This window comes from Phyllostomus hastatus, unplaced genomic scaffold, assembly GCF_019186645.2.
Source record: "Phyllostomus hastatus isolate PE091 unplaced genomic scaffold, TTU_PhHast_1.1 phas_contig_86, whole genome shotgun sequence".
Taxonomy (NCBI): domain Eukaryota; kingdom Metazoa; phylum Chordata; class Mammalia; order Chiroptera; family Phyllostomidae; genus Phyllostomus; species Phyllostomus hastatus.
Genome location: NW_025333977.1, coordinates 77553200 through 77697378, shown reverse-complemented (window position 1 = coordinate 77697378; position 144179 = coordinate 77553200). Strand labels below are relative to the sequence as shown.

The window sequence follows — 144179 nt, the reverse complement described above, 5'->3', positions numbered from 1 at the left end:
AAGCATAAATGGTCATTAGGCCCTAATTATAATGGAGACAACTGATATTTGGAAATTGAACTCACCAGATATGACATGAAAGTGTAGCAGACAAATATTTCTCTACCCTCAAGGTTCTCCTGGCTGGTCTAATAATCAAATACACATAAGACAGATTATCAAGAGAGAACAACTAAATTTAATACATATATATGAATAGGAACCCTGCATGCATGAGAGTCAGAGACACCACATGCAGGAGAGTTCAGAGATAGAAAGGGGATCTAAGTATACAAGACAATGTGAGACTTAACAGGAAACTAATCAACAAAACAAACAAGCAAAATATAACTAACGACACTGAAATTGAGAACAGGCTGACAGTGACCAGAGGGGAGGGAATTTCAGGGACAAAGGGGAAGGGTTTGCAGGAACAAGTATAAAGGACACATGGGCCATAACAAGGGGGTGTGGAAACAGGAAGGACGTAGGGAGGTCTGGAGGGGTGGGCTGGGATGGGGGTAAAAGGCAGAAAACTGCTTGAACAATTAAAATTTTTTTTAAAAGTATAAACAAAAGATGAAAAAAAGACATTGTGTGCTAGAGATGAGGTAAGCTGCCTTGGGGGCTTCAAAGGATCATTGCAGGACAAGACCAGATGTTTAGGAAATACACGCTTGCCCTGACTTGTGGGTGGGTCAAAAAGGTTATCACTGATAACCTCTTAAGGGCAAGGCTGTTATAGTTCAAAACGGGGGGGAGGGGGGGCAAAGGCAGCCGAGGCAATATACTATTACCCGAAAGGAACCCCCCAGGTTTGTTATGTCCGCCGCCAGAGGAAAGGTATCTCTCAATGCCCGAGATTTGTGAAAAGGAATTTATTATTCATTTGAAATAACACAAACCAAAGTTCCCCACAAACACACACAGTCCTCCCAGCACCCTCCACGTGGCAAAAGGGAGCACTTCCAAAGCCTCATGGTCCCAACCGAGACACCAAAGCCGCGTGGTCCTAAGCAGACATGTGGTCCCAAAAAGAGAGATGTCTAATGGCTGCTGTGCCTCTGTTTAAATCCCAGCATTAATCTTCGTCTGCAACCCCATTTCCGGCTCCTTTCACAATTGGCCACAGCTGCCCAAATTCTGGGCATCTGTGGCCCTGTGGTGTGGAGCCAATTATCTCTAAGCTCTTCTGGACCCTATTACAAATTCCTATTTGGGATCCCCCCTCTTGGCTGCACCCTGTTACAAGGCCTCTAGTTCAAATTCTTCTAAGCATTTAAGGGAAGGGGAAGCTCTCTACAGAGCCTGTGGCTAACGTTGCTTTTAGCTCAAAATAATACTCATACCATAGAGCACATCTTGAAGTGACTCATTCTGGACTCCCACAAGTCAGCCTAGCATTTGTAAAACCAAAAGATTGGGTGGAGAGATGTAAGGAAACTAGATTTCTCTTCTACTGTTTGCTTTGATCAATTCTAAGTGTTTTATAGTTAGTTCTCACCAAACCCTTTGGGAGATAAACATTTTTATATCATTTTAAAAGATGATAGAAATGGGGTTTAGAGAGGCTCTAAATTTGGTCAAACACAAATGCAAGGCTACCAAACCCCAAAACCTATTATTACTAATCATGATATACAAGTGGAGTGGATGGTCAAACCCAAGTCTGTCTGGCTTCAAAGCCCTTGCTCTTTATACTCTGCATGTCAGTCTTGCTTTTTGTAAGCAACTATTCTGAGAGGGGGAAAAAACAGGTTTTAAAAGGATAAAATCAGCACCATTTGCTAAGCAGGCCTATGACCTTGTTAAACACAAGTGCCATTTTACTCCTGAGTTTAGGTCCCCAGGACTGAATTACTGGAAAGCAAAAACAGAACTGTTCTCTATAGCCCCAGGCAGAAGGTACCACGGGAACAAGCTGCAGTCTCTTGTTACAACACCCCAACAGCCCAGGGGCCACACAACAGCCACCCCTACCCTTTCGTAATCCAACTGTAATCCCATAAAAACTTAATTCCCCTACTCTTCAATGCTGGTGTATCTCTCCACACCATGCCCCTCTCCTTTCTTATAGAGTGAATAAAATCTTTATTCTCTACACTTTCTCCTCTTGGTGAATTCTTTCACATCCACATCACTGGCCACCCTAGAACTTTTGAAAATGTTTACTTACACTTAGATGTTTTAGTTTGAAACATTATAGAACTACTAATAGCAAAGAAGTTATGGCTAGGCATCCAGGAATGAAAGCAAGTGAGAATCCTTCAAATTAGAATAAAATCAAAAGATCATTTGTGGCCTTCTACAAAAATTATCAGTTTATCAAATTATCAACTTCTTCTACAGCATTCCCAGAGAGAAATGTTACCAGTTACTTCTAAATTATGCCTCAGGTCCCAATCACTGAACTAAGAACATTATAAAATCAAATACAATATCTGTCACAGGTGGGCACAGGTAACCAGGTTCTTGGTGATCGAGACACAGAATTGAACTGAACACCCAGGGTTTATAGCAGAAAACATGGGAGCAGGCCAACTCTAAGCAGAGATTGACCTCATGGGCTGGAGGGACTCTATTCTTATAGGGTGCATCCCTCCTGGCTAGTTCTGGTGGGCTTTTACTGCACATGTACAAATAGTTGTATTACTTTAAAGCTACTGCACATGTGGTCTCCCATGATTTTCCCTGATCAGTTACCAGGGAAGAGGGTCCCACAATGTTATCAAATTGATACCCCCCTTCTCCTGGGGTCCCCTTGTACTAGGTTCACCTTTCCCTTTGCCAAAGAATTATAGCTCTCCATGTTAGAGACTGGTGAAAAGGAAAGGAGTTATTTATTCAAGTTATACAGACTTAAGAGTAATGACTTAATGTCTTCATCAAAACCCCAAAGTCCCTTAAAACACCCACAAACACACACAGTCCTTCCTTCCCCACTTTGCCCAGTCTGGGGTACCATATCTCAGGAAAAGAAATAGAAGTCTGTGGCTCAGGTAGCCCCAGGTTCTTCCCAGTAATCCATGCTCAGCTGGTAGGCCTCCCATGGTTCCCAGGACCATCAGCTCTGTTGCTGGGATCTCCAGCTAAAGCTGCATGGTGATTCTTCTCATGGCTGCGGGGGGTCCCCACTCTGGCCAAAGCCACGTGACTCTTCCTCACCCAGGCTGCAGAGGTCTCCACTCTGCCAAAACTGTGAGATTCTCCTTACTGCCACAGCCGCGTGGTCCACTCTTCAATGGCTGCCAAGTCTGGGTTTAAATCCCTGTGCCAATCTTCCTCTGCAGCCCCATTTCCGACTCCTCCCACAATTGGCTACACTTGCCAGCACTCTCATATCCTTCCAGCTTTACTGGGCTGCCATAGTGAGTCTGGGCAGGCATGGCCCCATGGCATGGAGCCAATCATCTCCAAGCTGTCACGCAAGCTCTGTAACCAGGGGGACTTGCCTCCCAGTTACATTTTGGGTGGAAGTCACTCCCTTCTCCCTGGCTCAAACTTGGCCACAGCTATTTAACATATCTATGAAACCAGTTAAAGGTTTTAAATATGTTAAATGACCACTCTAGAGGTTAACTGCAAAGCTGTTGCTATGTAAAACAGCTCTCAATGGCCATGTTCCATGTGTCCCTTCCCCCGACTCACACCTGTGGGGGCTGGGGGAGGACATCCTATATGTCTTCCTAATATTTCCTGGACACCTTGAGTTCTTGACCCCATTACAAATCCTTCTTTTGGGGGCCCCCTGGCTGCACCTTCCTACATCTCTGCCCTGTCCTGGCCACATTCCCCACTCCTACTCCACAGTCCAAATTCACTGGCACCAGCCCACTTTTGAGTAGTAGAGGACTAGGCTCAGTTCCCAAATCTCACTGTAAAGTATTAGCATAAACATTAATCTATCTAGAATCTAATGGCATTTTAATTGCTCCAGCTAGCCTAGGGCACTTCCTCTCTATTCCTTTTTAGTGATGGGGGTGGGGGGGGTGTATATAGGAAGGACTAATGACAAAGGTTGCTTCAAATTTAGGAAATTTCTGGAGACCTATTTGAACAAAAAAAATATGTTCTGGCCCAGAACATATTTATACTTCTGACTTTTTATACTTCAATTTTCTTATCTCCTTTACAACTAAAATCAGTGTGTAAGTACTTTTATTACAAGGTCAACTTAGGCTGTTTGAGGTTTTTCAAAGTTTATTTGCAGCTCTCTCACATTGATTTGTCATCTTCAGAACTGATTAGCTTCAAATAAGAATTTTGTCCTACCTACATCAGAGAGAATTTAAAAACCTCAGTAGAGAATTTAAAGTAATAGGAAATATACAAGAAGTATCATAGCAAACGATATTTATCTTTATTTTTCGCTCTGGCTGATGTGGCTCAGTGGATTGAGTGCTGGGCTGCAAACCAGTCACAGGTTCGACACCCAGTCAGGGCATATGCCTGGGTTTTAGCCCAGGTCCCCAGTAGGGGGCACACAAGAGGCAACAACACATTGATGTTTCTCTCCTTCCCTTCCCCTCTCTAAAAATAAATAAAATCTTTCAAAAAGGAAAAAAAATTTATTTTACTTTGAAAGTTATCCTAAAGGGACTTCTAAATAGTATGAATGAAACACATGTTTGTGGAAATAAACCAAGATCAACCAAATAAGAAAAGCAAAAGCTATTCCTTCAGAGCTTGCTATAGCAAGGGAATGTTGGTTTGCAATCTTCCTGGGTGAAATCTAAAACTCGCCCCCATATACAGAGGGCAAGAAAGGCTTATCTAGAGCACAGAAAGATGAATGGATCACCACACCACCCGCCAGAATCTTAGAAGTCTATAGAGAGGCTATACCTGGGTTCAGCTCCATATTCTGTTGATGTGTGGGTCCCCGGCCATGCATGACCACAGAACACTGTGGATGGCTCGACGATAAATGCAAGAAAAAACAACATGCACAGAGACAAACTAGTTTCTGTGGGGAAGTAGGGACGAAATGGCCACCCCCCCCAGTGGGGAGCGCGCTGATTTACCGTCCGTACCTGCTTTTATTAGGCTCATTTTGCATAATAATTCAGGTAAAGTACAGTACTCATTAGGGGGAAGTAAGGAACTATAGAAAACAAGGAACTCTGCCGGTCTATTTTGATTCGGGGTCAAAGAGCTGTAAGACTTTGAGGAACAGACTAACTTCCTCCTTGGACCCCTTTCATTCAACTGAGAGCATTCTAAACAAAGAAGGTTTCACAGTAATTTACATATTCTTTCTTAGGCCTGATAACCCAGGGAATCCACCCTTTTCAGCACAGAGCTGTACCACCCTGTCATTGTTTCAGGCTTAGGTGGAGCAAGGGAACTAAGGCAACCAAGAGATAAGGAGATTTTTCTCCCAGACGATGAGAACTCAGGCTATGTCAGAGCCGAGGAGCGAGGGTCCATCACCCCCTTTTGCTGCAGCCCCCCAAGTCCTTCTTTTGGGGGGGCCCCCAAGGTGATCGTGCCTGTCTTAGGTCGTTCCCCCCTTGGGGAATCTTACCCGTCTTTGGCTAACTGACCAAGCTTTTGGGGGTTCAGTTATGAATAAAGCAGCAGAAGCAGCATTCCTGCCAGGGAGATAAGCTTTTGTCTCCTTGCTGGCTTACGGTTCCAAGGGCATTCCCTTAGCCTTAGCCTAGGCGGGGGTTTCAGCTTCTGATACCAGGCAGGGTGGTTCCCAACATTCTGCCCAGACAATCTCAATACTTTGCTCTCTCAAGGCTGCATCCTTGAAGAAGGCTCCAGCATTCCAAAAACAAGGGAGAGGATGAGGAGCCTCCAATTGCTGAGATAGAGCTCATAGGTCAACCAGAGGTCAATTCCCCTCCAAGGCTTTCTCCAAAGCTCCACCCTTCATGACAAGCTCTTACAATCTTACAGAACCACCTCTTCTGCAAGGTGCCAGCAGAGTCAGCAAGGAGTTTCACTAGCTTGGAGGTGGCCCATTTGGCAGCTGTCTACATTGGCAGCAGATACCATAGCAACAGGATGGGTACATGCAAAAGAAAACACAAATAGCCCTGGCTGGTGTGGTTCAGTGAATTGAGCACAGGCCTGCAAATTGAAAGGTGACCAGTTCGATTCCCAGTAAGGGCACATGCCTGGGTTGTAGGCTTGGTCTCCTGCTGGTGGCATGCGAGAGGCAACTGATGGATGTTTCTCTCACACATTGATGTTTCTCTGCCTCTTTGTCCAACCCTTCCCCTCTCTCTAAAAATAAATTCTTAAAAAAGAAAACACTGATCAAGATAATGATTGCCAAAATAAAAACCATTTCTTCCATCAAGGGCTCCATGATCCAAACCTGCTCTATAGGTTTCAAGGGTCGCACCTGCCTAGGGAGATCCTGATATTGGAATACTCTAATCTGTAAGGAAGTCAGTTCCTTGAGTGCCCTTCCCAGTCAGAGAAATGGCTTTGCCCCCATGTCTCACAACCACACTAACCATGCCCAGATACTTTCCCTGGTCTTTTTCTGGAAATTGGCATCAATATTGATAAACTTAGAGTGAGTAATTTTCTCATCATGAATGTTTCCTGAGCTGAGAACTGCCCCACTGGTGGTGGGTGTGGTTGATGTGCTTTTGCTTTCCTTTGTATTAGGGGTTGGATGGCACAGGGCATTTTGTCTGGTTTACTGACAATTCTAACATCCTCCTCTTCACTCTCCTCACTTTCCCAGGATTCCACCTCTGTGTCCTAGTCAGCTTCTTTTCCCAGAGGCTGCTACTTTTAGTCATATTAAGGCTTCTTTTTTTCTGTTGAATCTCAAATATCCCTAAGTTAAAATAATCTTCATATCAACTTGAGAGTTCCAAGTGGGTCCCTGTGACTTATAGCTGATAGCTTCCTGGGAACTTTATTGTAGATAACAGGTTCATTTCCTGAGCAGGTTGCTGCAGGTTGTCAGTCAGAGTTTTTTTGTACATATGGTCCAGCCATTGTCCATTTGTAATGGTCATGTGTGATGCTATTTTGAAGGGAAAGAAGGACAAAAGATTTTTCTCATCCTTTTCTTATAAATCCATATTGTCATAAATGTAAACATATGTGCTCAGGTATAAAAGAATTCAGAATGAATATGGATTTATATTCTCCTTTTCAGCTTCTCCTTTTTTTTCCCCAGTTAATTGTGCTGCAATCAGACAGTATTTGAGGAAGAACTGCATCCCTTAGCCATAAAGGGAATGCAGTGGAAATGGATATAGGGGAAAAATCAAAGGCAAATGAAGATGACTCACAAGAAGAGGTTGGGGCTTTTGCCTTGGGAAGGAATCTTAAAGTGACTGGTTGCCTGATTTTTAACCCAAGAAAAGAGTCATGGAGGATGTTTGGCAAGGTGGTGAAGCTTTCTCCCACCCAGTCATTAAAATGGTCTTCATCTGCAAAAACTAGTGTTCTTCTCTTTCTTTTTCTTTGCCAACTGGTTTTCTCTACAAATCTAAGATGAACTACAACATTTCATTGTCACTGAGAGAGAATACAGAGGCTTATAGGACAAAATCTGTTGACCCAAACAAAATAAAAAATTACAAGGAAAATAAAAGGTAGAAAAATAATGGACACATAGACAAAACCAAAGAGGGTAGGATCAAGGATGCGAAGTGGGGATGGCTGGGGTGGGGGGCCTTGTGGGGGGGAATGGAGACAACTTAACCTGACCAACAAATAAAAAAGAGTTACAATAAATAAAATAAATAAATTCCTTTAAAAAATACTATTAATGAAGCCCTGGCTGGCGTAGCTCAGTGGATTGAGCACAGGCTGCGAACCAAAGTGTCGCAGGTTTGATTCCCAATCAGGGCACATGCCTGGGTTGCAGGCCATGGCCCCCAGCAACTGCACATTGATGTTTCTCTGTCTCTCTCTCTCTCCTTCTCCCTCCCTTCCCTCTCTAAAAATAAATAAAATAAAATCTTTAAAAAATATTATTAATGATATCAAAAAAAAGAAGTACAGGAAAAATGTTGCCCTGTTTTTACATGGCATACTCCATAATGGATATCTCTAAGTAGGCTTTTCAGCCTTCAGTAGAAATTTTCAGACCTTAAAATCTTCATTTTTAAAAAAGTAACTGCAATTTAATATACATAATATGTACCATGTGGTAGGCAAGTCAAGACGGACTTGTCATGGGAAGAAATTGTTGAAATGTGGTATAGATAGGGAGGGCTAATTGGCATCCAATTTAAAATACTAAAGAAATTAGCCTCCAGGACCAAGCTATCCGCTCTTACTACGAAATATTGGAAGATAAGACACAGGCACTACACTTGAAAAGGGCAAAAGTTATCTTCATTTTTTAATGAAAAAATTGGGATAGCACTGTAAATTATAGGCTATTCAGCTTCACTTGGATTCCCAAAGAAATATCAGATTGAATCTTCACATAATCAATGCAAAAATATCATCAATGCCAAATATGGAAGAATACTCAGCCTGACTCTGTGAAGAGGAAATCTCATCAAACGCATTTTCTATCCTATGACAGCTTGCCGAGATAAGTTGAATACAACTGACGCAATGCTGTGGACTTAAATGAGATTTTAATTATATAATACCTGAATTTTTTTATCAACAAAAAAAAGGCTTAGTGCTGTAGTATAAGGTTTGTAAAATTTAAGTAAAGGCTTATATACAAAGGGTTCAAGGGCTCGAGAACTCAATATTGTCAGAGGCCATTTCAAGGAATGCCCCATTTAAAGGCAGATATTTTGGTCACCACCTGCAGCCTCCTGAAACTCCACTAGGCTTAGTCTGGAAAGGGCACATTTCTCCCAGCAGATGGCTGGATTTCAGCCCCTACTTATGCCTCCCTAAACATCTTTGTACAGGACAGAGCTATAAAAGCAGACAGTCTGTATGCAGTTCCCTCCACTTTCCCCCTCATCCTTTTTCCCTGCTTTATTTTTCTCCACAACACATAACAGCTTGCGATACACTATATAAATTATTTTGTTTATTTTTGTTCTCCTCCTACTGGAACATATGCTCTATGATGACAAAAATGTTTTTTTCTGTTTTGTTTACTCTTGTTTTCACCAGCACTTAAACTGAAATAAATGAAGGCAAAATAATTTTTGAAGTCAGAAAGGAAGGGACGTCCTTGTTATCACTTAACTCGTCAATAACATCCTACCATGATAGCCAGAGTCAAGAGGTGTTAAATACCCTTGATGGTGACCTGAACACTAGAGCACAGCATTCAAGTCTTCCCTTTTCCTTCTCTTTTTGATCCGTGTCTTTGCTCTGCCTAAATTCACCAATAGCAATCCCGTTTGTAAGGTAGTATGACAAGAACGCCCTCTAGTGATTTGTCATTCTGCAAAAGCCTGTGGAGCCCGGATGAACTGGGAACACTGGGCTCATCATCTCCCCATGTTTAAAAGCAGTATCCTTTTGAAGGATTTCCAGGAAACTGTCACATACTATAAGTTAAAATTAAATAGCACAATTTTAATTGGGGTTGGGGAAGAGATGAAGGCTTAATTCAAAGACTATCAAAAGAGCTATCATTTAATTTTGTGCCAGTCATCTCAGAATCTAAGCATGCCTCTTCTAAAAATGGTGTACATTTTTTTTCTTTAACAAAATAAACATTTAATTGTCTTACATCCTTAAAAAAAATTATCTTCCTTGAGCTTGGACCTCTTCCACATACCCTAATCTCTTGCATTCCTTTCATAGCCACATTTCAGGATGAAGTGGCTTTGAATCATTGTTTCCCCTTTTTTATCTTCAAATACCATATATTTTCACTCAATTCAGTCAGGCTTCCATCCCATACATTCTTTCCTGGTTCTCCTTCTTCCTCCCAGGTTGCTCTTTCTCCATTCTTTTGCTGGATCTTTGTGTTCAGCTCTTAGATGGTGATAGTCTCCTCACAGCCCTCTCTTCATATGGTACTATTCTTGGATAATGACATTCACTCCTTGGAATCAGCTCATAAACCCAACCCAAACTTCTCTGCAGAACTCCAGATTAATATCCCACAAGTGGTCATCTCCTCCTGGATGGCCACATCAAAATGAAGTGGACAAAATTGAAATCTTAAACTCATACAAAAACTTCTCATTATCTTTCCCTTCCCCAAACTCCTCTTCCTCTTTTGTGCCCCCTTATCTGTAAACACCATCATTGTCCAGTAAGTCGACTCCTCTCTCACTCTAAGCTGTCCCTTCCAAATATCTTGGCTGCAGGTTGAATTCTCTAGAAAGCCATCTTGGAGATGGAGGTTAATGGGTAGGACGCTTAAGAAGCATCCTTGGGACCTACACCTGTAGAAGAAAGGAGAATCAAGCAGGATTAAGCAGAACTGAACTCAAGTTTTAATGCAGGCCAAGTGACTGACTCAATTGACTCCCCAGGGAGCTCTGAAGCTAGAGTATCTTTTCAGAGTTACTTTGCAATGGGCCTAGATGGCCAGGCATTTATACTCCCACATTGGTATCAGCTACATGACTTGCAGGGTCCAGTGCAAAAAAAAAAAATGTACCACTTTTGTTTAAACCAAGATTTCCAAGAGGGTAACAGTAAAGCATTAAATCAGGCACTAGGCTCCTTCCATGCATGGGACTCTGTGTGACCACACAGGTCCCCAGACAAGAAGCTGGGCCTGTTCCTCTCCTGTCACTGGACGTAGGCAAGTTTGCCTGTCATTGAGATAATCCCTGAAGGGGCTGGAATTGATGGCTGTTTGCCAAGGGCATTCGCAGCAACTGGAAAAACTGAACATCATTCGAGAGGGATTGGGGCATGGATCACAGTATCCATCATGGTCACCAAGCCTGCCAATTTTACCACCTTGACATTTTTAGCATCAATTCTCTCTTTTCACTTGACCCTGACAAGCAATACATTTCAGGTTTTCATCATCTCTTGCCTGAACTACTGAAGCAGTTCCTGCTATTTCTCTACTTCTGTTCTAGCCTTCACAGACTCCATGATGGCATGACATCATTATTCCCATTCTTAAAAAATATATGGCTTCCCATTGCCCATGAGATTAAAGTCTAAACTATTTCCCTAATTGTGTTTCATAAAACACTGGTTTTCAGAGTAAAAAAAATGTAATGCTTGCAAATTTCCTTCTGAGTTATTTAAATATTTATATAATAAAAATACTAACCGATTTATACAAAAACAGTTGTTTTTATTATTTCATAATAACCATTCCTGAGACTTGGTAAGTTACATCCCAGACCTCCAGAAGTAGCAGGGAAAATCCCCTAGTCAGAGAATGTTTTATTCCATCTGGATATTGATACCTAAATAGCATTTACTAACCTAGATATATATCATCTTGTTGATGACCACCAAACTTTCTTACATTTTATATCTAGTTTTAATAATATATGTGACATTATTCAATGCTTTTTATTTTATATACATGGGTTTATTAAATATTTTCCCAATTGGGAAGATGGAGGCATAGGTGGACGCACCGTACCTCCACACACAACCAAGATAGGGACAATAACAATTTAGAAACAGAATAACATCCAGAAATGACAGAAAATAGATCTGATTGGAAGTCGGACAGCCAAGAAGTTGAATTAGACCCGTGCATACAGACCGGTAGGAATGGAGACGAGCAGCCGGGTGTGGGTTGGGCCGCTGCACAGAGAGCAGAAAACGGTGGGGCTGGGGCATAAGACATCCAGGGCATGCAGGACAACAGCCGGTGGACCCTGAGTGCACAGGCAACAGCTGTCAGACCCTGGCCCAGGGGTGGCAACTGGCAACCAGCAGACCCAGTGAGCCGGCGATAGTAAAGCGAGGCAGGGAGCGCAACCCAGGATCACAGTGCTGGGAAATAGAGCCTTGGGACACTGACTGAGGACATCTGTGGGAACTGAGGCACCCAGAGAGATACCCATCCTCACGGGGAAGGTCATTGGAGGGTCCCACGGCATGCACAAGCCCACCCACATGGGAAGTGGCACCAGAGGGGCCCAGTTTGCTTGGGGGAAGCAGCAGAGGAGACTGAGGTCCCACAGAGAATGGAGCAACCACCATTGTTCCCTCTGGACCTCGCCCCCACATACAATTTCACAACCCAGCGACTGGGGTGCCCTGCCCTGGTAAACACCTAAGGCCCCACCCCTTACTGTAACAGGTGCGACCAGGACCACCCCCCCCAAAAAAATGGCTCAAACAGAAGAACAAATCAAAGCCCCAGAACCCATCCTTTTAAGCGACTAAGAGATAGCTAACCTATCAGATGCACAGTTCAAAACACTGGTGATCAGGATGCTCACAGAATTGGTTGATTTTGGGTGCAAATTACATGAAAAAATGCAGGCTACAAGAAGAGAAATGAAGGAAAATGCACAGGGAACAAATAGTGATGGGAAGGAAACTGGGACTCAAAACAATAGAGTGGGCCAGAAGGAAGAAAAAAGCAACCAAACAGGAAAGAATGGAGAAATAAGAATTCAAAAAAATGAGGAGAAGTTTAGGAACCTCCAGGACATCTTTAAATGTTCCCACATCCGAATTATAGGGGTACCAGAAGGAGAAGAGGAAGAGCAACAAATGGAAATGTTATTTGAACAAATAATAAAGGAGAACTTCCCCACTCTGGCAAAGGAAATAGACTTCCAGGAAGTCCAGGAAGCTCAGAGTCCCAAAGACGTTGGACCCAAGGAGGAACACACCAAGGCACATCATAATTACATTAGCCAAGATAAAAATGAAGGAGCAAATCCTAGAAGCAGCAAGAGATAAGGAGACAGTAATCTGCAAAGGAGTTCCCATTAGACTGTCAGCTGATTTCTCCAGAGACCTTGCAGGCAAGAAGGGGCTGGAAAGAAATGTTCCAAGTCATGAAAGGCAGGGACCTACATCCAAGATTGCTCTATCCAGCAAAGATTTCATTTAGAATGGAGGGGCAGATAAAGTGCTTCTCAGGTAAGGTCAAGTTAAAGGAGTTCATCATCACCAAGCCCTTATTTTATGAAATGTTAAAGGGACTTATCTAAGAAAAGAAGATTAAAAAAAAAAACATGTATAGTAAAAGGACAGCAAACTCACAATTATTAACAAACACACCTAAAGCAAAACCAAAGGAAACTAAGCAAACAACTAGAATAGGAACAGAACCACCAAAAGGGAGATCACATGGAAGGTTAGCAACAGGAGAGTGGGAGGAGGAGAGAGAGGGGGAAAAGGTACGAAAAATAGGTAACATAGATGGCAGGTAGAAAATACACAGAGGGAGGGCAAGAATAGTATGGGAAATGTAGAAGCTAAAGAACATGACACATGGACATGAACTGAAGGGGGGGAAAGTGGGTGGGAGAGGGCATGCAGGGTGGAGGGGAATGAAGGGGGGAATGGGACAACTGTAATAGCATAATCAATAAACTATATTAAAAAATATTTTCCCCATTGGGTCCACAGATTATAAAAGGAGTTAGTCTGTGACTGCTTTTCAGGATTTACTTTTATTTTTTTACAAATAAACATTTCATTTCAATATTACTTACAGCCTTGTCTCAGTAGCTCAGTTGATTGGAGTATCATCCAGAAAGTCCAAGGTTGTGGTTCTGATCCCTGGTCAGGGCACATAGGAGAAGCAACCAATGAATGCATAAATGAATGAAACAACAAAGCAATCTCTCTCTCACCCCCTCTCTCTCACCCTCTCACTCTCTGACTTTCTTTCTTTCTCTAAAAATTAAATAAATAAATCAAGTCCTAGCCAGACTGGCTCCATTGATTAGAATGTCATTGTCATCCCATAACCAAAAATGTGCAAGTTAGATTCCTGGTCAAGGCACATACAAAGGTTGTGGGTTCAATCCCCCCTCTGGGTGTGTATGGGAGGTAACTGATCAATTCTTCTCCCTCACATCAATGTTTCTTTCCCTTCCTCTCTCTCTAAAAGCAATAAAAAAATGTCCTAAGGTAAAGATAAAAAATAATATTTTAAAATCAATACATTAAAATTTTTTAAGATGTTGAAGTCTAATAAAAAATATTACTTACAGAAATAGTACATGCAAAAAGATGTAGGCATCACAACTGTACAACCTGATGAGTTATCATAAAGCCAACATATTCATACAAAATCAAGAAATGAAATATTAGTCTCTAACAGACTCCTTTATGCTCTTACAGTCACTGTTACTTTCCTCCTCTTCAGAGTTAACCTCTAACCAGCTTCTAACAATATGCAGTAAGCCTGAATCCAAGGATGACTTCTGTGAGCCCCTGTCGGCATCTCATTACCGTGCCAACTAACAGCAGAGCTGGGATTCAAATTTCACTCTGTCTGTTTATGCCTATGCTTTTGGAATGTTCTTAATAGTTGTTTCAAATCCTTACTTACATAGCAGAATTGCTAAGAAAAAAGAAACAATTATTTCTTCAAATTACAGTAGTTTCTACACGGCATCTTGACAGGGAAGAAAAATACTCTTCACACAGCCAAACAAAATATCTGAATGAAGATGGACATTAAATCTAATTGTTATTAAACAATGAAGTACTAACTCTAACATCTTTGGATGGATATAATAACTGTATATGTGCGTATATGTATGTAAATACATATATTACATATAATATGTGCATATAATCCTGTATCTACAATGCAATACAATATATTTTTGAAGTTTGGCACAAACTCATTTGACAGTCACACTTACCCTGAACATGTATGAAGCTAATATAATCTTTATATAAATATAGTCTTTATATTTATACAAATATAACTCATTACGTGAATGTAATAATAAGTAAATATATTTTGCTGGTGAAATGTTAATATGCTTGAATAAATTGTAACATTCCAGACCTCCTGGGTATGTCATGTAATGTGGCACATATATTATATAATCTCATTATAGAATCATATATTTCTCATTTCTGTGACAAAAAGGCACCAAAGAATGAAGAATATGCACAGTGAAGATACTGTATCATTGGTATAGCAAATGAGTTGTCTTCCCCCACTGTCTACTTTAACAAAAAACAAACAAATGAACAAACAAGAATGAAAAGAAATCTGGTAGTATACACATTGGTTTTTATGTACCTAAAAAAAATTGTTCTGAAGAAAATTGAGACCTGTTGAACTATTTGTGATAAGCAAAGGAAAAATAATACAACCAATCAATGTCCCATTCCATTAAGAGATGATCAAAAGAACAAGAATATGGAATTGGAAAAAGTACCACACTTAATGGAAGCTTATGAGATTCCATAGTTTAATAAGCCATCTTCTTTCATCAGCCCTGACTAACAAAGTAAACAGAAATGTATCTTACAACCAATGTGTATGTTTAGTGTATAAGTAAAATAAGTATAAATAAATGAGGCAAATTTTATAGTCACAGGTATCCAAGGAAATAAGTTATGTCTCATCATACTTAAATAATTCACCTGTTTGTACTAGTAGGCCATTATTCAGTAAAATTACAGAGTATCCACAGGCGCTCTGTTACAGTCACAGAATTCCAAATGCTCTCTTACTGTCTCATGTATGGGAGCTTTGACTCATATAGACCTATTCAGCAATCTTTTCAGTGTGTAAATTACTTTTAGAAGTCACTCCCTGAAGTTACCAGACCAGAAAATAAATTCATTCATTAAACACAATGCTATATCATTACAATACAGAGCACCTAATTCTCTCTCTCTCTCTCTCTCTCTCTCTCTCTCTCTCTCATGGCCCATGCCTTCTTCCTTTAGGCATATCTCTTTGCTTTCTCCTAAACTCCAGGGCCCTTCTTTTGCCTCTGTGACTTGTTTCCTGGGCCCACGCAGCCCAGCAGGCTAAATTTCTAAATAAACATTTGCTTATTAAAAAAAGAACACCTAATTTTTAATCACTAGCATATTGATTATAAAAATGAAATCGTATATATACATTTTTGTATTTATATGTAAAGGAAGTTATCATTTTGCAACCTGCTTTTTAAATTGCTGCCTTGTATACAAAGGATACCTATTCCACAGACATTTCCCATACTGATGAACATTTTGGTTCTTCCTAATTTTTTGCTATTTCTCATTTTTTCAAATGTGCTTCAGAATGTCTCTAAAGGGCACATTAAAAATTGGTACATCCTGGTTAATTCTAGGAGGAACAAATCATGAATAGACACATGGGTTTGAGAAGGACACTTACTTTTCCCTGAATATCCATTTATACTATTTGAATTTTTCCACATAAAAGTAGCTTTAAATACATATCAGTACTGTGGAGTCATTAACATTGATAAACAAGAAGCAAAGCTGCAATGAACGTGCCTTCTTGGGCACATTTTTGGTTGCAATCTACCAGGTACTGTGTTAAGAGCTGTACATATATTGCTTCATTTTGCCTCATTTAATCTTTATAGTTATCTTACAAGACAGATACATTTTCCCCACATTACAGACAAGGACATTGAGTGTGAACAATTTAATTAGTTAACATGAGTCACAGTGAGAGGAAGAAAAAGAATGGCAAACCCAGGACTTAAACCAGATCTCTTTGGCTGGGAAACCCTTGCTTTCAGCCATTAAACTGTAATATAAGAACAACGTCATTGCCAGAAACTTCTCCTAAATCCTACTGCTTCTGACTGTAATACAACTTTGGGAACTATTTATAGGATTCTAGTGAATGAGGGTTTCTCATGACCCTGGACTTGTGTACATTCGTCCTTTCTATTAACATACCTTTACTGCCTGGTTAAAATTCCTGCCCAATCTTCAGTGATCAAATTTGTCATCTCTTGCCATCTTTCCCTAAACCTCAGACTGAGAAGACTGCCTTTTGTCTGCCTTTGCAACATCCTGTGCTACCGATGTGCTCAAAAAGCTTTTAGGTAACCTATGTATCTTTCAGTGGACAAGTCCTCGGCGTCAAAAATCTAAATATTCCTCATACTACCAGTCCCAGTGCTAATAATACTTAGCATATATCAAACCCTCAATGACTATATGTTGAATTCAAGACAAGGACTAACATATACAAAGCTCCACAGGATGATAAAGTGAATTCAGGGTTTCCAACCCTAACTGCACACTATAACCTCAGGAGCTTTTAAAATAGATTACTCAGCCTTGTCCTAGAACTAGTTAAATCAGTGTATACAGGCAGAACTCCACAATCTGTATTTTTAAAAAGATTTTCAAGTGATGCCATATCTGGGAATCTATGATCTATTCTCCTTGTCTCATTTTATAAAATATAGAGATTGAGACTTAAAGAAGTTTAAAAAATGGTCAAGATTACACATGCAGAAATAGTACTTGAACCCTAGTCTCTTGACTTACAGCTGTTTTACCTAATCAGTCAAAAAATACTTGTTAAATGCAGGGCACTGGAGATAAAATGGTGGATAAAATAGACATATTCCCTGTGCCAGAGCTTGCTTTCTAACAGGAAGACAGCATTAAACACATGACCGTATAATTAACTGCTTAACTCTAATTGAATTAAGGGGGTACCTGGTGGTATATACACACATAACTAGAGGACCTGACCCAGTTTGGGGTTTTAAGGGTTGTCAAATAAATTTTATTTTAGCTGAGCCCTGAGAAATATATATACAGAAATAATTAGCCTTATGTTTCTCAAGCTAAAATATTCTTGGGCCCCTAAGACTCCTTTTAATTTTATATTTTCATTTTGATGACAACCTTAAAAAGTAACAGAAACATGTTCTGGATTTTTTATAACTGAGTTCTGCCCAAAGCTTTTAAAAGCCCAGGTTGAACATGTGTGCTTTGTATCGAGCTGGCTTCAAGTAGTATGACACTAATTTTCTCCATCTCATGTGAAAAAAAGAGACCTAGTTAGTAAGCATGTATTACGTTTCTACCAAGTGAAGATCTAATGCCCATCATGAACTCTGCAAGAATGAAGATTTCACGGTGTTCCACACAGAGGGAGTGGTGGGCGAGGGGTGTGTCTGACAGCATGTGAGGGTGGGTCATGCTGGACTTCAAAGAACTTGAATTTTAAGAGTTAGAGGTAGGCCGCAATTTTGGCTTCAACTATACATAATCTATCCCACTAAATTAATAATGTTAATTGTTATTTGGAAAAGAATGCAGCAAATCTGTATAGAAATATTGAATAAATAACCTATATCCCTATGGACATACAGTTTTTCTTTGGGAAGAGGAAGTTGCAAGGCTGGGACACTGGGTGGAAGGGAGATTTTTTTAAGTATATTTTATTGACTATGCTATTATAGTTATCCCAGTTTTCCCCCGTTTGCCCCCCTCCACAAAGTACTCCCTTCCCTCCAGCAATCCCCTCCCTTAGTTCCTCTCTGTGGGTCATGCATATAAGTTCTTTGGCTTCTACATTTCCTGTACTATTCTTAACATCCCCCTGTCTACTTTATACTTACCAGTTATGTTTTTTAATCCCTACATTTTTTCCCCATTATCTCCATGCCTCTTTCCAGCTGATAACCCTCCAAATGATCTCCATACCTTTGATTCTGTTCCTGTTCTGGTTGTTTGCTTGGTTTTTTTCTTTTTGCTTGTTTGTTTGTTTGTTTGTTTGTTATTTTGTTTTTTAGATTCAGTTGTTGATAGCTAGAAATTTGTTGCTTTTTAAGGTTTGTGATTTTGATCTTCTTCTTTTTCTTAGATCAGTCCCTTTAACATTTCATGTAATAAAGTCTTGGTGATGATGAGCTCCTTTAAATTCACCTTGTCTGGGAAGCACTTTGTCCTTCCATTCTAAATGATAGCTTTGCTGGATAGAGTAATCTTGGATGTGGGTCCTTGCTTTTCATCACTCTAAATACTTCTTGCCAGTCCCTTCTTGACTGTAATGTTTCTTTTCAGAAATCAGCTGATAGTCTCATGGGCACTCCTTTGTAGGTAACTATCTGTTGGGGGGCTCTGCCCACAACACCCGCCCCCCCTTGTCAGCCAACACAGATGAGAATAAGTCTACCAAGACATGATCTGCTTGGGGAAGAAAAGTGGCCAATCTCTCAAAGAAGAAGGGCCAAGAGCATTTTCCTCAATTTTGCTTTTATTGGGTTCAGTTTCCATAGGAATACAGGTAAAGCTCATCAGTCATTGTCAAGGAATAAGGATCAAACAATAGATAGCATACAAGAACTACAAGGACTTATTCTGAGTCAGGGTCTGTTAGCTAAAGGGCTACAAAACTTTGGGAAACAAACTCATTTCCTGCTTGGACCCTTATCATTTAATTCAGAGCATTCTAATCAAAGCAGGTTTCACAGGATTTTACACATTCTTTCTTAGGCCTGATCACCCTAGGGAACCCGCCCTTTCCAGCACAGGGTTGCACCTCCCTCTATCATTGTTTCAGGCTTAAGTCAGGCAAGGGAAGTAAGGCAGCCAAGAGACTAGGAGACTTCCTGCAGACAAAATGAGGACTCAGGCTATGTCAAAGCCGAGGGGCGAGGGTCCATCACCTCCTTTTGCTATAGCCCCCCAAGTCCTTCCCTAGGGGCCTCTGTGGTCATGCTTGTCCTCCCTTGAGGAATCCTACCCATCATTGGCTAACAGGGGGCCAGGCAGGGTGAAGTAAAAGGGTCAGAGGCAATGCCCCTGCCAGGGAGATAAGCTTTGTCTTCTTAGTGGCTTAAGGTCCCAAGGTTGCTCACTCAGCCTTAGCCCCTCAGGGGCAGTTACAGCTTCTGAAACCAGGCGGGGCAGTTCCCAACAACTATCTGCTTTTCTCTTGCTGCTTTTAAGATTCTCTCTTTATCTTCAACCTTTGGCGTTTTAATTATTATGTGTCTTGGTATGGTCCTCTTTGGTTCCAATTTGTTTGGGACACTCTGTGCTTTCTGGATTTAGATGTCTATGTCCTTTACCAAATTAGAGAAGTTTTCTTTCATCATTGTTTCAAATAAATTTTCAATTTCTTGAGCATGGCTGGTGCAGAACAAGGAGGGGTCAGGCAAAGCAGACCAGTCCATGCAGCCTTGCCACCAGGAAGATTTTAGTCATCTTTCCCTTAAGAATAATAATAAGACCTCATTCTTTATATTATATTAAGCATTTTAGAAATTTATGCTGTCAAATATTAACAACATTTTATGATATACAGGCAAGCAAGGAATAGTATTATTGAACAAAGTAAAAGATGCCCTCCCCAGTGTGGCTCAGTTGGTTGGGCATCCTGCTGCACAGTGAAAGGTGACCAGTTCAATTTCCAGTCAGGGCACACGCCTGGGCTGTGGGTTCTGTCCCCAATCAGGGTGTGTACGAGAGACAATCTATCAGTGTTTCTTTCTCAGACTGATGTTTCTTTCCCTCTCTTTCTCCCTCCCTTCCCCTCTCTTTAAAAATAAATAAATTTTTTTGTTTTCTTTTTTTATATATATTTTATTGATTATGCTATTACAGTTGTCCCATTTCCCCCTTCACTCCCCTCCACCCTGTACATCCTCTCCCACCCACATCCCCTCCTTTAATCATGTCCATGTGTCATACTTATCAGTTCTTTAGCTTCTACATTTCCCATACTATTCTTACCCTCCCCCTATCTATTTTCAACCTACCACCTGTGTTACTTATTCTCTGTACCTTTTCCCCCTCTCTCCTCCTCCCACTCCCCTGTTGCTAACCCTCCATGTGATCTCCATTTCTGTGGTTCTGTTCCTGTTCTAGTTGTTTGCTTAGTTTCTTTTGGTTTTGCTTTAGGTGTGTTTGTTAATAATTGTGAGTTTGCTGTCCTTTTACTATACATGATTTTTCTTTATCTTCTTTTCTTAGATAAGTCCCTTTAACATTTCATATAGTAAGGGCTTGGTGATGATGAACTCCTTTAACTTGACCTTATCTAAGAAGCACTTTGTCTGACTTTCCATTCTAAATGAAAGCTTTGCTGGATAGAGTAATCTGGGATATAGGTCCTTGCCTTTCATGACTTGGAATATTTCTTTCCAGCCCCTTCTTACCTGCAAGGTCTCTTTGGAGAAGTCAGCTGACAGTCTGATAGGAACTCCTTTGTAGGTTACTGTCCCCTTATCTCTTGCTGCTTCTAGGATTCTCTCCTTCATTTTCACCTTGGCTAATGTAATTATGATGTGCCTTGGTGTGTTTCTTCTTGGGTCCAACTTCTTTGGGGCTCTCTGAGCTTCCTGGATTTCCTGGAAGTCTATTTCCTTTGCCAGAATGGGGAAGTTCTCCTTTATTATTTGTTCCAATACGTGTTCAATCTGTTGCTTTTCCTCTTCCCCTCTGGTACCCCTATAATCCAGATGGTGGAACGTTTAAAGATGTCCTGGAGGTTCCTAAGCTTCTCCTCATTTTTTTTGAATTCTTATTTCTCCATTCTTTCCTGTTTGGTTGCTTTTTTCTTCCTTCTGGTCCACTCTATTGTTTTGAGTCCCAGTTTCCTTTCCATCACTATTGGTTCCCTGTATATTTTTCTTAATTTCACTTATTGTAGCCTGCATTTGTTCATCTAATTTGCGACCAAAATCAGCCAATTCTGTGAGCTTCCTGATCACCAGTGTTTTGAACTGTGCATCTGATAGATTAGCTATCTCTTAGTCACTCAAAAGGATGAGTCCTGGGGCATTGATCTGTTCTTCTATTTGAGACACGTCTCTGTCTCTCTCTGTCTCTCTCTCTCTCTCTCTCTCTCTCTTTTTGGTCTGGTCGCTCCTGTTACAGTGAGGGAGGGAGCCTTAGGTGTTCACCAGGGCTGGGCACCCCAGTCGCTAGATTGTGACGTTGTATGTGGGGGCGGGGGCGGGAGGGAACAATGGCAGTAGCTCCGTTCTCCGTGGGACTTCAGTCCCTTCTCTGGGATCCTGGGTTGTGCGCTCTGCCCTGCTCCACAATCGCTGCCTCACTAAGTCTGCCAGCTGCCGCTTGTGTACTCAGGGTCCACCTGCTGCCATTTTGCGCGCCCCTGATGCCCTAAGCGCCCCCAGTTGCCTTATGCACCCAACTCTCTTTGCTCTCCTCCCCGCGACCTGCTCTGCGACCCTCGCCCGGCTGATCCTCTCAGCCCCTCCTACCGGTTTGGATAAATGGGTCTACTTCAACTTCTTGGTTGTCCGACTTTCATTCACATACATTCTCTATCAGTTCTGGGTGTTATTCTGCCTCTAAATTGTTGTTGTTCTAATCTTGATTGTGCGTGGAGGTACAGTGCCACCACCTATGACTCCATCTTGGCCGGAAGTCTCAAAAATAAATAAATATTTTTAATTAAATAAATAAAATAGAAGAACTGACAAATTTATAGATTGATATGTAGACCTGTCTATTTAATAGAGTAGCTAGTGGACACTTGGGCTAGTCCCAGTTAAGGTGTTCTGTAGCAGGAAATGCACATGTTTCAGAGAATTAACACCAAAAAGGTTATAAAATCACACATTAAATAATGTGTTATTTCATGTTAAATAATATTTGTGATACATTGAGGTAAATAGAATACATTACTTTTTCATCTCTTTATTTTTACCTTTTTAATGTCGCTACTAGAAAATGTATATTTCATATGTGGCTCACATTATATTTCTGTTTGGAGAGCACTGATATACAACTTTCATGCTAGTACATACATAATTTTTTTAAATCATAAAATTTATGGTATGTACCTGGCCCTATTGTAAGTGCTTTGACATGTGTTAATGCATTTAATCCTCACATAAGCCTAATGAGATAGGTGCTACCATTACCCCATTTTGCAGATTAATAAACTTAAGCACAGATGCTGCATGGAACGTTTTGGACTGGCACACAAGAAACTGACAGCAGTGGTGGTGTCTTGAGGAGGAACCGGGGATTAAGGTGTTGAAACATATTTCTAGGCCCAAGTTGGACCCACTCTTGCCTGGGGTACCACATCAACTAACTGAAACTTACATAATAATGTCCCTGTAAACACTTCATGTGACCAGAAATGCAGTATCTTCAGTCAGCAAGTTCCAAAGGCCAAGTCAACTTTAAGCTTTACGCTTATTTCCTTATTCCTTCTTCTTCACCCTGTAAAAGCTTCCTGCCTGCTTTCTGCCCCATTTTGCAGTTCTTGGGACCCATGGGAACAGAGACTGGCTGCCTCATAAAGTATGAAAGTTTCTATCACCTAAATTGTCTTCTTTAATCAGTTTAACAAAAGTTAGGGATAAAAGGGAGACTGATTTTCATTGTTTATCTTTTTGTATAGAATGAATGTTGTTACAGTATGAACATGTGACCTGCTACCACTTTAGTTTAAATATAAAAAATATGTTGGGACAATCCCCAAAATCACAGTGTTGAGGGCATAAACTCAAGTATAATTAAGTGCAATTGAGCACCTAATTGAGAGTAATCAAGAGAAGATCAGCTAGAAGACAAAACATAAAAACCATTGAAGAATTTACATCTTTCAACCTGATCACAGACATGTCCTCCTTGCTTATTACCTGGAATCTGCCAAAATGATGGTGTTTCGTGAGTATTCAATTGTTTCTAAATGCCAAGCTTTCACATGGAGGAACCAGGCTCAGCAACTGCTTCCACGGATTACAGTTTACACCAAGACAAAAGGCCTGAAAAGAGAAAAAGGATCTTGCGTCAGTTATGCCTGCAGTATTTACCATAAATTGGGTACTATTCTTCCTCTGTATAAATGTGAATTCAGCTTCTGCAATGCATATGAATTCATAAAGATCTCCCCACAAACATGGCTTACAAGTCCTGTGTGAGCCAAAGTCAGGCTCACTATGGCTGAGCAGATGCTCTTGTTGCTTCAACTACACTTCTACACTAATCAGCACCATTAGAGAAGCCCAGATCATTAAGAAACTCTTAAATAACAACATGTATTTACTGAAAATTTACTGTGCTTCTCTCTCTCTCACTCCATATATACACCTAACAGACACTCCTACCATTCACCCTCATTTTGTGCATATGTATCCTTCTATATGTCAGACTCTTTCTAAGAGCTAGTGGGGCAGGGGTTAGCAGTAACCTAGACAGAAAAAAAGGTTTTCTCTCATGGCTAATATTCTTCTGGAAGTAGACAGAAAAGCCATGGCAAACATATAGACAATGGCGATCAGTCCTATGTAGGGAAATGGTTATGAGATACAGAGGTAGAGGGAAGGTGGCTTATTTAGAAAGACTGATGAGGGAAGGGCTAAGGAAGTGATGTTTGAGTGAGCCAGCCATGAGGCTATGGATGGAGAAACATTCTAAGCATAAGGCAGAGCAGGTAGGAAGGCATCGGAGGAAGGGCAGGTCTAGCCTATCTGATAAGTAGTAAGAGTAACCAGACCCTGGAGCAGGGTAAACCAGAGGAGAGTGGTGGGGGTATCTACCCTCAGAGAAGTAGGCTAAGGTCCTTGTCGCATTAAAAGATTTGTAAGCCATAGTCACACATGTTTAGATTTTACTCTAAATTTAATGAGGTTTTCAAGATTTATATTTTAAAATGTCTGGCATTCAAATTTTGAGAACTAGCTTAATGGTAGTGGGAAATTATTGTGCAGAATCAACCGGTATCCGGAGCTTAATATCCAAGGGCTTGTGGTTGCTCAGCATGGGTTCCCTCCTCCCCTGCCCCTCAACAATGGTAACTCCTGGGTGCTGGATTGAAAATGCAGAACCCCAGGCCCTGCCCCGGCATACAGGATCACAATTTGCATTTTATCTGGGGCCATCATTTGCATTTTAATAAGCTGTCCAGGAGGTTCATGAACACATTAAAGTTTGAGAAGTGCTTCCTAAGGTAAGGAGTCTGGACATTGACTGCATTTTGGAATCACCACAACAGCTATTAAAAATAATGATGCCTGTTTCATCCCAGGAGTCTGGTGCAATTGGTCTGGGGTGCAACTGAGACAGGATAGTAAGAAGCTAGGGAAATTCCTTGGCAAGTGGGCAAGTGGAATGAGGAAACTGAGAAGATAGCTGGATACAATAGCCAAGCAATTTGCAGCCAGGTGCAGATGGTCACCAGAGCAGGAAGACCCCCAGTGCCTGGCAGGGGGCAAAACTGGGAAAAGAAGACCTTAGCCCCAGGCAACTTCTCCTCCCCTGGCCTTTCCTTCCAGGAGACAACATCTAGGAAATAATAACATCTAGGCCTCGGTTGTAGTAAAGCTTCAAGCCTAGAAAAACAGCAAACCCACGTGGGCATGGCCAGAACCAACTATAATGACAACCTGTCACTGACCAATCAATGGAGATTACTACACCGAAAAGGCATTCCTGGAGAGTGGATGAATATTCTACTGAAACCCTCCCCTGAGACCTCTCCTAAAATGCCCCACCTGCAAGAGAGAGAAAAAACAAAAGCCTCAAGACAAAGGACTCTGTGCATACCTGCTCTCCCTCTGGGGAGCAGCCCTATCCATTGCCTTTTCCTTCTTCTTCCCCTACTTCTTTCTTCACAGGCATGTGTCCCCTAAACACTAAGGCAATGGGCAGCTGACAGCTTGTCCCAGGCTAATCCCCTGAACCAGTCCCCTTTTCTCTAACTTCCCAGTGAGTTATGGAAGCCCAGCCTAGACTATCCTCTTGCCTCTTCTGTGCTAAGCCCTTCCTTGTTTCACTGTCCCCAGCTTTAATAAATGGATCCTTACAGTCATCTGGACTCATGTTGTAAAATCTTTCCTACACCAAGTCAAGAACCCACACACTGCAGCTGGCCCTAAGGAAGACCTGCTCAGGGCCAGGACCCTGGCCAGCAACACAGCCATGACATTGGCACTTTGGAAGCCCCTTATCTTGCAATAGTTGGAAACCACTGACCTAAAGTGTCAGTGGGTGACCAACAGCTGTTTTTCACGCTCAGCTAATTACCTATGAACCATTTTTCTTTATTTCTTCTCATAACAGTTCTCAGGACCTTACCTCGATATCCTTTCTCAAGGTCACTAGCAAAAAGTGCTTCTCTCCCTGGGGATTTTCAAAATGATCACACTGAGAAAAGAGTCAGGCTAACCCTGAGGATAGAAACACTAGCTTTTAATATTAAGGGTTAACTGCTCTCTCTACTAGGCTTCAGGCTGTTAAACAGAACAGCCCTGAACAAGTTACAAAACCCAGTGTTCCTTCAAAAGTGATTCTAAAGTTCCTAATGTCTTTTGAATGGAAAATCTAGGCTGAACTCAACTTTCTTATCAGCCCCCAGCTTTTCAAGTTATCAAGCATTCATAAAAGGCCTTTTCTTCTAGTGTAATTGTGGTAGAATAATAGGTAGTACTCCCCTGAAACCTATATAATTTTACTAACCAGTGTCACCCCAATAAATTCACTAAAAATATAAATAAATAAATAAATAAATAAATAAATAAATAAATAGTACTCTGCAGTTAATTTTCATCTCTGAGTAGTTGGTTCCACCCAAATCCCACCTTGCACAGAAATGAGCTCCCTGGGCATTTCCTGCCTGACCTTGAAGTCACCTCCTAGGCTGACTACTAGAGCAGACAATAAGGGTCCTATAGTTGCTAAACTGGAGCCAAAAGTCCACAGTTCTTAATGAAGTGATTTCTTTTCACATTAAACTTCTGTTGAAACAAGATGAGTGTACGGAAAAAAGGAAAGAGACACTCTGAATTTTCACACAATGATTTAGCCCTATGTCTTCTACTCAGTACTTGAAAGTATTAGCTTAAATTGCTTTTCTAAAGAATCATTACCTATTTAAGAGGAAAGCTACAGAAAAGAGCATCTCCTTTCATTTATTTCATTTTTATTTATGTATTTTTAATTATAACCAATACACAGTATTATGTCAGTTTTAGGTGATTCAACATTAATATACCTTGCAAGTGATCACCACAATAAATCTGGTAACTCTGTCATGGAACATAGTTATTGCTATGTTCTTGACTCCATTCCCTACCCTGTACATGACCCTGTGGCTTATTTTATCACTGGAAGTTTTGAACTTAACCACCTTTCTCTTTTTGGCCCTGTGGAACCCCCTCATTTCTCCTTAGTTTTCAAAACTATGAGCATCAAAAGTCCTTATCATTTTAAATCTACCTCTTGACAATTTGTTAGCAAAAGCATTTAAACTACCTATAAAAAGCATTTAACCTCCCTAGTAAACTACCTAGTGAAATGCTAACTTCATAAAAATACAAATTTTACTCCAAACTAATCTAAAAATAATTAAATTGGGAGAGGAATGGAAATTTAAGACTTATTTTTCTTACTGACAAATATGAATATGTACTGACCAATACTGTGAGAGAATTAGAAGATATTTTATGAAATATTTTTGCAGTCCTGGCTGGTGTGGCTCAGTGGATTGAGCACCGGCCTGTGAACTAAAGGGTTGCTGGTTCGATTCCTGATCAGGGCACATGCCTGGGTTGTGGGCCAGGTTCCTGGTTTGGGGTGTATCAGAGGCAACCAGTCGATGTATCTCTCACACATCATTGTTTCTCTCCCTCTTTCTCCCTCCCTTCCCATCTCTCTAAAAATAAATAAATAAAATCTTTTTAAAAAAGAAAGAAATATTTCTGCCATGCATGGCTTTAAAAAGGAGAGGAAGAAGTCATTAAAAGCCATTGGTTTTTATAATGGTAAAATTATAGACTGCCATCTTCCTAATGTTCAAACCATGAAAAATATTCTATGCTTTGAGTTAATTTGTATGGTGTTCTTATGTTGGCTTGGAGTCTAGGCCAAGAACAATTGGAATTAATTCAGGAATTATGCTCACTCATTCTGTAACATCTGGGCCTTTGTCAATCAGCTTTGCTTATTCTTGCAGTCACATTGCAATCACCAGCACCACTCTGGGATGCTTTGAATTTAATTCCCCTCCTAAGGACTAGGTTTTCTACTATTAGTACTGTCATCTTAAGCATATGTAATGTAATCAGTAACTTCATTACATACACAAGCTATTTTCCGTGATTTGTTTCTGGACAAATTTATTGCTGCCCTAGGGCCTTAGCACTAGTAGCTCCGCCCTCTGCCTAGAATGTTCTTGCCTCAGCTCTTGTTATTTAATTCTCAATTCCCTCCTCAGAGAGCCTTTGCCTGAACACCCAATCTAAAATAGTCCCCCAGACACTTCAATCACACCACCCAATATTATTTTCCCCCACCAGTGGTTACTGCAATGATTTTATTTCTTTGCCTCTCCTTCTACTAAAATGAGACTTCTTATGCTTGGGATCTGTCTACTTACAACTTGATCCCTAGCACCTAAAGGTGTGATTGGGTCATAGAGGGTGTTTAAATATTGTTGACTACCTTTCAGAAAAAGTTGTAGATATTTTGTTATAATTTCATCCAGTTGTGGTCACTGAACTAAACCATTATGAATCTTTATCTTTAATGCACCAGAAAGACAACAGAAATGATTAACATATTACTGCTTTTTAAAAGACTTGTAAATTACCACTCTTTTAAAAACATTTATTTATGTATTTTTAGAGACAGGAAGGGAGGGAGAAAGAGAGGGAGAGAAATAGTAGTGTGTGGTTGCTCTTTTGTGCCCCTAACTGGGGACTGGGTCTGCAACCCAGGCATGTGCCCTGCCTGGGAATTGAACTGTCAACCCTTTGGTTCACATAGCAAGCATTCAATCTACTGAGCCACACCAGGCAGGGTGAAAAAACCATTCTTTAATAATGAAACATCAAATTATGGAGATAAAATTGAAATCCCACCCACCCACCCAAAGTCAGAGAATAACAAAAAAGTGATTGGGTCTTTAAGGTCATTTTAATTTCTGTCACTGTGACTAAAACTCAGATTGGATTCACTCTCTCAGAAAGATATAGAACATAGATGTTCCAGCAAAGATGGAGGTGTGGGTAGAAACCCTTCGCTTCCTCGCACAATCAAATGGAGGATAACAACCAATCTAAAATCAATAAACAACCAAAAGCACCAAAAATCAAACTGCATGGAACTCCAACAACCATGGAATTAAAGAAAATAATCAACCAGAACGACCAGACTGGTAAGGTGGCAGACCTTGAGGGCCAACTCAGAAAAACCAAGGGTATGTGGCAGACTGTGGGGGTGGGGCTGGCTGCTGAGCTTGACTTAAGGGGAACTGAGACTCAGAGCTGACTGTGGGCTATGGCTGGGGTTGCTGTGGGGGGAGACACTCCCAGCCTCACACAAGAGTTCGTTGGAAAGTGGGCTAGAGACGAGCAGATGAGCTACACCGTTCCCTGTCTGCCCCCACCTCCATAAGCAGTGCAGCAACCACAGCAAGAAGGGTTGCCCTGCCTGGGTGAATACCTGAGACCCTGCCCTCTTATAACCTATCAGCTGCACCAACACAAAGAAATATGGCCCAAACGAAAGAACAGAGCAAAGCCACACAAAGAGAACCAAACTGGGAGGAGATCACCAACCTATCTGATGGAGAATTTAAAGTCCTGGTAATCAAAATGCTCACAGATCTGATTGAGCTTGGTCGAAAAATGAAAAAACAAATGAAGGATACCCAAAGTGAAATAAAGCAGAATGTTCAGGTAACCAACAATGACAGGAAGGAAACCAGGACTCAAAGCAACAATTTGGAACAAAAGGAAAAAATAAACATCCATACAGAAGAAAAGAAAGAAACAAGAATTCAAAAAAGTGAAGAGAGTTTTACAAACTTCTGGGGCAACCTGAAACGTTCCAATACCCAACAAAAACTAAGCAAACAACCAGAACAGGAAGAGAATCAGAGAAATGGACATCACACAAAGGGATTTCAGTAGGAAGGGGGAAGGGAGGAATAGGGGGAGAAAGATACAGGGAAGAAGGAGCATAATTAGTAGGCATAAAATAGATGGGGAGAGATAAAAAATGGAATAGGAAACAGAGGACTCAAAGAGCTTACATGCACAACCCATGGACATGAACTAAGGTACAGGGGGAATGCTGGAGGGTTGCAGGGGCAGGGTGGAGGGGAAATAAAGGGGGAAAATTGGGAAAACTGTAATAGCATAATCAATAAAAAATACTTAAAGTCTAAAAAAAGAAATATATAGAACATAGAGAGAGGATCAAGAAGAGAAACCTTGTCATAAAGGCATCTTAATAGTATATAGATAACTCACAAAACATTATAGAAGTAAATTTATCCGAGAGAAAAATTTTTTACAGTCATGAATCTGTAATTGGTTAACCAATATATTTTATTTTGTTTCTGAAAATATCTTTGTATACCGTGAAGGGAAAAAGCCACATACTAAAGCTGACAAGCTCAGGAGAGGCCTGAATGCTGGCCCTTACAAACTCAGAGACCAATAACCACACAGGATGGTCTGAAATCAAAGCTTTTTTAACTAAAAAGGTGTCATGGTGGGTAGGCTGGCATCTTCCTTGACAAAGGTTGATATTTGTCTTAACTGTCTATTGTCTTTTTGCATCTATAACATACTTTTGGGGTCTCACAGTAACCCCCTTTTTTTCCATACCCCTCAGGGCGCAATCTCTCAGCAGGGCACAGGACCACAGAACCTGCCCTGGCTGGTGTGACTCAGTGGATTGATTGCTGGTATGAGAACCAAAAGGTCACTGGTTCAATTCCCAGTCTAGGGCACATGCCTGGGTTGCAGGCTAGGTCCCCCAGTAGGGGGTGCATAAGAAGCAACCACACACTGATGTTTCTCTCCCTCTCTCCCTCCTTTCCCCTATCTAAAAAGTAAATAAATAAAATACATTTTTAAAAATCTCCATTAAAAATAAAAGGCCACAGAACCTTCTTATTGTTACCTTGTTCCCTTGTTCCCCTGTACAGCTTGTTTAGGTGCTGTAAATGTTAATAGTTAAATATCCTGTACCCACTGATCTAAAAGAAGTATTTGTCTCTCCTTTTTATTCTTTATCCAGTCTCAGAGATTTTCCCACTTTGCTTTATTTCACCTCCCTGATCTACCACCAATGAATTTCATGTAACCCTCCTTACATCTCCTCCGTTGATTCTGTATAAAACAAAATGCAAAACTGCCTTTCTCCCAGGCATTTGCTCAATCTGTTTAGATTTTGCTTCCTGCCAATTGTCATCAGTTTGACTCAAGTAAAACTCAAAACTTCTCTATAGGTTTGAACATTTCTTACATTGACAGTATGCTTTGCTTTGTATGCACTGCTGATAGTTGGATGAACCACAGCAATTTTAGGATGAAGACAAATTTGCTATATTTTATACTATAATCCACTACCAGAGTTAATACACATTTAGATTTTCTATAAACTACCTTCTTCTTATATTTCTAATTGCTTTAATTCCAGCTGCATATTCCACATCTGTTTAAGGAAAGATTTTTTTTAAACTGTATCTCTGGTTTTCATACATAACATAACTTGTTATTGACTGTGATATTCCTGCAGAAAGATGAAGAGATCATTTGCTACTTGGACGATCGTTTAGCTTGTTGGGTTTTTCACTGACGTTATGTGCCAGATGTTACCCAGTCGGCAAATCAGTGCTTTCTCAACCACCTGTGTGCTCCCCTCTCCATTTCATTCTCCAGCTGTATTGCTCTCTGCCTCCTTGTACTAATAACAGTATTGAAATATTTCCTAAGAAAGCATGCCACTTCTTAGCTTTTACTTCCTTGTCCAGAAGGAACTTGAAGTCATTTGCACTTGCCTCCCAGAATCCTCTGGATCTTCCATGATACTAAAAGAATCACAGTTACAATTCTGACATCCCAGCTGTAAGGGCAAAAGAGCTGTGAAGCTGATTAAGTCAACCAGGGTAACAGTTTACTTCTAAATTCAGCTAGGCTTTGTGAAGAGTTTTAGTGAAGATGTTTACCCTTTCTGAAGAATGCACATAGATCATTTATGCAAACTAAGAGCAAGTCGTGCTATACTAGTGTCAATGAATGATAAAAGTAAGTTTGCTTTAAAAATCATTTTCCAAGCCCCCAAACCCTTTGACAATATTTTAATGTCATTAGCAAATGTTATGCATTTAAATAATCTTTAATGCCCTGAATGGTGTAACTCAGTGAGTGGATTGAGCGCAGGCTGAGAACCAAAGGGTCACCAGTTGGATTCCTAGTCAGGGCATATGCCTCAGTTGTGGGCCAGGTCCCCAGTAGGGGGCACGTGAGCGGCAACAACACATTGATGTTTCTCTCCCTCTTTCTGCTTCCCTTGCCCTCTCTCTAAAAATAAATTAATTAAATCTTTTAAAACAAACAAATAAATAAATAATCTTTAATGCTTATAAATCAACTATACCAGTAGAGCTCATCTCTTTAAAATTAATTTTAAAAACATACTTATTATTAGTTAATATCTCCTTTACAAATGTTCAAACTGAGAGGAACAGAAATTCCTTCTAATTCACTAGAAGGGTAGAAAAGAAAAACAATTATTTATATAATAACAACTAATATTTATTGAGGTGTTATCATATATCAAACCCTATGTAAAGAGATTTATATTATTATCTCTTTTAATCCTCATAAGGACCCTAAGGTAAATACTATTATTACTAACATTGAACAGAAAAGTAATGTGATAATTATTTTGCCCAAGGTCACAGGGTACATAAGTAATGCAGGCAAAATTCTACATAAAATATCAGGAAAATACATCATGGTCACCATATCATAATGAATCACTATGTTGTGTACCTGAAACTAATATAATATTGTATGTCAATAATACCTTAATTAAAAAAGGATATCAGCAACCTGGCAGGTTGCTCATTTGGTTGGAGCTTCATCCCAATGAGCTAAGGTTGTAGGTTTGATCCTCAGTCAGGGCACATACAAGAATCAACCAATGAATGCATAAATAAGTGGAACAATAAAATGATTTCTCTCTCTCCCCCCTCTCTCTTTCCTTTTTCTAACATCAATAAATAAAAAAAATTTTAAATATAATCAGCAAAATAAAAATTTGTTTTCAATTTTTAAAACTATCATAAATTAGGCCCTGGCTGGCGTAGCTCAGTGGATTGAGCGCGGGCTGCGAACCAAAACATCACAGGTTCGATTCCCAGTCAGGGCACATGCCTAGGTTGCAGGCCATGGCCCCCAGCAACTGCACATTGATGTTTCTCTCTCTCTCTTTCTCCCTCCCTTCCCTCTCTAAAAATAAATAAATAAAATCTTAAAAAAAAACAACTATCATAAATTAGGATTAAGAGATGAAAAGCTATGGAAGCTAGATTACTCATTCTAATAGTTTTAATTATGATAACGTTTAAATACACACAAAGTAGACAGAACACTATGATGAATTTTCATATACCCATGATCCAGACACTATACTTAACAAGCTTTTATCATTTTCCTTTATCTATCCATTTTTTCCCCTTACAAAATAACTTTAAAGTATAACCTAGATACCCTATTATTTTATAGCTACATATTTCAGCTTGCAGTTCCTAAAAGTGTGGCCATTTTCTTAGTGAAGAAATGTCAATATCCACCAAACAAAAATTAAGAATAAATAAATTTTTGATGTTGGCTAATAACATTTCATTTCCATGCATTTCCCTGTTTTAAAAATGTTTCTGGCTGTATGGCTCAGTGGATTGAGTGCTGGTCTGCAAACTAAAAGGTTGCTGGTTCAATTCCTGGTCAGGGTGTGCCTGGGTTACAGACCAAGTTCCTGGTTGGGGATGTGCAAGAGACAACTGATCGATGTTTCTTACCTTTGCTTTTACTTTCCCTTCCCCTCCCTCTAAAAATAAATAAATAAAATCTTTAAGAAAATGTTCTGGCATTTACCTTGTTTAAATGTGTGTCTAAAACCCTGACTGGTGTAGCTCAGTGGATTGAGTGTGGACCAAAGGGTTGCTGGTTTGATTCCCAGTCAGGGCACATGACTGGGTTGTGGGCCAGGTCCCCAGATGGGGACACATGAGGGTGAACCACACATTGATGTTTTTCTCCCTCTCTTTCTCCTTTCCTTCCCCTCTCTCTAAATAAATAAATAAAATCTTTTTTAAAAATGAGGCTCTAAATAAGGCCCACATATTGCATTTCTTTGTGATGTCTCTTAAGTCTCTCTGAATCTAGTAGGCTACTCTAACTTTTTTCTCATGTCTTTGATTTGTCTTGCAGAATATCTATATTCTGGATGTGCTTGCTTCCTTCCCTGAGCCACCAGTTAATTTGTTTCTTTCTTCCACAATTTTTGTCCATGGGAGAGAGCCCTGGAGTCTTGATTAGATTTAGGATCACCTTTGTATAAACACTGTATGTGGCATTTTTCATGTTGCTTCACATCAAGCACCAAACTGTCTGATTGTTTCTCTATGTTTAGGATTGATCAGTAGATTTATGTAATAACTGCTGAATTCCTCTTCCATCAGCCTTTCCTCTACTGATTTCATCCATTAATAATTTCCCCCTAAATTTATTACATTAGGAGTTGCAAAATGTGACTTTCTCATGCTATTATTCCTCCCATATTCACCATCTGTACCTCTTCTGTAGAAAACTTTCCCACACTTACTGGGGATGCTATTTAACTTGACACACTCTGCAAGGAAAGCCTAATTCTTGCCATTTAATTGTAAAGTTTAAAATAAAAAGTTGATGTCTTAGCAACTACCAATGCTGTCCAGTGAAATGGAGGGAAAGAAGTTGGTGGGGACCAAGTGGAAGGCTATCTCTCTCCCTCTCATTAGTTATAGTATGAATTTATCACTCTACATTAATAAATATCCATCTATTTAATCCATTTCCATCATGTCTAGTGTTCTATTATTTGGCTAGATTAATGGTTCTCAAAATGTGATCCCTGGACAAGCAGCATCAGCATCAGCCGGGAGTTAATTAGAAATGCAATTGCTCCAACGCTATTCCAGACCTGCCGAAACAGAAACTCTGCAGGTGAAACCCAGAAAGATGTTTCAACAGGCCTTCAGGGTAGTTCTGATACCCACTAAAGTTTAAGAATCATTGGGCTAAATCATATTTGAATTAACCATTCATGTATTGTTATTATAACCTTGCCTCACACCTGTCAATGTCACCTGTTTCACCTTAGAATGACAGGCTTGTTTTATATCCTTTCCCAGAGAGCCCATAATTGCATGCTGGCACCTTTTGGCAGGGGGCGGGGGGGGGGGGGCACGCGGGGGGGGTCACTCTGTTGTCTTACTCTCCAGTTTCAATGAGCTCATCTCAGGGTTTGGCAAATTTAGTTTTAGCTCTTTTAGTTGTCTTGTATAATTTCTAAATTAGAAGCAGTAAAATATTCATAAGAATAATAAAAATAAGGATCCAATTTCATGGAAGAAAATATAAAACATTTACTTTTCAAATAGGAAGATAATGATAAGGGACAAGGAAAGTGGAGAGAGTTCACTTGTAACCACTGCTTTGTTTAGCAGTTGATTAAAAAAAAAAGTTTCCAAAAGCAAAGTCAGTGTATTAAAATATATATACATTTAAATCTGTTTTTTAACCAGTGTACTAGTTGAGATCATTGTCAAATCCAAAGCAGGTGATGGATCTATATTAGAATCATTGAGAAAGAGACTTGCTTTAAAATATTAAATATTTGTACTGGAATGTTGCTGAATCTTGTGGACAATTATCAAGATGCTATTAAATTGAAAAAGAAAGTAGATATTGACATGTATCTGACAACCAGTAAAGCCACAATGAAGGTTGAAACATTATTTCTATGAACCACAAGATTCTTGAAAAGAATAAGTAAAGACTTTTTAAGGTAAGACTGATTTTACTATGCATTTCATTCTTTTTCCTGTATTTTGCATCCTATTTTTATTTCATTTTATTTTTTATTGATTGATTTGTTTAGAGGAAGAGAGAGAGAGAGAAATATTGATTTGTTATTCTACTTATTCATGCATTGCTTCTTTCATGTGCCCTGACCAGGGATGGAACCCACAACCTTGTGTTGGGGACTATGCTGTAACCAACTGAGCTACCAGGACAGGGCTTATCTGCTTCTTTTTCTACCCTCCTCTCCCCTCCTCTCCCCTCCACTCCCCTCTACTCCCCTCCCTTCTTTCTTTGTTTCTTTCCTTCTATCTATTCCTTCCTTGCTTCCTTGTTTCCTTCCTTCCTTCCTTCTTTCCTTCTTCCCTGTCTTTTGTTTCTTTCATTCCTCTCTCTTTCTTTCTTTGATTTGTACAGCAATATATTTCCCAAATCAATTTCCCCTGCCTCCCCTGACTATTGAATTTCTTTGATGTCATACTTCAGCCTCTCACAACTTAACAATATTCCCCGAGTTTCTTATATCCAGGCTTGCTTATTCAATGATGTCCTGGGTGTCTACAAGCACTTCACACTCATTGTGACCTCCATAACAGAATGAGCCCTGCCGTGGCCTCCTCTCCCTGGGCTCGTCTGAAAGGAGCACCTGATCACCATGAACTGCCAGTATTGTGCTGGCTGACAGCTGAGAAAGAATAGAGTTTTAGAGCCCTGGCTGGCGTAGCTCAGTGGATTGAGAGCAGGCTGTGAACCAAAGCATCGCAGGTTTGATTCCCAGTCAGGGCACATGCCTGGGTTGCAGGCTACAACCCCCAGCAACCACTCATTGATGTTTCTTTCTCTCTCTCTCTCTCTCTCTCTCATTCTCCCTCCCTTCCCTCTCTAAAAATAAATAAATAAAATCTTTTAAAAAAGAAGAATAGATCTCTGAAGTCTCCCACTTGCCTAATTCCATTCTTCTTTGTCTCAGGAGCCACCATCCTCTCATTTGTGCAAGTCAAGAATCTGGGAGCCAAACTTCATAGCCTCTCCACCTTCACTCCATCAAGGATTTTGTGTGGTATAACTTCCCAGCTTTCTTCATTGCTCTGCTCCCAGCTGCCACTTAAGTCCTGCCAGATGTCTCTGCCTACTCACAGCCTCCAGCCTCCCAGCTTCCTCTCTTGCTCCCTATAAACCTCCCTGATGCTAACAATACTTGTCAGTTCTGTGCATCCTGGTTCCTGCACACATTTATTATGCATTTCTTTGAAGTAAGGGGGAATCTTTCAAAGAGAAATGACACAATATAAAATGAACATGGCAGCCTTGGCTGGGTATCTTAGTTGTTAGACTGTCATCCCAATAAGCCAAGGTTGCAGTTCAATCCCCAGTGAGGGCACGACAAGAAACAACCAATGAATAAGTGGAATAACACATTGATGTTTCTCTTTCTCTCCCTTTCTCTCTCTCTAAAATCAATAAACATAATTAAAATAAAAACAATAATGAAAAAATGTAAAATAAAATGGGATTTATCATATTACACTGAAAAGCAAGAAGGCTATCAAGGACTCACTGGACGTGTCAACATAAGCTATAAGAGAATAGTACAAGCCTCATGGATGGAATACCTTGCATTCCAGAACTTGCTGTTTGTATTCCATACCCCAACACTTAACTTAGTACAGTATCTGTACGCATTGCCTCAGACATAGGTATCTGAGAATTAGGAAAAGAAAAATTAAAATTTGATCAGAGTAATAGAAAGGGAAATAGATGCACAAAAATAAATGTACCTACTTAGATTTCTTCTATTTTTCCCTACCCCTGACCTCACACCTGACAGCATCCTGACCATCATCACCACCCCTTGCCAGCCAAAGCCCTGATTGTCACACATGTTCCACAACAACATAACCCATCTGGAGGAGCAATGCGAGCCAACATCAGGGTGCCTGTGGCCAGATGCTCAAAGACAGCCTCAGCAACAGTAAGGAAGACGAAAATAAGTCCCTAGATCATTTTGTTTGTTCGTCATTTACAATGATCCATTTACTCATTACTCAGACAATACTAGTGTGCTTGTCCCTTAGACTAGGGCTGGCAATACAAAATTACATACAACATAGTCCTTTTAATCAAGAAATCCCCAATCTAGCAAAACTTTATACCAATGATTTTCAACCAGTATGCCACAAGAATTTTTAAAACATGCAATACCTGACTATTTAGTCAGTGGTACTGGCCTCTTTTCCCTTAGATTACCAAATAACAAAATGACAACAACCAACACAATAGCCAGCCCATATGAATAAATCAAAATTATACCTATTTTTGTCTTATTGGTGAAAAATAGGCCCTGGCTGGCATAGCTCAGTGGATTGAGCGGGGGCTGGGAACTAAAGTGTCCCAGATTCGATTCCCAGCCAGGGTACATTCCTGGGTTGCAGGCCATAACCCCCAGCAACCGCACATTGATGTCTCTCTCTCTCTCTCTCTCTCTCTCTCTCTCTCTCTCTCTCTCTCTCTCTCTCTCCCTCTCTTCCCTCCCTAAAAATGGATGAATAAAATCTTTAAAAAAAAAAAAAAATATAATATATCTTCAGTGTGCCACAGAATTTTAGTAATCAATTTATGTGTGCCATGAGATGAAAAAGTCGAAAGTTGCTGCATTCTACTATAGAATAAGAGTGCAAGATCTGCAAAAATCAAGGATGGAAAGAAATAAAGTGAAACAATTGGTCAACTAATTAAGTAGGGCATTTTATCAGGCTGGTTATATTTTGGACCATTAAATGAACTATGAGTTTGCCATTCCAAGCTCTTGACTAAAGTAAAATATAGTATAGTTTTCTCCTTTACACTGTCTCCAGAATCTTGGCCAAGGCCTGATAGACACTTGATTATACTATAATCTTGGATTCATTTTCTGCCAGGTTGGGTCATAGCAGAAAATAATACCTATTAACAGTACCTAAGTGCTACAATCTCTTAAATCCATGACACATCTCTCTTTCACATCTTCTCTTTGTTTTAAATGTGGTGTCAAATACCACCACCACTGGAGACAGTAAAACAACAGAGATAGTTAATACCACATTTAAACGTCATTTTTTGTAACAAAGTTCACCCCCTTCCTGCCATATCTAATAAGATCCCTTGGGAGTCTACCTCTGCAATGCTTTACATAATAAAAATCTTCATTGCCTTTTCAGTCCCACCAATCATCTCATTCTGGTTTTCCTGGTCCCTTGGAGGAAGTCCCACAATAGTTCCTTAACAGTAATTTTCCTAAAGCACCACTCCCAGCTTGCTTCTCTCAGGGACACAGCTGGGCTCATCATTAACTTCTCATCAGTGCTGATCCATAAGGAGTCAATAAATGTTTATCGGAATTGACCCCTGGCTCCTGTTAATGAATTTGCTAAGGTGAACAGAGGAGATTTAATATTCTTAGTATATGCTTCACTGTAGTAGTTTGTTTTTTTTTTAATTTTAAAAAAAGATTAGATTGAGCCCTGGCTGGAGTAGCTCAGTGGATTGAGCGTGGGCTGCAAACCAAACTGTCACAGGTTTGATTCCCAGCCAGGGTACAAGCCTGGGTTGCAGGCCATAACCCCCAGCAACCTCACATTGATGTTTCTCTCTGTCTATCTCCCTCCCTTCCCTCTCTAAAAATAAATGAATAAAATATTTAAAAAACAAAACAAAAAAACAACACCCTTTAAAAATATTTTATTTATTTTTATAGCAAGAGAGGGAGGAAGAAAGAGAGGGAGAGAAACATCACTGTGTGGCTGGCTCTCATGTGCCCCCCACAGGGGACCCTGCTGCAACACAGGCATGTGCCCTGATTAGGAATCGAACTGGCGACCCTTTAGTTCACAGGCTGGCACTAAACCCACTGAGCCACACCAGACAGGGCTTTTTTTTTATTTTTGTTTACTGAATTTTTTGTTAAGAGAGAGGAAGGAAGCAGGAGGGAAGGAGAGAGAGACATCAATTTGTTGTTCCACTTATTTATGTATTCTTTGCTTGCTTCTTGTATGTGCCCTGACTGGAGATTGAACCCAAAACCTTGGCCTATCAGGACAATACTCTCACCAATTGAGCTACTCCTTCACTATAGTATGTCTGTGTTCACTAGCTGAAGTTTCTCTCTCTTTTGGACAGTTGGTAAATAAATTCAAGCACTGCCACATTCTTTTTCTTCACTTTACTGTTTGGTTTATGGCAGGACATGATCACACTCCCTTTCTCCATTTTCACATGCTTTCAAACCAGCTTACAATTTGGAATTGCACAGACCTTTTACATTTACTGCATTTCAGGTGGGCTACTTCTTAATAATATGAGTATAAAGGACAAACATGTCAGAAAATTGCCTTTGAATCACATTAAATGAGTTATCGTGCCTGTATGTTCTTACATGCTTTATTAAAAAGAATGTATTCTATAAGAACTTTTTATGGCCTTTTACCAAAGTCACATCTAAGATAATATTTGTGTGATTCATCTTACTTGTGCATCAGAAGCATTGTTCACTGTCTATATAGGATCATCAGTCTATTTTAACTACCTAATTTAGTATTGTGGGAACTAATATAAGGGTCATGTGTATTAAATAAAAAACTGTTCCTTTTAAAACTCACTCTAGGCATAAATACTGTGGGAAGCTTCCTGGATAATGTGTTTACACAAGGTTGCACTGATTCCCATGCATTTCAATGCCATTTTCTATAATTGTTGCTGATTGACTACATCACCAGTGCTCCTCAGAGTTGGGGGATGATCTAAAAAAGAACCACAGTTAAGGATATAAGAAAACGATAGCTGTGCCATTAACATAGCAGCCACTAATTGTGGAGGGGCTCCACCCACAGTTCCCCCCACCCTACCCCCAGCTGCCATGAATGAGAATAAGTGTACCAAGACATGATCTGCTTGGGGAGGAAAGGTGGCCAATCTCTCAAAGGAGAAGGGCCAAGAGCCTTTTCTTCGATTGGCTTCTATTAGGTTCATTTTCCACAGGAATACAGGTTAAGCTCACCGATCATTGTTAGGCAGTAAGGATCAAACAATAGATAACATACAAAGAACTACTAAGGCTTATTCTGAGTCAGGGTCTATTAGCTAAAGGGCTACAGAACTTTGGGAAACAAACTCATTTCCTGCTTGGACCCTTATCATTTAATTCAGAGCATTCTAATCAAAGCAGGTTTCACAGGATTTTACACATTCTTTCTTAGGCCTGATCACCCTAAGGAACCCACCCTTTCCAGCACTGGACTGCACCTCCCTCTGTCATTGTTTCAGGCTTAAGTCAGGCAAGGGAAGTAAGGCAGCTAAGAGATTAGGAGACTTCCTGCAAACAGAATGAGGACTCAGGCTATGTCAAAGCCGAGGGGCGAGGGTCCATCACCTCCTTTTGCTATAGCCCCCCAAGTCCTTCCCTAGGGGCCTCTGTGATCATGTTTGTCTTAGGTAGTTTCTCCCTTGAGGAATCTTACCCATCATTGGCTAACAGGTCATGCACTGTGGGCCAGGCAGGGTGAAGTAAAAGGGTCAGAGGCAATGCCCCTGCCAGGGAGATAAGCTTTGTCTTCTTAGTGGCTTATGATCCCAAGGTTGCTCATTCACCCTTAGCCAGGAGGGTTACAGCCTCTGAAACCAAGCAAGGCGGTTCCCAACAAATAATCATATGTAGCTATTTTAACTTTAATTTTAAATTTTTTTTAGATTTTATTGATTTATAGAGAAAGGGGAAGGGAGGGGGCAAGAGAGGGAGAGAAACATCGATTTGTGAGAGGAAAATCCATCGGTTTCCTTGCACATGCTCCTGACTGGGGAACTGGCCTGCAACTTAGCATGTCCTCTGACTAGGAATTGAACCAGCGACTTTTCGGTTCACAAGCTAGCACTCAGTCCACTGAGCCACACCAGCCAGGGCTGGCTGTTTAAATTTTAACTAAAATTAAATAAAATTAAAAGTGTAGTTTCTCAGTCACACTAGCAGCATTTCAAAAGCTCGATACCTACATGTAGTTAGTTGCTACCTTATTAGACGGTGGAGTGTATAAAACATTTCCATCATCCCAGAAAGTTCAGTTGGGTAACTCTACTCTCTAACTTTTACTTCTACTCTCTATCTCTTATTATCTCTACTTATTATTTCTACTATCTAACATAGGTACTAAGTCTCTAACTTATGTATGGCATTATTGTGCTTTAAAATCATCTGCAGGGTATTTTAAAAAATAATAGCTTTCTAGGCCCTGAAGTTTCTTATCCAGTACGTGTGAAGTAAAGATGGAGATCTCATCCCCAACGAATGCCCCTGGTGCTGCTGGTCAGGGTCTACACTCCAATAATACTAGCTTAGGGGGTCACATCTCAGGCTCCTGGGACAAAAATATCTGAGTTTGAGGCTTAAGCTCACCTCTCATTAACTGTATGATGCTGAGTAAACTTTTGATTATCAGTTTTCTCATCTATAAAACAGAAATGATAACTGAAATAATGTAAATATAATGCTTAGCACACATGTGCTCATTAAATATTAACTGTTATATTTGCCTAGAGTTTTCTATATTTAACAAATTCCCATGCAAAGAGTACAATTAGAGGAAATCCGTAAAAAAAACAGGGTTTGATGGATCAGTGAGAAGCAAGTATTAGCGATCACTGTTATGGTTCTCAGACTAGCCCCTAAGAAAAGTGCCCTAATGTGTAGGATTCTGGGCTCTTGAGGTGCTGCCTGTATACCTGGGTAAAGAAGGTCATGGGATCTTAAGAACATCAATAAAGGATGGAAACATTAAATTCAAACTGTACAGGTTTCACCACATTCCAAGGATGAGCACATCACTCACCCTCAATAAAATTTAGGATAGCTGTTCCATTCAGAGTCCTTGTCTGATGAATGAGAAAGTTATATTTTCCTTTCTCCTGGTTGGCCTTAAACCATGCTCTGAACAAAAAAAGGTTTTTCACTCAACCACCACTCATTAATATTGTGAATAACATATTAATTCTCTTTTTAGTGCAGTTTGAATGTTAGGTAGCTAAAATTCTCCTAGGTAAAGAAATATTTTTAAATATAATCCCAACACAAGATTCAGTGGTTATTTTTAACATTTTTCACTAATTATAAAATAATGCCTCCTGGCTGGTGTAGATCAGTCAATTGAGCATTGGCTTGGGAACCAAGGGTCACCAGTTCAACTCCCAGTCAGGGCACATGCCTGGGTTGCAGGCCAGGTCCCCAGTGAAGAGTGAGCAGGAGGAAACCACACATTGATGTTTCTCTCCCTCTCTTTCTCCTTTCCTTCCCCTCTCTCTAAAAATAAATAAATAAAATCTTTAAAAAAATAATGCATGCCAATTGCAAGAATTTCAAAAATTACAGAAATATCTGACCAGAAAATCACAATGTCCAATAATCCTTCCCCCATTATCCATATTATTATTGTACAAAAGAATATTACAGCATATACATTGCTCTGAAATCTGCTTTTTTACTTAAAAATTCACCTAAGTTTTCTTTCTTAGGTGAAAATACATCGTTCTACTTCATCATTTTTAGTGGCTGAATAACATTACATTGTATGACTACTTTACAAATTTATTGAACCAGTTATCTATAGCTGTATATTTGGGCAATTTTTAAAAAGATTTTATTTACTTATTTCTAGAGAGAAAGGAATGGAGGGAGAAAGTGAGGGAGAGAAACATCAATGTGTGGCTGTCTCTCCCTCCACTAGGAACCTGGCCTGCAACCCAGGCATGTGCCCTGGCTGGGAATTGAACCAGCACCCTGTGGTTCACAGGCCGGTGGTCAATCCACTGAGCCACACAACAGCCAGGGCTAAGTTATATATTTTCTAAAGAAGTTTTATATTTTGGAATATTTTTATATATAATAAGTTACATTTTCTTCCAATGAAACTTTGATTCACTTTAATAGTTTATTATATTTTACATCTTTGTGATGTATTATGTTGAAAAACACACTAATTTTCTTTAACATATTGTATATTTAAGACTCTTCATTCTGTTAAGCTAACCTTATTCAATAATTCTGAATGAATGCATGTGAAATGGGAAGAACAGAGATGAGGCCAATCCCAAATCCAGGTAATCACCTGTGCTTCTCGCCCACCAGCTTATAGATGGAAGGTTCCAACAACCTCCTCCCTAGGTTTGATTAATGTGCTAGAGTGGCTCACAGAACTCAGAGGGACATGTTACTTACTAGATCACTAATTTACTATAAAAGACTGTAACTCGAGAACAGCCAGATTGAAGTGATGCATAAGACAAGGTATCAGAAAAGAACAGGGAGCTTCCACACCGTCTCCAGGTGCACCAATCGAGAAGCTCTCTGAACTCCATCCTTTTGGGTTTGTATCGTGGCTTTACTAGATAGGCACAGTTGATTAAATCATTTGGCCATTGGTAACTGATTCAGCCTCTAGCTTCTCCCCATCCCCGGAGATGGAAGGGTGAGGTAGGTGAGAGACTGAGAGTCTCTAATCACAGGTCTGGCTCCACAGGCAAACAACCACAAACCTTAGGTACTTTCCAAAAGTCATCTCGTTAACCTAACAAAAGACTCCTTTTCTGCTCTCATTACTTAGACATTCCAGTAGTTCTAGGAGCTCTGCCAGAAATAGAGATGAAGACCAAATATATGATTCTTATTGTAAACTATATCACAATGAGAAAGGCCCATGACACTTCCATTTTTTGAGATGCTATGTATATTAAAAAATAAACAAATGACATATTTACTGAAATGTTGTATAATTGTAGAAATAATTGCTTCTAATGAAGTGTCATGATTGACATATTTTTCCTTTAATTCTTAGAGTGACTGCTGGCTATATGGATAACCTCATAGAGAGATCACATGCAGTGTCCAAATGTGAGGCTATTTGTGACTGTGAAACCTGGTGCTATTTATCATGAAAATTTTAATTACCTTGGGAAAAATTATCACTTACCTTTTGTTTATATTACTTTTTCTGTGAGTGATTATCAAAAAAAATGTAGTTTTTTCCCAATGGCCAAGTGGCTCAGTTGGTTGTATCGTCGCATACATCAAAAAGTTGCAGTTTGTCCCCCATCCAGGCACGTACATACCTAGGTTGGGGGTTCAGTGCCCAAGCAGGGCCCATTCTCTCTCATATCAATATCTGTCTTTCTGTCTGTCTGTCTCTCTTTTTTTTCTAAAAAAATCATAAAGATATCTTCAGGTGAAGATTTTAAAAATATTTTTTCTATCTATTTAGAGAGTTAGAGGCTCACTGTTTAACTTATGTCAGCAGCCAAAAGTGCCACTCTGGCTGTTGTGGCTCAGTTGGTTGGAGGGCATCCTGTACACCAATAGGTTGAAGGTTCACTTCCAAGTCAGGACACACACCGTGGTTGCAGGTTCAATCCCTTGTTGGGCATATATGGGAGACAACCAACTGATGTTTCTCACATCAATGTTTCTCTCTCTTCCCTCTCTCTCCTCCTGCTTTCTATCTAAAAGTAATGAAAAAAAAAGTCCTCAGGTGAGTATTTTTTTAAATGCTTATAGGTATGTAATATATAAACATTTAAAGCCACAAATAAAATACATCATAATCTCAAAAGAGAAAGTGTATAAAGGGTTGGGAGCTGGGGAACAAGTGAAGGAATTAAGCAGTACAAAGTACTTATCAGTATTTGCAGAATAGCCACAGAGACTGGATTGCAGCATGGGGTGAGACAGGATAGTAAGAAGCTAGGAAAATTCCTTGGCAAATAAAATAGAGAAACTGAGACAGATAGCTGAACACAATGGCTGAGTAATCTACAGCCAGATACAAAAGGTCAACTCCCCAGAGATAAAATCTAGGCCTCAGGTGCATTTCAGCTCTAGAAGAAAAGCAGCAAAACCAGGACTAGTAGGACACCCTGTCCTGGTGCTGAGCAATCACAACCCTAAAAGGAATCGGCTTGAAAAGTGATGAGTATTTCACTGAAACCCTCCTCTGAGCACTGTCTTTTTCTGGGGAGCAACCCTCGTCATTTGCTTTCCCTTCTTCTTCCCCTACTTCTTTCTTCACAGACATGTGTCTAAGGCAACTGATAGCTTGCCCCAGGCTAATCCCTTGAACCTGTCCCCAAAGCCCCCTTTTCTCTGACTTCCCAGTGAGCTAAGGCAGCCCAGCCTAGGCTCTCCTATTGTTTCTTCTGTGCTAAGCCCTTCCATGTTTCACTGTCCCCAGCTTTAATAAATGGATCCTCATAGTCACCTAGACTCATGTTGTGAAATGATTTCTATGGGAAGTCAAGAACCCACATACTACAGCTGGCCCTAGGCAGACCCACGCTGGGCCAGACCCCTGTCCAGTAACAGGAGAATATAGTCAATAACTGGGTATAGAGCCAGGTGAGTTCTTGGACTGGGGGGCACAGGAGGGTGTGGGGTCAGTGGACATGGCCCTTCCCCCTCCCATGATTGAGGGCTAGTCATATGGCCACTGGCCAGAAGGAATGTATATTGTTTTGGGAATGGATTGTAACTCCCTCCTTATCTCCTTTTGGGCGCAGCTTTCCGTCCTGTCACTGCTTCCTAACTTGTTCTTTCTGCACGTACACATTGAGATAATATAGTTTAGAGTAGTGAGTAGCATGTGTGCCTCCTTTGTCTAGTATCTCGTATAAAGAGCCTCAGCCTGGAGGACGTGTCGTCTCTCTCGCACTGACCCACCGCCATCAGTGCGCTCCCAGTAATGTGAGTAATAAATAGCATGTCCACATCTGCTGGTCCTCTGGGTGATTTTTTCAGAATATTATGAACACTTAAGCAGCTCCCCAGTTTGGAGCTCTTGTGCCATATGGGGGAACCACTCTGTAAAGTATATTTTCTGGCCACTTTGCTGTACATCTGAAACTAGTACAGAAAGGTATTGAATGTAAACTGGTTGTAAAATAATTTTTAAAAAAGAACATAAAAAAAAATAGAAAGCATGTAAAGAGGAATAGTAGCAAGTATTCCAGGGAATTTTAGACCTACTTTTGATATACAGAATATTTATCGTAGTGTATTTCAGGGCTGCAATTGGAATAATTCCATTTATACCACTGAGCACATCTGTGGATCTTTTGCTTCAGGAAAGTAGAAAGGCCAATTACCTGACACATTCTAGAAGGTCAGCACCATGGTTGAACTGATTCTGGGGCAGCAGAAAATGGTCTACCTTCATCTTCATCTCTACTTTCCGACTACAACTTTAGAACATCTCAGAAAGATGTCCATTCGTCCCTTATCATTGTTGTCAGCCAAAAGGCCGGTGGCCATCAATGCCTTTGCCTGGGGTTGATGGGGTTAGAGGAGTAGAAAAAAAAAAGAGAGAACTGTGTTATAAATCAATACACACTGAAGTCTGAAGATGCTTTAGCTCCATATCATATTTCAGAAAGGAAGCACTCAAGAACAAGGAAATCGTAAAAAAAAAAAAAAAGAATAAGGAGATTGCACAGTTATAATTTTCCACTATAACACAGCATCAGCTACATTTTGCCTTCCTTTGAGATACTCAGATGAAAGACAGGCATGTATGAATGCAAATTGTTATCACCTATCTTCTCTTTGAGGATGAGGTTATTTAGTAATCATTCTCATTTAAGTTATTCTCACTGTTCTATGTATGGCTATGCTTCTCGCTCAGGAAGAAAGTAATTCTTATCATAAAAGGCACCCTATTTCAGAGCCCAGTAAAAGTTAAAGCCACAAGAAAGTGAATTATACTGAACAAGAGTTAGTTAAGGCTTCCGGGCAAAAATGCATACATGCTGCAGAATTAAATTAAGCCTGCTTGTATCAGCTCTCACTGCTAAGTTCCTTGAGATGTATGTTATCTATGTAAAAAAGCCTCATGTACTCATGTTTTCTATTTCTTGTGTCATTTGGACATCTGAGCTGAAAGGATAACAGGGGCCACCATTCACATCCTCCCAGGTTCCCTGGAGGTAGACTTCACAGCCTGACAGAGTAGACCTAGTGTAGACAATACTTGGAAGGAGACTAAATGAAGATTAAAAACCTCAATAAGGAGGCTCTTACAGTGGTGCCAGTGAGAAGACACATCCTGAATGCAGACATTTGCTGTGAGGATGAAGGTGAGGAATCAGTGCTGTGGAACATTAGGAGGTAGACTCAGTAGGTCTCAGTGGGTAACAAGTAGTTAACAGAGGATTCTGACCTTGCACTGGGAACTGCAGAATGTCCTCAGTCACCACGTCTTGTCTAAATCTTTGTATTCTCCCTTCTTTACTTCAAAGTAGGTCATTGTATGTAGGTGAGTTCTTATGATCACAAAGAGTAGTACTGAGCCAGGTATTTCTCCATTTTCAAATAAAATTGGTTAAGGCCCACAGACTCACCAACGGCTCTCTTCCCCAGCAACATGCCAGCAAACAACCTGGGAAATCAACACTAGTTAATTTCCAGGTAAGGTACTATCAGTTGGCTCCGTGAAGAATAAGCTTTGGGAAACATCAATATCCTCTATGGCATGATGAACTTCCTGGAGTACTGAAATTCACTTTGGCTTCAAAAAGCATTTACAGCCCTGGCGGGTGTGGCTCAGTGGATTGAGTGCCAGCTTGCAAACTAAAGGGTTCAATTCCCAGTAAGGGCACATGCCTGCCTGGGTTGTGGGCCAGGTCCCCAGGAGGGGGCACAGGAGAGGCAACCACACATTGATGTTTCCTCCCCTGTCTTTTTCCCCCTCTCTAAAAATAAATTTTAAAAAAATTTAAGCATTTACATACATCCTCAGTAACATATTAGAAATGAACTAGGGACACAGGTTGTGGCCTTCAGGTGGATGTTCCAGAGAAAGATTAATGGAAATTGAAATGAAGTTCATGAGCCCCTTGCCATTGGCCTGGTCCAAATCTGCACCAGCTGGGAGGGATTGGCAGCTTTGTTTTTTCTAATTCATTTACTGAGGGAATGCTTTTCTGCAATTTGATAACTCCAAAGTGTCAGAATGTATGGAGACATGGAGGACCTAAGCCACCGCCTATGCTGGAACAAAGAAGGTATGCGTCACCCTCTAAATACCTGACCATGAGGAGATCCCTATTACCAAAAGCAACTGAGACACAGCCGCCTGGCACCCTGCTGAAAACCAGCTGAATCTACACTGCGACCCACTCATCCGAGCTTTTCCCAGAGGCAAGGTCCATAAATCTAGTGGACTTTCTGTCCCAAATCAGCCATCCTGATCAGAGGACAATGTCTTGCAAACACCTATACCCAGGACATCTGGGGCAGATCAGCCGGGTGACCCACCCTCGGGGGGGGGGGGGGGGTCTGCTACATACCCTTAAAAACCCTTCTATCTTTCCCGTGCTGTGTCGTCTTACACTCAGCCCGCTTGATCGCAGTGCCCCGCCTCCAATAAAGGCCCTTCCCTTAATGGAAACTTTTTGGCTCCCTGTCCCTTCTTAGCCACGTCCGCTACCTAACACAAAGTGTTACCTTATTTTTTTAATGTATACTAAATTTTATATGCTGAAGGGGACCAAGAGTTTTGCTTTTTGGGATATTGATTTTAAGCTGATAATTAAAAAAACAAGACTCAGAAAGAGACTTCGACCCTCCTGGTTCCCTGCCCAAGAGATTGATAGAAAAACCTGCTTCAGGAAGTCTTAGGCTGTTTGTCTTAGGCTAATTTGAATTAAGTATGATAAATAGGAGGGCTTCAGGCTTGGGTGTGTTAGCTAGATACACTGAGTAGCCCATTGTTCTTGCATCACCTCACAAGAATTTCACTGCGGTGTGTGTTCCACTATTCCTCAACTACTTGTAAATTGCCCATTCTCACTTTTAAAGTCTCAGTCCCCAGTCCCCACCCCCTTTCTCCTTTGTCCAAAATGACTTGGCCCTAGTGGTGTCTCATTGTGCTCGGAATTTTCATGCCCATGTGAATTCCCCGTGCGCATGTATTAAAAATTTTATTTCGCCCTGACTGGCGTAGCTCAGTGGATTGAGCGCGGGCTGGGAACCAAAGTGTCCCAGGTTCAATTCCCAGCCAGGGTACATGTTTGGGTTGCAGGCCATAACTCCCAGCAACCGCACATCGATGTCTCTCTCTCTCTCTCTCTCTCTCTAAAAATAAATAAATTAAATTTAAAAAACATTTGATTTCAAGGAATAAAAAAAGAAGGGCTTGGTTACCCTCATTTTGAGGCGCCCAAACACAGCAGGCACTGGGGGAGGCGAGGAGGGTGCTAGTGCGGCGCTGCTGGGGGCCCTCGCCAACCAGCGGGACTGCAGGCAGGGCTGACCGGGTACCTTGGCGGGGAACCAGGGTCCGGGAGAAGCCGTTCTTAATGGTGCTCTTGATAAGCACCGACCACTCGCTTGAAAGGTGCTGCGGACGCTGACCACCAGGTACCTGGGCGAGGCTTAGAGTGAAGGGCTGCGGAGGGCGCGGGTGGCCAGCCTGTGCGGCGGGCCCAGTTTGGACTTACCGTGGGAAAAGCAAGGGCGCCAGAACGACCTGCAAGGGTGTAGACCCAGATCTCCGGGAATCCCGGCGCCCGGAAGGTGCGCGGCACCGTCTGGGGCTGTCGGTTCTACTCCTCACACTCCTGGCCTTGTTTTCCGGGCGCCTACCACACCGCTGCCATACGCCTGCTCCCTTCGGTCCACTCCGAACACCTCCCCACCTCCCCGTCCCTTTGCGTGTAAGGAAAGCGGAGCTCAGGGAAGTTAAGCGATTGCCCAAGGTCGTCAGCTGAGCTGACTGGGACTAAAATGGGGTTTGAGTCCTACCCTTCCTACTTCTACTCGTACTTTCTAAGCCCCTGGGCTTCTTAACTGGTACAGGTATCCCTTTCCTCATCCATTCTCTTGCTCCTTCGCTCCCCATCTCCTCCCTGTATAAAAATTTTTATTTTTCGTGCCCTGGCTGGCATAGCTCAGTGGATTGAGCGCAGGCTGTGAGCCAAGGTGTCGCAGGTTTGATTCCCAGTCAGGGTACATGTTTGGGTTGCAGGCCATGACCCCTAGCAACCCCACATTGATGTCTCTCTCTCTCTCTCTCTCTTTCTCCCTCCCTTTCCTCTCTAAAAGTAAGTGAATAAAATCTTTAAGAAAAAAAATTTTTTTTAATTTATTTTCTCCTGTTAATCTCTCTGCTCATTTGACTTTTAGCCCCGCCAGAAGAATTTGGACCATGGGAGGAAAAGTATAAGCATTGTTTCAGCCCTCACATGTTTTAGTGATAGCCCAAGGACACCCAATTACTTTGGCACTTTGCCCTTTCAAGAAGATCAGGATCTGGAAACCTAACAACCAAGTAATGCTTCTCTTGGTGCAGTTAATTGGAAAGAGGCTGGGTAGTAGTAAGGGGAAGGAAAAAATGAGAGCATATTGAGATTTTCAGGGAATGTTACTGTTTTATACAAACATTTCAGTATTTATGTATCATTGAGGCACATCTATAGGGCCTGACACTTATACAACTTTAGAGGTCCCTCTTTAAGAAAAAGAGTATAAAATAACGGCCCCTACTGGTGTGGCTCAGGGGGTCGGGCATCGTACTGCAAACCTAGAGGTCACCGGTTGATTTCCTGTCAGGGTACATGCCTGGGTTGTGGGCCAGGTCCCCAGCTGTGGGTGCATGAGAAGAAAACCAGTGGAAGTTTCTCTCACACATCCATGTTTCTTTCCCTCTCTTTCTCCCTCCATTATCCTCTCTCTAAAACTTAAATGAAATCTTTGGAAGAATATAAAATTATAAATGCAATATTTCTAAGGTCCTCACAGGAATGAGCTGGCCCAAGTACAGCACCTGAAGCCTTAAATATCAATAGCTTCATGGTAAATCTGCCAGATTAGCATGTCCTGTTTTTTAAAGTAGATGCCTAAGGAAACCAGATATGTAATTTAATGACAATGTTTGATCACATTTTGGAATCTCTCCTACTGTGAAATAATGAAGAACTAGAACAACTTTTTTTTCACCATTCTTGCCTAACATACTGATGATAGGGAAGAAAGTTGAAAGGGAGACAGTTTATAAAGAAACATATCTTTTGTGTATGTGTGTGTGTGTGTGTGTGTGTGTGTGTTTCATGATACCATGTCTACCATCAACCTCAAGCTTTTTCCTTTTTCCACCAAAGTCATTTACTAACCTAATTGCCCACCTCACTCCCTAGGTTTATGCTCTAGCCTAGTTCTTAAAATAAAATAATCCCATGAAGAGCAATGATTTCCCACTACCGGAGAACCTAAGATTCTTAGGTAAGATTGCTAGGTAAGATTGTTAAAAAATCGTTAACAGTTAAGATTATTAAAAAATTGGGTGTGTCAAATTCCAATGTACTTATTTAAATATCAGTTTCTTGGATGTGGAGACAAATGTGTTCTCATACAGGGTTACAAGTTGGTAAAAATCATTCTGCCTATAAATTAAACTATTTCTAAATTTTAAATAAGCCTAGCTTTTGACCCAGCACTTCTAGGAATACACAGTACAGAGATATTCAGACAATTGCTCCATCTGGCCTCCACAGTCACAGCTCACACCAAATCTCTCCATCCTATCAAATATGAAATGATGGTTATGTATTATAACCTGGTTATGTCATTAACCAGGATACATGGTTATGTATCCTGTTTTGTCATTGCTTCTCAACCTTTTGGCTAAGATCAAGTGTGATCTTGTTCTATCTTTTATAAATGCAGATTAATGACTTTGGAAGATTCATTACCTCCAGGCAAACAGCTCAATTCCTCATTAACTCCGCTAATTTTATTCAATTAAAACTTATTTTGGGCCCTGACCTGGGTAGCCCAGTTGGTTAGAGTGTTGCCCCAATACACCAAGGTTTCAGGTTCGATCCTGGTCAGGGCATATGAAGGAAGCAACCAATGAATGCATAAATAAGCGGAACAACAAATCAATGTCCCTCTCCCTTCCTCTCTTTAAAAAAGCAAAACTTAAAAAAAAATTATTAAAAAATAATTTTTGGAAGAGAAAATACACACAAAAACAAAGAAAAAAAAAAAGAAAGAAAGAAAACCTGCCCTGGCTGGTGTGGTTCAGTGTACTGAATGCCAGCCTGCAAACCAAAGGGTCACTGGTTCAATTCCTAGTCAGGGCACATACCTGGGTTGGGGGCCAGGTCCCCAAAAGGGGGTATGAGAGAGGCAGCAGATCAGTGTATCTCTGGCACGTTGTTCTTTCCCTCTCTTTCTCCCTCCCTTCCCCTCTCTCTAAAATAAATAAATAAAATCTTTTTAAAAATAAAAATAAAAACATTGTTAGTCATTGACAGATGGTAAAGTGTTATTAGTACAGATGGGAAGCTAGAGTTTTAATTGGTTGAGTAACTTACTTAAGAAATAAAATGTTATGTGGTATAAGAAAACGTCTTTGCTTTCTTCAAGCCACCAGTCTGGCCCTGGAATTCTACTGTTTCTACAAGTTGCAGCGCTAAATCCTTCACACACCCAGTTCAGAAGTCTCCAGCAGCTTTTTTTTTTCCCCTTGGAATTTTTCTGAAGTTTTCAACTTCCCAAGGTCTCCAGAGCCACACCTTAGGTAATTATGTTTAAAAGCTCACAGCTCTGGCTGTGTGTCTCAGTTGGTTGGAGTGTCGACACCAAAAGGTTGAAGGATCTATTCTTGGACTGAGCACGTACCTACGTTAAGTTTTGGGTTCTATCCGGTTATGGGGCGAGTTCAGGGAGGAAACCAGTCAAAGTTTCTCTCTCAAATCAATGTCTCTGTCTGTCTCTCTCTCCTGGCCCCCACCTCTTTCCCTTCCTTCCAGTCTCTCTAAAAATCAATAAACATATCCTTGGGTGAGGATTAAAAAAAACACACAAAAGGGTCAGTAATGTTATTAATTCATTCATACAATAGTTCCCTCATAAATAAAAACGCACCCACATTTAGCATTCCCAAATTGTGGGAGGAGGGAATAGAAAGGAGGAGTAAAAAAGTGCCTCTGGATGCAGGAAGTGGGAGGAGACTTTTTAAAAAGCGATCTTGGGCCAGGGGCCATATCAGAAGTAAGAAGGTTTTCTTTTTATCACTCTCGTGTTCTGTTCTGAATATGGAAGATGCAAAAGGCAAGAAGGTAAGTACATTTTAGTGGCTTTGTTTCTGTTTTTGTGCATCTCCTTCATCATGAACACACTGCTTCATTTGAGAAAAAATAGTCCCTTAGGATTATTCTCTCTACACTTGGTTTGTTTTTTTCCTTAAAGTAAAGTTCTTTTTATGATTGCAGCCTGGTATATTGGAGTGAGAAAATAATATGAAACGGGTTACCTGTTTTGTTTTTGAGGAAATTTTTTATCTTGTCAACAGAATCAATTATCAGGGCTAGAAGGAAAGGGTAATGGGAAGAAAGGGGAGGTGAGGGAAAAACTTTAAGAGGCACTTGACTGAGGCTGGGTAAAAAAAAAAAAACGAGCTCTAATTTCTCTTTGGCAGTCACAGGTTCTAAACCAAAGCTGGTGGGTCTGAGCTTCTTTTTTTTTTCCCTGGTCATTAGAGACAAGAAATAATTAGAAGCCACACATATTGATGAGCACCACAGACAGAAACTAAAGGTGGAAGAGGCTTTGAGGCTTAGTACTGTGGGGGCTAAAAGAATAATACTTTTCCTCTTACCCTCTAAGTTCTTCTGGCTAGGCTAATAATCAAATTAACGGAGACAGATTAACAGTGGAAAATAAAGTTTTAATGCATGTTCATGGGGAATTTACCTGAACCTGAAAATTCCCCAAGGAGTGGGGCAACACTGACATTTTGGACAAAAGAGAAAAGGAAGGGAAGATGGAGTCTTAAATTTCAAAAATAAGAATGGGGAATTTACAGGTAGCTGAGTAAGAGGTGAACTTACATGGCAGGAAAATCCTTCCTTGGCGATTTAGAAACTGGGACATGAAGATATCTAGCCAACAGACCCCTGCCTGAACCCCTCCAGTTTATAATACTTAATTCAAATTAGGCTAAGGTGAGCATCCTAACATCTCCTTCCTGAAGCAGGTTTCTGTCTGAATCTCTTGGGAAGGGAGAGAGAGGGGGAGGGTCAAAAGTTCTCTGAGTCTTGTTTCTTTAATAAATGGCTTAAGATCAATATCCCCAAAAGGCAGCTTCAGGGTGGCAAAGGTTTGATGTCTTTTAGTAGAGAAGAATTGAACTCCTCTGCCAAGGAAACCTGACTGCTTTCAGGGTCTCTTCCTAGAACCCGGTCATTTTTGCCCTTTCAATTTTAAGACTTTTCTGAGTCTCAAAAGTGAGTATTTTATGAAAGAGTTTTTGCAAATGTAAAATTTGAATAAGAATGTTAAAATGCTATAGACTTGTAAAAACAAAAGTCACACAAATGTTAATTTGTCCTGCACTCCCATGGTGATGGACAATGGAAAGAATTTAGCTGAGAGAGTCAGTTGACCTTTGATTTAATTTTGATCTGAAATGCCTAGTTGTGTGTCCTTAGTTCCTTAGTTTTGTAACCTCCGATCCTCAACATTTAAAAAGCAAAATGATAAATTGTTACCAGATTGCTGTGAGAATTAAATGAAAGAATAAGGAATGTGTTGAACAATATTTAAGAGAAGATAGGACAATAAATGTTAGTTTCTCTGTATCACCATTGTTCTCTTGTTTCTTTTGATCCAAATAACCAGGAAGTATTGTCAACGGTGAAAGGGAAAGAAAGAATGGGGGAAAGCCCCATTTTGTAGGGCTTATAATCAAATGGTGTAACAGGTATTAATTAAATCTCAAGCAAACTTAGAACTACAATTGACAAGTGATGGGAATAAGGAAATACATAGTAGGTTTGACGTGGTCTGTAAAGACTAAAATCGTTGCTAGATGAACTAACATCTGAAGTGAGTTTCTAAAAGATTAAGATTTTAAAATGTAAATAGAAGTGGGTGGGGTGGAGCAGAGGGAAATCCCTAAATGTGAAAGGAACTAGGTTGGAAAGGAAAGGAATGCTGTGACTGAATGGAATTTGGCAATAGAGAACAGTAGGAGAAGGTGGAATGGAAGATAAGAGGCTGGTAGGTTGATTATCTTCCTATTTCCCTGCTAACAAACAATAAACCATTGAATCAATGTACAACATCCCACTGGAAAGCATTTATTAGGAAGAGGTCAAGAATAAAGAAATGGGGGGGAGGGGAATTCTTCCAGGTGAGAGATGAGGATAATGTGAGTGAAATGTGGGCGTCCTCCAAAGTAGAGCATAGTTTCCTCTTATTATTTGTATCCATATTTTCTGTCTTCTCTCATACATTCAAATTGGCCTTCTCCCATTTCTCCGACATCACTTTGCTGTCATATAAATAAACCTGGGTATTTAAGATGATACCCAGAAAATACACTCTGCCAGCGGAGTTCAGTGACTATCTCGTGTCATGGGTGTGGCTTACCTTAAAGCAGGTAATGGAATGTGGTGGGTCAGACACCAGAGGAATGACTGACTGGCTCTTCTGTCCCCAGTGTAAGTCCAAAAAGAAGTCAGGGGGGAAGAAAATGGCTTCCAAATTCCAACCAGTAAAAGCTGAAGAGGAACATCAGGCTGCTGGTGAATCAAGTACAGAAAGAACCTCGGGGAAGGAAAACAAACGGAAAAGGTCTAAGAAAGATGACAAAGGTAAGAGGTCATCAAGTCCCTCAAATCTCATTTCTTAGGGTTTAAGAAGCCTGATGAATTTTTTGTGGAGTAAAAAAGAGATGTTTGCCCTCTATACTGCAAGTCCTACACCTCCTTTAAAGCCTTCTGTATGAGTCACTTGTTAATATTTTCTGTCTCCAAACTCCCACAATATATTTGGTTCTAATCATTTTGCTTTCACCCTGACAAGGAGAAAATTCTGGTATGTTCTCAATTACAGTGAGTCAAGACTGAGAGAAAGACAGAACTGTTTGTTGATGGCCGCGGGCTAGCCAAGAAAGGGCTACTCACATTCTTTCTATATTTGCTGGAGCTCGGATTAAATTCCTGGTGGCTTTTTCTGCAGATTATTTTAGCCAGGCACTGTCCAACTCCAGAAGTTGCCGCTTTTCCTTTACATGTGGGTTTTGTGACTCTGCACCTATCCCAGTCCTGACCTCACTTCTTCACTACCTCCCACTCCTTTGCTGATAGCTAATGTGAATTCTTTTAGGTGGCTTATACCTTTCCTCCCCTTCCCCACTACTCAAGTATAAAAACACTCGCAGGCCCTGTCCAGGTAGCTCAGTTGGTTAGAGTGTTACAGATACGCCAAGGTTGCAGGTTTGGACCCCAGTCAGAACACATGCAAAAAGCAACCAATAACTAACAAATCGATGTGTTTTTTCTTTTCTCTCTCTCTCTTTCCCTATCTTAAAGCAAAACAAAACAAAAACCCAAAGACATGTAAACTCCCAAGTTGTTGATGTTTATCTTTTCTACCTCGAAAAGCTCCTGGTGGTTTGGACTTCATGTCCCAAGACCTGTCTGTCACCTTTTTAGCTAGCATTTTAGGGCCAATAAAACCTTTCTTTAAAAAAAGGACTTTTGGCTATGGAAACTAAAATTTTTGTTTTAACTCATGGCTTGGAGTTAAGGACCTCTGTGTGCAATGGTTTGGGGATGGACCAATGTAAGTTTGAAATCGGATTTGTGAAACTCCACTTCCTTTTTTTAAAAGTAAGGATAATACCAATTGAGCCGGGTCGAGGGTGGGGTGGAAGGTTGGTTGTAATTTACATAGAATCAGTAGGTAAAATGCCTAAACTATACCTGACTAGAAATGTGAACTCTGTTCTACAGGACTTTCCTGAATGCTGTGTGTGAAGTGCAGCAGGAGACCTGTGTGCACTGAGAACAGTGCTGCCCTGATGGGGGTGGGCTGGCAGGTTTATGGGTAAATGCTTGTAGCATTGCTCAGTGATTTATCTGTTCTGTGAGAGATCAAGGAATCACTGCATATTTATGATCTCAGGTCTAAAACTTCTATCATTCCCCTGGATTGGAAATGTCTAGGCAACAACCTCCTTGGAGTATGGGTTAAGGAGCTGAAAAGTATGTGTGAGTAGTGGGGAGCTTTAGGAAGTAAAAACTATGGAACTCAGAAGTATTAAGTCCTAGGTTTGAGATCTGTCCCTTTGAGGGTTTTGTGGTCTATCATAAGTTCTTTAACTGTACAACAGGGACTGTACTGTGATAACTAAAAGTGATTGTACTTCTGACATTTTAAAAGGTTACACAAAAGTTAATTATTACTAATTTTATCCCATTCTCCTTCAGCATCCCATCCACAAGAGATGGCACAAGACAATGAGAGAGTCAGAATTCGGAAGAAGATACCAATTCCTCCGTTGCCCCTTAAATTGCCACCAGTTGATGTGCTTCACCGAGACATCGTGAGGGCTTGGTGCCAGCAGTTAAAGCTGAGCACCAAGGGCTTGGTGAGATCCTGGGGTGTTGTACGAGCTGTGGGGGGTGGGGGGAGTGGGGTAACAACCTTCCTTTAATCTTTAACTCTCATTAACTCATTTTTCTCATCTTAGAAAGTGGAAGCGTATAAGAGGCTGTGTGAATATGCTTACCCTAATCAAACGGTGAGTAATTTGTAGGAAATTTGGCAGAGTAGAATTTTTCGTTCTCATCCTAATTACCTACTTTAACACGAAAAAGTGAGTAAAGGGATTGTCCTGGCCCCTCCTTCCCACTCCTCTCCTTCTAAAGGCACAATATTCCCCATCCTTACTTTTCACTGGTTCTTCAAAGAGTAATAAAAATGAGGCTGCACTTCTGATAGCACTTTAATCTTTTCAACCCTGTTTGTAGTATATTCCTGTCTCCTCAAGGGAGGCCAGGGTGTTGACAGAATCAAAAAGGAAATTGAAGATGGAAAAGGAGGGAATAACTCTGGAAAGTTTTGGTCTTCCTGAAGTGACTGCTCCCCCTGAGGAGGGGGTGCCTGGTCTTGGAGGGGCTACTGCTCTCCTTGAGGGAATGGACAGTGCTGTTGTGACAACTTCCACGCCAGAAGCTGTGTTTGCCTCCTGGAGCAGAATCGCAGCCAGTGCTGGGCAGATGGAGACACTGCAGTCACCACAAGAGGCCTCTGGTAAGCCTGATATCAAAAGCTGGTTCTGGTTCAGAGGAGTAAATACAGTTAATTGATATTCATCTCTGATAAACTTTAGGGTATATTAAAATTACCTGAAGGACTAGTGATTCCCGCCACCAAGTCCCACACTCCCCAACCCCAGCTTAGTTTCTGATTCAGGTCTAAGGTAGGGCCTGAGAATGTGCAATTCCAAAAATTTTCCAGACCCAGCTGATGATGCTAGCCAGGGGACTTACCAGACCTTGAGAAACAACTGCTCTAACACACTGATGTCATCACAAGGGGATCACAATCTGTTTGGACTCATTTCTTTCCTCTTCTGTAAGGAATCAGAAGTAAGGGTGGGCTCTAAAATCACCTGCCTGAGCTTAAGCCCTGGATCTTCTAACATTTTTTAAGTGAGTGACATTAACAAACTATTTAAACTAGTTCCCAGTTTCTTCACTGAAAAAAATAGGTTAATATTTATAATGCCTATGTCATAACCTTGTCAGAATTACAAAAGACCATTAAGATACCATCAAGCAAAACCATAAACTGGTGATCTCAATAAACTGCCTGTTAAAGAGTTGACACCTCTGAACCTATTTCATGAAGGCTATTCCAGACCAATCTGGTTTAGACTTTCTATTAAAGGAAACCAGAATAGGTAGGTCATCCACAGATATACCTCTTTGACATAAAAACTTGTTTTGAGGTGAGTGCAAATAAACAAACTCAGAAAAAAACCTCTGCTTTTCTGCCTAAAGGCAGGATGTAAATTCTTGTGCTGGAGACACTCTCATAGACTGAGAGATGGTACCAGGGGCCTCTGCAAGCAAACTTTACTCCATTCGTTTCCTCCCATATGTTCACCCTCCCACAGTTCACCACCCTTGGGGGCCCAAAACTGCTTTCCTTTGTCCTGTTATTTCTCTACAAATTTATTCTTCGTAGAAGATGTGTAAGATGCAATTCTAAGCCACCATTCTGAATTAGTTTTTGTTATGCTTTCTCTTACATGGCATGCACTTCACACATTAATAAACTGTTTTTCACTTTTTCATCTGTCTTTTTCTAAAGAGTCCAGGTGAGCCCTGGCTGCTGTGGCTCAGTGGACTGAGGGCCAGGCTGTGAGACAAAGGGTTGCTGGTTCAGTTTCCAGTCAGGGTACATGCCTGGGTTGCAGGCCAGGTTCCCAGTTTGGGCATTCGAGAGGCAACCAATTAGTGTATCTCCAGCATATTATGTCTCTCTCCCTCTCAAACTCCTTTCCCCTTTCTCCAAAAATAAAGAAAATTAAATCTCTTAAAAATGTTAAAAAAAAAAGAGTCCCAGCTGAAAGCCTGAAATGAGTAAAGTTTTGCCTCCCCTATACCATCATCTACCCACTTGAACCTATACCATTTCCAACTAGTTTTTCTCTCCTTTTATAGTTATAACAGGAACTGCCTTGCATTGTTTTCAAAAAGGAACACGTGAGAGCAGGTTAAGTTAATAATTCTAAGGTTCATATCTCAAGAGATAGCACCTGAGAAAGAATCAGACTGTGATGCAATTTCTAATATGATAATTTGGTTTTGCTCTGTTTACATTTATCTCTCCCCTCCCCAGGTGTTAGGTGGTGTGTGGTCCATGGGCGAAGTCTCCCTGCAGACACAGAAGGTTGGGTTAAGCTACAGTTTTATGCTGGGCAAGCCTGGGTTCCTGAAAAACGAGGGAAAGTGTGTGCACTCTTCTTGCTACCTGCCTGCAGCCTTCCACCCCCGCACCTGGAGGACAATATGTTGTGTCCCAAATGTGTTCATAGGTAATTACTTAGTGCTGTTCCACGAACTAAAAGTGGGCACCTGGATTTTAGTTGAGGCGGGGGTGCATGTTTATGTTAATTAGCCCTGTTTGTCAATCAAATTATCAGTAAAGAGTTTCAAGAAAATTACCTATTAGTATATTCCTAGGAAAGAGAGCATTTTTGTCCACTTGGAGACCCATAATTCTAGTGAAGCAAACATTTATAATTGCTATATTAAATATATGTACTGCACAGAAATGATGACTAGCAAAAAAACTCCTTCAATTATCTACTGTCTAATGTGGATGATTGGTTTGTAAACAGCTGTCATACCATGTGTTGACTGGTATCACAAAGAGATTTCTTAACGAAAGGGAAGAACTGACTAGATGGAAAGGAGACGGAATAAGGTCATTTTGCGACACAGTGACCAGAGCCAATCCTGTGAAAGAATTTAGGACAACATGGAAATTGCAAGCAGTTGAGTGTGACAGAATATGGTCAAAAATAACCCTGTTTTCTCATAAAGGGACATAATAATGCCTATCTAAGGATATTGTGAAAATTAAATGAGTAAACAAAAAAAATGTACATCTGCAAATAATTTCTAGCAGTCGGCCAGACAAGGAGGCAAGTCAGGCAGCTCATCCCCAGGTGACGGGCCACTGAAGGGTTTTAAACAAATCAATGGACTGAGGCTTACATTGCCGAGGAGGGAAAGGCATAAGATCTATCAGAAATCTTATGGGATGGTTCAGTTTTTCATGTTTAATAGGTCTGGCAACTTCTAGAAATGCCTCCTTAACAGAAGAAATCTGGCTGAGGACAAAACTTTAGGGAACAGCAATATTGGGTGGACATGTTGAAGGAGGCAGAAAAATGAGGAAGAAAGCTAGAATATGAAGTGAATGGGGAGAATTTACATGGGGAAGTTTTCTTAATTTCAAGTGAAGTTTCAATAAAGTACAAATAATATACTCGCTTAGATGATATGAGAGATTCAACGGAGTAAAGGATACAGAAAATGTGTTGGTTGAGTAAAGGGAGGAGAGAAGTAGAGACTGCAATTTTAGGTGTTTTCTGAAAATGCAAATGGAGAAGTGGATCAATAGAATGCCTAAAGGAATTTTCACTATGGAGAGGGAAAATGGGAAGAAAAGCGTCCCTCTGAATAGAGGGACTTGGTGCAGCCCAATCTTGGCTTCTAGGGATCCGTTCCCCCACCCATAGCTGCAAGGAAGCATCCTGGGTTCCACTTCTAGCTCTCCCACCACCCCTTTGGTGTCATGGTTACTAAACACTAGGGCTGGTGAAAGATAGCAGTCTAAAGTAAGTGGGCCCCTCAAGCCACACTCCCCCTCCAACAATCTAGGACTGCCAGTCCCCTGAGCCCTGGCACCTCGAAAATACTAATCTTTTTCCCTTTTGGCTGTCCTGCTTTCTGCCACAATTCTCTGCCAAGCAAGTTAAATATGGTTGAGGTCACTTTGAATAGCTCTTGAATGACATCCTGGGGCTACTGAGAAAATGGTAAAAGATTCACACTGGGGCCTTTCCTGCCTATGGCTACATAAAGCAGGAACATGTTAGAGACATAACCTGGCTGAAAATGCCATTCCAAGAGGACTCAGCACATTCTTTCCACCCACTATCCTAAAGTGTAAGGGCAATTTTATTGGTGTTCCAGTGCGTTTCTTATTTCTCATTTGATTTTTAAAAGATGACGATCATTTCATTTGCTTTATAGGAACAAGGTATTGATGAAGAGCCTCCAGTGAGATTATAATGCCAAGAAAAAGAGTACAGCTATGATTGTAATTAGCAGTAGAAAGGTGACTACGATGAACTCCATGGTGCCACTGATGTTGAACTCCAGGCTGCTCAGACACCCTCCATGCTTCCTGCTCACAGGGCCCACAGACTGGCCGGAGCGGGTGTTACCTTCAGACTCCCAACATGCCTGCCATTTCATCTGTTGGGATATAGACATTTACATTTTAAAATGGAAAAAAAATCATTTTAAAAATTATCATTCATCACAGTGAATAAGATGAAAGAGGCACACCATCAAACCACTATCCTTCTGAATCAGAAGTGACCACCGCAGCAGCTCCTTTACGGTGGGAACTTCAAGTGAACATTGTGGAGGGAGTGAAGACACAGGAGCGCTCCCACACTGGGTTCCTGCCGTAGAACTCTGGCTCCTCCAGGGGCTGCTGCCTTCTCAGTTCAGTAACTTCAAACTGCTGACTACCTTAAACCAAAGGAAAAACTGTTTTTCTCTGTTCTTCAAAAAAACTCATTATTAATACACAAAACATTTTTTAGATTGTATTTATTTATTTTTAGAGGGGAAAGGCAGGAGGAAGAGAAACATCAGTGTTTGGTTGCCTCTCATGTACTCCCGACTGGGGACCTGGCCTTCAACCCACTGGAGACATGTGCCCTGACTGGAAGTCAAACCCACAACCCTTTGGTTCATAGGTTGGTACTCAATTCATTGAGCCACACCAGTCAGGGCTTAATATACAAAATATTTTTCAAAGTTTTCTTAACCTGGTTTCCTATGGTGTGTCTCTTGGATAAAAACATAGGGCACTTTTCTAGTGTTCTTATCAGTTGTAACTGTTTTGTATGTTTCTGTTTAAAACATTCAAGGTTATTTCTTGGTCATTAATACATAATATGTCTTAAATGTATATGTAAAAATCATTGTGTTCAGGAAATATTTTCGTATACAAATTATTGTTAGTGCTCTTAACTCAGTAGGATTAAGCCATAAGGCATGATTGATAGTAGTCATTTTTTCAGTGTAATAAATAATACTTTATTCCTTACTGTTGCATATATATATATTTTAAATTTGTTTTCTATTTTAACCTTTTCCCTTTTTTCATCGGATTGCTCAAGTTTCTATTTTATTACTTTATTCTCTTCCTTTAGTAATTTTGGAATTTTAGTTTGCTTTCCAATTCTGCTTATCCTGTTCCTACCACACTAAAATAAGCTTAAGATTCTATATAAAATAAGTCCTATTCTACCATTAAGATTATTTATTTACCCCTCCTTACTGCCTCAGCAAAATAAAATCCCTAAAGTCACATTTCCCAAACTCCCAAAATTACTATGAAGTTTTAACCACCTTACTCTATCTCTCTTTCACTGTCTCTGCCCCATGCTCTCCAAATATTTCAAGAAAGAGAATTCTGACAAAGGAGCCCTGTGGTATGGTCTTGATAGGGGGAGCCCAGAGAAAAGCCATTTTTCCCATCTGGAAATTAAACAGCCACAGATAGGTCTGTACGTGTTTATGTACATGTGAGGTGCAACAGGAATGTGATAGAGGAAACTTGGGCCAGCCCTCCACATTGTCCTTGGCTCCCAACAAGCACAAGATTCCCAAAAGTTGGTTCTGGAAGTAACAGCTTTGGACTCGGAGGTCCTGCCAACACATTGCTGACCCAGGCAAATGAATCTGCACATAGTAAGTCAGAACTCATTGACAGGAAGCAAGAGTGGAAGTGGCCACATCTTCAAAGATTCCCAGGCCTAAGGTTGGAAGGAAAAAGGAGATGGGGAAAAATTTTAAATACTAGTGCACTGAATTGAAATTCTAAACTGCATTTGGCATGATGAGGCATAGAGACAAAAATTGGTTATGAACATTTTGCTGAGTATTCAAACATCACTAGGAATGGAACAAACAGCAGTGTGGTTTCTAATGGGATGCGATGTATGACTTAGATCATTCAGGCATCGACTCACAAGGAAGCAATCAGTCCAGATTATACCTGTTTTCTCATAATTAAATGAACTTACTTGTTTTGTGTGGCAATTAGCCATATCCATATAATAAAAATCCACAGAGCTATGCCTCTAAGATGTGTATAGTTGAGAAAGGCAACTGATTGGTGTTTCTCTCACACTTCCTCCCTTTTGTTCTCTAAACAATAAGTAAAGAAAATCTTTTTAGAGACATGCTTTTAAATAAATAAATAAAAGCATCCATCCTGGTTTCAGTGATACAGTTCTAGTTAAAAGGGTGTTTTTGTAATAATTGGGGAAATTTTTATATATACTATAGCAATGTTAAATGTCTTGGTTGTGATAAATTGTGATTATAAAGGATTTCATATGTGTATGTAATCTCTATCATTGTTTTATGATTATTGAGTTATAAATGTATATCTACACAAAATATACAAAGAAAATTGCATTAGCGATTGAAAATTGATTAATGAGGTACAGAATATATGGGTGTTATACCAACTTTTACATTTGAAAATTTTAAAATAAAAACATTTAAAAATAAAATAATTGCAGATATGAAAAGATCCTTTTGAAATACAAGTCAGATAGTGACACTGCTTAGAACCTTCTCATGGATCTCATTTCCTTGAAAGGAAACACCAAAGTCCCTGTTATGCAATGACCTTCCAGGTCTTCCCTCAGGTGTCTCCTAAGTCATGTACCCTTACCTCTGACCTCTTCTCTAGCACCCTGCTTTTGATATTCCTTGATCATGTTTAACATTGCTACCGCAGGCTGGAATGCTCTTTCCCCAGAAATGGCAAACTTTACTTTTATTTTTATTTTATAGAGAGAGGGGAAGGGAAGAAGGAAGACAGGAAAAGAAACATCAATACTCTTGCACCCAGGAATCTGGCCCACAACCCAGGCATGTGCCCTGACCAGGAATCAACCAGTAGCCCTTTGGTTCACAGGCAGAACCCAATCCACTGAACCACATCAGCAGAGCAAGTAAACTTACTTTTAAGTCTTTCCTCAAATGTCACTTTTTCAAAAAGGTGACCCCCCTATTTAAAATCACAAGCTATTTCTCAACCCCTATCAACACCATTTATCCCTCTGACTGTTCTCCAGCTTTCTAGATGAATGATGAGTGAAAATGGATTGTAAGTTACTTAGGAATCAATATTTAGAAAATTGATCTTCGTCCTCGAACGTGTTACTGCATGATTAATGTAACACAGCTATACTCTGATGCAATGACCTGACCTGTGAGTGGGGAGCTACAAAACAAACAAGAGGGCGGGAATGTATGTTGGGTGAAATGTTAATGACCTGCAAAGATTAAGGGAGTAAGAAGTCTAAGACCTAGATTTCAGGACCAGTTGTGCTTTTAGTTGCTGGGTGACTCTGGACTATCTGTTGCCTACATGGCAATGATCATAATATTTATGTCACAGGATTGAAAGAATTAAAAAATATATGCAACACACTTAACAAATTGAAGGTCTATGCAAATGTTGATTATGACTATTTTATCAAATGTTTTTTAGCTCTTTTTTATTGATTGATTTTACAGAGAAAGAAAGGAAGGGAGAAAGAGAAAAACACTGATTTGTTGTTCCATTTATTTATGCATGTATTGGTTGCTCCTTGCATGTGCCCTGACTGGAGATTAAACTTCCAACCTTGGAGTATCAGGACAATCCTCTAACCAACTAACCGACCCGGTTAAGGCCTAGCATTTCTACTCTTCAATGTTAAGTTTCCCCAAACAAAATGTTTCCCTGACTTACCAGCCTGCTTCCCATCACTAGGCTATGTTGAGAAATTTGCATAGCTAGCACCAATAACAGAATTTGAGTATTGCTAGCAAAGTTAGTAAATTAGGAATTTTGCTGCTCAGAACAATGGTGAGAATGTGAGTTCTTTGATTAACTCATATTTTGCCTTGATTCTCTGCAGAAAATGTAATTTGAGAGACTATAAACACACATTCCTTAAAAAGTCACTTGTTGAGAAAGCAGCAATGATATGAAGTCATAATTCTTTTACTGAATCATTTTGCCTAATTTTAGTGTAAAGCAAGGTCAGAAGGCAGAAGGATAGAGAAGAGGAGAGCATTATTCTTCATACATTACTCCCTTCACACCCTGTTCTGCTTTCACTTCTAACTTTGAGATAAAAACATTTATTTAAAAAATAATAATAATAGTATCTCACTTTTGGACATGATCTAGAGACCTGTTTGCAGAATATGCTCACCTCAGCAGAAGTGGTCCAGAAATTATATTCAAGAAGAGGCTTGATATGGGCCAGTTCAGTAATGCCCAGCACAGACCTAAAAGAAGGAAGACTGAAGAAACCACTACCCTTGACATGGTTAAAAAATTTATGATAAATAACTCAGACTATATTAAAGAAAATAGATCAAGGTGGTAGACACACAATATAATATACTGATGATGTATTCTAGAATTTTACACCTGAAACCTACATAATTTTATTATCCAATGTCACCCAATAAATTCAATAAAAATTTAAATAAATAAATACAGAGAAGCCAATAAAAAAAAGAAAATAGATCAAGGTATGACAACCCTATAGCAGTAGCCTCAGCTACCCTTACTGTCAATTCTGAACTCTGGACCCAAAAAGTCTCTAATAAGACTAGTAATAGTGCTGGTGTGAAAGAGGAAATAGCTCAATTTTAATGAGCTTCAAATGGAAAAGAAGAAATAGAAAAGCCACTTACCATTGAACAGTCCATAGGTTGGAAAATGGATTCTTGTAAACGATCTCACTGTTTGCTGGAGCTCACATTCTCCTGGCAGATGTCAATGTTGTTCCTAAATTGATTTTTAAGTCAAGTGATTCAGCCTTGTCCTTTTCCCAACATTGAGTGTAATTTTAATTCCAGAGGGAAGTATAAAGTGTTGATGTCCTCAGAAAAGAAGTGCTATGAAGTGAGAATTATTTGTCTTTCTTCAAGGCAAACTGACAAAAGAAGTAGAACATTGTGCTGTGGTGATCATGCAAGTGTGCCTTTCAGCTTTGTACTGTAGGGAAGAGTAATTGGTCAATGGCTCTAACTTGAACTTCACCATTATCTTCATGCTTATACTGGAATTCCCATCTGTTACCCTAGCTACTGAGTGTAGCAGACAGGCCTTCTGAGGTAGACCATTCTTAATGGTTAACACTTGAGGGCTCCTCATTAACCTTGCTTAAACTTTCTTAGCACTACACTGCAGCTCAAAACTCTTCTATGCAAACCACCTTGCCTCTCCTTCACAGAGGTAAGAAATACATCGTGGTCTGACAGTCCTCCCAGCCTCCTGGCTCCCTTCTCATTTCCCTTCACAGTTGTTTTCTACAATAAATCTCTTGCACACCTGAAACTGTCTTTGGGTGTGCTTCTTGGTGGACATAAACAAATGCAGATATGGTGCCAGGAACAGTCAGAGAAAACATGATAACATGGAATTCTAGAACTGGCTCACTGACCTGCTGATGAACATGAAAGGGCATGATTCTGAATGCTGTGTGAGGGGTGGATAGTTCCTGACACACAGTGGCAGTCCAATTATTAAAGATTTCACTGAAGGTGGCCTGAAAGTGCCTGGTGGAAGGGAATTCCCTTGCAAATGCAATAATTCAAACATTTGGAATATGTAGGTGTAAAAGGGTCTACAAAAATAGTGGAGTTAGCTGGTTATTAGTAAGTTCTATTAATGACCATCAATGGGATAATGAGAAACTGAGAGCCCTTAACAAGTTTTCAAAGACTAAGTATGAGATATGAGAGCCAGAACCCTTCAGTGGTTTTTTATAAGATTTGTTGCCCTGGTTGGCATAGCTCAGTGGATTGAGTGTGGGCTGGGAACCAAAGTGTCCCAGGTTCGATTCCCAGCCAGGGTACATTCCAGGGTTGTAGGCCATAACCCCCAGCAACTGCACATTGATGTTTCTCTCTCTCTCTCTCCCTCCCTTCCCTCTCTAAAATAAATAAATAAAATATATAAAAAAAGATTTGTTTGTTTGTTTTTGGAGTGAGAGGAAGGGAGGGAGAAAGGAGAGGGAAACATCAATGTATGGTTGCCTCTTGTGCACATGCCCTAGACTAGGGACCTGGTCCACAATCCAGGCATGTACCCTGACTAAGAATTTAACTGATGACCCTTTGGTTCACAGGCTGGCACTCAATCCATTGAATCACACCAGCCAGGGCTCTAGTAGTTTAAAGAGGTCCATATTTTGTGTTTCCAGAAAACGGACATAGCTGAGCAGTAAACAGAATCTCTAATAGCTGAAGTTGCAAAGACTTAAAATTTTAGCAAAGGACAAGTCTATTATGCTAAAGTAAGCAACCTGGTTGGGAAAACCTTGGACCCTGAAATATTGCATGGGGACATTGGAACGAACACCCATGAGAATGTCAGCTCCATAGACCTCTATGAATTCTCAGAACTTGCAGAGGTGGTCTATGGTCCCCTAGTAAGAACTAGCACTGCCTTGGCTGGTGTAGCTCAGTGGGTTGAGCGCAGGCCTGCGAACCAAGGGGTCACCAGTTCGATTCCCAGTCAGGGCACATGCTTGGGTTCCAGAACAGGTCCCCAGTAGAGGGTATGAGAGAGGCAACCATGCACTGATGTTTCTCTCCCTCTGGTTCCCTTCCCCTCTCTCTAAAAATAAATAAATAAAATCTAAAAAAACAAAAAAACTAGCACTATCTTTCTGCTGGAAGATGCTGCACAGGCTCCCTCCCCTCAAAAACTCTGAACTGCTCTCCCAGCCACTAGGCAAATAACTCAGAGTTAAATTCCAACATAATCCAGCTAGGAAAGTGATGGGCCTGGCAAAGGAGAAAAGAGAATATGCACCAAAGGATCTGCAGATATTAATTAGCCAGCATGTATTGGCAGGAGATAAGGGAGTAATTCCCAAATTAGATTTTTAGAGCAATTGATCAAGAGAACTAAAACACAACACTAGATAGGCAAAAATTCATTGATTTGGGGGGGATACTTTCACTTTGCACAGGATTTAACATCCTAGCAAGGATCCCAGGAGATGGGGCAAATTTATAGCTTGGCTGATTCTTAGAAGACCAGAGAAAGTGATTGCCAGCACTGGGCAAAGTATGAATGCCCAAGCCGCCCTGGAAGAGGGTAGAAGAGAGACTGAAGAGGCTGAGCAAAATGGGTCTGCAAGGATGGAAAGGTTACATGTGAGGTCAGACACCCACCAGAGGTTGCACCTCAGGTGGGTCCAGAGGATCCAGCATTCACCAAGGCCATCAGGACTGTGCTGGACAGGAGACAGAGCATTACTGAGGTCATTAGTCTTCTGCAGATAGTGCTGATGTAAGTGAGCCAGTCACAGAGCTGGACTTGATAATGTCATTCTGGCAATGATGGCCCTAAAATAAATGATGTCACTTAACCAGCAGAAACCAGGAGGCTGCAATTACTAGGAAGGATAGAGAACAGCCAAGGAGCTTGCTTCACTCACTGGGGTCCATGGAGATGGTCACTAAAGCATGACTCCCTAGCAAGCAAAATAGATCGGCAACCAATAGGGATGCACATACATGCACTATATAAATACATGCACATAATTCATTTGAAAGTAAACAATTACTTTCGTTTTTCTTTTCCCCAGTTTTCTTTAGATATCATTGACATAACATTGTACAAGTTTAAGGTGTATAGCATAATGATTTGATATATGTATTCATTGCAGGAAAGAATGCTTCTTTGCTTGTACAATCAGAAGTCAAGAATGGAGAAGCAATTCTCCAGCTAGAGTTTTACAAAACTGATAAAGGTGGTATTTTAGTGTCCAAAAAAAAAAAAACAACAAATAGAGGAGCAAGAGGCTGAGGGCAGTCACCCTCGTTAAGAGCCACCATCTCTGGCTCAGCTCCTAGACAGACCTGAGCTGATTTTCAGATCCAGAACCTACTAGGTGATAAGATGCCTGGCATCCTGGGAGGAAGGACCGACCTTGTACCACCATGACAACCCCTTCCCCAGAGGGATCTACAATCATTTAACAATGTGACTATATACTGGAAGAAAGAAATAAGACATTTTGAAAACTATTGGACACAAGGTCTGAATTAACATTGATATTCAAATTATCATCATGGCCTACCTCCCTACCCTCCCTTTTGTTAGATTAAGGGTTTAAAAGAGCCAGGTCCCGATTGGGGTCCCAGCTAATAACTAGCTCACTTGTTTTGTGAATAGACCCTGGGGATCATTTCCTCAGCCTCTGAAAGCATAATTGGAATAAGTTGTACTTGACAGTTGAAGTAACCCCCATTTAAATCCTTGGCCTATTATGTAAGAGCTATCATAGTGGGGAGGCCTAGTCACAACCTCTGAAACTGCTTTCTATCTGGTATGAGATTTTAAATTCTCTAGTTATGAAACTCAGTTTGAGGTAGCCTATAATCAGTATTTTGTAGCATCAAGAATGGGTTGGCTGGGAGGTAATATGGACAGTTAAGATTTCAACAACTGGTTAAAGATGCTTTGAACAAGAAATAAGGCAATGGTAGTAAAATTGCAAGAGAGACAAAATTAAGCAAGATGTGTATGTGTTTGACTCTACTGGAGCTAAAAAAGGGGTGTTTAAAGGAGGTGTTATGTTTCTGCCTTTAGATGACTGGGTGGATGATAATATATCTCAAAAGAGAAGAATAACAGGAGATTGAAAGTTGGTGGGGAAGCCAATGTATTTATTTTAATATGTTTGAAGAGCATAATGAGATATGCCAAAACTTGGGTCAGTGATACAATAAAAAAAAGGTTGGGGCTAGAAATACATGTAGTCAGCACAGAGGTGGTGGTTTAAATGGAGAAATAGATAAGGCTGCTCTGGGAATGCATGAGGGATGATTAAGAACAGAGAAATGAATCCTATGGGACATCAATGTTTTAGGAATTAGGTGGGAAAAAGAGACAGAAAACCCATTAGACCAGAATGGAAAAGAACTAGATACAGTGCCCTCCACGGTCCTGGGATCTGTCTCTTGCTTCAACAGGGTTTGGACTGAACAGACCTAGGGACGCCTCTCCTTCCCAACTCCCTTCCACCTTCTTTTTTAGTCACCATCTTTGAAACCACCTCAGCCTTCCTCAGCCTCCGAGACCAGCCAGCACCGTTTTCTGGAACTTAATTCTTCACTGCCGAACAACCATGAGCTCCCAAATTCTCCAGAATTATTCTACCGAGGTGGAGGCAGCGGTCAACCGCCTGGCCAACCTGCATCTGCGGGCCTCCTACACCTACCTCTCTCTGGGCTTCTATTTCGACCGGGACGATGTGGCTCTGAATGGCGTGGGCCACTTCTTCCGAGAGTTGGCGGAGGAGAAGCGTGAGGGCTCTGAGCGTCTCCTAAAGCTGCAAAACCAGTGCGGTGGCCGCATTCTTCTCCAGGACGTGGCGAAGCCTTCCCAAAATGAGTGGGGTAAAACTCAGGACGCCATGGAAGCAGCCTTAGCCTTGGAGAAGACCCTGAACCAGGCCCTTTTGGATCTGCATGCTCTGGCTGCTACCCACACAGACCCTCATCTCTGTGACTTCCTGGAGAACCATTTCCTGGAGGAGGAGGTGAAGCTCCTCAAGAAGATGGGCGACCACCTGACTAACATCCGCAGGCTGAGCGGCCCCCAGGCTGGGATGGGAGAGTATCTCTTTGAAAGGCTCACCCTCAAGCACGACTAGGAAGCCTTTGGAGCCCAGAGGCCTTCGAGGGGCCTCTCTGCATCCCCCTGGTGTCTGGCTTTGGCCTGAGCCTGATAACCCTGAAACCCCACCCTGGAGCCCTCTCCCATTGCATTGGACCAAATGGAAACAATAAACCTTTCTGCAGGAAAAAAAAAAAAAAATAGAGTAAGAAGATTGTTTAGAAAGTTAAGCAACTGTGAAAAGGGGGAGAGAATAGTAGTTATTTTTTAAATAAGAGGGAACTTTTAATTATTATTATTATTTTTAAACATTTTATTTATTTTTATTTTTTATTTTATTATTTTTAATATATTTTATTGATTATGCTATTACAGTTATCCCATTTCCCCCCTTCATTCCCCTCCACCCTGCACACCCCCTTCCACCCACATTTCCCCCATTTAGTTCATGTCCATGTGTCATAAGTTCTTTAGTTTCTACATTACCCATACTATTCTTACCCTCCCTCTATTTTCTACCTACCATCTATGCTACTTATTCTCTGTACCTTTTCCCCCTCCCTCATCCTCCCACTCCCCTGTTGCTAACCCTCCATGTGATCTCCACTTCTGTGGTTCTGTTCCTGTTCTTTTTTTTTAAAAAAAAATACTTTATTTATTTAGTTTCAGAGAGGGAAGGGAGGGAAAAAGAGAGAGAGAGAGAGAGTGAAATATCAATGTGCAGTTGCTGGGGGTCATGGCCTGCAATCCAGGCATGTGCCTTGACTGGGAATCGAACCTGCAACACTTCGGTTCCTAGCCCGCACTCAATCCACTGAGCTACGCCAGCCAGGTCGCTCTGTTCCTGTTCTAGTTGTTAGCTTAATTTGTTTTTGTTTTTGTTTTAGGTGCAGTTGTTAATAATTGTGAGTTTGCTGACATTTTACTGTAAATGTTTTTTATCTTCTTTTTCTTAGATAAGTCCCTTTAACATTTCATATAGTAAGGGCTTGGTGATGATAAACTCCTTTAACTTGACCTTATCTGAGAGGCACTTTATCTGCCCTTCCATTCTAAATGAAAGCTTTGCTGGATAGAGCAATCTGGGATGTAGGTCGTTGCTGTTCATGACTTGGAATACTTCTTTCCAGCCCCTTCTTTCATGTGAGGTCTCTTTTGAGAAATCAGCTGACAGTCTGATGGGAACTCCTTTGTAGGAAACTGTCTCCTTATCTCTTGCTGCTTCTAGGATTCTCTCCTTCATTTTTTATCCTGGGTAATGTAATTATGATGTGTCTTGGTGTGTTCCTTCTTGGGTCCAACTTTTTTGGGACTGTCTGAGTTTCTTGGACTTCCTGGAAGTCTATTTCCTTTGCCAGAGTGGGGAAGTTCTCCTTTATTACTTGTTCAAATAACTTTTCCACCTGTTGCTCTTCCTTTCCTCCTTCTGGTACTCCTATAATTCAGCTGTTGAAATGTTTAAAAATGTCCTGGAGGTTCCTAAGCCTCTCCTCATTTTTTTGAATTCTTGTTTCTCCATTCTTTTCTGGTTGTATGTTTCTTTCTTCTTTCTGGTCCACTCCATTGATGTGAGACCCAGCTTTCATTCCATCACTATTGGTTCCCTGTGCGTTTTCCTTCATTTCACTTAGTGTAGCCTTCATTTTTTTATCTAATTTGTGACCAAATTCAACCAATTCTGTGAGCATCCTGATCACCAGTGCTAAGAACTGTGCATCAGATAGCTTGGCTACCTCTTGGTTGCTGAGTTTTATTATTTCTGGGGTGTTGATCTGTTCTTCTGTTTGAGCCTTTTTTTGTTTTGTTTTGTTTTGTTTTGTTTTGTTTTGTCGCACCTGTTACTTGTGAAGGGTGGAGCCTTAAGTGTTTGCCAGGGTGGGGCAACCCAGTCGCTGTTTGTGATGCTGTATGTGGGGGTGGGGTCTGAGAGGGAACAATGGCTCTTGCTCAACTCTCTGTCAGGTTTCAGTCACTTTCACTGCTTCCTCCAAGCAAACTGGGCCTTTCTGGTGCTGATTCCTGTGTGGGTGGGCTTGTGTACGTTCTAGGATCCTGTGGGTTTCTCCAACGAACTCTCCTGTGAGGCTGGAAGTCTGTCCCTTCGCCTCAACCCCCACAGGTGTTGTCAATTGGTGTTTTGAGACTTCATTTCCCGGTGCTGGGACCCTGGGCTGCGTGGTCTGTCTCAGTACCCAGTTTTGCCTGGTTTATCTGCACGTGAATGTGGAACCACTCGGTCAGCCAGACGCCTTGCGCATAGGGCCTCGCTTCACAATCGCCACCTTGCTGGGTCTGCCCATTTCCACCCCACACCTAAGGTCTGCCAGCCACCGCCTGCACACCCAGGGCCCGCCCTCTGCTGTCTTGCGTGCCCAGGTTGCCTTGGGTGCCCAGTGCCACTGCTTTCTGTGCTGCAACCCCTCTCTGCCTGGCTGTAAGACTTCACCCCATCTACTGGTCTGGATGAATATGTCTATTTTAACTCCTTGATTGTCAGACTTCCATACAGTTCAATTTTCTATCATTTCTGGTTGTTAATTTTGTTTCTAAATTGTTGTTGTCCTTATTTTGGTTGTGTGAGGAGGCACAGTGTGTCTACCTATACCTCCATCTTGGCTGAAAGTCCAGAATAGTAGTTTAAATACAAAGATAGTGTGTGTAGTTTTACTTTAAGTGGGACAGGCTTAAAAATGTTTGGGCAGAATTTGTGAAGAAGGAGAACTAGAAAACTCAAGAAGGAACAAAAGTGACTGGTAGGGACATAAAAGGGAGTAGACTCGGTTTATTTTACTTGGCCTGAGTTCCCATCCTTCCTCGTCTACAGTCCTCAGATAGTAGGGCAACTGCTCAGGGATCCAAAAGTTCTTAACACCAATCTTCAGTCATGTCAGGAGGACAACACAAATTGAGCTTTCCAATTCTAACATTTTTAACACATACCATTTGTTTCATAAGAAACAGATCTTGATAAAATGCACTCAATATTCAAGGAGGAAGATGAGAAAGGATTTGATTTGACCAGCCAAGGACACAGCTAAGTCCCATTTTTAGGCTATACCTAAATTTGCAACTCTTTTTGGAAAACCTACAGCCAAATAAATTCCCTGTCCAGTCACTAAAAGTCATCCTCCCCACTTCCTTCTCTGACACAGCAGCTCTGTTCTAGCCCCATTATCTGAGTTAGACAGAACAAAGGAGGATAGACTTACTGGTCCGGATTCTGAATTTCAGATTCTCCTAGTACTGACCATTATGTATGGGTTTAATATGATTTCAAACCTACTTATTTATGACCTAAATGAAGTGGTTTTAATCCACTTGTTTATGACAGTAACAAAGACAAAAAATATTAATTTTTTTAGAAGTAAATTTAGTTTGATATAAGTGAAGTAAGGATATCATCATTCTATATCTGTTGCTATTGATAAGCAGTCAGCAGCCCAGTAGCTAATGGGCCCCACTGAAGACTTATACATAAAAACAAGTGGAGAAGCAACTATGGCAAGGGGATATTTAGACTAAACATGGAAAGTTTGTGAGGACTATTTGAGAGTTTCAGTTTGGGCAAAGTCAACTCTTCCCTAACCTAAAAACTTTTCCAAACACTCTTAGCACATTCTCTTGCCTTGGGAAGGCATTCCACACAGATGGTGGTGATAAACCGCCCTAGCATCCAGGTGAAAGACATTAGCCCATCTACCAAACTGAAGTCTTCGTTTTCTAGCAACAGGGAACTTTTGTTTTTGCACTGGCAGCTGGAAATCAGCTCTAGGTTGGATGCAATGTCTGTAAAGTGCCTACTGCATAAAAAGACACACCTCATGTTAAATGTGGACTATATTTTTTTTTTAGAAAATATTTTATTTATTTTTATTTTTTATTTTTTTGTAAAACTGGGCCATTTTAATGTTCTGTACAATAAAATAAACAGTTTAGTTCTCTTGATGGCTGCCAATATGTAAGCCGTTGTAATGGTGTAGTATGCAGAAACATCACAGTCAAGTTTTCCTGATTGGTGCATAGTCTTCAATAATTACAAGGAGTTACTTGTGTGAAACTGCTGTCAGACCAGTCAGCCTGCATCTATACATCCATCATTTTCAGGACTAGTGGTAAGCTGGGCATATTTTCCTCAAATAACCTTGCCTCCTTGTGTCACAAGGCCCAATTCACTTATGTTCACCTCGATGATAGTGCCTTTGGTAATAATACCCAAAGTTGTATAAAGTGGGGATAAGGGATCCTCCTTTGTACCAAGTATTAGCAGGCAAAAGGTGGCTTTCAGTTGGGGATGTGTTAGACGGGCCTTCTTGAAATGTAAGCCCATTGGCCAAATGAATCTTTCATATTTGGCTGGTTTTCGAGTAAAACCATCTCCAACAAAGCAGACTTTAGTAACCATACTCTTCTATGTTTTTTCCTTTCTCTTTCCTGTTTGAATAACTTTTAATACCTCTGTTTCTCCCTTTGGGCAGAGGGACTTCCCATTTTTTCTGCTTTCTCTTTTCATTTTTGTTTAATCTTATTGGAAAGTAGTTTAGCTTGGGACTGTCCCTCTCAGCCCAGTAGATAGGCAGGTGCTGCTCCTTTTGAAGTCTTTTCATCATTCTTTCTTTTGGTGTTTCTCTTTTCATGCATCTTGATATTCTTTTCATTTGTATTTTCTCAGCATGGTGCCGTTTATGGTAGAGCTTGGCCTTCAGACTAATCATCTTTTTTGCCTTCTTTGAAAGTTTTGAGCCCCTCAACCTTCCTTGTTTCCCTTTTTCTCATGGTAATCCAAACAATATCCATAGCGCTTTACAGTATATCTCAATATACTCATTCTGTGGCCTGGTTACCTCTGGCGGCCTGGGGCAGTCCCTGGCATGTGAAGAAGCTTTCAACTTTCGGGTCCCAGAGACCCACAAACCAACTTCACTGCAACCTGCAACAGGAAAGGGACACTTCTCTATTTTTATTTTTAGGGAGAGAGGAAGGGAGGGAGAGAGAGAGAAACATCAGTCTGGGAGAGAAACCTCAATCAGTTGTCTCTCACATGCACCTAGCACCCAGGGACAAACCTGGAATCCAGGGTTGTGCCCTGACCAGAACCACACTGGGGACCTTTCGCTTTGTGAAGCCACAACCAACCAAATAGCCACACTAGTCAGAGATGGACTTTATTTCTTTACCTCCCCTTGCCTGGAACAATAGTGTGATTTTTCTGTTGTTTGTTTGGAGCTGGGTTTTTTTTTAAATTTTTTTTTATTAAAAGTTATTATCTTGGCTCTACCCAGGTTGCTCAGTTGGTTAGAGCAAAATCCAGATACACCAATGTTGTGAATTCGATCCCTAGTCAGTGCACATACAAAAGTCAACCAATGAATGCATAAATAAGTGGAATAACAAATCATATTTTTCTCTCTCTCGCTAAAAATCAATAAAAATATATACTTTTTAATAAACTTCTTTTTTAAAAGATTTTATTTATTTATTCTTAGAGAGGGAAGGGAGGGAGATAGAGAGAGAGAGAGAAACATCAATGTGAGGTTGCTGGGGGTTATGGCCTGCAACCCAGGCGTGTACCCTGGCTGGGAATCAAACCTACGACACTTTGGTTCGCAGCCCGCACTCAATCCACTGAGCTACGCCAGCCAGGGCTTAATAAAAATATTTTTAAGAAAGATAATATCTTGTATGCCATTGGCTTGTGAAATCATAATTCCCACAGAGAACCTGTGCTGAATAAATTACTAAGCAAGTCAATTCAGTCTCTGAGCATGACTATTGCTGCCCCTCGAAACAAAGAAAAAAAGAAAACACTGTTGTTCCATGATTCAGAAGAGATTTTTTTCAAAAGAAGATAAAAGCAAAAGTGCCCATTTATTCTCAGTCAGAAGATAAGATCTGTAATTATTGTTCTAAAGTAGAAATTAGTTCAATAGCCCTTTTAAGTGGGAATTTCTTGAAATGAAGAATGTGGCAGAAGTTGGGAACATTTTTCAGTACAATTTTGTTTTCCTCCTCAGAAGGCTAAAGAACTCAGTAGCTGTCCTTTCCACCTGGAAGTGATATTGAGCCATATTTTCCAAACTGTTTCTCAGAAACTTAGGTTTCAGCAGATACCTTATATGTTTTATTTCTTAACCAGAGTCACTCCACTTTTATATATTACATATTGGTTCTCCATAAACATTTACTCTTTGGAGCATGTTCCTCTAATTAAAAAAAAAAGATTTTGAAAATACAATGCACTTGTAAATACTTAACTGATAATATAGTACATGAAATATATTTGAAATAGGTAATGCATTTTTATTTCAGAACTCTGCTATTAACATAAATATTAAGATGCAAATATTCATAATTTTTTCTTTTTAATAGCTTTACCCTACAGCCTAGGTTATTTTTTTTTAAGAAATACTACATTTATTGGACTTTCTTTTTTTTAAATGATTTAAAAAATATTTTCTTTTTATTTATTTATTTTTAGAGAGGGGGGAGGGAGAAAGAGAGGGACAGAAACATCAGTGTGTGGTTGCCTCTCTCTTGGCCCACACTGGGGACCTGGCCTACAACCCAGGCATGTACCCTGACTGGAAATCAAACCAGCGATCCTTTAGTTCACAGCCCATGCTCAATCCACTGAGCTACAACAGCCAGGGCCCTAGGTTATTTTTTTTTTAATAGTTTTACATTCTGTTAGTGGCTGCTTTTGAGCATTGAGGTATATACTGAACCCTAAATTTAAGTTGGGGTAACATGATTTAGAGTAATTTGTTGCAACTAATTAAGATTCTTGTCTGAACCAGGTGCTGTGCTGACTGCCAGGAGAATAAAGATGACTTTGATAGTTCATTTTGTTCATTGTTTCCACGTATGAGTAAATCATACAGTACTTGTCTTTCTCTGACTGGCTTGTGAAGGGGGACCCAAAAAACTCCAAAATTTATTTATAAAAAATTGTGTATTTTGCTCTGGCTGGTGTAGCTCAGTGGATTGAGCATGGACCTGTGAACCAAAGAGTCACTGGTTTGATTCCCAGTCAAGGCACATGCCTGGTTTGTGGGCCAGGTCCCCAGTAGAGGGTATGTGAGAGGTAAACCACACATTGATGTTTCTCTCCCTCTCTTTCTCCTTCCCTTCCCATCTCTCTAAAAATAAATGAATAAATAATATTTAAAATAAGTTTTTAAAAATTGTGTATTTATTCTTACATGTGTAAAGTTCAGTCACCTGCAAAGTACTCTCCATTTGATGCAATACACCTATTGAGATGTTTTTTCCACTGCTCAAAACAGTTTTTGAACTCGTCAATTTTGATACCTTTTAATGCTTCTGCCATTTTTTGTTTCATCCCTTCCACATTGACAAAACATTTCTGTTTGAGGACTTTTTTATCCAGGGAAACAAAAAAATAAGTCACTGGGGTGAGATTAGGTGAATAGGGAGGGTGTGGCATGGGGATCATGCTGTTTTTGGTTAAAAACTGCTGAATACTCAGCACTGTGTGGGCAGGTGTGCTTGTACATCACCCATCATAAAACGGGAAACACACTGAGTCTTCAAAAAAATTCACTGAAGCCAAACACATCCTCTTACAACAATGCCAGCTGGTACACTGATACAGATAGGTTCCTAGAACACTGACCTAGTGAGGGAAGCCTGTACTTTAAGAGCCCTACCCTCTAGAAGATAATTCTGTTTTTTGTGGCCCCCCCCCTCATATTTCATTTAGCATAATGTTCTCTGGGACCATTCATGCTGTTGCAGAGAGTAAACAGCAAAATAAACTCATAGACAGAGAGCAGGCTGACAGCTATGGGGTGCAGGTGGCTTGGGGGTAGAGGGATTGAGGGAAAAAAAGGGAAAAAAAGAACTCGGGGGCATAGAAAACAGTGTGGTGATTGTGGGGAGTGTGGTCTGGGAGGTGGAAGAAGGTATGGGGGTATAAATGGTGATAGAAAAAAGATGACTTTGAGAATTTGAGTGTCATAGTCTGGTAATAGAGTCATGTCAGTCTGTGATCAGCATTTACACCGTATGCTTTAGCAGCAGTGTAGAGAGGCGTGTGTACTCAAAAGGGACTTGGGTGGGATGAGGGAGACAGGAGGAAGACAGGAGGAAGCTGCTGCAGCAACCTGAATAACTAGCATTGATTGAGCCTCTATTCTGAGCTAAATACAGTTCAAGGGGGATAGACCTGGATAGACCAAGGGGGACCCAAACATGGGTCCTCTGTTGCCCTCTGGACCATGCAGTCTGAGAAAATAAAGTTAAACAAATAAAATCCCAGAAATATACAGAATTACACCTTCAAATGAATTCTGTGAAGGAAAGAGTAGGAGAATAACAGGAGCAAAATCTTTTAGAGATACTTAAAGAATGTATTACACGTGATAATTATCACTGCAGTGGTGATAGTATTACAATATATAAATGTTCCAAATTAACATGTTGTACACCTTAAATCTGCATAATGTTATTTGCCTAACATACTTCAATTTAAACAATATAAATTTAAAGAATGAAGAATCATGAATAAAGAAGGAGGGAAAGAATGTTCTTGTTTTTTGTTTTTTTTTTAAAGTCATCCCTGAATCTGATCAAACCAATTTATAATAAATGCAGAGGATGGAAGAATAAGCTAAACAGAGGAACGAATGAACTTAGCAAAATCCAAATAGGAAAACGGAGAAAATTTGCCTTGGCTCATATGGCTCAGTGGACTGAGTGCCAGCCTGTGATCCAAAGGGTTGTTAGTTTGATTCCCAGTCAGGACACATGCCTGGGTTGCCAGCCAGGCCCCCAGTTGGTAGCGTGCAAGAGATAATCAATTGATGTATCTTTTGCACATCAATGTTTCTTTCTCTCTCTTTCTCCCTCCCTTCTTCTCTCTCTAAAAATAAATAAAATAAAATAAAATAAAACCTTTATAGAAAATAAAAATAAATGCTAAGAAGAAAAACAATGGTAACAAAACGGTTTTCCCACTGAAACTTCTGTCCTAGCCTGAGGCACTGTGATCAGTTCGGGCTCCAGGTCAGCTCTTCTCCTAAATTAATTGGTTAAGCTCACCAGGTAGGGACACACCCAGGTAGGGGGCTGGAATGCTTTCCTAGGAGAATTTCCATGGGTTGATTCACTTTCTAACCTGAAAAGAAAGGAGCCAGGATTTCAACCATTATCTTCCTAATCCAAAACCATTTGGTCACACACCCTGATCTAGTTTACAATTCTAGACTTCTAAATGCATTTACTTTAGTTAATTCTTTAACCTGAGGGCTTATTGAAGCGCAGATTCCTGGAGGTCTAGGGTGGAGTCTCCTAATCTATTTTTTAAGTCATTTTGTTTCTTCACTAATCTGAAACTGAACCCTTGCAGGCTACATTTTGAATATAAATTAAACTGCTCTGGGCTCCATGGGTGCTGAGACTAATGGACCAAACCATTTTCCTACGGCAGAGAAAGTCCCCTGCAAGACCACTGGATGCCAGTGCTGCCATATCATTTGCTAATATTTGCTTTAGTAGCTCTGGCTTCTTAGAGTGACATGAAAATGTCTGTGACTTCTTTAGGCTTATCTCTTGTCACACCCTGCCTCCAACGTTATGCTCCAGCAACCCCCCTGTGCTTGTAGTTCCTTCTGCATTTATTAGTCTATCACTCACCCATCTTGTTTTGGCTCTTGCTGATTCTTTTCTGAACAGCCAAACCCTTTTCTCTTACCCAGTTTATCAGTATTACAAGCTTAATATCTATGTTGAAAAGTAAAGCCGGGAGGGATTCTATTATTCAAGTTCTACAATTTAATTCTAATCCCCCAGTGAGTGACACACCCTTAGGCATAAATCTGTTATCAAATACCTCTGAATCTTTTTTTCTATTCTTTCTGTTCTGTTTTTTCTATTCTAAACTTTATTTGAGAGTTTTCTACTTGCAATTTTCTCCCAAGTTTTTATTCCTTAAGGCTAAAAGTTTCTTTTTAAAAATTATGCAAGACAGCAACACAATGATAGCCACCAGGGGCTTAGACAATTTATGAAAACTGAATATACAGCCTTAAAGTAGAATGGGAGCCTAAATACCCAGAAGCACCCCATTTTGTAAGATTTGTAACAACACGAGTATGACTGGAGTTAATAGTTCTAATGGAATGTGTACCCAAGAGCCCTATCAGTGCCAGCAGAAGGAGAGAATTCATATAGCATCAAAGCTGTCCTGCAGGAGCTTCAGCCGACTAATGCCATCTGATGAAAATAATGAAACTCCTCAGCCACCTGAAGGAGAGTGTAGGCCCACCCCTCCCCCCCATTCGATTTAAGCTGTCTTCATTTTCCACTTCATTTATCTAGAGAAGAAGTAAATTCTCTAGATAAAGTACTGGAAAAGCAGCTCCCATTCCAAGGCAATTTATCATAAGATATTGTAAATGACACTTTTTTTTGTCCATTTGAAATATATAAGTTGTACTATAACAAAAATAAATGAACAAATAGATAAATTTAAAAAATTAAGAGTGATGTTAATTACCCATTAACTCAAAGGCCAATTAATAGACAAGGTAAGAGATAAAACTGATGAAATTATCTCACTGTCGATGGGAAGGCAGGAAGAAGAGGAAGAAAAGAGAGCTCTTTTGAGAAACAGGAAGTAGAAGGAGACATTTGCTTATAAAAGGAGAAATCAGGCTAGAAACTCTCAGGTTAAAAGGAGTAAACTGCAAGTGTCCTCAACTCAGCTGGCTTTGCCTTCCTCTGAGGTTCCTGGAAATGACTAGCTCGAGTTTCGATAGCAATGAAAAGGTAAGTTTTGTTCAAATATAATTAATTTTACTGCAGAGTCACTTTTCAAAGCCTTTCTAGAACTCACTTATGTTTCCCTCTTGCCACCAATTTTAGTTTCCGGACGTAAGAAACCTTCACCTTGGAATCTCCTTCTCTTTGCTGTGGATTATTACTTTTCTTTCATGTGATTGTGGCCCGTGCATTTGAGTGAGAGTAAAAAAGAGAAATAAAGATTTTTTAAATAGTGCAAAGTAAGAGATTTATTTTTTGCAGAAAGTCATGGTGTAACTGTACAAGATAAAAATGGTAAAAAAGTGAAGAGGCACAGTAAAAAGAATGTGGGAAAGGATAATGTGGATAAAGCCAAAAAGTGAAGTAACTGATTAGTTTCTTTCCTCCGGGAGTGAGAAGTAACCTGCTCCCATCAGCCTTGGTGTCAAATGCATTTTCAGGCTAGGCTTGGGGCGCCCTGGCCTGGAAAAGGATTAATCGAGGTTTTCATAGGTATTTACAAGGCTGCTGTACCAGGTTGGAGGTCTGAATTGGCCAGCATTAAGTGTTTGATTGTGAGCACATCATATAGCTGCTTTGAGCCCCCATTTATCTCTAGAATAGAGCAATATTCCCCCAATAATATCAATATTTTTTTGAAGCTGACCATTGAGTGTGTGTGAAAGTGCTTTGAAAAAGTGGTAAACAAATGCAAAATCCCTATATGCAAGCTAGGAGTTGGAGAGCAATAGGAAGCTATTGAGATGATTTAAATAGGGAAAGGGGGTGGCTGCATAAGCTCCCGCTTGGCTGCTGTGGGAAAAGTGTTACAATAGGGCTGGAATGGAGTTTATTTACTTTCGTTTTGAGAGAAAAGTTTGGAGATTCACTCAAGCATATGTTAGTCCCTGACTTTGTTCTTTTAATTTCTAAGACTTGGTTGCCTAATTTTTAAAGTAGGAAAAGTAATGCTATGAGGATTAAATGAGAAATACAGGAAGCACCTAGTACAGTGCATGTTAAGTGTACAAAACCAGTAAATGTTACTTCTTACCTGCCTACTTTACCTTTCAGTCATTACATGGCAAAAAGAACACTGAGGGCCCCATTTGCTGAGTGAAACAGATACATTCTCTCCCCTCAGGTCCTGGGGCAGAAATAAGGCCCAAATGGCTTGAGATCAGAAAGCTCTTAAGCTGGACTGGCAGGCAGGAGCCAAAGTGTTGAGGAACGCATGAACTACAGAGGGAGGTTTTTGTTTTTGTTTTTTCCTTTTTTAAAGAGTTTATTTATTTTTAGAAAGAGGGTAAGGTAGTGAGAAAATGAAAAACAGCGGTGTGCAAAAGGAACATTGATCAGCTTCCTCTTGCACAACTTCAGTTGGGGACCTGGCCTACAACCCAGGCATGTACCCCAATTGGGAATTGAATGCGGACCACCTTTTGGTTCTCAGAACAGTACTCAACCCACTGAACCACAAACAGTCAGGGCTACAGAGCAAGTTCTGTCATTAATCTAAAAAGCAATGATAAGCCATGGAAGTACTTTAAGCAAGCAGGAGAGCAATCTGAAGAAAGAGTGGAGTTAGAATGGATTTTGGAATAGCAGGAGAATTTTGCACATGCCAGTGAGAATGAATGACAGCTTGAACTGCGAAACGTGATGGAAGATGGGAAAGTAGGAACACATTTCACACAGATTTAGGAAATAAAATGAAAGTATTTAGAGTTTTAGCTGATGGAAAGGAAGGCCATGAGGGAAATGGTTTCCACAAATGCCTTCTATTTCCTTTTTGTACTTTTAAATCTGTTTTTGCTGATTTCCTTATTGTTTTTTTTTTTAAATCTAGTACAGGGTCTAGAAATAAATATCAAGTTTACGGAAATCTCAATATGTTTTTATTCCATCCACGCTCTCAGTTTCTCATTTATGAGTTGTGATTTGAAAGTAATCAATTTAATTATATGCATCAAATAAGAATCGGAGATGGACCTTTCTTTTCCAGGATTTCTTTGAAGATAAATTAGATGAAGAAAGTGTGATTCTCACATTGGTTCCAGTTAATGAGGAACATAATGAAGAACATCAAATGGAACCAAGTGTATCTTCAACCTCAGGAGCCAACTTGAGGATGCCTGGGACAAACAATATAGGTATGAGGACAAGGATTGCTCAGTCTGCCATTTCTCCAGCTTTGGGAAGCCCAGGAAAAAAGATTTTTCTTTATTCTTTGACCATATATAAGGTCCAGTTTAAATTTCACTTCAGTTACCTGTAGCTTGTCATTTGCTAAGTGAGCATTATGTACTGCCTTGCCTTTAAGACACACACAAAAATCGGCATGTGAAGTGCTTTGGACAGAGCATAGTCTTGGGGTATCTAGATATGAGTTCAAATTTCCAACCAGTGAAGCTCAATCTTCTCTTCATTTTGGTTAATACATACTTTCAAACATCTTACAAAAAGTGATTCAGCTTTATTGATATTAAGGCTTAACACTGTAATTTTAAGGTATACAAAGTGATGATTCATGCATGTATATATTGTGAAATGATTACCAAAATAAGGTTAATGAATGCATTCATCACCTCACACAGGAAGCTTTTTGTCCCCCCTGTGGTAAGAATGTTTAAGATCTACTCTCTTAGCAACTTGCAAGCTTACAATAGAGTATTGCTAACTATAGCAGCCATGCTGTACATTAGATCCCTAGAACTTACTCATTTTATAACTGAAAATTTGTACCTTTGGATCAACAACATCTCCCCATTTCTCCCATCCCAAACCCCTGGCAACCACCACCCTACTCTCTTTCTATGAGTTCTGCTTATTTAGATTCCACTTATAAGTGAGATCAGAGTGTTTAGAAAACAAAACAGTTTTGGAAAACATCTAATATTTCATTGGTGAGTAATTACTGATCAAACATCTAGCAGTTATTAATAATCATTACTCAGTGCTTCATATAAAGGCATTGAATAAATATTTTCAGAATGATTTTATTTTGGGGGCCAAAAATAAGGACTGCAAGACGAAGGAGATAATAACAAGTTATAACTAGGCAAAGTGTGAGTTGAGACAAGCTCCTGTAGAGAAAAATAAGGCAGGCTGACAGAATGGAAGGCCACTGTTGGTTGGGGTGCTTTCTTTGATTTCTGTAAGTCTAAAATCTAGACATTTTGGAGGAGCACACCAATATAATGTTTTATTAGGTGGTGTCAATGACCACAAAAACAACAGGTTGCTGTATATGTAGTCTAAAAATCATGGAATTTTGAATGTCAAAACGTGTTCAAGTCCTGGGTCTGCCATTTTAATGGAGATGTGATTTTGGGCAAGTCCTTTGATTCTTGAATCTATTGCCTATTTGTAAAATGAGGAAAAATATTTGTTGTGTGTATCTGCAAATTGGGATATAGGAAATAAGTGAAAACTTAGTAAAATTATAAAGAATCTTACAATTTTTAAATTACTACTACTTTGGTTTTCTTTTTTCAGTTTATCTCCCTCAAATGAATGAACAATTCAAAGATTACCCTAATGCAATTCTTCCCTTGCCAACCATTTTGCCTTCATTTAATAAAGTACGTTGTGATACTTTGCGGGACTGGTGCCAACAAATTAACTTGAGCACTGAAGGCAAGGTGAGTACATTTGTGGGAATTTCTGCTGCTCAGAGCAAATATTAGAAGCTTTGTCACATTGACTCTGTCCCCTCCCCCTTAATTTTCTTAGAAAATAGAGATTTACTTGAGGCTGAAGGAACATGCTTACTCTGAAGAAAAACAGGTGAGTGAGGAATATGGATACAGTGTAAAGGTGAGTTGTCATTGTGAATTGTTCCTCCTCTCCTAGCATCTCTACATTTGTTGTACCTCTTTTAATTTATTTATTTAATTTATTTATTTTATTTATTTTTTTTTTTAGAGAGGGAAGGGAGGGAGAAAGGGAGAGAGAAAGAGAGAAACATCAATGTGCGGTTGCTGGGGGTCATGGCCTGCAACCCAGGCATGTACCCTGACTGGGAATCGAACCTGTGACACTTTGGTTCGCAGCCCACGCTCAATCCACTGAGCTACACCATCCAGGGCAAATAATTTATTTTGTTTTGGGATCTGTCCTGTCTATTTTAGTATGTTTTGCAGACTAAGCATCCCTGGCCCCTACCCACTAGATGTCAGTAGCAACCCTTCCTCCCCCACAGTTTTAACAATCAACAATCTCTTCCGCTTGAGAATCACTACTCTAAAAGAACTAACATACCTAAACCCTTCCCATGCTGACCTACCTGGGTCAATGTATAGAGATGATAAAATTGACACAGAATCACTATAGCAGCACTTCACTGAATACTCATCATGAATCCCATTTGCAGAGTACTGCCGGAATACCACAGGAGGATACCTTGCAGTTCGGTTCGAGGAAATGCAAGATGGTGACCAAGAGAACAAGGAGTAATAAAAATTGTAAGATGAGTAAGAGAGAGAAAGAGACCAATACAGTTGAAGTGATAACTTCAGCTCAGGAGGCCATGTTGGCAGCATGGTCAAGAATTGCTGCAAGAGCTGTGCAGCCTAAGGCTGTGAATTCCTGTTTCATTCCTGTTCTTGCTGAGAACTTTCTGCTGCAAACATCTGGTAAGATCAACCTTAAACAGTGAGTACCATTCCAGAAAAAGATGAACTTTTATTAGTCTAATACCTAAAGGTATAGTACAAAGAAAACAGTTAATATATCTGTACTTTGGATATTAGGTTCATAGAAGACTTATCTTTTGATTGTCAGGTTTTGCCTGGTTGGATTTCTAAGCCAGGTGATTGAGCTTTCTTACCACTAAGCAGAAGGCTAAGTTGGGAAGAAAGCATAATCTGGTAATGTGGTCAGCCACAACCCAAGGTCTTCCACATTTTTGTCTCCTTTCCTTCAAAGCTTTCATAACTTAGTAAATAAGAAGGCAAGCATTTGTGTAGCCTTGGTTCAGATCCTTGTCTTAAGACTTTAATGGTTTGTGGCATTGGCCAGTTCTGTTGTAAGCCCCAGTGTTCTCATTTATAAAATGACTTCACAGAATGATTGTGAGACTTAGGAGATACAATTTGGCACATGCAAAATATGGAATAATAATTAAAATATTTGGAACCCCTGTCCTCTTAAGAAATCTTGAGATAACTTGGTCCCACTTTTCTCCTACTTCTCTTCCCTTGATATTTTTGTTTTCATTTCCAGCAGATCCTACCTCAGGTCAGCACAAAGTCACCCTCATTCTTTTTTGCTTGAGTTCTTTTTCTCTCCACCTCATTTCCAAAAGTGTTCAGTATCCTCTTTTATCAAGGGCTGACTTGTATAGTAAGGCGTGTTTTTTATTACACAAGGAACATAGCCAAAAAGAAGACAGAAGCTAAAGTTGGCCTACTGTCTGATCTCTAAGCTGCACTCCCTCCTGTGAACAAGAATAGGCATCTTTTGCTAATTTCCAAAAAATTGTTCTCCAGTCACAAAGCTGTCTCTGGAGGACTGCTTCCCCAAAGACGATAGCTCCTCGAAATTTTCATTAATGTGCCATATGAGCTAGTAGCATCACACACTTATTCATCTTTTTAGGTCTTTTCCATTTAGCAGTTATTAAGCACCTACCATGATCCAGGAGAGTGCCTACTCACCAGATATACAGTGCTAAGCATAATCAATCTCTACTATTGTTTTATAGTCTGACTGGGGAGCTCTTATGAATATTTAGGCTCACAGTTACTGTTCCTTTCTCTCAAACACTTGATAACTTACCTTATTTACCGTGTTTTTTCTTAAATATCCCTCTCCCCAATTATATTATTCCTTAGGCTTTTAAACAAAGATCCTTGTGCATATTTATATATATATGTGTGTATATATATATATATACGTATATTTGAAGCAGTACAATGTCATAACTAGGCAAATCAGCTTTGAATTAAAATATCTGGACCCATGTATTGGTTCTGGGGAAATTATAATATTTCATACCACAAGCTTCAGTTACTTCACCTGTAAATATAAAAAGTAAATAGGAGGTAAATATTAATAACATTCTTAATAAATATAGGAATACATGTAAACAACTTAGCAATATTCTGAACCCAAAACAAGCATTTCAAAAAGTTAATTGTTATTATCCCTAATGCTATATAATTTATGAAGTTAGATTATAGTATCTTTTGGTCTACAATTTTTATGCTTCTCATTCAGTTGATTCATCAGCAGAATATAAGGACAAAGCCAAGAGTGACTTGCTGAGAGAGGTTGAATTGGGGTGCAGTTACTCGATCTTAACTGTTTATGTTGGCTTCTCTTTCTTTGCCAGGTGTCAGGTGGTGTGTGGTCCATGGCAGACCTCTTTTGGGAGACAAAGAGGGGTGGGTTCGTCTGCAATTCCTTGCTGGTCAGGCCTGGGTGCCTGAAACTCCCAAGAAGATGATCTCTCTCTTCCTGTTACCAGCCTGCACTTTCCCATCCTCAGACCTAGAAGATAATATGTTATGCCCTGAATGTGTTAAGAGGTAAACCTTAATATTTTTCTGTATGGTACACCAAAAAGTAGATGTCAAGGTGGGTCTCTGAATAATTTAGTACAAGAAAGCAGAGGACAAATATACTGTTTTCTTAATTTGCCAGGTCAGGGTTATAGATCAGACACAGATAGGAAGGAAAAAGAATTTGGTAGTGGATTAAAACTCAGATAAATGAGGCTTCCTAGCCAGCTTAACAAAGCATCTGACACGTTAAGAGTATTAATTGCCTCAATTTTAGAGACCTGTTTTAAGAAAAAAAATATGTCAGATATATAGCTGGGGATAAAAAAATTAGGCAAAATCCATGTAGCATGATAAAAAGATACTGTGAAAATAGGAAGGTAGTACCTATATTTAGAGTAGCTTAGGGAAACTTCACAAAGGATTATGTTTACTGAGGAAGATCTTACCAGTTGGAAGGTAATAATTCAGATATTTAGGTGTGGAAACAACCCATACAAATACATGGAAGTAAAAGAACATGACATACTTAGAAATTTCAAATAGATCTGTATGATTGAAGCTTGAATTGACAAGTAAGTCTAGGAAAGGGAGGACTAGACCACTGAAAGGTTTATATCTGTAATAAAGGTCTCATAATATTATTTTGTAGGTCATAATTTCTTAGTCATTTTTATAACACAGACTACCTTGAGGCTAAATAATGAAAGCTACACACTACATACCCACTGTTGGAGAAAATATACATTGGGCATACATATAAACACTGTTTTAGATTTTATATAGACTATAGAACTTCTAATGTTTACCCATTAGTACAAAATTCAGCTTTAGATGATTTAATTGGTGGAGGTAATGTAGGATGGGTATGGAGGGAAGCTAAGGTTTTTTGTTTTTTGTTTTAAAGATTTTATTTATTTATTTTTAGGTAGAGGGGAAGGGAGGTAGAAAGAGGGAGAGAAACATAAATGTGTGGTTGCCCCTACTGGGGACCTGGCCCACATCCTAGGCATGTGCCTTGACTGGGAATCAAACAGGCGACCCTTTGGTCCACAGGCCGGTGTTCAATCCATTGAGCCACACCAGCCAGGGCAAGTTTTAAGGAAGTGTATTGATATCTTGCAACAGAAACTAGATTGGAGGGTAAGTAAGAGATAACTAATAATTCTGAAAAGATATAATATATGACCTTGGCAAAGAATTTAAAGAGGAATGGGACAAATTTAAGACATTTAGGGGTAAAAGGAAGAGGATGCTACCTTACTAGATGGAGGAAAGGTGGACATCTGTCTAGTTCAGTGGTGAGGTATATGATATGTGGTACATGCTTGACGTGGGTCTAAAGAACTGAGATAAGTATGGGTTAGAGGAACATTTTTGGGAGTCATTAGCATTTAAATTGCATGTAAGAATGTGTAGGAATTAAAAAGGACATAGGAAAGAACCCTTAAGAGAATCAGTATACTGATGGCAGGTGAGCAATGAAGACTGTAAAGATACAGTTTATAGGTTGGGAAATAAGTGAGAAAAAGAAGCAAGAGGCAGAATTTCAGAGGAAAACAGTTGGCAGTGAGATGGCCATGTAAGATTATGAATAATGCAGTGCTGTTGAGAATGTCAATTTAGGAAATAATTTGTGGCCTTTTTGAGAGTGAGCTGAGAGGGTCAATAAAAGCAGAAATGTGATAATGACAAGTTAGGGTAGAGCATCTGAAGGACTATGACAGAACATACTGATAATCTCTACTACTCGAGTGAAAAGGAGGAGATGGAAGTTAATTGAAGTAATAATATCGAGGGAACTTTCTTCCTTTCTTCTTTTTATTTTTTAATGGGAAAACCATAAGCATGTGTGAATAGATACGGGATGTGGGAGAAGCTGTGGGAAGGGAAGGGAGAATGTAAAGATATAGAAAGTGCCCTGGCTGGTGTGACTCAGTGGGTTGAGTGCTGGCCTACCAACCAAAAGTTCACCAGTTCAATTCCTGGTCAGGGCACATGCCTGGGTTGTGGGTAAGGTTTCAAGATGGGACCAAGGTTCCAAGATGGGGCCATGTGAGAGGCATGTTTCTCTCACACATGGATGTTTCTCTCCCTCTTTTTCTCCCATCCCTTCTCTCTAAAAAAAATAAATAAAATCTTTTAAAAAATGATAAAGGACGTGAAACGAATTGTAGTGTACAGTATATGAGGAGTGATATTAAGTGGGCAATCTTGTTCCATTGTTTACTACATAAAATTCTTTTGCCCACCCTTCTTAGATGAAGGTGGGGTGCTAACAACTCAGGAATGCTAGGAGAGGATTACTTGTTTTGTCAGTCATTTTTAAGGGGTGGTTTGGAATGGTTATCTTATTCTAACAGTTTTTAAAAATTCTTTTTTACCTTGCTTTATAGGAATAAAAGGATGATGGAAAAATTAATTAAAATGAAGAGGAAGAAGAAACCTCGTTTGAATATACCCACATAATTCCTTTTGGATGGGGCATGTCTCAATAAAGAATAAATGGTAGAATGCTCACAGCTAAATTGACTTGTATCCAAATGATTGCTGTGTTCTGTTCTGGACATACTCAGTGTTGCTTGATGCCTTGAGTACAGATGTGAATGTCTGGATTCTGTACTCAAGGTTTGCCAAAAAATGACTGCCACTGCTGCTTCAGGTATTTAGGTATGTAGAATATAATTTGGTTTTGTCCTAATTAATAGATTTTTTAGCAGTTTTAGGATTTCAGAAAAACTGAGCAGAAAATAATGAGTTCCAAAATTCTGCCCCCTCTCCCACATTCCCTCTACTATCAACACCGTGAATCAGGATGGTAAATTTGTTGAGCTCACGTTGACGCCTCATTATCACCAAAAGTCCATAGTTGACAGTAGGGTTCACTCTTTGTGCCTTACATTCTATGGGTTTTCACCAATATATAATGGTATCCACCATTATAGAGTCATACAAAATAGTTTCACTGCCCTAAAAATTCTGTACTTTTATTCAACACGCCCTCCTCCCAACCTCTGAGCCATTGATACTTTTTACTGTATCCATAACTTTGCCTTTTCCAGAATGTCATATAGTTGGCATCATACAGTAGCCTTTCCAGATTGACTTCTTTCACAGCAATATGCATTTAAGGTTCCTCTATTTTTTTCACAGCTTGATAGCCCACTTTTTTTTTTCATTTTTTAATTGATTTAGAGAGAAGGAGGGAGAGAGGAGACATTTGTGTACAGGTTTTTGTGAGCATAAATTTTCAACTTTTGGGGGTAAATACCAAGGAGCATGGTTTTTGGATCTGATGTTAAGAGTGTTTAGTTTTATAATAAACTGCCAAACTTTCTTCCAAAGTGGCTATTCCATTCTTCATCCTCACCAGCATAAAGTGTTGTCAGTGATTTAGATTTTGTACATTCTAATAGCTGTGTAGTGTTATCTCATTATTTTAATTTGCAATTTCCTAATTACATTTGATGTGGATCAGCTTTCATTTGCTTCTTTATCATCCATATATCTTTGGTGAAGTATCTGTTCAGGTCTTTTACCTATTTTTTTTAACCTGGCTATTCATTCTGTTATTAAGTTTTATGAGTTCCTTTTATATGTTGGATGGCATTCCTTTATCAGATAAATCTGTTGCAAACATTTTTTTCCCAATCTTAGGCTGTGTCCTCATTTTCTTGATTAATTGGTGTATTTAGGTCATTGATAATTTAAGTGATTGATAAGAGATGGATTGAGATATTTTTCATTGCCCTCATTTTTAAGTTTTTTTGTCTTCCCTTTTCTGATTTTAATTGAAGCATTTTATTATCTACTAGTAAAATTAAAAAAACAACATCTGGATACAGAAAAAGCATTTAACAAAATCCAACCATCTTTCATGATGTGAAAACATTCGGTACACAATGAATAGAAAGGAGCAGCCTAAACCTTATATAGGTCACCTGTGAAAAGCCGCAGCTAACATACTGAGTGGTGAAAGGCTGAAAGTATTTTTTCCTGAAGTCAGCAATAAGACAAGGACGCTCATTTTAACCACTTCTGTTCAAGATGATACTGGAAGTTCTAGCCAGAAAAGTTAGGCAAGAAAAAGAAACTGAGGTCACCTAAATTGGAAAAGCAGAAGTAAAAACTGTCTATACACAGGTGATATGACATTACATATAAAAAACTGAGGAATCCTTCAAAAACCTGTTAGAGCTAATGAACAAATACAGCAAATTGTCAGAATATACAAATCAAAATCAGTTGTATTTCTATATACTAGAAATGATCTGACAATTAAAATGATTTCCAATAACATCAAAATAGCCTATAATACTATTAAAGGAATAAACTTTAATAAGTTATAAGCCACATTGAAGACGACAAAGCATTGCTGAAAGAAATTATCTCAGTTCATAAGTGTGGTAAACAGATCAATTTCAATGTAGAAACATGTTTGCATTTTTCTTTATTTTTAGAGGGGGTGGGAAGAAGAGAGGGAAAGTGTGGTTGCCTCTTGTATGCCTCCTACTGGGGACCCAGCCTGCAACCCAGGCATGTGCCCTGACTGGGAATTGAACTGGCAACCCTTTGGTTCACAGACTGGCACCCAATCCACTGAGCCACACCAGCCAGGGCCATACTTGTATTTTTTATACTGCTAGCATATGCATTTTATATATTTTATTTTCAAAATTTGCACCAAACAAAAGTTGAAAGAATAGCAATAATTTACAATGATCATTTTTCCCACATTTAAAAATCTTTCCATTTGTTTTTTATTGATTACCCTACATTATAGAGTAAACAGACACATTCATTGCCCCTAAGTGCTTTTAGCATGCCCCCTGTAAGAATAAAGGCATTCAGCATAATCTGTCACTATCAAACGTAAGAAATAGTCATTTTATAATAACATCTTGCCCTGTTCTGGTGGCTTATTTGGTTGAAGCATCATCCCGTGCACCAAAAGGTTGCAGGTCCCATCCCTGGTCGGGGTGCCTGCAGGAGGCAACCAATTTATGTTTCTCACTTTGGTGTTTTTCCCTGTCTTTCTAAAACATATTCTCAGGTGAGGATTAAAATACAACAAAAAAAAATAGCACCTACTATCTAGTTCCTATTCAATTATTGTCCACAGAATATATTTTGTACTTTAAAAAATCCAGGATTCAATAGTTTCTGGCATTTAATTTATCGCACTATCTTCCTTCCTTTAAATCAAATATCTTTTCTCTATAATATTGTGTTTGAAGAGAAAAGGTCAGGTTTCTTGTACAACATTCCACATTCTGGATTGTATTCTTGTGGTGTTCTTTGACTAATTCTCTATATTTTTTTAAACCCAAAATTAAGATTAGAGACTTAATTCAATTAAGATAAAACATTTTTAGAAGAATATTTTATATATAAGATTGAAGACTTCATATTTCATTGCGTAAGAAGATCCATAACTCAGATTGTCTCGTCATTATATTAAAAAGGTTACAACTTTATTTCAGTGATGACCGTCTTATTTCTCCAAGGTGCAAGTGCAGTTTTCACTTTCAAATTTATAAATACTTTGCAGGTTGACACTTTTGCCACCATATATGACTATCTTGCCCCTTCCCCGCAACTGTCCACCCAGTGAATTGTAACATCTATGGTCATTCATGTCTGAATCAATTATTGCATTGATGGTTGCAAACTCTCACCAGTATCGATTCATTTTTTTTTAGCTGTAATTCTATAAAAAAGAAGGAAAAGTCTCCTTTTAGACTTCCATTCTGGCTTCATGAATTTAAAATATTTTAAAAATTAGTTTATTTTTTGATTAAAAATTAAGTTTTAGTTATGTGTTATAACCAGTTAATATTATGATGCATTAAAATATTCTTGGATTCAATAGCTCATATTATTTAAAATTGTATTACATGAATAATTAACTTTATCATATATTTCTTTTAAAAAATTTTATTCATTGATTTTTTTAGAGATAAGGGACTCATAAAGGGGAAGGGAAGAAAGCAAGAATGGGAAGAGAAATCAGATTTTTAAAAATTCCTTTTTAAAAAGATTTATTTATTTTTAGCGAGGGAGGGAGAACAAGGGAGAGACACATCAAGGTGTAGTTGCCCCTTATGTACCCTTACTGGGGACCTGGCCCACAACACAGACATGTGCCCTGACTGGGAATTGAACTGGTGACCTTTTGTTTCACAGGCTGGTGCTCAATCCACTGAGCCACATTAGCCAGGGCAGAAATCAGATATGCATGCTGGAACTGGGAGCATAATAAAAGCCTTGGCCAATCTTGAAGTTTTGGAGCTAAAATGTCAAGGTTGTTCTCACCTTGGGTCAAAAGTTTGTGCTCTATACTCTAGCCAAATTAGTTACTGGTTGTTGGTTCCTTGGGTTAGGCCAAAGCCTGGGGCATTTTTTCTCAACTGAGGGCGGGAATCTCCCAGGGGCTGACTGCCGGAGGCTGTCTCCTGATAAGATTCCCTTTCTGGGGGTGGGGAGGATGGGATCTGGGCAACTCCTTTCCAAGGCCACTGCAGTTGGTTTCTGATTCTGATTACCCTGCCGTGTTCTTTGGTTTTCGGTTTCCTTAATTTCTATTATCTTTCTTTACTTTCGTTCCTCCATGTTTCTTTGAATTTATTCAGTGTTTCTTTTTCTGGCTTGAGTTGCAATTTTCCTTGAGTTAAATTCTTGGTTCATTTGTATTTATTTTAATTTTTTTTTTTTTATGAAATGCTTAATGAAATTGCATTTCCTTGCTCAGGAACCATGCTAGTCTTCTCTGTATCATTCCAACTTTAGTATATATGCTGCCAAAGTGAGCACAGTCCTTCTGTTTTCTGATCAATATTTTTAAAGCTAGAAGTGTACTCATAAGAACTACTTTCTCTAATTTTGGGAAATTCTTAGTCATTATTTCTTCAAAATGTTTTCTCTCTTCTATTTCTCTTCCTCCAGGGTTTTTACTAAATACTGTTAACTTTCTTCCATCATAGCTCTTACTTTTATTTCCTAATTTTATCTTGGGTTTGTGTCTGGAAGGCCAGGAGTGGTAAGACATTCGCCAAATGGAAGGAATCCTGAACAAGTAGTTCCTAGACACTTCCTTCAGACAAGCCACACAAATGCTCAGAATAAGTATGTGCTACTGTTAACCAGACACAGGCACCCTGAGAGGGTCTGCCTAGGGCCAGCTGTAGTGTGTGGGTTCTTGGTGTAGGAAAGATTTTACAACACAAATCCAGGTGACTATGAGGATCCATTAAAGCTGGGGATGGTAAAACAAGGAAGGGCTTAGCACAGAAAAAGCAATGGAAGAGTCTAGGCTGGACTGCTGTAGCTCACTGGGAAGTCAGAGAAAAGGGGGTTTTGGGGCCAAGTTCAGGGGATTAGCCTGGGCCAAGCTGTCAGCTGCTTATTGCTTTGCAGGAGTGTCCAACCGGCAGCCCACAGGCTGTATGCAGCCCAGGATGGCTGTGAATATGGCCCAACACAAAACTAAATTTACTTAAAACATGAGAATTTTTTGTGATTATGTGTCACAGAAGAGTGTGGCCCAAGACAGCTCTTCTATTGTGGCACAGAGATGCCAAAAAGTTGGATATCTCTGCTAAGGGATGCATGCCTGTGAAGAAAGAAGTGGGGGGAAGAGAAGGAAAAAGGATAGGTATGGGTTGTTCCCTAGAGGGAGAACATGTGTGCAGAGGGTCCTTTTTCTTGAGGTTTTTTTTTCTCTTTCTTGAAGGAGGGGAATTTTAGGGGAGGTCTGGGGGGAAGTTTAAGTAGAATATTCATCAGTTCGCCAGGATTGGTCAGTGACAAGACGGCTTCTTTAGTTATTGCAGTTTTGGTCCTGGCCAAAGCTCACTCCGTTTTCCTGCTTTTCTGGGCCTGGAGCTCAAATACAACAGGCCTAGATGTTATGTCCTAGATCTTATTTCCAGGAAGGAAAGGCGAGTGGAGGAGTTGTCTTAGGGGTGAGGTCCTTGTTTTCCCAATTTTGCCCCTGCCAGGCACTGGTGACCACCTATCTGCACCTGGCTGTAGATTACTCAGCCATTGTGTTCAGCTATCTTCTCAGTTTCCCTATTCCACTTGCCAAGGAATTTTCCTATCTTTTTAGTATCTCATCTCACTACCATAAAAGGCAACATCTCTGCTCCTCTGCAAGCCAGCAAGATTCCCACCACCTCTAGGAATATCCAAGGAGAAGATAAGCCAGCGCATGTCATTCTTACTTCTCTCCCAGCCATGGTCTCCTTTGCCTTTCTTTTCTGTGAATACTTACATATAATCTACCAACAGCCAGTGGCTTCTATATAATTATTGTACTTTGTCCAAATGCTTGTATTGGATACCTGTGGTTTTGTTTTGTTTTTTACCTTCACCCAAGGACATTTTTTTTTTCCATTGTTTTTAAGAGAGAGGAAGGAAGAGAAAGAAACATTGATGTGAGAGAAGCATTGATTGGCTGTTTTCAGAACCACCCATGTGGGGGATCACACATGCCCAGACTGGGAACCAAACCCACAATCTACCAATGTGCCCCGACTGGGAATTGAACCTACAATCTTTGGTTATGAAACAACGCTCCAACCAACTGAATCACACTGACCAGGGCCATACCAGTGTTTTTAAACTTAGCTGCTTATAACTTTTCTTGTCTTCCTCTGGGGCGGGGGTGCAGGGAAGGGAGATGCTATGGTCCCAAGTAAGCACTAAATTTCACCTGTTACATTTTATTACTTACATTTTGAACTCTACAGGCTTGAGAATATGAGTGTTTGTGACCTGCAATATATTTTGCAGAATTCAAGTGAGGCTACCCTGAACTCGGTCTCCTGGTGGCTAACGGCACAGTTCTGTTGTCAGTGTTTTACTCGTATAGGGAGCCCCAGTTGGCAGGGAGACTATAATAGAAAGATCAAATGTCATTTGAAAGCTTTCCCAGTAGAGTGCTTAGCTGGGTTTTCAGGGCAAAATAAACTTAGGGCAAAGTTCTGTGAAGTCTGTCTTTTAAGTGTGACAAACTAAAAATGAATGTGGTTTCAGAGTTGTGATATTATTAATCTTACCTGACTACAATATACAATACCTGACTATATCGAGGAGGATAAAACAGCTTAATCAAAACACTCCTTACCTTCTGTTGCTTATCTACTGTACAAAGGCAAATTAGTGGGTTTGTGGGCAAAATATAAACTAACATTGCTTGAAAATGAATTTGTTTTTTACTCAAAAGTGATTTTAGATTTTTTAAAAAGAGGCTTTTCTAAAAGCCCACACTTTCTTATTAGCAAGATGTACTTTTTGAAACTCTGAATGTTCCAGAGTTAAGGATTATACCTTTTTTTTATTTGCCCTTGAAGTTAGACAATGGTATATGAGGTAATGAAATGTACAGCTGCCTACTCACTGCATGTAAATGCGTGTCATTGGGACATCCCAAGAACATTTCCCATCTTCATTCACTATTGAAGATTAGAATCCCCTATGCCTGTCTTCAGCCTCCCTGAATTTTAAAGGCAGAGTGAAAAGAATATTAATGTTGGAATTGAACAGAACAGTGGTCAAATTCTGGTTTCCCCACTTAACAACTATGAGTCCTTTCTCACCAGTAAAAGGGCAGTGAGGTTTCTTACCAGACTGCTTGTTGTTGTTGTTGTTGTTGTTGTTTTAATTATTTATTTATTTTTATTGTGGTTCAAGTACAGTTGTTTCCACCCCCCCACCCCACCAACTCCCCCCAAGCCCAGTCAGTCCCACCTCCCAGCCCCGATTCTACTCCCCTTTGGCTTTGTCCATGTGTCCTTTATATATTTTCCTGATAACCCTTCCCCTTCTTCCCCCCATTATCCCCTCCCACCTTCCCTCTGGTTACTGTCCATTTGTTCTTAATTTTAATGTCTCTGGTTATATTTTGCTTGCGTGTGTGTGTGTGTGTGTGTGTGTGTGTGTGTGTGTTTTGTGAGAGAATGCTTGTAAAACTCCTTGCAGAAAACAGATCTTTAATAAAAGGTAGCTATTATTATTCTTAGTAGACAGGAGAAAGTGGGAAAGGAAGGAGAACCAATGCCATTGTCAGGCAGGAACCTTGGAAAATGATGAAGGGTTTACAGCAGGAACTGAGATAGCACTCTGTCTATTACCATTCATAGCAATTTCCTCCCAAATAGTCTGATTTATCAAAGAAATAATCCCAAACTTTCTTCTTCATTTAACTCTACTGCTTGAAATTTGTCTTTCTCTCTCTGCCACTGTCTCAATAGGAAGTTCATGTCTGTTCGTAATTTGTTATTTTATTTCCAATTTATTTTTCAGATTTCCCATGGAAAATCTCTACTCCTGACTGGCAGTAGAGAAGGTTTTATCCTTGTCCACTTGTAGGTTTCACTCCCAGCTGTCCTCCCACCTTGCCCTTCTACCTCCAGTCACCTGACCTTTCCCTGCCGCACCCCTTCCAATAAAAAGACTAAACAGCATAGCTCTATCCCCACATGAGTTGAGTGTTGCCTCTCTTGTTTTCTGAGCTCTTATTGTATTTACTGCCTTTTATTGTAATTTAACTTTGCATTAAGAATATCACTTGTCACCCTGGCTGGCGTAGCTCAGTGGATTGAGCGTGGGCTGCAAACCAAAGCATCACAGGTTTGATTCCCAGTCAGGGCACATGCCTGGGTTGCAGGCCATGGCCCCCAGCAACCGCACATTGATGTTCCTCTCTCTCTCTCTCTCTCTTTCTCCTCTTCCCTCTCTAAAAATAAATAAATTTAAAAAAATTTTAAAAAAGAATATCACTTGTCTTTTCAATAAGAGTGTTTCATCAAGGCAGTGATCATACTCTTATACCTCTTGGTGTCCAACCAAGATGTTAGTACCTGTAATTTATATTCTTTAAGAATATTATAAAAGGAGCCTGTGGATTCAATTACCCCTTCACTAATAATTTTGATACTTCATGTAAAGAACTAGTATTTCCTTATCCAAAAACCACATGGGTGTGCAGTCCACTCAGCTATTTTTGCCTCAAATACTATTTTCTTCAAGTGATTATTCCACTGTAAAGCATTCTATTTCAGGAGCGCCCCCTATTGGGCAAGCGACTGTTAGGTTAGGTATGTTCTCTGAAATTTAGACATAGTAATTTCTCAATACCAAAGTTTCAGTCTACTGATGAATGCAGGATGCTTAAAGCAATGATGTAACACCAGTGTTAGTAGTGGCTTTTTCCACCTTTAATCCCACTATACCCCCATGGCTCTTGATGACTTTTTATTTTTATTTTTATTTTTAAAGATTATTTACTTTTAGAAGTGAAGACAGGGAGAAAAAAAGGGAAGGAGAGAGATGTAGATATGGGACAGAAACATCGATTGCATCCTTTTCACATGCCCCCAGCCAGGAACCTGGCTGACAACCAAGGCATGAGCACTGACAGGGGATCGGACTGGCAACCTTTCAGTTTGCAGGATTACCTTGAACCCACTGAGTACAGCAGTAATGGCTTGATGATTTTTTAAATAGAACACTGTTCAAATAGTGTCTTTGAAATACATGGATTCCTATCCTTGTTTAATTTTCTGGGCTTCAGAATTTGACTCAAACAAAGCCAGGACCCATTCATACACTGCACTTTTAGTCCCTGAAGAATGTTTAGTCAATTAAGCTATACTTCTAAGAGTGCTAATACTCATTAACATTATTAATAATTTTAAACATATGAGTGGTCTGATTTCCTCTGGGAAAAGTGTGTATTGCTTTGAGTGTTCTTCACATCAGGTCTACTACATAAACATTTTCTAGGGCCATATCCTTCACCTCTGTTGATGGAATGATGACTTTGGGTTTTATTTATTTATTTTTTTAAGATTTTACTTTATTTTTAGAGAGAGGGCAAGGGAGGAAAAGAGAGAGAATGAGAGAAAACATTGATCAGTTGCCTCTTGTACATGCCCAGACTGGGCCCAGGATCTGCAACTGAGGCATGTGCCTTGACAGGGAATCGAACTAGTGACCCTTCACTTTGCAGAACAATGCCCAACCAACTGAGCCACATTGGTCAGGGTGACTTTGGCTTTTAGATACAGTTTTGTGGCTTCATAAATCACTTGGGACCCGATATTTAGATATGGTTCCCTTTTTTAAAGAAGTCATTTTAATACAACTGACTATAAAAATATTCAGTGACTAGAACTAGATTAAATCAGAAGATAAGATTTTCCATTGCTAACAGCAAACACCCACACAGTGCTTCGTGTCACCCCCATGTTGCTAATAAGAAAATAATCTCCGAGAAGTTAATGTGGTTGAACCTAGGTGACCCAACTATAAATGGTAGAGCCATAATTCAAACCCCCAGGTATCATGGACACAAATTTGTTTTTCTTAAAAACTATGTGGAGTGTATCTGTGAAATAAGTTACTGAAATTAAGATACCTTCACAATTTGGCATGTACTATACAAAATATTTAGATTATCAGTGTCACCTGCCCCACCCTTTGAGCAGAGACTTTATTTGGATATACGAGTTGACTGCTAGTTATTAAGTTTCTAGTATCTTCCCATAACTAGAAGCGAAGCTGAATAATTTTATGACTCCTCTTTCTCCACACTCAACATCTAATTATTAGCACAAGCCTTCCCACTTCTCCCTCTCATGCTCTAATTCAGATCTTTGGGTATGCAGTGTTTTATAGATAATTTGCTTTTTGATATCTAATTTCTGTTTTTGCTTATTATATTAGTTTCAGAGATTACGGTAATCACAGTAACTTGTTCATTGTCCCTTCTATAAGGGAATGATTGAAGTATTATTTTACAGTTATAATAACATCTAGCCACTAAAAAAGATTGAGGTGGATAAATATATACCTACCATGACTCCACTGCTGGTGCTACCTCCTCCATCTTCACTGTTAATAGCAAACATTTATATGGCGTTTGGTTTGAGTTAGGCAATGTTTTAAGCTCTTCATGTATATTAATTTATCTATAGGCTATCTTTGAATGAATATGCAAGAAACTGGTCATTGTGTTTCCTCTGGAAAAGCCGTCTAGGGCAACGAGTCTAGAGCAACTGAAGTCTGGCCTAGAAACTTAGTTTTGACTGTATTCTTTTATATTGGTTTGAAATGAATACATATAGTGTTACATTTAATGTTAAAATAATTTGAATGTGCCTGGCTGGTGTGGCTCAGTTGGTTGGAACATTGTCCTGTAACTAAAAGGTTGTGGGTTTAATTCCTGGACCTGGGACCTGCTATCCCAGGTCTAGGTGCTTGCAATCCTGGGTCCAAGTGTGTTTGATCCCCAGTCTGTGCCCGTAAGATTCCCCAATCCAAGCTTGTAGGCAGGCAATCAATTGACATTTCTTTGTTGCATCAGTGTTTCTCTCCCTTTCTCCCTTCTCTCTCTAAAAGCAATGTAAAAAAAAAATCGTCTTCCAGGTAAGGATAAAAAAAATAATTGAATGTAAGAATCACTTCATTAATATTAACATAGTGTGGAAATAAACATAGACTACAAGTAAGTAGAAAAGCAGCATGACTGCATGTGTACTATGGCTACAATTTTTTTTTTTAATAGAAATGTGGCTAACACTGAAAAGCACAGCTCAATCTCCCTTCAAGAAAGGACTCACTGCCCAGGCTATCTGACAGCTTCCAGCTAGGCATGCAGCTGAGGTCATTTCTCTTTTCTTTGCTCTCTGTTAATGACTAAGTGAGGTAGTGGAACAAGGGCCAGACCACTTCTGCCCTATAGGGACTTCTCTAACCTTTGCTCCTGAACTCCTCCCTGGGGTGAGGGTGACTCTGTCAGGTCTGCCTCTGCCTAAGCCTGTGTTTTACTAATTTTTTTTCACAAGCCTTCCTCCACAGTAACCTTTTCCATTCCTAATTCAGTCTCAGTTCCTGCTTCCCAAACAACTGGGCCAACATGTGCATCCATGAGGATGTAGAGGAAGAAAAATTCTCCTCTACCCTCTTAGGATGTCTGGATGGGCCTAAGACTGAAACTGACAAACAGGAGAAAAGCGTACATGTTTGTTGCGAGTACATGGGGCCTTCATAAGAGAATGCAGACTGCCCTGGCTGGCGTAGCTCAGGGGATTGAGCGTAGGCTGTGAACCAAAGTGTCGCAGGTTCGATTCCCAGTCAGGGTATATGTCTGGGTTGCAGGCCATGACCCCCGGCGACTGCACTGCACATTGATGTTTCTCTCTCTCTCTCTCTCTCTCTCTCTCTCTCTCTCTCCCTTTCCTCTCTAAAAATAAATAAATAAAATCTTAAAAAAAAAAAAAAAGAGCGAATGCAGACCTGGAGAAGTGACCAGAGAAGAAAGCTTTTATACCTCTTAAACAAAACAAAACCCAAAGACTGTTTTTTTGTGAAGAAATGACGAGACAAAGGAGTTTGGGACAGGGGCTGTAAATTGTGAGAGGTGATGAGGAAACCTGGGGGAAGGGAGTAGACAGAACTTGTGGCAGATAAAAGCTGTTTTAGTGTTGATTCTCAGTCTCTGGTGATAAGGATGTTCTCTTGTTGGTACAGGGAAGTCAGCTGTACCCTCATAGGAAATTTTATGGCTTGTTTTTAGGTAGAAAAGAATGGGTCAGAGCTCTTCCTGCATCTGCTGCTCAAGTGCCTTCAGCTTAAAATAATGATCCATATGCTTAAGTGGCATATTTTGGGGAGGCATGTCTTGAACTCCTTTAAAGATAAGGATGGGACTGGAAGAAAATGTACGTGATTCCTCCCTTCTCTTAAAATGTTACTTTATCTTTTTTCTTTTGCAATTATTATTTTAATCATGCATCTGTATGGTTTAAATGCATGCATGTAATTTAACTGCATATACATAGTGAATCAACCAGTTCCCAAGACTTGCTAAGATCAGCAGAAGTCTCTAGTACTTCATTTCTCTTTCCTCAGAGCCCAACATTTTCAGTGCTTTGAGTGTTCATTTTAGCCTCCATATTGCTAATTAACATGCTTGTGTTGCTGCTTCCTGATTTTTCATGGTAGACTTTATTGGCTTTCTACTAAGAAAGATAAGGATTTAGGTCCCTACTCTTTTCCTAGTTCTAATGTGCATGAGCACCCTCCAGATCTCTAAATATTTTAAGTGTATTGTATAATAATATTGGTTAAAGCAATATTTAATATTCATGTTATTATTTTTCTTATAGCCATTTTGTATTATGACTATGAAAATTCCATTCATAACATAATCATGTAGAAAAGTATAACTACTTTTCCTTTATTATATCATTTCTTTTTTGTGCCATTTTCTGTTTCTCCTGAATTTGATTTTCCTTCTTTCCTTTTCTTTGTTAAAAAATTGGTAGCATTTCTGTGCCTTTGGGAAGTCAGTATAGAATAACAGTTATGAGAAAGTCTTTGGACTCAGATTGCCTGGGTTTCAGCCCCAGTGCTACTTCTTACTAGCTGTGTGACTCAGCTAGCTAGTTATTTGGCTTTGCTTTCTTTTTCTGTAAAATGGGGACAATACAGAATATCCATTTTGTGATGTTCATATTCAAAGTGTTAGAAGAGTGTCTGCCCACATTGTAAGCAGAGAAGAAATGTTATCTATCAGTAACCACTAGTTCAACCCCAAACACTGTCAATTTGCCTGAGTCTGTTAATGTTAGCTCATGGTAGGGAGTCTGTCAATTTCATCTTTTGGGAACTGTCTCCTAGATTCCTCCAACATGCCCCACACAGGAGTGTTCACCCTCTCCACTGAGGATGGACAGGGCCAACTCCTATTTAAAATTTTCTTTTATCTTCATTTTTCTTTGCTCCTTGCTTTGACCTGTCTTCCCAACTCTATCTCTCCCCTTTTGTTGGTTTATGCCCGTATTTTAATGAACTATACCTATAACTTCCTAAGAAGGAATTTTTTGGAAAGAAATTTTTAAAAAGAAATTGCATGCCTAAAAATTTGTGTGTTCTATCTATCCTTACACCAATTAATTGTTTCGTTGGATATAAAATTCAAAAATAAAAGTTTTTTCTTTTTTTCTGGAATTGGGAAGGCATTCTTTCATTGTCTTCTTGTTGCTCTTGGGTGGTCTAAAGCTGTTCTGATTCATGACCCCTAAATATGACTGGTCCCTCTCTCCCCACTTCTTTAGAACATGTAGGTCCTTCTCTTTGTAGGTCAAAGAGAAGGTATTCTGAAATTTCATGGTGATGTGTTTAATTAAAAGAAAGTGGGTTCCTTACTTCTGTGGAATATAACTCGATTTATGTATCATTCTGCTCTTTGCTTTTTTTTTACTTAGATCTCAGCATTATCAGCTGCCCTTGATGGAAGATCTGTTTCATAGAGCACAGTATGCAGAGATGGCAATGCACTCTTAGAGCAATCTCATCGTGAGAGATTCATGTATTCTTTTAAATAATACAAACAATTCAAAAAATATATATAGTTAAAAAATGAACAAATTCTATATACTAAATATGTGCAGTTATTTATGTATTAATTATACCTCAGCAAAGCTGTCAAAAAAATTTAGGGGTTTTGGGCTGACTTCAGGTCAGGTTCAGTTTCATTGTCACTGATTCTGTCTTGAATGTGACTGACAGAGCCAGCATAAGGACTATAAGTGCCTACTCAGCCTTTTTTGTTATTGCTTTCTTTGTATTTGAGTTACAGTAGTCCCTTCTTCCTTGTAGTTTTACTTTTCATGGTTTCAGTTACCTGTCATTAACTGCAGTCCAAAAATATTAAATAGAAAATTCTAGAAATAAGCCACTCGTAAGTTTTAAATAGTGTAGCTGTTTTCAGGAGCTGTGATGAAATCTCAGTGTGCTGCTCTGACCCAACTATCCCTTTGTCCAGCATCTCCACACTGTATAAGCTGCCAGACCATTGGTCACTTAGTAGCCATCTTGGTTATTAGATTGGCTGTTGCAGTATGTGCTTGTGTTCACAAGTAAGCCTTTTTCCTTTTCTTTTCTTCACTTAATTTTATCCATTTTGAATAAAATTTAAAATAAAAATGTATTCATTTATTTTAAAGATTTTATTTATTTATTCTTAGAGAGAGGAGAAGTGAGAGAGAAAGAGAGGGAGAGAAACATCAATGTGTGGTTGCCTCTTGAGCGTCCCCTACTGGGGATCTGGCCCGTAACCCAGGCATGTGTCCTGACTGGGAATCTAACTGGTGACTTTTTGGTTCACAGGCTGGCATTCAATCCACTGAGCCACACCAGCCAGGGATATTTTTATTTATTTTTAAGTATATTTCATTGATTACACTATTACAGTTTTCCCTTTTTTTCTCACTTTTATCCCTCTCCACCCTGCATCTGCACCCCTCCACCCTCCAACATCCCACCCCGACTTAGTTCATGTCCATGGGTTGTGCATATAAGTTCTTTGGCTTCTCCATTTTCTATATTATTAACAACCCCCTGTCTATTTTGCACCTACCATTTATGCTTTTTTAAAAAAGATTTTATTTATTTTCAGAGAGAGGGAAAGGGTGGGAGAAAGAGAAGGAGAGAAACATTGACTGGCTGCCTCTCACACAACCTCAACCAGGGACCTAGCCTGCCACCCAGGCATGTGCCATGACTGGGAATTGAACCAATGACATTTTGGTTCACAGGCTGGTGCTCAATCTACTGAGCCACACCAGCCAGGACCATTTATGTTCCTTAGTCCCTGCACCTTTTCCCCCATTCTACCCTTCCCCCCTCTCAGCTGATAACCCTTCATATGATCTCCATATCTATGATTCTGTACCTGTACTGGTTGTTTGCTTAGCTTTTGTTTTTTAGATTCTGTTGTAAAAAAAAAACACCTTAGTTTTTTTAATGATAGCTCCAAAACATGAGCAGTGATGCTGCAGATATTCCAGAGAAACTGTATGTGTTTCCTTCAGGTCAAAAGGTAGAAAGTTCTTGACTTAATACAGAAAGAAGAAAAATTCATATGCTAAGATCAATGATAACAGTGAATCTTATATTTGTGAATTGTGAACAAGGAAAAAGAAATACATGCTAGTTTTACTATTACATCTCAAACTATAAAACTCCTGGCCACAATGAGTGATACATTCTGAGTTGATGGAACAGGCATTAAATTTGCGAATGAAAGACTATGAGCAGAAAATGTCTTTGATTGACAGTAACATGTTATGGCAGAAAGCACAGAGTTTAAAAGATTTCAGCAAGGAATCACCTGAAACAAGTGATACCAAGCCATTTACTGCAAGCAAGGGATAGTTAAACAGTTTCATGAATAGGCACAAGAAGAGTGACTACAGTACAATAAGACATTTGAGAGACAACATCATAACTTTTTATTACAGTAAATCATAACTTTTATTACAGTATGTTGTCATAATTGTTCTATTTTATTATTACTTATGGTTGTTAATCTCTTACTGTGCCTAATTTATAAATTAAACTTTATCCTCAGTATGTATGCTAGGAAAAACAATGCATATTAGGTTTCAGTACCATCTGTGGTTTCAGGCATCCATGGAGGGTCTTGGAAGTATCCACCGTGAATAAGTGGGGACCAAGATATGCTCAATCTGCATTTTAATAAAAATGACTGTTTTGAAATCATTTGTCTATTTAGTTACATTCACTTAACAAGGCATACATAAACTGCAGGAAATTTCAATAAACTGAGATTGTTGCTACTAATCTGATGGACTATCTAACATAATAAGGTAGGTAACAATGTCAACCTGAGTATTAAATCTTATTATAGTTTTTTCTAAAAATAAAAACATAAATAAAATTCTAATATTTTCTCCCAATATTCTATTGGATTGTTTTGCACATATTCGGGACCAAACACCTCATACACTAGAATATGCCATTCTTTCATCATATAATTACTGTGGATTCCTCAACAAGTACAATATCCTGATATGTACATGTTATTATCATGCTTCCTCTTATCTTTCTCATACTATTATTACATGTTTTGTCTCAGACCTATATACTTGATATATTTGCAATTTTTAAGGCCTTTTGGTTTTTAAGTGTAATTAACACATGTATTGAATCTAATAGTATATAAGGCATTATGTTGCTGTGGTAGAGCAGTGTTTTTTTTAAGTTTAAGATACATTAAAATCACTTGGAGATTTTTAAAAATGCAGATTCTGATTCATTATGTCTGAGATGAGGCCTGTGAATCTGCATTTCTAATAAGTTCCCAGGTGACAGCAGTGATATTGGTCTAGGGAACACCCTTTGAGTTCCATGGCTGGGATGCAAAATGTGCAGTCTGGTCTCAGCCTTAAGGGACTTATACTATAGTCAGGAATGAACATGGATCTGAGTAATTAAACACCCCAGATTCATACAAGTTGATGCAGGTCTTTTTTATTACTGTTTTAATAGTCCCATTCTCCTCAAGGTCAATAAATTTTACTTACCCTCTTGGACAGTATATCCTTCCTGAGGACTTTATCTTTTATGAATTGATATATTATTCCATTGCTTTAAAACATATTAATGTCTAATTCCTTTTAGAAATTATATTGAAGTTTGTACCAGGTGAGTAAAAATTGGTTAATTGGTCATAGTGAATTTTTCAAAAGCTTGTATATTATTAAATGACAAGCCCCAAAACTGTTTCCAGTAGGAGAAATTCTAAGGACTGGGAAAATGATGAAAAATAGCATATGAAATAGTTCTAGGAGCTGGGACAAATCTGCCGTGCAGTTCCATGTTTAAATACTCAGGAGCTACATATGTAGTTAGCCCCATAAAGTAAACATTTTCTGATTGAGCAGGACTATGGGCCTGATACACAAAGAACAAGACTGCTAGAAAAGAGCTCTGTTGACCCCAGAATGGATTCATGAAAGGATTAATCATCAGTGATAAATGTTCATGGTCCCCAAAGAGCTGAATGTGTTGGGCTATTTTGAGCAAATTCCATCCATCACTGTTGACTCATAATAGCTATCCATCCATTATGCTGACTGGTAAAGAACTGCCCCCGATGAGGTCCGTGTTATGACTTGCTTGGTTTCAAATCACCATAATGGTCATCACACCTTTGCTATCTGCTCACATCCTTCCCATAATTAACATCTCACAAGCAAGCACACTCACCTCTTCATTCTAAAGAGGAAAAGAGGATTGCAGAGTCATGGTTCTTTCTAGGATTGCCTGACAAACTTAACTGAGCGATTATAATGCAGGCTTTCAAGTCTAACCAATGACTGAGCATTACTTGAGTACTGGCTTTATAAAAGCACTCACTTAGGCACCCGGGGAATTCAAAGATGCATAAGACCTGGTTCCCATCTTCACAGGGCTCACATTCCAGTTGTTCTGATAATACATAGCTTTTTGAAAAATCCACTATGAGCAATTGATCAAGTTTTCTTCACCTTTGTGTTTTCCTACCTAGGAAAGTGACTGGCAAACAGTAGGTGATGAAAATGTGTAATGAAGAATGGTAAATGAAGATACTAAGTGACAGTTTTAAACAATAATGAAGAACTTTCACAAGAGGTGATATAGCTAATTTCAAAATGAACTATGCAGACAATGATACAGGAAATGTTTCTCAAAACTAGGTCCACAAGTTTGCTTCAAGAGTATTTTTTTATTTTATAGATATATGACAGCCATACAGTTGAGGAATTTATAACTGGTTTCATCCTTATATGTATTTAACCGACGCATAATTAAAGTGATTTAAAATAATATTAGGGATCCTCAGAAATATTATTCTTTTAATAAAAAATTAGTCAATGCCACATATGGATCTCATTTGAATTCTCTTTCAAGCAAACTGAAAAATATATTTTTTAAGATTTTATTTATTTATTTTTTGAGGGAGGGGAAGGAAGGGAGAAAGGGAGAGAAACATCCATGTGAGAAAGAAACATCAATCAGTTGCCTCTTGTACGTGCCCTGATTTGGGACCAAACCTACAACCTGTAACTCAGGTATATGCCCTGATCCGGGGTTGAATCAGTGACATTTTGCTTTGCACCATGATGCCCAGCCAGCTGAGCCACACTGGTTAGGGCTGCAAAATACTTTAAAAATCATTATGGAATAGGGGAAATCTAAATAATTACTGGAAAATTTGATGATTTTAAGATTGTTATTTTTTTAGGTGTGACTAATTTCTCTTTTAAAGAATTCTTATCTTTCAAAAATATATACTGAAATAGCTAAGAAATGAGATGATAAAATGGCTGAGAATTGCCTTGAAGTAATCTAGGGATGGGTTGCTAGTATGTGACATAGAGACTGTGGTGTGCATAACAGTGGCTCCCCAGAGAAGTCCATGTGCTAATCTGCAGAAATTAAGGTAGAGGATGGAATTAAGGTTGCTAATCAGTTGACCTTAAAATAAAGAGATTATTCTGGATTAACCATGAGGACCCCACATAATGATGAGGGTCCTTATGTGAAGAAGAGGAAGGCAGAGGCAGAATCAGAGTGATGCAAGACAAGGAAGACTTGACTGGTCATTGCTAGTTTAGAGATGGAAGAGAACCACAAACCACTAAGTTATGTCCACTTACTGCACCCATCCTTTCTAGTATCACTGTCGTGTATTTTAAACCTAGATATGTTATAATCCCCAAAATACAGTATTGTAATGTTTGTGTTAAATAATCTGTTGTTTTTTTACAAAGAGCATTTTCAGTGCTCTTCATTTCTTCCTATAGAACTAACTTTCTATCTGGTGTCACTGCCCTACAGTATGAAAATTCTCCTTTAGCATTTCTTGTAGGACAGCTCTACTTGTAATGAACTCTCCCAGTTAAGTTCTGTTTTGTTTTTTCCTATTTTTAATTCTCCAAATATATACTGAGGACCAAATAAGAGCAAGGCACTAAATAATTATCTAATGCATTCTTCTTTTTTTTTATTCTCACCTGAGGATATGATTATTGATTTTAGAGACAGGGGAAGGGAGGGAGAGAAACATCCATGTGAGAGAGAAGTATCTATTGGTTGCCTCTTACAAGTGCCCCACTGGGGTGAACCCACAACCCAGGCATGTGCCCTGACTGGGAATTCAATAGGTGACTTTTTCCTTTGTGGGATGACACCCAACCAGCTGAACCACAGCAGCCAGGAATATTTAATGTATTCTTAATAAGGGTAGTGGTTATTCTGAAACTGTTTTAAAATTCTATTTCAAATACTTTGCTTTTTGTATAGAGCCTCAACAATAGTTGTCAGCATCTAGTCAGTATCAATTAAAACTATTTAAAAGTCATCTAAGAAATCAAAGAAATTTGAATAGTTTTATGGAAAAGAAACGTAAGAAGAAAAAATCCAAGTTATTAACATTATCACTATCTTTATACTTAGACTGTGCTTTAGAATTATGACAATTGTTTTAACAAGTTTATTTTCAAAAGGAAGCAGTAAGTGGCTACTAGTTTAAGACTACAATGGCAGATGATTGGTTCAATGTTTTTATTTCCTCTCTCTTATTTGTTTTTCAAGTACAGTTGTCTCCATTCCCCCCCCATCACTCGTCTCCACCCCAGCCATCCCCACCCCCCACTCTTGATCCTACCCCCCTTTGGTTTTGTCCATGTGTCCTTTATACTTTTTCTTTTTAATGTTTTACAATTTTTTTTTAATTTTTATTTATTTATTTATTTTTAAACATTTGGATGGTGGGTTTTTCTTTTTTTATCTTTTAGATTTTATTTATTATTTATTTTTTAGAGAGGGAAGGGAGAGAGAGAGAGAGAGAGAGAGAGAGAGAGAGAGAGAGAGAGAGAGAGAGAGACATCAATGTGCGGTTGCTGGGGGCCATGGCCTGCAACCCAGGCATGTGCCCTGACTGGGAATCTAACCTGCGACACTTTGGTTCGCAGCCCGCGCTCAATCCACTGAGCTACGCCAGCCAGGGCTAATGTTTTACAATTTAAAAATTCTTCAAACAGGTTTATATAAATAAGATATGGAAATTATCTGCTTATGGAAATAAGCAGAAATTTCAAATTGTGTGTGTGACAGAGACAGAGTCTGAGAGAGACAGCTCTTCCAATATAAATGGCTTAAAAATATTTTCTGGTTAAGAAAGTTATGTGTTTGTGTTTTTTAATTAATTTATTTTTCGAGGGAGGGGAAGATAGGGAGAAAGAGAGGGTGAGAAACATTTATGTGAGAGAGAAATATTGATCAGCTTCATCTCCTATGGGCCCCGAGCAGGGACCACTGCTTCACCCCAAGCATGTGCTCTGATGGGGAACCAAACTGATCTTTTGCATTGTGGAGCAACACCCAACTCACTGAGCCACACTGGTCAAGGCTGTTTTTGTGTTTTGTTCTTTTTTTTAAATAGATTTTTTACAAAGTTTTGGCTCCTATACTCTTCTAGTCAGTTGTTTTTTTTTTTTAAGAAATGGATTTCTATAAATGTTTAGCTTTATCTCTTTGGAGTCACTGTAGAAAATGAACAAACACATATGTTATAGCAATAACTATCACTCTTTTGGGTCTAATTGATTCTTTATTAAGGCATAAAGCCAAAACTGACACTATATGCTATTTTGTCTAGTCAGATGTATTCCAATTTGAGGTAAAATGCAAAAGGTGTATAATGCAAAATTTTATGATATATCATCCCAAGAATGTTGGCTGATTGTCACTGCAGAGAGATTTAGAAATGAAAAGTGACTGATCTAAAATCATGGCTAATAAAATTATAAACTAAAATCTATTATCTCCAGTAATCATAGGCAAATGTTTATTTACAACCAAGTCTGTATTTTTTGAAGGATCTTTGAAATTTCTTTCCTCCCAATTTTTATGATTATCCAGTTATGTATTCCATTATTCTTGTTGTTGCAAATGTGTTGAAATTGTAATTTATATGTAAAGACTGATCATGAGTATTCAAATGGATATGTCCTCTGACATGGGGATAAATTGTGCCACATAGTAACTAAAAATAGAACTACTCCAGAAAGTGATTTTGATAGAAGACCTTATTTTTTTTCAGAGGTTATTTCAGTCCTAGACTTTGGGGATGAGTTAAACAGCTCAGAGCAGGGAAGGGTGAAGGGTGTTTCAGAGCAAGTTCATACTGAGTAAATTCTGTAGTATCCAGGCAGATCATTTGTTAGCAAGAACATGTGAAAAATCAGATCCTGCTTGTCAATCAACAAACATTTAACAAGCATCTCCATTTTGCCTGACACTGCTGCAAATACTGTGGGAAATAGGAAAACATCCATAAGACAAATAGAGGGCCTACAATTATGCTGGGGAAACAATACAATTAAGAACAATTAAATGCTAGATTTTGTAGTAATATACTAATCATAGGATCAATAAAGACAGACTCTTTGTAGATTGGAATAATCAGTAAGGTTTTGCCAAAGGAAATGGGGAATCAACTGAAGACTTATTAACCTTTGTTCTATTCTAGGTAGGGTGACTATAAAGCCAAAACAACCAACCAAAATGACTGTTTTAGTGGAAATGATTTATAATGATGCACATAGGGTCAACCTAAGTCTAGTAGGAATAGATCAGTAAAGTTACAGAATAAACTGCAAGATTCAATTGGTATTTCATTGAGATAAAACAGAAGAGGTGTTCAACAGATTAAATTCTGGTCTGCATTAGTTATTAGCTAATGCAGACCAGCTGCATAACAAATCACCAATTTTGCAGCTTAAAACAGCACATATATATACAGAGACTGTCACAAATAATGCCCCTTTTTATTAAAAGTGTTTTATTACAAAATCATAAGCATGTAATTCTGTAACATAACAATATCACACTAAAGCACACCATATCACATTTGAGGTAAAATGTTCAAATTAAAACTATAAATTATTACACCTATATTATTATCCTACTAACTATACTCAAGCAGCTGTTACTTCTGCTGAACCCTGTATTTATTCACTCATATTTTTTCTGGGTCAGGAGTCTGGGCATAGCCTAATTTGCTCCTCTGCTCAGACTTTCAAAAGCCTACAATCAAGATGTTGACCAAGCTGCATTCTTACCTGGAGGTTCAAGTAGTGAAGAGTCTGTTTCCATACTCATTTAGATTGTTGGCAGAATTTTGATTCTTGCAGCTAGCTATATGATTGAGAAAAACAGCTTTTTATTGATTATTGACTAGAGGATTTTTTGGTCTCAGAGGACACTCATAAATTCCTACTACATACATAAACCTTTCCATAAGCCCTTACAATACAGAAATTTGTTCCTTTAAGACCAGCAGGTCTTGACCTTGATCTGCTAAGTCATAGGTGATATATCTATCTTTCTAATTAATAGATAGATAGATAGATAGATAGATAGATGATAAATAGAGTAACCTATCAAGGGATATCCTATCACCTTTGGCATATTTTTTTGGTTTAAACCAAGTCACAGAGTCTTTCTGCATTAAGAAGAGATTAACTCATTAGGTGTCACCTTAAGATGTATTCAACTATCAAATATATTTTTCCCATATTTTGTTGTACTTACTAAGTAAGAACTTAACACTTTAGTTGGTGATTTTAAATAATCTCTTCTCACTAAATCTCAATGTTCAGAGACAATTCTTTTCATGTCTGTCACATTTCTGCACATCTCAGCAAGAGGCATTGACATCTTTGTTCTGTTTGCCCAGATGTTTATAGAGCTAATGTCTCTTTCCAGGATAGATAAGAAGGTGATAAAGATAATTTTTTCATTCCTTGAAAACCTTAGGCAGGTTTGCTAGCACCCTCCCTATAAAACTGAAGGTTTCCTAAACATGAAATTCCTCAGCTGTGATATGTGTGTCTAGCATTTACTTGGGCTCACATCCTCATCCCCAGAAAGGACTTAGGAAGCAATGGGTACCAATTTGAACATGAAGCTCATGTTGCCTGTTGTGCCCACACACAAAAGTCCCTTGTCTCTGACCTCAGGGATCTCATGGCTTCTCTCAAGCATCCATGCAACTGTGGGCAAGCTAATGCATTAGGTTAAAAGCAGCGCAAAAATCTCAGACCCTTCATAATTCTTGACACTCAGTTTTCCTCTATGTAATGTAATAGGTTATATTGAGATCATTTCTAAAATCTCTTTCATGTATAATCTTCAATATTCTAATTCTCTAATTGGATCTGACATTTTTATCATTGACATAGAAGAATGCAACCCATTTTGTACTTGATCTCTTTAAAGGATATTTAAACATTCCACAACAGTCTGGAAATGGTAAAGATGATTTAAAACTGCTTTTTGCAAGTATGTAAATTAAATTTATTTTAATTTCTTGATACTGCTAATGTGATGCATTGACTATTTGGGAAATCAATCCTTTAGGACTCTGCTTTGACTAGGAAAGAGTCAAGTGCTCATCCCTTAGTTCATGTCTTCATCGTAGCTTTTTGTTTGTTTATGGCAACATTGTAAAATTCCATCTTTTGCATTTCTTTAAGTCATGTTTAAATATGTCAATGAAATATCCTACATTCTGAGTTTTGTTCACACTTTTCCTCTTTCACATTTTTTACAATATAGTTAGATTTTATTAATTGTATAATAGGAGCAGAGAGACGGGGCTCAAACACTCCCCACAGCTCATGCCGCCCTTGAATGCCAGCATGTATCAATAGGAAAGCTGCAGCTACTTTCTTGTAACTTGTATTGTACTACAAGGGGTGAGCCCCACTCCTTCACCAAACTCCAAAATTGTTCAGGGCTCATCTGGAGAAGGGAGTTACTAACCTGAATATCAGCAAGTCACACCAAGGACTCTGCTCTCAAAAACACAAAATCAAAATCACAACATTGCAGCCCATAAGAAGTTTATTGTGCCCTCAAGAACAACATAGACTCCTTTCTCAGAGAAGGATGTTTCAGACAGGGAACCATCCTCCAGATGAGTTGCTCATTTGTCATTTTCATAGGCAGCTGGATTCTTCTTCTTGGATTTCTCAAACTCCCGGGTTCCCCATGTGTAGACAAGATTAAAAAACAAACAAACAAAAAACCGCTACAAATGGCGGCGCAATGAGAAGGATGGATGCCTGAATGCAGAACAGCACGTTGAGGATGCCCTTGCTGAAGTAGTGCGGGGGCGGGGGGCACACTGCTTTTCCCTAACTTGGGGCCCCTGGTGGCCGCAGCGCCTGCAGGACCGAGGGTGGGCTCAGTCCTGGGAGGCATCGCCCGCACCCAACAGGCCCTCCCCTGGCGTCCGTCATCTTCCCTAGCCCAGGTGGCGCCGCACTTCCCAGGGGCCACCAAGACCTCAGCGACCAGATTCCACTCCCAAACCAGGGTCATCTTGCCTTTTAGAGTCGCTTCCTGTCTCCCATTTTCAAATATTAAATTGTCTGCTCTTCTTAGCATTTCTTAATTGATCTTTTTTTTTTGTTTATTATGAAAAAAAATGAAGTGTTTTGACAGGAGATAAAATTGCAGTTAACCACAGAACAGGGTTGGGAGCTTAAGAGGGCATCCTGAAACAAACTTGCACTGACAGGCATCACACAGGGATGTTACAAGGAAGTTTTCCACAAAGCTAAGGACAACTACAAGGAACCATCCCAGTTTTGCTATTTTCTTCAGCTACTATTAAAAGTAACAAACTCCAGTGTTAATTTTTTATTGCATGTGCAACATTTATAGAAATTTCAGAATAGCTAATAAATATTTTTCATAGAAAATTATATTTGACCTAATAGTTTAAAATAAAAACCCCCAAATAAAAAGTCTAACATTCTAATATCAGGGTTGGTGCCACATGGAAGCATCCTGTAAGTGCAATTGTGTATGGGTGTGTGTTTGTGTAAAAGGTCAAACTAAAGTGAAAATGCTCCCCTACCTCCACCTAAGGGGCCAAGTTTTAGGCAAAATGACATTTTATTTGAATCATCATTTCTTCTCCCCTCTCAGCCTCAAATGATGATGATGAAGATAATGATAATGATGGCAACAAGAGCTACAACAGCTGACACTTACCGAGTCTTTAATGTCTATAACATTTTGAGGATTGAGTATTGTTATTAAACCTATTTTCATGAAACTAGCAAAAAGCACTATGTGACTTGCCCAAGATGAAATCGTTTTTAAGTAGTGTCAGAACTTTACCCTCAGCATAAGTATTTTAACTCCTCAGCAGACTGGGAATTTTTTTTTCCAGTTAAGATCCTCACAACAGACAAAAACAAACAAACAAACAAACAAACACCCAATAATCAAGGACTGAATTAGTAAACATAAGCCTAATTTAGATTTTGAGATATTTTTTAAGTGTTCCATTTATCGTTAATTTGGAACAATGAGCAAAAGAAGAAAAAGAATCATCAAAACACAGATAAGGTTAAATAGAGAGTGACAGAGAACGAGAGCTGGAGGATTTGGGGGCCCCTCCTGTCTCCTACCCAGCAGCCTCTCTGGCTCGGTCAGATCAGTTCCAGGAGCCTTCATCATGCCACAGTAACTTACATGATTTAAAGCCCTCTTTCAAATGCACATTCTTCTTCAGAGACCACCACCCCACTTCACTGCTCCCTTTGCCAGAAAAAAATACTCTGAAGAGCTGCCTATGCTTACTATCATTGTTTCCTTGACTTCTCTTTCCATCTCACTCTAGAGAGGTTTCTTATCCAATTTTCCATACAAATTGCTTTTGCCAAAGTCACCAGTTATGTCCATGTCATCTTCAATAGATAGTTCTGGTTCTTATCTTCCTATACCTCTTAACATCATCTAAAAAAGTTGATTATCTTTTTCTTCATGAAACACTCCTCCCTTTCTTTTTTTTAAAATATTGCTCACATTAAAGTTTTTTGCATTCTGATGGTTTTTTTTAAAGATTTTATTTATTTATTTTTAGAGAGGGAAGGGAGGGAGAAAGAGAGAGAGAGAGAGAGAAACATCAATGTGCAGTTGCTGGGGTCGTGGCCTGCAACCCAGGCATGTGCCCTGACTGGGAATCGAACCTGCGATGCTTTGGTTCACAGCTCGCACTCAGTCCACAGAGCTACGCCAGCCAGGGCCCACTCCTCCCTTTCTTTGTAACAACATCCTTGATTGATTAAACTTTCTTACTGGCCTCTCTTTCTAAGTCTCTTTTCCTGACTCCCCCTGCATGAACAAACTCAAGTCAAGTTTGATTTCTTTATCATGTGACTATCCCAGTCCCTGGCCCATGAGACTACTCAATAAATATTTGCTGGATTGATGAATGAACACATTAATAAAGGAAGTGTTACAAAAGTGCATAGGTAGGGAAGTTTACCTTGTGGTGGTCAGAAAAGTTTTTTTGGAGAAGGTAAAAGTTTACCTGTATTGAGAGATGAGTAGAGATTTGTCTAGTGAACAAGTAAGACATTTATTTCCACAAATTGGTGTTTTTTAATAAAATTATAATGTACCATTTCCAGAAAGCTATGGGAAAAAGTATACTATTCCAAAAGGAGAAAGTAAATTGATTTAAAACATGTGATTCAGAAGATTCAGCACAATGAGAGGGAAAGGAAATCCTCTGGACAATGGGTAAAGAAGAGGCTGTGATGACAGCTGGGCAGGAGGCCCAGAGATGAGTAGTCCTCCAGATGGGACCAGCAGAGCAGAGCGCAGCGAGAAGACAAATCTGATTGAAGGTATTTCTGCCAGAGAAACTGAGGGTAATAGGTGCACAGAAATATGGGTCAATTAAAAGGGGATGGCTGTTAAATGCAGATAAAATTAAAAGTTATACAAAAAATGCATCATGGTCTAGGTGTGGGTAGTGTTTACATAGTCATAAAAATGTACACACTGAACATATACTTGAAATTATTGGAAGGATGAAAGGGAAAAGTCTGTATTTAGGAAAAAATAAGCCCCAAAAGAACTAAGTTCTGATGTCCTACAATGAAAATTCAATAAATAGTGGCAAAAACTGAAAAATTATTAACTAGCATTATAGATATATTATTGAGACATGAGTTAAATGCTAAAAGAAAAAACCTAAGTGGTTGAAAGTGATTGTCTCTTTGGAAGAGAATGAAGGGGGAGAAACATCAAATGATTATTGTTTTTCATAATAAACCATGTAGAAGTAAGGGCCTTAAAATTTAAATACATTAAAAGAATGAAATTAAGCAAAAAAGAAGTTAAAGGTGGTGTTAAAATAAATAATTTAGTGTTTAACATTGGTTTCTCACTGTTGATGCCAAAACCCTTGCTTCAATGTGGGAAAGTTTTAAAAAGAATTAGTGGAAAGCTTTGTATTTAATTAGTCTTTATAAAAATAACCACATGTCATTTGGTATAATCTTAGAAGGTGAAGCTGTGACCATAGGCAGGCCTAATTGGGAGGATATGGTACTTGGGTGGTAATAAATGGCAGTTGGTGAGTATTAGGGCAATTTGCAATGGTCTCTTAGTGGTAAATTCAGAGGCCACATTCTTAGTCCAATCTGGTTTATAAGAAACATGTATTGTGGGTTATAGTCAAGATAGTTGCAGGAAAATGTGTTTTCTTTTACTAAAAGCCCCTTTAGAAAAAATCATTCTTTCTCTGAGGGACTCTTAATTTCATAACTCTTATGTTACAGAATTCACTTTTAATGAGGAAAAGGCCATGCAGCAGAGGTGATCTATTAAATAAAGTTATAACATACCTAGAAAACTGTGCTTGGTGCTATTATCAAAATGTTGACATAGGGCAATAGAAATGCAGACCAAAGACTATAGGCTCAGAGACTCAGAGTTAAACAACTGCCCCCAATATAGGTCCAAAAATTTTGGTATGAAAAATTACTTCCGTTAAAAAATAGAAGAGTGACATCAGATGGTTTGTGCTTGGGCGGAAGATAATTTTCCCATAGGCATTTTACTTCTGTGGGGTTTAGTTGTGTAGGTGAAATAAATTAGGATACAGAAAATTCTTTTATGGAAAGAATCTTGCCTGGGTGGCTTTCTGCAGAGATGACACCCATTTCTAGAATAGTTCTCTTCTATTGTTGCATCCTAGGAGCTTTCTAATTGCTCCCTTAAGAGCCTTAAAACATGGTTATTTGAAGAAAGACCCTTGTTTTTCATCCAGTCTTGTCAATTTTTTCTTGGGGGAGGAACAGCTGCACCAGGACTTGTGGTGGGTAGAACGGTGTCCCCCAAAAGATACGTCCACTTGGAACTTGTGAATGTGATCTTATTTGGAAAAAGGGTCTTGGGAGTTGTAATTAAGTTAAGGATGTCAAGATGAAGTCATCCTGGACTCAGTTGGACCCTGAATCCAATGACAAGGTCCTCATAGGATTAGAGGAGGGGAGGAGACACACAGGTGAGAAGGTCATGTGATGGTAGAGGCAGAGATTGGAGTAATGCACAGACAAGCCAGGGAGCACGAAGGTCTGGTAGCAGCCACGAGAAGCTAAAGGAGAGGCATGGAGCAGATTCTTCCACAGACCCTCCAGAAGAAATTAAATTTGCTGAGTTCTCGTTTTTAGACTTCTAGCTTCCAGAACTGTGAAAAAACAAATTTCTGTTGTTTTAAGGCACCCAGTCTGTGGTAATTTCTTCCAGTAACCATAGCTTGTTCCCAGCAGAGCCCCCACCCAGTTGGGTCCACCCTCGGCCTGCTCCCTGTTCCGTTCTCTTCAGGAGATTGTCAGCAAACAGGCAGCACTTATCTAAATATCCATGTGCAGCAAGAATGCTTTGCATTTTTAACCATTCATTTACTTTGACAAAGGTTATTAACATAATACATATCAGCTGAAGAGACTGCCTCCTCCAAGGAACAAGCCAGATTTGGGGGAAGCTGCAGCTGAGGGACTGGCTGCTTGTTATAGTCATTGGACAGGTCAGTAATAGCCATCCAACTATTTTGGTTTATATTTTCTTTTTTAAAAAATTGTATTTCACTAATAGTGTATTATGGATCTAAGATGTTCCAGGCACCATGAGAGTATAAGAGGTTGAGTCAGATGTCGTTCCTGCCTTCAGGACTTATAAAGTTTTGTAAAGGACCAAGACAAAATCTGAACTTCAGGGCAGAATGGGATTCATGTTTTCAAGGCAGATAACGTTCTATATAGGAAAGATCTTGTCTGATGAAGTCATTTCAGGGCTGGTTTGTGAAAGGTGTTTTTGTTTTTGTTGTTGTTGTTTTGCTCTGTTTTATTAACTTCAGCTGATTTGTTAGGAGCCGTATCAATCACCGTTTTCACTGGGAAGCCTTCTATGACCCCCTGGTGCTGGCTGCCCAGTCTCCTGTGACCTGATGTGTTGCGATTTCTCTGTTTCAGCAATTAGCTCATTTAATCATGAGGATTTATTTACACATCTTACTTCTTTCACTAGACTGTGACCAAATTTTGAGTCTGTACGTGATTATTTTTTATTGCACAGTGCCTGATACATAATTGCTACACTAACAATTAAATGAGTGCATGCCAGCAGAGATGATTGGAGGACAGGACAATGCAGATGGAAGAAATGGCAGGAACAGAGGTGCAGAGTGTGAGAGAAGAAATAGTTGTCCACATTGAATACTGTCTCCTTTACAATTCTCTTGGAGGCTGATCCCCCTTAAAGGTATATCATTAAGGATGCCTTCCTTAATGATATAGGTAACAAGCCCAACCACAGTGGTTTATAAAACAGAGGGATTTTTTTCCCCCTTAAATGAAAATCTAGATATAGGCATCCAAATGTTTAGTCATCAGGTCTCAATCTTCCTTCTTTTTATCTCACCATTCTGGGTGAGCAGCTACCCCAGGATTACTTCACAGTCACAGTCCATCTTCTCACCATGCTCCAGGCAGAACAGAGAAGCAAACTGGGCAAGAGGAAGGAAGAATCATGCTCATGTCAAAAAAAAATTCCTGTAAATTCCCAACAGATTTCTGCCTATGTGTCATTAATCAAAACTGTATATTTGGCCATTTCTAGCTGCAAAGGATGCTAGTGTAAAGCCAGGATGCATTATAAAGATTTCTCTTACAAGTGGTATGTTTCTTGGGATGATGTTATAGCATCATGAGAACTTATCAAAGTAATTGTAAATCCAAGGTCAAATTATATTTTGAACAACAATGACCACCCTATTTAGCAATAACATCATGTTCATTTTTTCTGATTCCCTTTTCTCAATGTGTGCTGTGGGTTTTCTACTAAGATGCTATTTAGTATTTATTTCTGGGTGAAAGGAAGTATTGGTTGCACTAGTTCCCCTAAATTGGAGGCAGCAAATGACAAGTTATTTCCTTAACTGTCAGAGCAGTGTATGTCTTAGCACTAGGTTTCAAAATGCCTACATTCAAATCCCATCTCTAATATTTAGCAACTATGTGACCTCAACAAAATTTCTTTTTTTATTTTTAATCTAATCTTTATTGTATTTTCCCATTACTATTTAGTACACTTATACCCCCATGCCCCAGCAACAACAAACTATTGTCCATGTCCATGAGTCCTTTTTCCTTTTTGCTCAATCCCTCCACTCCTTAACCTCCCCGCCCCCCACTAGCTGTCATCTGCTCTCTACCTATGAGTCTGTCTCTATTTTGCTTGATAGTTCAGTGTGTTCATTAGATTCCTCATATGACTGAAGTCATATGGTATTTGTCTTTCTCTGACTGGCTTTTTCACTTAGCATAATGCTCTCCAGGTACATCCATACTGTTGCAAAGGGTAAAATTTTCTTCTTTTTTATGGCTAAGTAGAATTCTGTGTAAATGTCCCATAGTTGTTTTATCCACTCATCTATCAATGGACACTTGGGCTGCTTTCATATCTTGGCAATTGTAAATAATGTGGCAAAGAACATAAGGGTGCTTATGTTCTTTCAAATTAGTGTTTTGGGTTCCTTCAGATATATTCCCAGATGTGGGATCGCTAGGTCAAAAGGTATATCAATTTTTAATTTTTTGAGGTGTCTCCATATTGCTTTCCACAGTAGCTGTACCCATTTGCATTCTCACCAACAGTTAAAAAGAGTTCCCCTTTCTCCACATCCTCGCCAGCACTTGTTGTTTGGGGATTTATTGATGATAGCCACTCTGACAGGTGTGGGATGATATCTCATTGTGGTTTTAATTTGTATTTCTCTGATGATTAGTGACATTGAGCATCTTCTCATCTGTCTATTGGCCATCCGTATACCCTCTTTGGAGAAGTGTCTATTCAGGTCCTTTGCCCAGTTTTTAATTGTGTTGTTTTTTTTTTTGGTGTTGAGTTTTATAAGTTCTTTATAAATTTTGGATATTAATCAAAATTTATCAGGTACATCAGCAAATATGTCTTCGCATCTGTGGGTTTTCTATTTACTTTGTTGATTTCCTTTGCTGTTCAAATGCTCTTTAGTTTGATGTAGTCCTATTTGTTTATTTTTTATTTTGTTTCCTTTGCATGGGGAGATACATCTGATAAAAAAATTTCTACAAGCAGTATCTGAGATTTTGCTGCCTGTGTTTTCTTCTAGGATTTTCATGATGTCAGGTCTAACAGTTAAGTCTTTGATCCATTTTGAATTCATTCTTGTGTGTGGTGTAAGAAGGTGGTCTAGTGTCATTTTTCTGCATGTATCTGTCCAATCCCCCCAACACCATTTATTAAATAAACTATTTTAGCCTACTGTATGGACTTGCTTCCTCTGTTGAATATTAATTGACTATAAAGGTATGGGTTTATTTCTGAGCTCTCTATTCTGTTTCATTGATCTGTGTGTCTGTTTTTATTCCAGTACAAGGCTGTTTTGATTAATGTGGCCTTGTAGTATAGTTTCATATTAGGTAGCATGATTCCTCCAATTTCATTCTTCTTTCTCAGGATCATTGTTTCTCTGTAGGGCCTTTTGTGGTTCCATATAAATTTCTGAAATATTTGTTTGGCTCTGTAAAGTATATCATTGGAATATTGATGGGAATTGTGTGAATCTATAGATTTCTTTGGGTAATATGGACATTTTAATGATGTTAATTCTTCCTATCCATGAATACAGTATGTGCTTCCATTTTTTGTCTCTTCTTCTGTTTCTTTCTTCAGTGATTTATAATTTTCTGAGTACAGGTCTTTTACATCCTTGGTTAGGTTTATTTCTAGGTGTTTTATTCTTTTTGAAGCAATTGTAAATGGGAATGTTTTCTTAATTTCCCTTTCTGGTAGTTCATTGTGGACATACAAAAATACAACTGATTTCTGGATACTAGTTTAGTATCCTGCTACATTGCTGAATTAATTTGTCAGTTCTACTAGTTTCTTGGTGGAATCTTTGGGATTCTCTATGTACAGTATCATGTCATCTGCAAATAAAGACAGTTTTACTTCTTATTTTCTAATTTGGATGCTTTTTATATCTTCTTCTTGTCTGATTTCTGTGACTAGAACTTCCAGTACTATGCTGAATAAGAGAGCTGAAAGCAGGCATCCTTTTCTTGTTCCCGATCTTAAGGGACATGCTTGTAGTTTTTGCCTATTGAGCATGATGCTGGCAGTGTGTTTGTCATATACAGCCTTTATGATATTTAGATATGTTCCCTCTATTCCCACTTTGCTGAGGACTTTTTATCATAAATGGTTGCTGTATTTTATCAAAAGCTTTCTCTGCATCTATTTATATGATAATGTGGTTTAAAACCTTCATTTTGTTTATGGGTGAATCACATTTATTGATTTGAGAATGTTGTACAAACTTTGCATTCCCAGAATAAATCCCTCTTGATCATGGTGTATGGTCTTTTTGATGCATTGCTGCATTATGTTTGCTAATACTTTGTTAGGGTTTTACCATCTACATTTATCAGGAATTTTGGTCTATAATTTTCTTTTTTTTTGTAGTGCCTTTATCTGGTTTGGGAACGAGGTTAATTCCAGCCTCATAAAATGAGTTTGGGAGCCTTCCCTCCTCTTGAATTTTATAAAATAATTTTATTTTTTAATTTTTATTTTTAAAGTATTTTTTATTGATTATGCTATTACAGTTTTCCCAATTTTCCCCCTTTATCCCCTCCCACCCTGCTCCCTCAACCCCCCAGCATCTCCACCCATTAGTTCATGTCCATGGGTTGTACCTGTAAGTTCTTTGAGTCCTCTGTTTCCTATACCATTTTTATCTCTCCCCATCCATTTTATGCCTACTAATTATGCTCCTTCTTCCCTGTACCTTTCCCCCTCATTCCTCCCTTCCCCCTTTTCACCGAAATCCCTTTGTGTGATGTCCATTTCTCTGATTCTGTTCCTGTTCTAGTTGTTTGCTTAGTTTTGGTTTTCATTGTTTTTCTTTTCTTTTAGGTTCATTTGTAGATAGTTGTGAATTTGTTGTCATTTCACTCTTCATATTTTTGATCTTCTTTTCCTTAGATAAGCCCCTTTAACATTTCATATAATAATGGCTTGGTGATGATGAACTGCTTTAACTTGACCTTATCTGGGAAGCACTTTATCTGCCCTTCCATCCTACATGATAGCTTTGTTGGATAGAGTAATCTTGGATCTATGTCCTCGCCTTTCATAACTTCCAATACTTCTTTCCAGCCCCTTCTTGCCTGAAAGGTTTCTTTAGATAAATCAGCCAATGGTCTAATGGGAACTCCTTTGTGGATAACTCTCTCCTTTCATCTTGCTTCTTTTAGGGTTTTCTCTTTGTTTTTAATCTTGGGTAACTTAATGATGATGTGCCTTGGTGTGTTCCTTCTTGGGTCCAACTTTCTTGGGACTCTCTGGGCTTCCTGGACTTCCCATAAGTCTATTTCCTTCACCAGACTGGGGAAATTCTCCTTTATTATTTGTTCAAGTAAGTTTTTAATTTCTTGCTGTTGTTCTTCTCCTTCTGGCACCCCTATAATTCTGATATTGGAATGTTTCAGGTTGTCTCAGAGATTTTCAGCCTCTCTTCATTTTTTGGATTCTTGTTTCTTCATTCTGATCCTGTTGGAAGTTTATTTTTTCTTTTTGTTCCAAATCATTGCTTTGAATCCTGGTTTCCTTCCTGTCACTGTTGGTTCCCTGAATATTTTGGTCTATTTCATTTTGGGTATCTTTCATTTGTGTTTTCATTCTTTGACCAAGCTCAGTCAGTTCTGTGAGCATTTTTATTACCAGGGCTTTAAATTCTCCATTAGATAGGTCGGCAATCTCTTCATTGCTTAGTTCTGAGGTTTTGCTCTGTTCTTTCATTTGGGCCATATTTCTTTGTCTTGGCACAGCTGATAGGCTGTAAGGGGGTGGGGCTTTAGGTATTCACCTGTGCAGAACAACCCTCCTTGCTGTGCTGCAGCACTGCCTGTGGGGGAGGGGCCAGAGAGGGAACAGTACCTGCTCATCTCTAGCACACTTTTCAACACTCTTGTGAGGCTGGGAGTATCTCCCACCTCTGCAAGCCCAGCCATATCCCACAGTCAGCTCTGAGTCTCAGTTTTCCCCTTAAGTCAGCCCCTCCTGCACAGCCCAATGAGCTCAGGCAGCCAACCCTGCCCCCACCGTCTGCCTCATTGCAGCAGTTTTTCTGAGTTGGCCCACGTGGTCAGCTGCCTTACCAGTCTGGTTGTTCTGGATGATTTTTTCTTTAATTCCTTGGTTGTCGGAGTTCCATACAGTTTGATTTTCTGGCACTTTTGGTTGTTTGTTGATTTTAGACTGGTTGTTATCCTCCTTTTGGTTCTGCGAGGAAGCAAAGGGTTTCTACCTACACTTTTGTCTTGGCCGGAACTCATGAGATAGTCTTAGAAGGAGATGTGTAGTTCTTGTCGGAATGTTTAATAAAATTCACGTGTGAATCCATCTGGCCGAGAGCATTTCGTTTGTTGGGAGTTTTTAAAGTATATTTTATTGATTATGCTATTACAGTTGTCTGATTTTTTTCTCCCTTTTCTCTCCCTCCATTCTGCACCTGTCCACCCTCCAGCATCCCTTCCCCTTAGTTCATGTATATGGGTCATACATATAAGTTCTTTGGCTTCTCCATTTCTACTATTCTTAACCTTCCCCTATCTATTCTGTACCTACCAATTATGCTTCTTATTCCCTGTACCTTTCCCCGCATTCTCCCCTGTAACCCTCCTGTCTGATAACTCTCCATGTGATCTGCATTTCTGTGAATCTGTTCCTGTGCTAGTTTTTGCTTAGTATGTTTTTGTTTTTTAGGTTCATTTGTTGATAGTTGTAAGTTTGTTGTCATTTTACTGTTTGTATTTTTTATCTCTTTTTTCTTAGATAATTCCCTTTAACCTTTCATATAATACTGGCTTGGTGATGATGAACTCTTTTAACTTGACCTTATCAGAGAAGAACTTTTCTGCCCTTCCATTGTAAATGATAGCTTTGCTAGATAGAGTAATCTTGAGTGTAGGTGATTGCCTTTCATCACTTTGAATACTTGTTTCCAGCACCTTCCTACCTGCAAGGCTTCTTTTGAGAAATCAGCTCATAGTCTTATGGGAACTCCTTTGTAGGTAACTATCTCCTTTTCTCTTGCTACTTTAAGATTCTCTCCTTATCTTTAATTTCAGGTAACTTAATTATGATATGCCTTGGTGTGTGCTTCCTTGAGTCCAACTTTTTTGGGACTTTCTGATCCTCCTGGACTTCCTGGAAGTCAATTTCCTTCACCAGATTGGGGAAGTTTTCCTTCATTAATTTGTTCATATAAGTTTTCAATTTCTTATTCTTCCTCTTCTCCTTCTGGCACCCCTATGAATCCGATATTGGTACATTTAAAATTGTCCTAGAGTTTCCTAAGCCTCTCTTCATATTTTAGAATCCTTGTTTCTTCATTGTGTTCTGGTTGAATATTTATTTCTTCCTTCTGTTCCAAATTGTTGACTTTAGTCCTGGTTTCCTTCCTTTCACTGTTGTTTCCCTGTATATTGTCCTTTATTTCACTTTGCATAGGCTTCCCTTTTCTTCTATTTTGTGACCATACTCAATCATTTCTGTGAGCATCCTGATTACCAGTGTTTTGAACTATGCACCTGATAGATTGGCTGTTAGTTCTTAGTTCTTTTTCTGTAGTTTTGATCTATTCTTTCATTTGGGCCAAATTTCTTTTTCTCAGTTCAGATGTTACATTGTAAGGGGAGGAGCCGTAGGTATTTGCCAGGCCAGGGCAACCCACTTGGCTGCATTGTGGCCTATACGTGGGGGAGGGGTCAGAGAGGGAACCATGCCACTTGCTTGTCTCTCGCCCCACTTTCTGTCACCTCCCTCACTCCCCACATGTGAATTGGGTCCATGTGGTGCTGACTCCTGGGTGGGTGGGTTTATGTACATTCTAGGACCCTGGGGATCTCTCGCACAAACTCCTGTGAGTCTGGAAGCTTCTGCGATCACCACAATCCCCACAGGTTTTTACAGCCAGAGGTTTTGTGGCCTTAGTTTCCTGCTCTGGAACCCTATGTTGCATGGTCTGCCTTGCTCCCTCCCCCCACCCAGTTGTTCCTCCTGGTTTATCTGCATGTAAATGTGGGACCACCCACTTCACCATCCGTCCTCTCACCCACCCAGTCCTCCAGCTGCTGCCTTGGTGCATATCCACCTGCCCATCTCTGTCCCACCTACCAGTGTGGATGAATGTTTTTGTTCTTTTTTTAACTCCTTGGTTGTAAGACTTCCATACAGTTCAATTTTCTGGCAGTTCTGGTTGTTTGTTTTTAAATTTGTTGTCCTTCTTTTGGTTGTGTGAGGAAACAAAGCATATGCACCTGTGCCTCCATCTTGCCTGGAAGTCTCTTTTGGGAGTTTTTTGATTACTGCTTCAATATCACTAAGTGTAATCTGTCTATTCAGATTCTCTGATTCTTCCTGGTTTAGTTTGTGGGCATATAGTGGTTTGTAGTATTTTCTTGCAATTCTTTGCATTTTTTTGGTATCAGCTGTTATTTCTCTACCTTTATTTCTGATTTTATTTATTTGAGTCCTTTCTCTTCTTTCTTGATGATTCTGTGTCAAACTGGTTTATCTTTTCAAAGAACCAGCTCTTGGATTCAGCGATCTTTTGTGTCTTTTTTTTAGACTCTACTTCATTTATTTTAGCTCTAATCTTTATTATTTCCTTCCTTCTGCTCACTTTGGGCTCTGTTTGTTTTTTCTTTTTCAAGTTCTTTTAAGTGTGAAGTTAGATTGTTTATTAGAGCTTTTTCTTGTTTTGTTTTGTTTTGAGATAAGCTTGTAATGCTATGAATTTCCCTCTTAGGATTGTTTTCCCAATGTCCCACAGATTTTAGATTGTTGTGCCCTCATTTTTATTTGTTTCAATGTATCTTTTGATTTCTTCCTTGATTTCTTTGCTGACCCATTCATTGTTTAATAACATGTTATTTAGCTTCCATGTCTTTGCATGTTTGTCAGTTTTCTTCTTGTGACTGATTTCTGGTTTCACAGCATTGTGGTCAGAGAACATACTTGATATGATTTCAGACTTCTTAAATTTATTGAGACTTTTGTTTTGTGACCTAACACATGGTCTACCCTAGAAAACATTTCATGTGCACTTAAAAAGTATGAATATTCTGTTGTTTTGTGGTGAAATGCTCTGAAGATATCAATTAAATCCATTTGATCTAAAGTGCCACTTAAGGCCACTGTCTCATTGTTGATTTCCTGCCTTGAAGATTTATCCATTGAAGTCAAAGGGGTATTAAAATTCCCAAATATGACTGTATTTGTCGATCTCTGCTTTTATGTCCATCAAGATTTGCTTTACATATTTAAGGGCTCCTATGTTGGGTTCAGAAAATTTTGTCAGATATACATACTGCTACCCCAGCCCTTTTTTCTTTTTTTAAAGATTTAATTAATTTATTTTTTTACAGAAAGTGTAAGGGTGGGAGAAAGAAAGGGAGAGAAACATTGATGTGTGAGAGATACATCGATTGGTCATCTTTCAAATGCCCCCAATCAGGGGCGTGGTCCACAACCCAAGTATGTGCCCTGACTGGGAATTGAACTTCTGACCTTTCAGTTCACAGGCTGGCACTCAATCCATTGAGCCACACAAACCAGGGCCCCCCTTTTTTTTCATTTCCATTTGCATGAAATATCATTTTCCCATCCTTTACTTTTAGTTTGTGTGTATATTTTGAACTAAGATGTGTCTCTAGGAGGCAGCATATACAAAGCACTTTTTTTCTATTCATTCAGCTACCTTTTATCTTTGGTCAGAGCATTTAAGCTATTTACATTTAAGGTGATTATTGATAGATACAATAGAGTGTCATTTTATTGTTAGACTGTTTTCCTCTCGTTTTTCTTCTTCTTCTTCTTCTTCTTCTTCTTCTTCTTCTTCTTCTTCTTCTTCTTCTTCTTCTTCTTCTTCTTCTTTTTCTTCAAGCAAGTCATTTAGAATTTGTTGCAGTACTGGTTTAGTGTTAACTCTCCTTTAGCTTTTCTTGCCTGAAAAGCTCCTTATTTCTCCTTTGATTTTAAATGATAACCTTGCTGGGTAAAGTAGTCTTAGTTGTAGTTTCTTGCTTTTCATCATCTTGAATATTTCATGCCACTCTCTTATAGCCTGAAATGTTTCTTTTGAGTAATCAAACACCAGTCTAATTGGTGCTCCCTTGTAGGTAACTACCTGCTTTTCTCTTGCAACTTTTAGGATTCTCTCTTTGTCTTTATGCTTTGTCATTTTCATTATGATGTGCCTCGATGTAGGCCTCTTTGGGTCCAACGTGTTTGGGACTCTCTGAGCTTCCTGGACTTGTGTGACCTTTTTCTTCACCAGATTAAGGGAGTTTTCAGTCATTATTTTTTCAAATAAGTTCTCAATCTATCGTTTACTTCTTCTCTTTCTGGTATTCCCATGATGCAGATGTTGTTACACTTCATATTGTCTAAAGTGTTTCTTAAACTCTTCTCATTTTTTAAAATACTTTTTCCTTTTTGCTGTTCTGCCTGGGTGTTTTTTCCTATCTTGTCTTCCAAAACACTGATTCTATCCTCTGCTTCATCTAACCTACTGCTTATTTCTTCCAGTGTATTATTTACTTCAGATATTACAGTCTCCATTTCTCACTGGTCCTTTTTTATGGTTTCTACTTCTTTTTTTATGCTGTTAAATATCTTATAACAATATTCTAAACTATCTATCTGATAAATTGCTTGCCTCCACTGTATTTAGTTCTTCTAGGAATTCACTTGGTCTTTCATTTGGGATCAGTTCCTGTGTCTTCCCATTTTGGCTGTTTCTTTGTATTTTTAGCCTTAAATGGTAAGCTAATGAGACACTAAGCTGGTGAGCGGTTAATCTAATCAAGCTGTAATGATCAGTCTGGCTTAAGTACCACAGGGTGCAGAAGAGTAATTTCTGTGGGAGGGGCTATTGCTTCCCCTCAGGCTGATGCCGCTTGGAGAGGAGTGCTTTGCCTGAGAAAGACAGCTTGTGCAGTATGGGGCATGACTCTCAGGGACCCTAGTAGCTATTCCTTCAGTTTTCTCCACAGAACCACCAACCCCAGATTGTCTTCAAGTGTCTCTACTCTACTCTGCCCTCCCTTTTCCTGAGCCCAGGATAAGTGGCTGCAAGTGATCTTTTGTGTATTGGCCCTTTAAGAGGCTCTCTGAGTCTCCAGCAGTCTCTCTGGTCAGACAGAGATCCTGCTGCTTTTCACAGTTGGATGTTATCTGGGTTCCATTCCTGCTCTGGTGCTATAGGCTGGGGAGCCCCACTTGACATTTAGACCACATACTTCTCAGGGAAAATTGCCTGGCTGCTGAAATATCCCTCCGCTGCTGCCAGAGGGAGCCCATCCAGCCCTTTCAAGCTTCCTCTGCACTCCCTATCAGTCTTGTTGTGTTGAAGTGGTTTCTTCTGCCTGTCCTTGGTTATAGGCTTTCTCCAGCCAGTGCTTAGTTGATTATTCAGGATGCTTTCTCTACAATTTAGTTGTAATTCCAGATTGGTCCTGGAAGGAGGTTAGTGTAGTTTTCACTTACTCCTATGCCATCTTGGATCTCAAAGCCTCAGGCAAATTTCGTAACCTGTCTGTGCCTCATTTTTATCATTGTGTAATGGAAGAATTAAAAGTGATGATGTCATTATGTTGTTATGAAGATAAAACTTGGAAGAACTGGCACATTGGAAGTGGCATGAACATTTTATTTTATTTATATTTTTTTTATTTTTTGAGGGAGAGAAACATCAATGTGTAGTTGCCTCTCACATGCCCCACACTGGGGAACCTGGCCCGCATGTGCCCTGACTGGAAACTGAACCTGCAACCTTTCAGTTCACAGGCTGTTACTCAATCCACTGAGCCACATGAACCAGGGCTCTAGCTGGGCCTTTTTTATGCTGTTAAGGCCCTCACTAAGCTTCTTGAGCATCCTTATAAACAGCATTTTGCACTCTGCATTTGATAGCTTCTTTCTCACTTTCATTTAGCCCTTTTTCTGGAGTTTTGATTTGTTCTTTCATTTGGGTTATGTTTCTTTGTTTTCTTGTTTTGGCAATCTCCCTATGTTTATTTCTATGTACTAGGTAGAGCTGCTTTGAATCCATGTCTTGGTAGTCTTGCCTAATGTAGTATGTGACTTGTAGGGTCAAGTGGGGTACTCGAGGTACACCATTCATGTGGGCTTAGTACACCCTCCTCTTGTAGTTGAGCCTTGATTGCTGTTGGCAGATCAACAGGAGGGATTTACCCAGGACAGTCAGCTGTAAGGATATGCTGTGACCACTGACCACAAACCTCTGCTGTCTGTGGAAAATCAGCTGTGCTGGGGCAGGGTGGTGGTGTTCCAACATGGTCTGTAGCTGTCCACTGGGTGCATTGGCCCTGAGGTTTCCAGGGTGGTGCATTCCAAGTTCAACCTCTACCTGTGTTTTGCCTGGGGTACCCTGCCTGAGCTCTAAATTGGTATGGGATGGCTGCTACTTGTGCTGGGCTTGGAGATTCCTAGGCAAAGCTGAGCTGTGAAACTAATCTGACTGCCAATAGGGCTCACTGAAGTCAGCTGTTGCTTGTTTGATAGAATTTAGGAGCCAAGAAGAGCCATTCTTACGGAAAAGCAGCTTGGGTGGGCCCATAATTTGGGTGAGGCAGAGCCTCTGGGGATGTCCAAGGCAGGTCATCCAGTGTTAGCCAAGCTTATGAAGTCTCAGAAAAGGCACCAGCTTACTGGCTCTGTGGGGAAAGCATTTAGCAAAGGGACAAGGGCCTCTATGCACCTTGATGCCAGATACTTTAGTTTCTCCTTATATACCACTGGTGCCTTTCAAGTTGCTACACTGGTGCTGGAGCTCAGATGAGTCCGTGTGTGGGTTCTTTAAGAGAAACTACTTGTGTCACAGGGTACAGCCAAGAGGGAGTCCCCAAATAGGGATTTGGAATGGGGCCCAGAACTCAGTGTGTCCAGGAAACATTAGAAAGACATATAGAATGTCGTCACCCCTTCCCCACACAGGTGTGGAGTGGGGGAAGGGGCAAATGGAGCCGGACCATTGAGAGCTGTTTTGCATAGCAACAGCTTTGCATCTAACCTCTGGCATGGTCATTTAATATATCTGTAACCTTTAACTGGTTACATAGATATGTTAAATAGCTGTGGCCAAGCTCTGAGCCAGGGGGATGGAAGTAACTTCCCCCCCAAGATGTAACTGGGAGGCAACTCCCCCAAGTTACAGCGCCTGTGTGAGAGCTTGGCGTTTATTGGCTCCAAGACATGGGGCCACACCTGACCAGACTCACTATGGCAGCCCAGTAAAGCTGGAAGGATATGAGAGTGCTGGCAAGTGTAGCCAATTGTGGGAGGAGTCAGAAATGGGGCTGCAAGGAAGATTGGCGCACAGATTAAACTGAGACGCGGCAGCCTTTGAAGAGAGACTCGGCAGCCATTGGAGGGAGGACCACTCGGTTTTGGCAGAGTGGAAACTCCCACAGCCATTGTGCAGAGAGGACCACTTGGCTGTGGCAATAGAAAGGAGATCCACACCGCTTGCCAGGGTGGGGACCCGCACCCGGCTTTAGCATAGATCTCGGCAACACAGTTGTTGGTGCCAGGACCCTAGGGAGGTCTACCAGCTGAGCACGGATTACTGGGAAGAACTGGGGGCTGCCTGAGCCACGGACTTCTATTTCTTTTCCTGAGATACGGTACCCTAGACTGGGCAAAGTGGGAAGGAAGGAATATGTGTCTTTGTGGGTGTTTTAAGGGACTTTGGGATTTTGATGAAGACATTAGGTCACTACTTTAAGTCTGTACATCATTAAATAAACATTTCCTTTCCTTTTCACGAATCTCTGGCATTGACAGATGTCTTTCCTATAAGATGGCAGACATAATGAACCTGGGAGGTTCCTTTCAGTAACAGTATATTGCCTTTGGCCCTCCCGTTTTGTTCTGTAACACTTGGGGCTGCAGAAATTTCTTCCACTGACTCAACCCATGCTAGTTTTTTCAGCCAGATGTTGTGGGGACATCTTCCTGGCACTGGAATCCTGGACTGGGGGGTCTGGTATTCATCTAGGACTTCTCATTCCTAAGACATCCCTCCCAAATTTTTATCCACATGGGTGTGGGACCAGCCTGTTCCTCATCTGCGCCCCTCCTACCATTCTGGATGGTTGTGGTTTTTTAAATTCTGAGTTGTCAGTCTTCCATTCAACTCAGTTTTGTAGTTGTCAGACTTCCATTTGGCTTGATTTTTGACATTCCTTAGTGATGACTGTTTATTTTAGTTGTAATTTTCATGGAGTTATGTGAAAAAGCAAGTCATATGTGCCCATGCCACCATCTTGACAAGAAGTCCTATATTTTAACCTTACAGATGTAGTCATTTTGTCATAAAATAGGGCAAGAGACATGGTTAGTTTATAGAGGTGCTTTACTCCTGTGATTTTCAGCCATTGTGGGGAAGCAAGACCATCTCCTATGCTCACTCTGAAAAGGAGCCAATTTCTGCCTCAGGGCTTACTAGAATAGAGGTTTCCATGCAGTCTTCTGAAGGTAAATTTAGAGAAATGTTCATGGAAAAGGGACATAAGAATCATGTCAATAAGTTAGTTGTAGTCCAACATGAAGGATTCTAAGCCCCTGATTCTTGCCTTCAAAGTTGGAGGTGTATATTTTGGCACCTGTAACATTTAGGGATGTTTTCAAATGTAGATATCAGAACACCCAGTGGCTTTGTCAATCATCATTTTCATTTTGTTAGGTAATCAACAGTCTGGAAGTAGGTAGTTCCCAGTTGGGGGTGGAGACTTAACAGTGTATTGAGATACCAGTATGTTATATCTTTCTGCTCTGCTGTTATGAGCACATTGGCTTTCCCTTGTTTTATTATGCTGACACCAAGGCTCCTGTAGCTTTAAGCAACATCCTCACCATTAACATTTCAAGCAGGAATGAAAAGGGACACATTGGGGAAAAGGGTTTCTTTCTTTTTTAGGAGGTGTTATGGACTGAGTTGTGTTGCCTTAAAATTACTGTGTTGATACTGTAACTGCCAACGTGATTTTATTTGGAGATGGGGCTTTTAAGAAGTAATTAAGGTTAAATGAAGTTATAAGAATGGGTTTATATGTGAAATCTAATGAACAAAATAAACAAACAAATAAAATAGACACAGACCCATAGATACAGAGAACAGACTGACAGTTGTCAGAGGGGAAGGGGTTGGAGGGCTGGGTGAAATAGATAAAGGGATTAAGGAAAAAAAACACATAGACACAGAGAACAGTATGGTGATTACCGCAGGGAAAGTTGGGTGGGGGCAGGTAGAAGAGGATAAAGGGAGGATAAATGTTGACAGACCTGACTTGGTGTAGTGAACACACAGTGCAATATACAGATGATGTATTATAGAGTTGTACACCTGAAATCTATATAATTTTATTAATGAGAGTCATCCTAATATATTGTATAAAAATTTTTAAAAAAGAAAATGGAAACAAAGCTAAAGTGAAGAAAACCTTCTGAAAGCAATGGGGCCCTAATGTGATAGAATTGGAAGCCTTATATTAAAAAGAGAGCGATCTCTCCCTTTCTCTTTCCATCATGTGAGAATACAGTGAAAAAGTGGCTGACTGAAAGCTAACACCAGAAATGCAGTCAGTCAACATCTGATTTTGGACTTCCAGCATCTAAAACTGTGAAAAAAGAAATTTCTGTTGTTTAAGTCACCCAATATAAGACATTTTGTTATGAAAGCCCAAGATGACTAATACAGAAGGAAAAAGTTTGCTGGAAACCTCCTAGTAAAATTTCCTTACATATATATTTTTTTATTTTGAGAGTACATTTATTAAAGCTGGGGATAGTGAAATAAAAGAAGGGCTAAGGGTAGAAGAAGCAACAGCAGAAAGCTTTGGTGGGGCTGCTCTGGCTCTCTAGAAACATTATACAAAGAAGTGAGCCATGGTGGAGCTGCTATTAGCTCACTTAAAAGTCAGAAAACAGGGGGCCTTGGGGACAGGCTCAGTGTGGTAAGCCTGGGACCAGTTGCTGCTGCCCAGTGCCCCCCAGCTGCAAGTCTCATGGAGACCTTTAGAGTTTAGGAGAGAACAGTAAAGATACATATCTGAGAGGGAAGGAATGCCATGGGCATGGTCCAGAGAGATCCACCTCCTTTACATTTAATTGCAAGAAAAATATTATAGCTAACTTCATGCAAAGTTGGGAAACTATATGGCAAAATTCAGTGAGATCTCCATGATTTGCTTATCAGTCATGATGGATCATGTGTGGTTCATTACATTATCATCCCTAATAAAACTGATGTTCTGTTAAAAGGAAGGAGGTCAATAGCTGTTAAGCAAATGACCTTCATGCCACAGAGCCTGGAACAGTATAGTTAGAGAACTATACAGAGAAATTACATCCAACTGATAAAATTGAGTATCTTAGGTATTTTAGGAATAAGAGAGGCAAACAGAGCCTATGGAATTACAGGGAAGACAATGTGGAGTAAATAAGACTCGTATACTAGGAATTCTTGCTCATCTTCACATGTACCTGTGAATTTCAACCATATGCAAATGATTTATCCTGCATTCTCAATAGATTCTTCACCCACCAACTCAGTAGAATAAACAGAATCCTGAGGTCATGCTTGGCCTCTCCCTCATCTCTTATGTACAATCTGTCACCAAATTATGGTCATTCTATTCCAATATCCTTTGCATAATATCTCTTCTTTCTCCAAACTACTCATCCCACCTTAAATAAGGGTCTTCCTTATATCTTACCTGGATTATAGACTGCCCAGTATCCAATGTTTTCCTCTTCAGTACAATCTCCAGCCTGTAGCCAGTGTTCAACATGAAACTGATCATCCCCACTTACCATATTTCCACCATTCCTCAGGCCCTTCTGAATAAGACCCAGTGCTCTTTAACTTACCTTAGTCTATGTTTTCTTTCTCATCTCTTCATCACTACTTGTCCAGCCATTTGGATCTACTTGCAGCTGTCTCAACATGTTCAATGCTCTCAGAGTCCATCCAAAGCTCATACTGTTCTCTCTACACCCAAAGAATTCTGTCACTCAGCTTTTTACTAAGTAAACTCTTATTTATTCTTTAGGGTTTATCTCATATGTCATCTGATTCTTTAGATTGTGTTAGGTCCCTTCAGTCTTTGTTTTTCTGTTTCCTGTCATAACTCTTGGCCAAATCCTTTATTATAGGGAAGGGAGAGGATTTTTGAGAACCTACTATGTGCCAGACATTAGGTTGGGTACTTTATAGACTATCTCATTTAGTTCACATAACAGTGCACTATAAGAATTACTAGAAACAAATCCCCTTTAGCACACAATAATCCCACTTGACGTGGAAAAGCTAAGTGAATCTGGACTATATAGAATCTGTATAGCAAAGTGTCATAAGAATGTTTTTCCTAATATATATTGACAATCACCATTTGCTTCTTTTCAAATCAGAAGTTGTGACATATCTCTAGGAATAATTTCTGTAGGCTACCATATGAACAGTTGTTGGTCACTTCCTCCAAGGCTATTTAAGATGACCTTCATGTCAAAGGACCTCCATCAACCCCTGAATGACCATTAAGCTTTACCATTAGTTACTACTATTAGTTTTATGAAGGTGCTCGCATACCATAAAATGTGCTCACATACCATAAAACTCTGCCTTAGCATCTTGCAGCATCAACACTTACCAATTTGCTTGCTGTTCATCAGCCATTAAGAGTTCACACTGCTAAACAAAACATAAAATGGCAGAAAGAAATATCATGTCAAAGTAAGCTAATAAATTGGCTTAGAGCCTATCATATTGCTTACTATGTGTGCTGGTTGATGGGTCATGAGAAAACATATTAATTTTACTGTTCAGTGGAGTAATAAATATATTATCTGCAAAAATATAAAATGATTTCTGAGGAAAAAAAGTCCTGTAACCAAAACTACACAGGACAGAACTAAACAAGGACTGTGTGCTTCCAGGAGACACAACTGAGTCAGAGAGACTGAGAACTGGCCCAAGGCACTCTCTTAGGGATCAGAGGCAGGATTTGAACCCAATCTGTCTTGTTCAGCAGCAGATTTTTTTCACTATACCACCTTCTCCCTCTATAGCAATTTGCACATGCTGTTGTAATCATTATTATATTTTTAAAAAATTGTATTAAATGTATTAGCATTACATTGAATGATAGGATCGTATAGGTTTCAAATGTAATCATTATTTAAAAAAACTTCCCTTTTGAAATTGATAGAAGAAATATCAAAATGTCAAAAGGTTTATGCTATCCAAAAGATGCATTTTTCCTTATTCTTTTTTATTTTATTGATTATAGTATCATAGTTGTCCTGATTTCTCCCCCAATACCCAATCCCCTCCACGCAGCACCCCTGCTACTTCCTCAGGCAATCCTCCACCATTGTTTATGTTCATGCATCTTGTGTAGGTTCGTTGGCTACTCCATTTCCTATGCTGTGTTTTACATCCCCATGGCTATTCTGTAAACTACCTACTTGTAATTCTCAATCCTCTCACCTTTTCACCTATTCCCCCACACTCCCCTCCCACCTGGTAACCATCAAAATGCTCTCTGTATCCATGATTCTGTCTCTGTTCTTCTGTTAGTTTGTTTTTTAGATTCAATTGTTGAAACATATGTATTTATTGCCATTTTATTGTTCATAGTTTTGAGATTCTTTATCTTAAATAAGTCCCTTTAACATTTCATATAATAATGGTTTGGTGATGATGAACTCCTTTAGGTTTTTTTCTTGTCTGGGAAGCTCTTTATCTGCCCTAATACTCTAAATGAGAGAGAGCTTTTCTGGGTATAGCAATTTTGGCTGTAGGTCCCTGCTTTTCATGACTTTGAATATTTCTCACCAATCCATTCTAACCTGCAGTTTCTTTTGAGAACTCAGCCAACAGTCTTAGGTAAATCCCCTTGCACGTAACTAACTGCTTTTCTCTTGCTACTTTTAAAATTGTTTACCTTTAACCTTTGGTATTTTAATTATGATATGACTTGGATTGGGCCTCTTTGCATCCATCTTGTTCAGGACTCTCACATGTCTATTTTCTTTGCCAAATTAAGGGAGTTTTCTTTCATTATTTTTTTCAAAAAGATTTCCAATTTCTCACCCTTTCTCTTCTCTTTCTGGTACCCCTGTGATGTGAATGTTGGATCACTTGAAATTGTCCCAAAGGCTGGCTTACATTATTCCTGTTTTATTGGATTCTTCTTCTTTCTTGTTGTTCTCATGGGTTATTTGCTTCCCAATATTCCAAATCATTGATTTGATTCTTGGCTTCCTCCACTCTATGATTGTTTTCCTGTAAATTGTTCATTTCAATTAGTGTAAACTTCGTTTATGACTGGATATTTTTTATGCTGTTGAGGTCCTCACAAAGTTCTTTGAACTTCCTTATAAATAGTGTTTTGAACCTTGCATCTGTTAGATTGCTTATCTCCATTTTGTTCAACTGTTTTTCTGGAGTTTTGATCTGTTCTTTCATTTGGGCCATGTTTCTTTGTCTTCTCATTTTGGGAGCCTCCCTGTGTTTGCTTCTATGTATTAGGTGGAACTACTATGGCTCCCTGTCTTAGTAGTGTAGCCTAACATAGTAGGTGTCCTGTAGGGTCCAGTGGCACAGCCTCCCCTACCACCAAAGCTGGGTACTTGAGATGCACCCTTTGCATGGGCTAAGTACACTCTCCTCTGTAATTGAGCCTTGATAGCTGTTGGCAGGTCAATGGGAGGGATTTACCCAGGCCAGTCACCTGCAAACACTGTCTGTGACCACTGACCACTAATGTCCACCCTCTGTTGAGGATCAGCTGTGCAGGGGCAGGTTAGTGGTGCTCTGATGTGGTCTGTAGCTGTTTACTTGGCATGCAGGCTCTGTAATTTCCCAGGTGGTTCAGGCTAAAGTCAGCCCCCACCTGTGTTTTGCCTGGGGCTACGCTGGCTAAGCTGTAAAGCAATCTGGGTAGCTATTTGGACTGGACTTGGAGATTCCCAGATGAAGCTAAGCTGTGAATCTAGGCTGGTTACTGCTAGTGCTGGGGTGGGACCCATTAGCAAGAGGTATGGGGAGACATCCGGCCAAGATGGAGGCATAGGTAGACACAGTGTGCCTCCTCGAACAACCAAATTAAGGACAACAAAAATTTAGAAACATAAAAAACAACCAGAACTGACTGAAAATTGAACTGTACAGAAGTCCAACAACCAAGGAGTTAGACACATTCAGCCAGTCTGGTAGGAGGGGCGGAGTTGGGCAGCTGGGCAGAGTCAGGCACTGGGGGTGGGGAGGAGAGGGGTTGCAGGAAAAAAAGAAAGAAAGAAAGAAAAGAAAAGAAAAGAAAAGAAGAAAAAGAAAAGAAAAGAAAAAAGAAAAGAAAAGAAAAGAAAAGAAAAAAGAAAAGAAAAGAAAAGAAAAAGAGCAGTGGGTTTTGGACTCCAGTGCACAAGGCAGTGGCTGACGGACCTGGGTGTGCAGGTGGTGGCTGGCAGACCTGGTAAGGCTCACAGGGAGGCTGGCTGATCAAGCAGTCCCATATTTGCTCACAGACAAAACAGATGAAGCTGAGGAGTGAGACAGACCACGCAGCTGAGGGTCCCAGGGCACGGAAATAAAGCCTCAAAACACCAGTTGAAAACACCTGTGGCAGTTGAAGTGTAGGGAGAGACTCCTAGCCTCACATGAGAGTTCATTGGAGAGATCCACAGGGTCCTAGAATGTACACAAGCCCACCCACCTAGGAATCAGCACCCAAAGGACCCAGTTTGCTTGGGGGAAGTGGTGGAAAGGATTGAAATTCAACAGAGAGTGGAGCAAGCGCTATTGTTCCCTCTCAGACCCCTCCCCCACAGATAGCATCACAACCCAGCAACTGGGTTGACCTGCCCTGATGAACACCTAAGGCTCCACCCCCCATACATAACAGGCACAACAAGACAAAAAAAATGGCCCAAACGGAAGAAGAGATCAAAGCCCCAGAGCAAATACTTTTAAGTGATGAAAAGATAGCCAACCTATCAGATGCACAGTTCAAAGCACTGGTGATTAGATTGCTCACAGAATTGGTTGATTTTGGTTGCAAATTAGATGAAAAAATGAAGGCTACACTAAGTGAAATAAAGGAAAATGCACAGGGAACCAATAGTGATGGGAAGGAAACTGGGTCTCAAATCAATGGAGTGGACCAGAAAGAAGAAAGAAACAACTAAACAGAAAAGAATGAAGAAACAAGAATTCCAAAAAATGAGAAGAGGCTTAGCAACCTCCAGGACATCTTTAAATGTTCCAACATCCAAATTATAGGGGTACCAGAAGCAGGAGAAAAAGAGTAACAAATTGAAAAGTTATTTGAACAAATAATAAAGAAAAACTTTCCCATTCTAGCAAAGGAAATAGAATTCCAGGAAGTCCAGGAAGTCCAGAGAGCCCCAAAGAAGTTGGACCCAAGAAGGAACACACCAAGGCACATCATAATTACATTCTCTAAAATTAAAATGAAGGAGAGAATTCTAGAAGCAGCAAGAGATAAGGAGACAGTGACCTACAAAGGAGTTCCCATCAGACTGTCAGCTGATTTCTCACAAGAGACCTTACAGGCAAGAAGGGGCTGGAAAGAAGTATTCCAAGTCATGCAAGGCAAGGACCTACATCCAAGATTACTCTGTCCAGCAAAGCTTTCATTTAGAATGGAAGGGCAGATAAAGTACTTCTCAGATATGGTCAAGTTATAGGAGTTCATCATCACCAAGCCCTTATTTTATGAAATGTTAAAGGGACTTATCTAAGAAAAAGAAGATAAAAAATATGAACCATAAAATGACAATGAACTTACAGTTATTAACAACCACTCCCAAACAAAAACAAAAACAAACTAAGCAAACAACTAGAACAGGAACAGAACCACAGAAATGGAGATCACATGGAAGATTATCAACAGGGGATTGGAAGGAGGAGAGAATAGGAAAAGGTATGGAGAATTAGTAGTATATATGGTAGGTAGAAAATGGACAGGGGGAGGGCAAGAATAGTATGGGAAATGTAGAAGCTAAAGAACTTATGACACATGGACATGAACTAAAGGGGGGATATGGGTTGGAGGGTGTGTGCAGTGGGAGGGGAATGAAGGGGGGGAAATGGGACAACTGTAATAGCATAATCAATAAAATAATATATAATTTAAAAATCTCCAAACTTCTAAATAAAGACCCCAAACACTTCTGATAATAAAAAAAAAAGAAAGAAAAGAAAAAAGAGGTATGGGAGTTGGGGGTTCACGGAGGCTGACTTGCTTGAGAGGATTTAGTAAGTTGTGAAACATGAGCAAGACCAGCCATTCATGTGGAAAAAGTTTCAGTGGGACCTTAAGTTAGGTGGGATAGGTGTTTGAGGATCTCCAACACAGGGCAAAGTGTGTTAGCCAGGTTGATGGAGTCTCAGACATGGCACCAGCCTGCTGGCTCTGCTGTTCTGTGGGGGAAGGGGTTTGAAAAAGGACAGTGGCCTCTGCTTACCTGTCTGGTTAAAAGCTGTCCCTCAGCTTTCGCCTTAATGCCAGACACTTCTGTTTCTTCTTGTATGTCACAGGTGCCTTTCAAGCTTCTACTCCAATGCTGAAGGTTAGAGGGAGTGTGTCTGATTAAGTCCATGTGTGGGTTCTTGAAGAGGAATTGCTTGGGATTCCAGAGGCTTCTTCCACTGACTCAGTCCCCTCTGGTTTTTTGCAGCCAGAAGTTATGAGGATTTACCTTCCTGGCACTAGAACCCTGGGCTGGGGGACCTGGTGCAGGGCTGGGAGCCCTCATTCTAGATATCCCTACTGAATTTTTATCTACCACATGGGGACCTGCTTGATCTGCATCTCTCCTCCTGCTACCAGTCTGGATGGATGTGGTTTCTTTAATTCTGTAGTTGTTGGACTTCCATTCCACTCTATTTTGGATGGTTCTTAGTGATGGGTGTTCTATATTTTAGTTGTAATTTTGACGTGGTTGTTCAAGGAGGCATTCCATGTTTACCTATGTAACTTGACTGGAAGTTCCAAAAGATGCATTTTAACATCTGAATATTCTATTTATTAAAATATATGTTAGTATACATCATCATCACACTTTGTATATGTTTTATTGTTACAAAATTAATTAGAGAGTCTGACTTCAGCTAATCTAGGAAGAACAGTCATAACCAAGAGATGCAGAAAAGTGTTTCAGAGCAAGTCTAGTAAAATACTATTGTATTTTGTGCTATCGACACCTGAATTGTCAGCTGTATCTGTCATTTGCCACTGGTACACTGAAACAGCATGACCTACAGGATATAATCATAATTGATCTTCAGTTATTTTATTGATTTGTCTTTAATTACTCCATTATATCTGTTCATTAAAATTTCTCTTTTCCCTTCCCATGAATGAAATTTTGGTTACACTAAAATATTTCTGGTCATTCATGTGTAATATAGTCCAAAAGTTAACATGTTCAATTCCATTTAATTTACAGATTTCAAACTTGATATAAAACAGAATTTTCCTCTCTTTTCCTGAGGTTTGTTTCAGGCAGGAAAGCCTAAATTCAAAACGAGGTACATGGTTGGCTTATTTTCTCATATTCAGCTATCTACCTGGGGTTTTAGACTCC

General features: G+C 39.6%; 3 protein-coding genes, 1 non-coding gene and 2 pseudogenes across 5 annotated transcripts; 4 read left to right on the top strand and 2 right to left on the bottom strand.

Moving 5' to 3' along the window:
• Positions 1-53647: 53647 nt before the first annotated feature.
• On the top strand, positions 53648-62781 carry DPPA4 (developmental pluripotency associated 4). 2 transcript variants are annotated; one of them, XM_045851771.1, is made up of 7 exons: positions 53648-53723; positions 56108-56261; positions 57882-58042; positions 58145-58195; positions 58425-58707; positions 60304-60499; positions 62229-62781. In XM_045851771.1, exons 1-7 carry the CDS (start codon positions 53700-53702, stop codon positions 62257-62259), a joined length of 900 nt encoding a protein of 299 aa, XP_045707727.1. In that variant the 5' UTR covers positions 53648-53699; the 3' UTR covers positions 62260-62781. The 2 variants fall into 2 exon arrangements, with proteins under 2 accessions (XP_045707727.1, XP_045707726.1); XM_045851770.1 differs by lacking the exon at positions 53648-53723 and having other exon boundaries at positions 56081-56261.
• An 8624-nt stretch (positions 62782-71405) lies between these two features.
• LOC123827180 (ferritin light chain-like) lies at positions 71406-72116 on the top strand. Its single transcript, XM_045851584.1, has one exon. The coding sequence runs from the start codon at positions 71441-71443 to the stop codon at positions 71966-71968; it is 528 nt and encodes a 175-aa protein (XP_045707540.1). The 5' UTR covers positions 71406-71440; the 3' UTR covers positions 71969-72116.
• A 3898-nt stretch (positions 72117-76014) lies between these two features.
• LOC123827429 lies at positions 76015-81589 on the bottom strand (annotated as a pseudogene).
• An 85-nt stretch (positions 81590-81674) lies between these two features.
• On the top strand, positions 81675-82238 carry LOC123827428 (annotated as a pseudogene).
• A 362-nt stretch (positions 82239-82600) lies between these two features.
• Positions 82601-91719, top strand: DPPA2 (developmental pluripotency associated 2). The gene is made up of 7 exons (XM_045851861.1): positions 82601-82719; positions 84698-84845; positions 86191-86336; positions 86428-86481; positions 87068-87329; positions 89030-89225; positions 91595-91719. The coding sequence occupies exons 1-7, from the start codon at positions 82687-82689 to the stop codon at positions 91665-91667; spliced, it is 912 nt and encodes a 303-aa protein (XP_045707817.1). The 5' UTR covers positions 82601-82686; the 3' UTR covers positions 91668-91719.
• Positions 91720-95907: 4188 nt separating this feature from the next.
• On the bottom strand, positions 95908-96011 carry LOC123827596. The gene has a single exon (XR_006787259.1). It is a non-coding gene; the product is annotated as a U6 spliceosomal RNA (small nuclear RNA).
• Positions 96012-144179: the final 48168 nt, after the last annotated feature.

Bases quoted from the DNA above. Each gene is read 5' to 3' on its own strand.
- DPPA4 (XM_045851770.1), top strand. From the start codon at position 56,081: ATGACTGACTGGCTCTTCTGTCCCCAGTGTAAGTCCAAAAAGAAGTCA. The intron at 58,196-58,424 runs GTGAGTAATTTG...CCCTGTTTGTAG, and splicing joins ATGCTTACCCTAATCAAACG to TATATTCCTGTCTCCTCAAG. The intron at 60,500-62,228 runs GTAATTACTTAG...TTTGCTTTATAG, and splicing joins TGTCCCAAATGTGTTCATAG to GAACAAGGTATTGATGAAGA.
- LOC123827180 (XM_045851584.1), top strand. From the start codon at position 71,441: ATGAGCTCCCAAATTCTCCAGAATTATTCTACCGAGGTGGAGGCAGCG.
- DPPA2 (XM_045851861.1), top strand. From the start codon at position 82,687: ATGACTAGCTCGAGTTTCGATAGCAATGAAAAG. The intron at 84,846-86,190 runs GTATGAGGACAA...TTCTTTTTTCAG, and splicing joins GCCTGGGACAAACAATATAG to TTTATCTCCCTCAAATGAAT. The intron at 86,482-87,067 runs GTGAGTGAGGAA...TCCCATTTGCAG, and splicing joins CTTACTCTGAAGAAAAACAG to AGTACTGCCGGAATACCACA.